Source organism: Pinus tabuliformis, chromosome 7, assembly GCF_031772625.1.
Source record: "Pinus tabuliformis cultivar Carrire ecotype Pingquan chromosome 7, CPIR1, whole genome shotgun sequence".
Taxonomy (NCBI): domain Eukaryota; kingdom Viridiplantae; phylum Streptophyta; class Pinopsida; order Pinales; family Pinaceae; genus Pinus; species Pinus tabuliformis.
In genome coordinates this window covers 1424962757-1425106935 of record NC_142293.1, presented here as the reverse complement: position 1 = coordinate 1425106935, position 144179 = coordinate 1424962757, and the positions used below count along the sequence as shown (strand labels likewise).

The 144179-nt window shown below is 37.2% G+C and overlaps 1 protein-coding gene across 1 annotated transcript; it reads right to left on the bottom strand.

Annotated features, from left to right (window-relative positions):
* Positions 1 to 52877: 52877 nt before the first annotated feature.
* Positions 52878 to 126228, bottom strand: LOC149253024 (transcription factor bHLH91-like). The gene is made up of 4 exons (XM_089454343.1): positions 125959 to 126228; positions 56265 to 57149; positions 53837 to 54265; positions 52878 to 53128 (listed from the first exon to the last, which is right to left on the bottom strand). Exons 1-4 carry the CDS (start codon positions 126226 to 126228, stop codon positions 53033 to 53035), a joined length of 1680 nt encoding a protein of 559 aa, XP_089310469.1. The 3' UTR covers positions 52878 to 53032.
* Between the last annotated feature and the right edge of the window lie 17951 nt (positions 126229 to 144179).

Here is a 144179-nt window from a genome sequence, read left to right as displayed (position 1 = left end):
TATGCTGTGTAATGTTACATGACTCAATCATTAATATACATATAGTTGGGGTTTTTAGCGAGATGCTTTCCCCGGGATATATACTGTGTTAATGTGTGAATGCTCTTGATGTTTTATTGTTATTGATGCTGCTATATTGACGATCAACGTAGAGGAGCTTATGTATTGTGTATGTTTTCCGCAATAGTACATGATCAGGATAATCTCCATTGAATATGTGTTAAATTATTCAAAATTTCTACATGGTATCAGAGCGAGCTAGATAATTGTAGAAAAATTTCTACATGGTATCAGAGCTGCTTGATTTGTAGAAGAGATTTTTACAGGATATCAAGCGAGGATTGATCATCAGATCTACTCTTCAGGAAGTGTTTACATTCTATTTCTTTAGGCAGAGTCTGTAATCGGGCCAGGTAGCCTCTGGATTCATCCTTCCTTTGGAAGGTGAGATATCTGGTGAATGCCCATACAATCAATCTCTGTACGAGAAATATTGTGTTCTCACGAATTCTAGATCGGAAGCAGTTGAGTTTGGAGCTGGTGGAAAATCTAATTTGCAGCAATGTTGTTGAAATGTCTTTCAATGGATTGCAAATGTTATTCCAAAGCAAGAGCGACCTGGCGCTCAAGGATAAACTCAGAAACAATAAAGGTGAGAATGGATCTTCATCAAAGGTATCTGATGAAGAGAATTGTGCTTTGGCTGCCAAAGCAAAGAAGGGGAAGAACAAGAAAGCTTCTCATTCTGGTGTGAAAGGCAAGAAGCAGGATATGTCCAAGGTGAAGTGTTTTCACTGTCACCAGCATGGACACTATGCCACAAATTGTCCACAGAAGAAGAAGAACAAGCAAGCTGCTGGATCTGCAGGAGGAGAGGCCTTAGCTTCTCAGTTTGAGCTTGATTTTTCATTGATCACATGCTTGGTTTCAAGTGTGATGGGATCAGTGTGGTTCTTGGACAGTGGTGCATCTTTTCACATGACGGGAGATAGAGATTTGTTCTCTGATCTGGAGGACAAAGATCTTGGAGCGCACATCGAGATGGGCGATGATGGTAGATACAGTGCGACCGGTATCAGTACCATTTCCTTTGAGAGGGAGTCTGGTAAACCCTTTGTGTTGAAGGAAGTCATGCATGTTCCAGGATTGAAGAAGAATCTCATCTCATTGGCGATGTTAGAAGACAAGGGGTATGATGTTGTTTTCAGTGAGGGAAAGGCCTTCCTGCGCAGCAAGACAACTGGTGAGACCGGGAAGATAGGGGTTCGAGTGAGGAACCTTTATCAATTGCATGTAGATGGATGCACAACAATGGTAGGCAAGGCAGAAGGATTGGTGAGCCGGGATGATGGCAAGTTGTGGCACAGGAGATTGGGTCACCTTCACCATGGAGCCTTGAAGATACTGCAGCAGATCACTACAGGGCTTCCTAAAGGCACACTTGCGCAGTCAGATCAGTGCAAGGGGTGTACTTTGGGGAAGTTTGTGAAAGGCACCTTTCACGAGAAGGATAGTCGCGCCACGACGATCCTTGAGAGAATTCACACAGACGTGTGTGGACCTTTCTCAGTTGCTTCGACAGCAAAACATAGGTATTATGTGATTTTTGTTGATGATTTCTCTCGTAAGTGCTGGATCTTCTTCATGCAGAAGAAGAGCGAGACATATTCAAAGTTATGTGAATTCAAAGCACTAGTCGAGAAGGAGTCGGGGAAGAAGGTGAAGGCTCTTAGGAGCGATAATGGTGGTGAATACATCTCGGACGAGTTCAAGGATTTCTGCAAGACAGAAGGGATTCGTAGAGAGCTCATAGCTCCCCATAACCCACAGCAGAACGGGGTAGCTGAGTGGAAGAACAGAACGATTGTGGGTGCTGCACGGGCAATGTTGCATGATCAAGGCCTACCCCTTCACTTGTGGGCGGAAGCATGCAATACAACAATTTATGTGCAGAACCGTTGTCCTCATAGGATACTTGGCATGAGTACACCTGAGGAGACTTATTCTGGTAAGAAGCCTGATCTTTCTCATTTGAGGATTTTTGGTGCTAATGTTTACATGCATGTGACGAAGAATGCCAGGAAGAAGTTGGAGCCGACCGCAGAGGTTGGGATATTTGTGGGGTACACTGATACGCCCCACAACTATCGTGTGTATTTGCCAGACAGTGGTAAAACTGTTGTGTGACGGGATATAAAATTTCAGGAGGAGAAAGCCATGAAGTGTTCGCTTGAGAGGGAGCTACACTTGCATGCAGATGAGGAGCTATTAGTTCCTAAGGATGAGCTTCAGGACGTGGATCAGCCACAGGACGAGGTTCATGGAGTGGAAGAGACCACTCATGTAGCGCCAACCATCAGAGGGTGAAAGAACTTGACAGAAGCTGAGTGACTGGCTCAAGATGCAGAGAAAGTTGTAGGACCACCTACAACCCAACGCAGGTAGAGACAGTCACCTGATCGGTACACTAGATACATGGCTCTTATGAGCAAGTGTGTTGTGACTGAGCCATCCTCTTTCGAGGAAGCTGTGGAGGATCCCGCATGGGTAGATGCCATGGTGGAAGAGTATGATTCTATTGTCATAAACAGTGCATGGGAGATTGTTCCTAGACCGGAAGGGAAATCAGTGGTGGGTTCGAGATGGATCTACAAAGTTAAGCAGGCAGCTGACGGGAGTGTGGAGAAGTACAAGGCAAGATTTGTTGCCCGAGGCTTTTCACAGATTGAGGGGATCGATTATGAGGAGACCTTTGCACCTGTCGCAAGGTATTCTTCCATACGGACGATTCTTGCTCTCTCAGTGTAGATGGGATGGCACATTCATCAGATGGATGTGAAGACTGCGTTCCTCAACGGAGTCATTGAGGAGGAGGTGTACATTGAGCAACCCAAAGGCTTTGAAGTCTTCAGCAGCGAGTCACATGTGTGCAGGCTCAAGAGAGCGCTGTATGGGTTGAAGCAAGCACCACGTGCTTGGTACACACGGATAGATAGCTATTTCACAGGACTTGGATTCTCCAAGAGCGAGGCGGATCCGAACCTATACCAAATTGTGGTGGAGGGTAAGTTTCTTATCATTGTACTGTATGTTGATGATTTGATTCTAACAGGTGATGAGCTGTTGATACTGTCATGCAAGAAGGATCTTGCTACAGAGTTTGAGATGAAGGATTTGGGCCTCCTTCACTATTTCCTGGGATTGGAAATATGGCAGCGCAGTGGTGGACTGTTTGTTTCTCAGGGTAAGTATGCTCGGGAGATACTGGAGAAGTTCAACATGCATGGCTACAAGCCTGTTGATAATCCTCTTCCTGGAGGTTGGAGGAAGGAGGATGCCACTTCGGGAGAAGAAGTGGATGCCACTGTTTATCGACAGTTGGTGGGGTCGCTGATGTATTTGGTCAATACACGACCTGATATATGCTATGCAGTTAACCAGCTTTCACAAGCTATGGTTAAGCTTACCAAGCTCTTCTGGAAGGCGGGCAAGCATGTATTGCACTACTTGAGAGGCACATCGGGATATAGTTTGTGGTACAGATAGGAGGATGAGGTGAAGCTATGTGGCTTCACGGATGCAGAATGGGCAGGGAGCCCAATAGACAGAAAGAGCACATCAGGAGGGGTCTTCAGTATTGGATCGATAGCAGTTTCTTGGTACAGCAGGAAACAGAGATCTGTGGCACTCAGTTCAGCGGAGGCCGAGTATATGGCAGCAAGTTTGGTTGCATGCGAGGCTATATGGATGAGGAAGATCCTAGCTGGTTTGTTTGGTTCTCATTTGGATCCTACTGTGATTTACTGTGATAACCGGAGTTGCATTAAACTCTCGGCTAATCTTGTATTTCATGATAGATCTAAACATATTGACATTAGGTACCATCATATCAGAGATTGTGTGCAGCGGAGGATCATGTTACTTTCGTACATTCCAATGGAGGATCAGGATGCTGATATTCTGACGAAGGCTCTCACCAGGAGCAAATTCGAGTACCACCAAGGCAGGATAGGGGTTGCTGATAATCCATATCTTGTCGAGATGGAGTGTTGAGATTGCAACAAGATGATGGAGCTTAGTGAAAAGAGTCGCCTTCACTAAGTGGGCCCGCAGGCTATTTTTGGCGCAAGTCTATTTTTAGACTATGTCTATTTTTAGACATATGGATCATGTCTATGGATTGCAGGTTGTTGTTTATGGATGATTGATCAAGTTGGGAAAAAATAGATGGACTTCTATTTTTTATGAAAGTGTGAGTGATCACAGTGTGAGTGATCAATGTCTATTTTTAGACTGGCTGTCAAAAATAGAAAAGTCAAATATTATTATCTCACAATAATATTTGGACTATAAACTTAATCTTATTCTCTTGGAGCACTTCAGTTTGAGCTACAGAGGTGGCACACACAGCTTTCAGAAGGAAATACGCTTTTCTTATGAGTCAGTTGAGTTGTTTCATGCATGAATTCAGTTAGAACTCAATCAGTTGAGTTTGGTGGAGTTGATTGTGGAGTTGATGGAGTTGTGTTCAGTTTAGCTTTGTTAAACTGGTTGTATTTAGTCTAACTGGAAAATAGACTAGAGATGAGTTGGGTGAATTAGTTATTAATTAATTCACAAGTTATTAACTCATAATACAACTAATGAATACATCAGTTAACTCAGTTGCATGTCAGTGCATGTTCAGTTCAACAGGGACAGGTGGTAGAGAATCAGATTGCTATCAGTTGTGACTATAGTTGTGCACCAGATCTTGCACAATCAAGGGATTGAGTATGCCAATGAGTTGGCTCACGTATTTGCCCACATTATAGCTTGTGCTCACGTCCAACAAAGAGTGAGTGACTATTTTGCAGGTGAAAAACAAGTTTGGTAAGCCATTCTCATCAGTTCTTGAGCAGGTATTGAGCAGTGGAGGCAGGCAAGCAGTGGAAGAGATTTGGAGATCAGATCTGAGCTGTATTGTGTGTAACAGAGGTGGAGATACTTGTGAGAAGTATTATGCTGTGTAATGTTACATGAATCAATCATTAATATACAGATAGTTTGGGTTTTTAGCAAGATGCTTTCCCCGGGATATATACTGTGTTAATGTGTGAATGCTCTTGATGTTTTATTGTTATTGATGCTGCTATATTGATGATCAACGTAGAGGAGCTTATGTATTGTGTATGTTTTCCGCAATAGTACATGATCAGGATAATCTCCATTGAATATGTGTTAAATTATTCAAAATTTCTACAAAAGAAACACATATGAAAAACAGAGAAAACTGATTACAGTAAGAAGCACTTCACCACATAGATATGACAAAGGAATCCTGAAACACCTTTCTTGTATTAATGCAAATGACCACTAGATCTCAGTGATCAGCTTTACAATAATGGTAGTCTTTCTCAGTACAAGTCCCATCCCTTTGTGTATTAAAAATGAAACAAGGTATAGAATAAAAACTCTCCTAAACTGGTACAATAATTTTGGAATAAAATCCTGAATAATAACTAAAAATACAATAATATATCCAATTTATTTGCTGGAAACATTGAACTATTTGCAAGTATCTTGTATTGAAATATGGAATTGGTTTTCTGAATGTTGGAGATCTATAAAAAGGTACTCAATATTTTGATCTTCTTCTGCTAGGTGTCTTAGACTGACCTTCATTCCCTTGAAGTCTGGAAAAAGGTTGAAACTATTTTCACGAAATATGTTAACTGTCCTCTTTAATTTGATTGATCTGCCTGTGAGTTCTATTTATGTCATTTTTTCTTTTCATCATATTTAGAATACTATGTTTTGTCACAAAATATTTGGAAAAAAGAAAAAATAATATATTTTAAATAATATTTCCAAATATTTTTATGAAATTCATAATTCAATTTTCAAATTATTTATTAGAATGATTTATAAATCCATCATGTTTTCAAATCCATGGCTTGTTTTCTAAATCCATGGCTTGTTTTCTCTTCCCATGGATTTTGAAAATCCATGTGTTGTTTGGTAAATCCATGACTAGTAAAGTATTTTTATTTTTCCTTTTACCCGTGTAAAGCAAAAATATCTTTCTTCTGTAAAAACTCATTTTTACTCATCTTTTACATGAAGATCATTTTTTATATGATCACAAATTCCTTTTATTTTCTCTTGTAAATATTTCTTGCACCATGAATTCATTCCCCTGTAGATGTAAATTTCCTTTTACCTTAGTCACATTTTGCTCATCCGTCACATTTTGCTCATCCTCCTTCATTCGTAAACATATTTCATAACATATGAAATTTTTCTTTATATAACTTCTCGCCATAATTTAAATGTAGTAGGAAAAATGGTAGGGGTAGGTAGGAAGTGGTTTAGGAGGAGGGGGGTTCGATTTAACAGGAGGGTGACAACTGTAAAACTTGATAAGAATGAAAACAACTTTTCGGACCCCCCCTTTGGTTAAATGTTAGAGGGGCTAGGGGGTCCGAAACATACCACTAACTAGGGTGACGACTGTAAAACCTGGTAAGAATGAAAACAACCTTTCGGACCCCCCCTTTGGTTAAATGTTGGAGGGGCTAGGGGGTTTGAAACATACCACTAACCGTCGATATATTTATTCACAGATCTCGAGGATTTTACATTTGGGAAATTTAATAGTTAAGTGTGGGGTGGGCCATAGGGTTTGACTTTTGGATTTGTGACTTTGGCTGACGTATGATGAATAAATGTGGTTCTCATGTTTTAGAGTTTTGATTTATTTATTATTTTTGAATTAAGTTTAATAATTAAAAATAAATAATTTCTCACTCGGGCCTTCTTCTTTGCTTTTTTGGCAGACTTCAACTTTCTCTTTTTTTTGATCCGAATGTCGGTTTGAAGCACTCGATATACCATTGGAAAGCTTCTCCTGAGCACTTTTTCATGAAAACACCTACAACATGATCTGACTTGGACTTTATATGGAAAAAAAAATCTCTCAAACATCCATACTTTGTCTTGGCCACCAGACTTCAAGATTTAAATGGCTCCTTGGACAAGCAAACGTTTAGGCTATGACACCTAGTGATTCATAGGCTAAACTTTACCAACAGATTCCCAAAATAGATAATTGCAAGAACAAATTACCTATATTATAGGACCCTAACAATTGCAATAAATAATTTCCAAAGGACTTGGGTGAGAGTTCCATGGGTTATGGTTTTGTTTCATTTTTATTGAAATAGGTAATTAGAGACATGTTTTAGAAATGGTTTCAAGATATGTTGCAACGTGTTTGGAAAAATCTGTGAATGGGAAATGCTATTATTTTTACTATATATGCAAATGATTATGCATGAATAAGTGCTAACTTGCAGCCTATGGGATAAGTAAGGAAATAGACACATATCCAAAGTATACCTAGAGGAATCACTGGATCAACCCTTAAAATAAAAATGTAGAAATAATGGTAGCTAAGAGTTTCAAGGAAAATAATTGAGGTAATTCAATCATTATGCCCATGAAATCTTTGCAAATGTAGATAACAAGTAAGGATACATATTAAAAGAATCATCATTGGTTAACTCTTATTTTGGAGTATCTCTTTATATGTATTACAATAGCTCAAGATGCTTGCCATGTGTTTGTAGGAATGATTGAGTGAAAATAATGCTTGATGAATCTCAAAACCCTTCAATTCACTTACAGTAGATGAAATGGTTTGGAAAATAATTTAGAAAATACATAAGTATTTATAGATTAATTTTGTGTTGGTATTTGTTATGCATGGTTGTATATTTAAGCTTGCATGTCATATGTTTGACAAAATATGTAAATGAGATTCCAAGAGTTAGAAGATTTGTTAGTTTAACAAAATTGCATGCATGGGTTGTTTCATAATGGTTCAGCCCAACATCAGGGGATATCCATGCCTTATGGCCCTATAACCCCCAATTTGATTCAAAAAACACACTTTTCTGAACCCAAATCTTAAATCTGGGTGATTTTGCATATTACTGCTGCCAACTGTGTGTGTTTATTCTTGAGTTTTTAGTTAAGGATTAAGATGATTTAATTTTTTTTTAATATGCCAATATTAGAAGTTTTAATTTATGAATTTTATGAGTTAAATAGGTTGAGTAAGAATCTTATATTCATGTTGCTAATGGTTGTCAAAATTGTCTCAAGAGATGATGGCCACCAAGAGTTTAACAATATGTCTCAATGGCAGTATATTGTATGCTTGCAAACTGTTTGTCATAATTATTCAATGGATGTATCTATTTACATTTATAAATTGTTTGTAAAAAATACCTAAGTGAAATTAGGATTTGTAACCAAGATGTTTCTGGAATGTCTCAATGAATATGTGTGGTAATCCCATTGAGTTAAAATTCATGTCGATAAAGTCAAATTTGGGTAAGTGAATTGTTGTAGTTTCAACTTACATATGAAATTATAAATATTGGGTACCACTCCTATAAAATATGAATTATCCTTTTAAGTAAAGAATTCATAAGCATTTTATTTAAAATCAAATCAAATTAGTCACAACAGAAGTAACAAATAGGTTGTTGGAAAGTGTGGCTCGTAAATTTTGATATTTTTTCTTCCCACTAAAGACTCTTTATTTTAAATGTGACTTTTGAGCTTTAGGATCAAGTGATGCTTGTCATTTGGTAGTTTGGCTTTGGGGTTTAAGTGAGACATTGACTTTGGGCTTGTCTTGGGATTTGGCCAAAAAAATATATATATATATCGCATTTTGAGTTTAGTGTTCAATATTTCCTTACAATACTGATGGTTGGTAAGGTGGGACCTTACAGATTGTAATATTGTTGTATATAAAAATATAAAATATTGAGATGGGCTACAAATTTCAGATCTTGGGGAGGATATTTCTTGGGAGTTAGAAGGTAGCTAAACTTGTTTTATGACATCTATGAAAGTCTGGCAGGTGGGAAATTAAATGGATTGGTTATGTCATTTAAATTCAACAAATAAGAAGGATAGAGGGCCATGATTTTATTTGGAAACTAATACAAGAAAAAAATGACAAAAATACTAAGGGATGGCCATGCATTGGGGGGAGGGCTTGTTATGGCCCTGTTATAGATCCGATCCAAAAATATAATACAATGCAAATAACCCAAGAAATGACAAGATCTGAATATAGATAATTGATTCACTTTATTGATCAAACCCTTCAGGTAGGGTGTTGTGGTCACCAACAACCCCCCTCTTTGTTTGATATTAGTAATAACATCAAGCAAAGAGGGACCCTTAACCAAAAATCCAAAAAATATTTTTGTTTGAAAAATCTTTTGTATTAACTCCCTAAGAAGCTATATCGCGTCTCAAAGGAAAAAAGGAGCGTTTTCCCAAAGCGCATAAATACACTGAGGAGGAGCGACGCGAGAAATCATCACATCGCGTGCATTAAAAGCGCTCAAAAGGGGAAAACCTGAAGAATCGCCGACGGCCGATATGCAACGTCACTCGTCGCAATGTCGCATAAAGCAGCACAGAGTGACAAAGCGAAAAACTGCGACCTTGCGATATTGCGATATTGCGATCTGCGACCATGCAAAGCTGCGACCTGCGATCTATGGTGTGCAACAAATGAGACTATCAATTGCTGCGATGCCACCTATTTACATCACAATCTTCGATGCTGCGATGCAAATCGCAGAAGCCATTCGTCACAGGCATTCCTCGGCATGATCTGTGAGCCCAAAATTAGGCACGCACCTGACGGGAAATTAATGATTGTACGCCTGTGTATCCAAAGATGATTATGTTGCGTTTTTCGAAGAGTCAAGTCATAATGGGTGACATGATTATGCATTTATCAGAACTTAATGCTTTCATGTCAATCTTTTCTTCTGTCTCTTCTCATTTACGTGAACTATAAGTCAGCAACTGATATAAATCTATATGCAGGAAACATCTAAGGAAAAGCGCCAAAGCTAGAAGAACAGAGAGGAGATGACTTCGCAGATGGATACCGCATACAGCAGGGCCACGGATTCCAGAGTATCACTCAACAAATGCTGATGGAAATAGGCTATCCAGGACTCAGAGTCAAAGGCGCACAAAAGCAAAGCGTTTATGAAAGATCCTGAGTCCCAAATTGGGTAAAGCAAAAAGAAAAACGCTTAAGGGGAAAGATGTCTCAGAAAATCCTGGAACAAAGAATGGAAACAAGTTTCAATTGAGAAAATCGTTCAGGCAACAAAATCCCCAGCTCATTGAGTCATTCGCACGGTCGGAAACCGAAATAGCAACAGCACAATCAGTTTGAAAGAAATCTGAGTTGTACTAAGTATACGCGCCGTGAAGACACTCCTCCAGAAGAACACTTTCAAAAAATATCTTCTAGTTTGTCAGAAAGAGGTGCCAGCTCTTGTTATTTCTAATTTTCAAGCTTGAACAAAAGGAAAGGACAAGCAACCGACTCTTTCACGGCGAACAGCGCATCGCTTACAGCACTAAGGAGCAGATACAGAATTGGTTAGAAATTAGATTCAGTTTTTAGAAATAAATTTGTTTTAGTAAAAGGGCGGTCATTTGAAGCCGTTCCCTAAATTTGTGTAATTAAAATTAGCCGGTTAGTAGTATTTAACCCTTCTCGTTGCATTGGAGAAGGGTCCGGAAATTTGTCAAAAAACTTGTTCTCGGAACATGCACTTTTGCACCCTCGGAGGGGGTTTTTGATGAATGGACGGATCGAGATTTATTTATGATTGCATTTTAATACCTGCTACTGATGTTGCACTTCTGTACTCTTAGTAGGCATTAGAAGTAAGTAGAAATAGATCGTTATTGCTTAAAGTCTGTGAGTATAAAGTCAGTCATAAATGGTACTTTTATCTCTTGACGAATTTTTGCTTGCATTCTTAGAGTAATATACAGCTGATGTTGTTTATATGTTAATGTATGAATAAGTGGACTACCATTTGGCACTTTTGTACAGTGGAGTCATTGATTTGTGCTTAATACATGAATAAATAATTATGCGATATGCTGTCCACAACCGTTTTTCTTTACTTTTTATGCATAATGGTTCATCTTAATTGATTTATATTCTCATAATAGCTGAATAATCTTCATTGCCAGTTATTGTGTGAAATCTTTCTAGATCACATAATGGAAAAAGTTCTATTCCGGGTTAGCGTAGATTAGATGTGTTGTTCTTGATAGATTAAAGTAGTATAAAATTCAGTCTCAGAGTTTAGAATTAGATTAGCTTAGAAATAATTCCATATTTTCATTATCATATTATACACACAAACACATCACCAAACTCTACACACACACACCCCCTTAGAACGGGAAGTTGGTCCCGTTATCCCCAGTCGGACCCGCTATACCAAACGGGCACGGAGCCGGCAACCAGGTTCCCGACCGGGTGGGTATCCCCCTTGTTGTTGACCTGATTTCAGGGCCCTCAACATATTTGGCCCTCGACTTCTCCAACACGGTTAAACCCGGAATTTGAAGTCGCTCGAGTATCTACCACTGCTACATATTCGAATATATCAAACCAATCTATCATTGAACCCCCTAAAATTCAAACTTTGATTTGTAAACTCCAGGGATTCTCTATTTTTAACCAGAAGTCTGATAAATCCAAAAGCAGCGTGACCTCGCAGTACAACCCTGCTCATCCCCTTACCAGATTAAAGAGTGGAAAATTTGGTATACAACCAAGTGAACTCCCTCTTCCTACCAGGAAAAGAGCAAGGAAAACTCCACCAGAGTCTGACAGTAAGACTCCTTCATCCACTTCGTCCATATCAACTCCCTCACCGCGAAGTCAACCACCCACTCTTTCATTTCAACTCACTCACCCATCTTCTACAAACCTTCCTCTTCAAACATCAAAGATCTTAATATCTTCATCTTCTCAGCATCAGGGATCATCTTCTGCACTTCCATTAACTAGAAGCTCAGCGATGGCCCAGTCTCCATGGAACAATCCTGGGGCGGTTTTAATGCCTCCACCCCTAAGCCCTATACCGGCCCATCCTGAGAAATGGCTGCCTAAATTCAATCCGGAAGTAGGAATGCTAGCCGAGGAACATATAAATAATTTCATGCTTTCTGTTAATCTCAACGGAGTCACTAATGAAGACGCTGTTGTCCGGCTTTTCCCTTATACAATGCAAGGAACAGCCGGGTCGTGGTACTTTTCGTTACCTTCCGAATCCATCACAAGCTGGGACATTTTTCAAAGTCAGTTCCTCACCAAGTTTGGTGATGACAGATCCACGGCGACATTGATCAATGACCTATCTAATCTTAAGGCTGAGGCTAGAGAACCCATTAAAGATTTTAACTTACGGTTCAATAAGATCCTCAACAAAATCCCCGCTGCTTCACAACCCAGCGAGGAAGTAAGATGTGAATGGTACATCACGGCTTTACCTCCAAACTTGGCTATCTTCGTAGATAGGGAAAACAAGACCACCTTAGTTGACAACTTGACAGAAGCGTTAGCAGTGGAAAAACGCGTGGTAGCCCTAGAAAAGAGATCTGCTATCGAAGAACGCAAATCTAAGAAGATCTCTTTCAAAGAAGACACCAAGAAGAAGCAAACGAAAGACCCTTTCGATTTGGAAGGATTACAAAAAGTGTTGAAAGCCATGTCCAATGAGATGATTGATATTAAGAAATAAGTAGCAGAGACTTCTTCGAAAAAGCCCTTTTGGACTTTTAAAAGAAATCCTCCCATGGAGGTGAAACCACCCAGTGTTGTCTCAAACGTTGAATCTGAAGAAGACGAAGAAGAAGAGAATACCACTGAAGGGCAGACCGACGAGGAATAGGTCGTAGAACTACAAGGAATGTGGGACTTCATCCTCCCACAAGAAGAGGATCAAGAAGCATTTCCTGTTAGCACGAGAAGCAAAAATCAACTTGATCCTCCCCAAACTACCCCAAAACAAAAGGGCGCAAGCCCTGCAACAAAAGAAAAGGTCGCAACAAAAAAGAAAACTGCTAAAGTGACCCAGCTTAGCCCAGTCCAATCTGATCAGACGCCTCCATCAAGAACACTAATAGTGTTGGATGAAATGGAGTATAACATCATTGATGACATGAAGAAGACTAGGGCTAATATCACTCTGTATGAATTGAGTAAATTGAAACACCAGCAGAAAATAATGATGAAAGAATTACATGCTGTGCCTACTACATCTTTACCTACAGCTGTAGCTTCCCACAATCTGGGAAGGCCTCCAACTAACACGATCAATAAAATTGATCCAAATGACATCGCCTTGATTGGAGGAAGATCAAGATCTCATACTCCTCCTTTTCTTCTCACATATGAAATCTTCAACAAAAACGTGCACAATTGCTTGGTCGATTTTGGTGCTTCAACAAATATTTTACCCAGGTCAATATGTGCTAAATTGAATGTGCAACCTCAAAAATCCGCAGTACGTATAGTTCAACTTGATCGATCCCAAGTCGAAGTGATTGGTGAACTTAATCAGGTGACCATAAGATTGTCGTCTAACCCAAAAGTGTGTTAGGTTATCGACATTCTAGTAGTTGATATCCCTGAGTTCTATGGTTTGATTCTTAGCAGGGACTGGTCGGAGAAACTCCACGGATATTTTTCAACCGATTGGTCGCACATGTGGTTACCATACAATGGTAAACCAAATCAGATAAAGGTTGAACGAGAGTTGCACCAAAAATACATAGTGACAGAACTGGAAGGAGAAAATGAAGCCATAACGTACAATAGCAACATTGTAGGCAATTACGCAATAGATTCTTTCCTAGGTAATTTCAATGCTCATATTTCACCATACTTAGAGAATTCAGTTTTATCCCAAGTTGAAAATTTCTCCCAAACTGATGACTCAAAATGTTTTAGTTTTTTAGATAATTCTGTAAATACATCTTTATTTTGGAAATTATATTTTGACGGATCTAAATCCAATGAGGGGGAAGGAGCAGGATGCATTCTGATTAACCCAGACGGGAACAAGATTATGCTCACATGCAGACTTGAGTTCGATTGCACGAACAACACAGCGGAGTACGAAGCCTTGGTTCAAGGCCTATACAAAGCAATCAGATTGAACGTTAAGTATCTTCAAGTCTTTGGAGATTCGGAGATCGTCGTAAAATAGGTATGTAACACCATACATTGCCTGTCAAGTCATTTAAAGCATTATCAATCATTAGTTCAAGATCTCACTGCGCATTTCGTAGCATTCAACATCTCATCAATTCCACGAATTCAAAATGCGAGCGCAGACCTGTTAGCTAACGTAGCCTCTAGACTTATCCCTTCTGAATATTTTAGTCCTGATAGGTTTTCAATAGAATTAAACTTTAGACCATCCATCCCTGACAATATCACCAATTGGAGAGTGTTCAACGACGATCCTGACATCGTAAATTTCCTTACTTCTGAAGGATCCTACTCAAATCAGATAATCGACGAAGACCATCATGATCACCAAATACAACAAAATAGCTCTGACAATGTTATACCGAAATCAGTGGTCAAATTAGAAGATTTATATGATTTGAAAAGTCGGTTTAAAAGGTCCGCCAATGCTAAACTTTGCAGTTCTACCCTGAACTATGAATTAGTAAACCTAGGAACCGATCAGAAGCCACAAAACGTTAACCTAGGTCACGGCCTAGCTCCTGAAGAGAAATCAGCATATATCCGTCTTCTGAGACAATACAAGAACGTTTTTGCCTGGAATTATGATGAGCTAAAGACATACAACACTTCTATCAATCAACATGTTATCCCTATGATTGACAATGAAAAACCTGTCCAGCAGAAGCTCAGAAAAATACACCCTAACCTAGAAAATCAGATAAAAACTGAACTTAATAAGTTGTTGAGAGCCAGAATAATCTTCCCCGTCAGGCATTCTAAATGGGTATCCAATATGGTGCCCGTTAGGAAGAAAAACGGAGACATTAGAATCTGTATCGATTTCCGAAATCTCAACAAAGCCTGTCAGAAAGATAACTTTCCCCTCCCACCTATGGAGCAAATATTACAGGCAGTAGCAGGCTCAGAATTAATGTCATTCCTAGATGGATTTTCAGGATACAATCAAGTACTGGTGCATCCTGATGATCAGTTAAAGACTACGTTCCGAACCAAATGGGGCACTTATGCATATCAGAAGATGCCATTTGGTCTGATCAATGCCGGAGCTACCTTTCAGAGAGCCATGGACATCGCGTTTAAAGGGTTAGTCAATAAATCAGTAGTGATTTACCTAGATGATATAACAGTGTACTCCAAAAAACGAAACAACCATCTCAAAGATTTGAAGCAAATCTTTCAAAGATGCTTGAGGTATGGGATTTCGCTCAACCCAAAGAAATCTTTCTTTGCATTAAGCGAAGGAAAATTGCTCGGATTCATAGTGTCGAAATCTGGTATTCACATAGAACCCGACAGAATCAAGGAAATTTCCGAAATATCCATACCTCATAACAAGAAAGCCATGCAATCCTTCCTTGGATAGATCAATTTTGTCAAAAGATTTGTCCCGGATTTTTCACGTATTATTTCTCCCTTACAAAATATGATAAAAAAGAATTCAAATTTCAAATGGGGTCTAGATGAGCACGAAGCATTCAACTTAATCAAACAAGCTATCATCAATGCTCCATCTTTGGCCACCCCAAATTTTTCAGAATCTTTTACCTTATACACTTTTGCCTCAGAGAAATCCTATGCCGCGATTTTGACCCAAGCAAATTAAGAGAAAGCGGAAGCTCCAATCGCATTCTTTAGCTCGAACTTACAAGGTGCTGAAATTAATTACTCAGACGTAGAGAAACAAGCTTATGCTGTTTTCAAAGCGATCAAATATTTCAGACCTTTCTTGCTTAAAGCCCACACTAAATTCATAGTACCGTTTCCGGCGGTAAGAAACCTTTTGGTGCAGAAAGACGTGGGCGAAAAGAGAGCTAATTGGATTACCGCTTTACAAGAATATGATCTTGAAATCAAACCAGCAAACATCATAAGAGGTCAAGGCTTCTGCAAGATGTTAGCCGGAGCATCGCAAATCTCAGAGAACTCATCTGAAGAGGTACAAGCATATGAGGTAAGCCTAAACGATGCAGAATCATCATATGCTGACACCATTTATTTTCTTAAGAACGGGTATGCTCCATCACGTCTGGATCATACCAAGAAAAGAGCTCTGAGATTAAAAGCTAAACAATACCAGCTCATAAATGATGTCTTGTTTAAAAGGAATTACGATTTTGTGCTTCTTAGGTGTCTTGAGAAAACTGAAGCCAAAAAGGTTTTGCAGGAACTCCACGATGGACCAGCAGGTGGACACTATGCCGGAGATGCGACTGCACATAAAATCTTGCGTGCAGGATATTATTGGCCCACGCTGTTCAAAGACTCATACAATCACGTAAGGAAATGCCAAGTCTGCTAGACTGCTGCAGGAAAGCAAAGGAAACCATCCATGCCGCTACAACCAGTCAACATCGACCAACCATTCAATCAATGGGGCTTGGACATAATAGGTTAGATCGTTCCTCACTCTTCTAAGCAGCATAAGTATATCCTTACGGCAACTGATTATTTTAACAAATGGGTAGATGAAGTTCCTCTCAAGACAGTTCATTCTGAAAATATTATTGAATTCATAAATCAGTTTATCATCACTAGGTTTGGATTGCCAACAGCATTAATGTTTGATAATGCTTCATATTTTTCTGGAAATACTATGACTGAGTTTGCGCTTAAAAGAGGTTTCAAACTGAAATATTCTGCCAACTACTATCCGCAAGGTAATGGATTGGTTGAATCAACAAACAATAACCCAATCAGAATTATCAAAAGAACAATCGACCAAAACCAAAAGAATTGGCACAAAGCGCTGGTAAATGCTTTATGGGCTGATAGAATCACAAAGAAAGCTTCAATCGGCACTTCTCCCTTTAATTTAGTTTATGGGAGAGAAGTGGTTCTTCCGACTCACCTAGTCATTCCCTCTTTGTCTTTAGTGCAATATATCGATGAAGTATCTACTTCCCCTTTACAATTAAGACAAATGGAAATAATCAAACTAGAAGAGCAAAGAGAACAAGCTAGGAAAACCCATGATCATCACCAAGCACTAATAAAATCTTCTTTTGACTCAAGCATCATAACCAGAAAAAACTTTCAGATGGGTGATTTAGTTTTGAAATGGGATAAGGCTCATGAAGAAAAGGGAAAACATACGAAATTTCAAAAGCTGTGGCTTGGCCCTTTTTAGATTGTAGAAGTCGTATGCCCGTCTACATTCGTGTTGCAGGATCTAGCAGGTAGGAGAGATTCTTTACCTGTCAATGGATTGATTCTTAAATTATATTTTCCATAGAAGAGAATTCTTCTAATTTTTGTAGGATAGATTTAGTTTTTAGTTTTTATTTTGTTTTGTTTTTTCTCTTCTTATGAATAAAACCCATTGTAATTGATCATTTAAAAAGGATTCATGAAAGAGCATGCCAATTCTCTATCAGATTTTGATTTCGCTTGTACAAATAGCAAAATTTTTGAAAAATCTGAATTTTATTATTGACAAATAGAGTTAACTTCACTTTGATTACGATACTCGTTTCAACCTCTAAAAAACTTTGACAAAAGCAACCTTTGGTAAAAGAATTGTTTTGTATCAGCACCACGAAAGGTATCATCAATAATAAAATAAGCATTCTCTGCAAAGCTGTTGTTTTCAAAAACTCTATTATTGTCGTCCAGAGCTTTCTTAAGGAAAAATAATGACTTCCTCCCTGCTAAAAGGAAATTACAGCATTCAGAGAAACAATCCAAGCAAAACACTATATCTCAAAGAATAAGAGGTCTCATCACGAGCCGGCTTATCATGATCACAGATATTATTACTTGCTGACTTTGCCAATACTGTCTATCAAAACAGGGCAACGGCTTAAGATTGTTGCAATCAAAAGACAAGAGGTCTCATCACGAGCCGGCTTGTTCAGCAAAAGTGTAAATCAAGTGAATGACTGTGTCATAATTTGGCCACCAAACCAAGACATTGTTCTTTAGAGAATTAAAAAAGGGAAAAGTGTGTCAAAAAGGATTTTTATTTGGAATGTTGCGAGTAACCTCAAGCAGGAAAAAGGATCATTTGTTGGATAACATGGTAACCCTGTCGAGGCTATGGACGCTTACGGGCAACAGAGGCTCTACCTACGACAAATGAGCATACTTTTAAGCCAGTACGCAGAGAAGACCTTATTTTATCTTTAATCAAGACCAAGTAATGTCTGGTGCGAATGCAAGAAAAAAAAGTTGAGGAAGCAAGCAATTGGGATATGAAAAGGGTTGAGACAAAATATCGTTGACAAGGTGAGGGGTAATCTACTCTATCTGTCCATAACAAAATTTAGACATATAAAATTTTTGCTGTTTCGGAAGTGAACGGTCAATAGAAATGTAGAGATAACTGGTTCTTCATAGTGAATCGCCATTGTTGTGGTCACCAACAACCCCCCTCTTTGTTTGATATTAGTAATAACATCAAGCAAAGGGGGACCCTTAACCAAAAATCCAAAAAATATTTTTGTTTGAAAAATCTTTTGTATTAACTCCCTAAGAAGCTATATCGCATCGCAAAGGAAAAAAGGAGCGTTTTCCCAAAGCGCATAAATACACTGAGGAGGAGCGACGCGAGAACTCATCACATCGCGTGCATTAAAAGCGCTCAAAAGGGGAAAACCTGAAGAATCACCGACGGCCGATATGCAACGTCGCTCGTCGCAATGTCACATAAAGCATCACAGAGTGACAAAGCGAAAAACTGCGACCTTGCGATATTGCAATCTGCGACCATGCAAAGCTGTGACCTGCGAGCTATGGTGTGCAACAAATGAGACTATCAATTGTTGCGATGCCACCTATTTACATCGCAATCTTCGATGCTGCGATGCAAATCGCAGAAGCCATTTGTCGCAGGCATTCCTCGGCGCGCACCTTACGGGAAATTAATCATTGTACGCCTGTGTATCCAAAGATGATTATGTTGCGTTTTTCGAAGAGTCAAGTCATAATGGGTGACATGATTATGCATTCATCAGAACTTAATGCTTTCATGTCAATCTTTTCTTCTGTCTCTTCTCATTTACGTGAACTATAAGTCAGCAACTGATATAAATCTATATGCAGGAAACATCTAAGGAAAAGCGCCAGAGCTAGAAGAACAGAGAGGAGATGACTTCGCAGATGGATACCGCATACAGCAGGGCCGCGGATTCCAGAGTATCACTCAACAAATGCTGATGGAAATAGGCTATCCAAGACTCAGAGTCAAAGGCGCACAAAAGCAAAGCGTTTATGAAAGATCCTGAGTCCCGAATTGGGTAAAGCAAAAAGAAAAATGCTTAAGGGGAAAGACGTCTCAGAAAAGCCTGGAACAAAGAATGGAAACAAGTTTCAATTGAGAAAATCGTTCAGGCAACAAAATCCCCAGCTCATTGAGTCATTCGCACGGCCGGAAACCGAAATAGCAACAGCACATTCAGTTTGAAACAAATCTGAGTTGTATTAAGTATACACGCTGTGAAGACACTCCTCCAGAAGAACACTTTCAAAAAATATCTTCTAGTTTTTCAGAAAGAGGTGCCAGCTCTTGTTATTTCTAATTTTCAAGCTTGAACAAAAGGAAAGGACAAGCAGCCGACTCTTTCACGGCGAACAGCGCATCGCTTACAGCACTAAGGAGCAGATACATAAATGGTTAGAAATTAGATTCAGTTTTTAGAAATAAATTTGTTTTAGTAAAAGGGTGGTCATTTGAAGCCGTTCCCTAAATTTGTGTAATTAAAATTAGCTGGTTAGTAGTATTTAACCCTTCTCGTTGCATTGGAGAAGGGTCCAGAAATTTGTCAAAAAACTTGTCCTCAGGACATGCACTTTTGCACCCTCGGAGGGGGTTTTTGATGAATGGACAGATCGAGATTTATTTATGTTTGCATTTTAATACCTGCTACTGATGTTGCACTTCTGTACTCTTAGTAGGCATTAGAAGTAAGTAGAAATAGATCGTTATTGCTTAAAGTCTGTGAGTATAAAATCAGTCATAAATGGTACTTTTATCTCTTGACGAATTTCTGCTTTCATTCTTAGAGTAATATACAGCTGATGTTGTTTATATGTTAATGTATGAATAAGTGGACTACCATTTGGCACTTTTGTACGGTGGAGTCATTGATTTGTGCTTAATACATGAATAACTGATTATGCGATATGCTGTTCACAACCGTTTTGCTTAACTTTTTATGCAGAATGGTTCATCTTAATTGATTTATATTCTCATAATAGCTGAGTAATCTTCATTACCAGTTATTGTGTGAAATCTTTCTAGATCGCATAATGGAAAAAGTTCTATCCCGAGTTAGCGTAGATTATATGTGTTGTTCTTGATAGATTAAAGTAGTATAAAATTCAGTCTCAGAGTTTAGAATTAGATTAGCTTAGAAATAATTCCATATTTTCATTATCATATTCTACACACACACACATCACCAAACTCTACACACACACACCCCCTTAGAACGGGAAGCTGGTCCCGTTATCCCCAGTCGGACCCGCTATACCAAACGGGCATGGAGCCGCCAACCAGGTTCCCGACCGGGTGGGTATCCCCCTTGTTGTTGACCCGATTTCAGGGCCCTCAACATAGGGCAACACCATACATTCACTCCTTAAGGAAGGAGAACACTCCACAAGCCATATGCCTGTTCATACAATAATCCTTGATACCTCTCAATGTGGAGTCTCTAGCCTCTATATAGGCCTCATACATACAATAACATGGGTCATTACCGTGGTTCCCTCAATACCATCTATCTAATACCATAGGCCCATTACATTATTACTAACTGCTTGTGGTCCCTTACATGATATGGGTTAACCACCTTATTTATTACTATGGCCCATCCCATTATTATATTATTCCCTTGGGTACCTCCCTTTGTACCCCATATTATTCCCCCTAGGTATATAACATTCCACCCCTCTTAGCATGTTTCGTCCCCGAAACATGGGAAGAATACAAATAATAAGATCTACTCAAAAGAATAGTCCACTGGTACCATGCACGTGCATATAGCCATCCAAGAGAAAGGTGAACCCTGGATCTCGCTGGTGCCTCGCTCGCTTGAGATGGAAGTCGACCATGGCAGCTCTTATGTGTTGATGTGTAGTAGGTGGATCTTTGCTCCTCTCTATCTGTCATGTGGGGGTTGTTTTCCTTGTGGCTAATTGGTTGCCATCTTGTTGGTTGTTGTCTTGCGGGGTGATGTGGGTGATGATATGTTGAAGTTTTAACCCATGGTGTCTTTTTCTTTAATTCATCCCTTACTGGAGCCTGACTATTATCTGGTGCATGTTGTGGTGCTTGTTGTGGTGTCTTATCTTCTAATATTACTTCAACCACTGAGCCCTCATCTGATGTATCAGCACCTGTATCCTTTTCTACTTCAGCCTCTATTTGTGTTTGATTGTCAATCATCAATGGCTCATCATCTAATATGTCAATCCCTAGAACACCTTCTGCTTCAGCCTCCATGGACTCTACCTGTTTATTGATGGAAATATCCTGTAATGTAATTTTCTTCTTTTTATACCAAAGCTTCAAGAATTTCTTCTGCACGTTAATATTTATAGTACCCACCGATTCCATCCACGGGTATCCAAAAACAACATCCTCATTAGCCATAGCTAAAGCATAAAAATCAGAATGCAATACATACTTGTTCAGAGAAATCTTCAAATCTTTATAAACTTGCACATCCTCATCATTAACCTTTGTTTTTTCAATGTGTTTTGCTGGCATTTATAATTTTTTTGCCAAATTGACATTTATGAGATTTTTCTTGCAACTCGTATTTATAGACACAATGATCTTCTCTTTCTGAATCAATCCATGAACTTGCAATAAGGAGAAACTAGCAGAAAATAACCCTTTAGGTTTCTTGGTTTCCTTCTTTTATGTACCAATAAAATCTTTGCTAGGTTGTGTGTCGGTCTGTGTGAGCTTAGTAAGAGGACCCACAAAATTAGATTTATGGTCAAAGCGGTTACAAATAGATTTTGCGAACATCTCCCAAGTAGTTGTCCTTGGATGGCATTTTTGATGACATTGCCACCATTGCCATCTTTCATGGTCCAAGTACATGATTCCCACACTCAGCTGAGTTGCATCATCTATGATGTAATTCAATTTGAAATATTTCTCCATTTGTGCTAGCCATTTGGCTGGATGAGAGCCATCAAATTTATACAAGTCCCTCAAATTCTGATCTAGGCCCGCCATCACAAAAAAAATTGGCGAAAATTTGAAATGGCCACAATTCGGTCAATATTGCTCAGAATCCTTATTATGACCTGTTTTCGGAAATCAAACAACCATTCTGCATCTTCCCATGTGGTAGAAATCCTGATCTAGGCACTGAAATTGCTGATCCACGCTGCAACTGTCCCGTCGTCACAAAAAATTGCTGAAAAATAATTGATTTTAAATCAACGATATCTCCCTCATCCGGGCTCCGATTCGACTGATTCTTTTTTTGAAATCGGGTATTTTTTCACAAAGAATACAAATATACAATTTATTATATAGATCTTGCACTAGGAAATCTAGATCTGTGCCGCAAGCTTCCTGCCCCAAAAAATTGTCTACAACACCACTGATTTTTAGATCAGCGATATCTCCTTCATCCGGACTCTGATTCGGATGATTTTTTTTTTTTGAAATCGGGTATTTTTTCACAAAGAATCCAGATCTGCAATTAGATTCTGTAGATTTTGCCCCAAAATATACAGATCTGATCTACAAACTCGCCGCCCCAGAAAGTTCATGCAAAAAATTTAAAAAAAATTCTCCACTTTTTCCCAAGAAAGTGCTCTGATACCACTTGTTATAGATCTGATCCAAAAATATAAGACAATGCAAATAACCCAAGAAATGACAAGATCTGAATATAGATAAATGATTCACTTTATTGATCAAACCCTTCAGGTAGGGCAACACCATACATTCACTCCTTAAGGAAGGAGAACACTCCACAAGCCATATGCCTGTTCATACAATAATCCTTGACACCTCTCAATGTGGAGTCTCTAGCCTCTATATAGGCCTCATACATACAATACCATGGGTCATTACCATGGTTCCCTCAATACCATCTATCTAATACCATGGGCCCATTACATTATTACTAACTACTTGTGGTCCCTTACATGATACGGGTTAACCACCTTATTTATTACTATGGCCCATCCCATTATTACATTATTCCCTTGGGTACCTCCCTTTGTACCCCATATTATCCCCCCTAGGTATATAACAAGCCCAAACACATGTAAGATGAAGGGAGGCCATTGTAACAAACACAGTGGGAAAAGGGACTGTGGGGAAAAAGAGGGTGCATGTGGCAGCGTGGTACTTACTATGGTGAAACTGTGGTCAAACAAGCAAGCAGACATGAGGAATGTGATCAAAAGATTTTGGGGAAGTAGAGTGCCCATCCATGTGAAGCAACAAGAAGGGGAAGCAAGAGGGTGGTTCCAGAAAGTATCACAAGGAGAAGGGAGCTCAAGGGTAGCCAAGATAAGATACTATGGAAACAGAGACAAGAAATCTCCTCTTGATCCCGGATTTGTAGTGTTCCAGTGTTCTCTGCATGCCCAAATTTGGTTGGAGGCATTGGGGTGTTTAATTATTTGGTTACTAGGTGGATATAGAGAGATATATAGATCCTCAATGGTATTGAATGTGTAAGAGGATCCTTTGAGCACTCTTCCTCAAGATATAAAATCTAGCTCGGGGGTGAAAATTACAAGAAAGGCTAGCTGCAACTCATCTAAGATTGGATGGAGAGTTAGATTCCCAATATTAGTTTCCAGGTTCTTTAGGTACTAGATAAGTACTCATGTAATTCTGTGTGCATGTAAATTGAATATAGCTACTTATTGTGTTGTTTGGATCATAGAAAATTTTAGGGGCGAATGTTCGTCCTTTGGTGAAATTACGGGGTTTTAAATTTTTAGTGGGCGAATATTTTGTATCATAGGTTTTATTTAAGTGAATCCATTTGCCCATTTTCAAGAATAGGTTTTATTTAAGTGAATCCTATGGGCCAAATACCATATTTATAAAAGAGGTATGGTAAATTAATAAAAATATAAATAAATGAGAGGTATGGTAAATAAATAAAACATTTTTTATATTTACTCCATAAGTCACTTTATATACATGCAAGGGTGTAAACAAATAAAAATATAAGTAAAATGGAGGTATGGTAAATAAATAAAATGTCTTTTTATACTTACTCAAAAGGTATGGTAAATACATAAAAATATAAATAAACTAGACGTATGGTAAATAAATAAAACCTCTTTATAAAACCTCTTTTTATATTTAGTCCATAACCCTCGTTCTATTTATGAAGGCTCAAGAAAGAGGTTTTATTTAAGTGAATCCTATGGGCCAAATACCATATTTGTAAAAGAGGTATGGTAAATTAATAAAAATATAAATAAACGAGAGGTATGGTAAACAAATAAAACATTTTTTTATATTTACTCCATAAGTCACCTTATATTTACGAACACTCAAAAAATGCATTATATTTAGGTGGAACCTATGGGCAAAATACTATGGGACAAATACCATGGACTAGATTGTTATTAATACCATGCAAAAAACCATTATTAACCCTAATATTAGTATTCATAAAAATAAAAATGGCACATGGTATTGACCCATGGTATTCACCTGGAATGTAGCCTATTTAAATGGGGAAATTAAACCAGCATAGATCCATCTTTACTCTGGATCTAACCCTCAAGAGGTATCAAATATTGTGATATGCAAACCAGCATAGAGTGTAAAAATATTTGATCCCTCTCGTGACTTGGTGGATCAAGAGTAAAAATGGATGTTGTAATTTAATGTATGTTAAACATTTTAGCTTGGTTAAAATAAAAAATAAAATAAAATTCAACTATTAATTTTATTAATTTTTATAAATTACTAATAGTAATTTTTATGCTCCAGGTTTATGATAACCCATGGTATTGACCCGTGGTAATACCATGGGATTCATGTGAGCATAGACTATTTAAAGGGGAAATTCTATCATCTTAGATCCATCTTAATTTTGGTCTACCAAGTGCTCAGAGGGATAAATAGATTTCATCCCCCTAAGAGTGGTAGATGTGGAGTTAAGATGGATATAGGTTGGTTTTTATGATAATGAAGATATTAAATAGACTTAGGAAATTATATTGTAAAAACATCTTAAGGTGAATGGTTAAAGCATAGACATTGGACAAGTATATTTGTATACTTCTGTTTTAAACTGAAACAAATCCAGGGCTAAAAGGAATGGATTGATTGCACTAGTCATCCTTAACTTTCCAACATATACTGGAGTAAACAGATTGTAATTTGGGTAATTTTTCTAACTGCAAACAGGAACATACTTGTGTATTGGCAGGGTGGTTACGAGGTCCCTAGAAGTGATGAATTTGAATTTTTCTTGGTTTTATATATAGTATTAGGTTTTTTCTCATGTTTTTTGTGAATGACATGGGTGAATTTTATCCTACACCCACTAGGTTATCAATATGTAATTTCAGTAATTTTGATTTCAAAAGATATTTTAAAGAAATGCAATGATTTCATTTGTGTATTCAATAAACACAATATTATAATGGAATTCTACATTTGCGGTTTACCTATATAGATTCCATGGAGAAATGTTAGTGGTTTGACATCAATTGTCCTCAAGCAGAGGCTTTAGTTTTACTCTTTTTGGAAGCAAATACTTTCTTCCAACATTTTTGAGTTCCATGAAAAATTTGAAAGTCCTAATAGTATTCAATTATGGGTTCAAGAGAGACATAGTATTCAATTATGGGTTAAAGAGATCCACACTGAATGATCTATCGGCCTTATCTTCACTTAGTTTAAGACTATTCACTTGGAGAGTCTGCATGTGCCCCCACTTCAAGAGCATAGTAAAGTCATGTAGAACTTAGAGAAGCTATCTTTAAGATTTTAGTGAAGAATGGAAAAATGTCTAGGTTCAATAATAAACAGTCGAGAATTAAGCTTCCAATAATGCTAGATTTTAATCTGGAGCACTTTTGTGATTTGGAGGAGATGCCCCCTCGTATTTGTGACACATCTTCAGTTGTGAATTGGACTATTACTAACTGTCATTTCCTTCGAAAGTTACCTGATGACTTGGGGAACCTCAACTCTTTAAGAATGTTAAGGAAGGAAAGAAAGTACATTATGCTAAGTTATCTTATGCTTTTCAAGTTTTTCTTGGATATCTACAACGTTTCAGGTAGGAAAGTACATTCTGTTAATGAAAATTTGTCTTGATAGAAAGGCCCAATTTCAAATTCTAATGCTTTCAAAAAACATTGTATAATTGTAATGTTTCTGAAAGGAAAGCATATTTTTTCAATTTAAGTATCATGATCCCATATTCCAACTTATTTTTTAGTAACCCATTAGGCTTTGTAGCTTTGAATAAATCCATGTCTTTTGATAAGATCCTCTTCCAAATTAGAACGCAGTTTCCTTTGGCAATAACCACATACAATGTCTTCATTTTGTTATTGAGAAAATAGAGGTTGTGAAACAAGCTTGTGCCATACAAGGACTTGATTCATTGATTATGCATCAATTATGGCCCTTGATGTAACAATGTCTTGATTTTGTTTCTTGAAAATAGAGGTTACGCTTTACTATTTCACAGAATTTCTTACAATCTTTCCATAAGTATTGATTTGTAATATCAGTCATTGAGGGATGACAGTAATGACAAAAGTAATATTCCATGGTTTGAAGTTACCCTCTTACTAAATATTTAAATATATCACCACAATTTAACTGTTAGTTAAAGGAATTGTATTTGATTTGTAAACAATTCATTGCTTGATTTATAGATTTTGATTTTTTCCCTTTTTTATTTTTTTCTCAGATTTGGTATGAGATATCTTCCAATATTTGGGTTCCCTAGTTTCCCCACCATAGCTATGAGGTTCAGATGCTATCATTAAATATTCTCATAATGTTACACCTTTTCTAGTAAGTGTACTTTGAAACGTTGTTGTTGCTTTTCCATGGTGTTAATGCAAATAAGCACTACAACTAGTGCCATTTTTTAGATTAAGTGCCAAAATCTAGGTGCTCTTGTAATGATGGAGTGATTTTTTTCTAGATACTAAGGCCATATTCATTTTTATCTCTTATGTTGTCCTGAGATATTCAAATTCAGAATAAGAATTGAGGTCTCGTTTCCACTGTAGATTGCAGTCAGTTTCTTGAACATAATATATAGTAGATTATATTTTACTAATCAACTGTGGATGTGATCCCTCGCAGGAAAGGAAATTCAAAGTGACTTTGATTTCACATTGATTTGTCAAAACATCCACACAGGAAAGGAGATTAAAAGTGACACTAATTTCACACTGATTTTTCAAAATGGAGGTAAGAGAAAAGGAAACTTTGTATTCAACAATGCTCTTAATTTAATATGTACATGCACATACATATTAGTAGAAAATATTGAAGGGTTGCCTAAGTAATATTTTCCATTCCACTACATTATTTACAGCTTGTAAATAAATAACTCATAAAAATTCATTACACTACTTGTTATTCTTTATTAATCAGTGGTTAAGATTTTGATATTGAACTGGCTAAGATTTTTCTTCCTTCTGTGAAATTGTGTGTTCTATAATGCTTCTTTTCCATTCACTATGTATAGCATATAAAGTGTGTCTAATGGAGTAGGAAGATTGGAAAGTCTTGTGATCCTTGAATTATGTTACAAGGCAGAAACCCAACGGGGCAGGGTAGGTGCATCCCCACAAAGGGGTCACAAATACCAAAGTTGGTATTGGCTAGTGCCTTGAGCTAGAAAATTTCCTTTACCCTTGTATTAACAGTGAATTCGGAGAGGATTCTAATATTATCTTTATAAGATTTATATTAGTTAAGATTGATGAATAAAATTCATGAGACATGAGCTAGGATGTCCTTACAAGGTGGTTGTTGATTATTGGAAGCTATGATGGCCATTATGTCAGGCTAGGTGGTCGCACTCCCTTGATTGTGAGCACAATTGTGATCAAGATGGAATACTTCATAGTCTGGATTGATTGTTTAGCAGTGATAATTAGTGGGCTTATTCACAAAAGCTTCTGTTTCACTAATCCTTTTTATAGAGTTGTCAGATTCAATTTCCAAAGGTTTTAATTACACTATAGAGTTGAGTTCTGAGAGAGTTGTGATTCACAGTGTTAAGTATAGCAGCTATGACACTTGAATGAAGAGAAGCATAGTAGATGTATCAGACTTTGTTATAAGCTTACCTGCATATTATAAGGGACTTGGTTGGCTTTTTTATAATTTTATAAACAAGTTCCATTTCATGGAAATGTGAAAAAAACAGTGATATTGCCACCATGTGGCTCTTGTCATATATGGTTTTATACTTTTTCAAAAAATTCTTTAAGAGTTCACAATGCTAAGATTCATTAGGACCTTACAAAGTTTTATTATTTAGTGAAAGACTCACCAAGATCTTACAAGATTTTATAATTGAGTAAAATATTCGCCATGCTTGGTGAGAGATTCGCCAAAAAATTATATATACATATTATATTATTGATAGAATTGCCTTCCATTTTTCCTATATACCATGGAGATTCACCCAATTATTATACATATAAATTTAGGGGGGGTTCTTAAAATTTTCCCTGGTTTGGATGCCATTATGAATGTGTGGAACTATTCTTGCATGATTTTGGGAAAATGGAGTGATTATGTGTGATTAAAGAGAAATAGTTAGATTCTTTATCTCTATACATGTTTTGGGTTTACAACTTAGTATATTTGTTGGGTTCATGAGGTGGATGGACCTTTCCATTTAAGTTAATCATGTGTGTTTGAATTGCATAGTATTGGTAGGTTTGTATTGTATAATTATTGTGAGGTGCATGCATTATATTCATTACATCATACTTATGAATGACTAAGTGACTATGATGGTTCAGTGGTTAGATGCCTTTAGTTATTCTTTGTGCATGATTTTGATTTGATTTCCTGATGTTACAAAAGTGATTTTTCATGCTCTTGTACATATGAATGCCATGCATATGTTTAAGGTGTTGATTCACCTGTTAATGTTATTTCTTATGTGAATGGATAATGTTATATCATGTTCTTATGAATGTTGTGTATATGACCAATGTGTTGTCCAATGACTAAACAATGCTGAGGAAATGTTGCTTTTCTTATGTGTTTTCATGAAAGAATGGATGAATTTTGGTATGTGATATTGAGCTTGTTTCATGCAAATTTCTAGTTCAAGATAGCATATGAATTTTTGAGTTGATATGTGCTAGTACATGGCCTGAGTTTGGAAGAAAAGTATAAATCCTTGTTTTAAACAAATGTCTATTAAATATTATATGAAACAACTTGAATTCTAGGCCTTGGTGTCCATGTATAAGCTCAGGAGGGATAACTTATGGCTGAGCTATAGGTCAGTTTATTAAATTTATACATGTATGCCTACGAGGTAGAAGCACAAAAGAGTAGCATGGATTATATATATGTGTGTGTGTGTGTCTATATATATATATATATATATATATATATGTATGTATTCAGAGAAGGCCAAGGCTTAAAAAACTCAGGGGAGATAGTTGTATGCATGAATATACACATGTGTAAGCATATATACATACATACATATATATGTGTGTGTGTGTGTGTGTGTGTGTGTGGGAATATACATATATGCACAAAGAGAATGACCGCGCCTTGTTAAGCACAGGAGGAAGTACTAGAGGCTTGAAATAGGCCCCATTTGATCCGGATTTAAACAAGAACGCAACAAATTACAGAGATAACCATAAATACAGAGATACATCAGAAATAATACTTCATTTCATTAGTGTAAAATACTGAAATATGATTACAAACAGAAATGGAAATAAACTAGCTCGGGTGATGGTAGCTTATCTCTGAGGAGAGATGTGGTGGTTACATGCTCTAATACCACTGATTCGAATATTGGGGGGAGGCCCCCAAAATCTAAAAGATTGAAATGGATCTTGTGGGGGAGGCCCCCAAGATCTAAAGAATTGCAATGCTAGAAAGAAAATGACAGAACATAGTAAACAAAACCACAAAGAAACTTTTTATTAAAACCAATAATAACTATAAAGGCTACATTGTGGCAGACCATCTGTCCTTTTACAAAATGCGACTTGTTACTTATAGTCTTTTTCAGTTACAATACCACAGGTCAATTCCATGGGTAAATGAATACCATGGGTGGATGTCACAATACCATGGGCAAATACCATGGGTGAATGAATACCATGGGTGGATGAATACCAAGGGTTGATGCCATTTTCTATTTGATTCACCATTATATATATATATATTGAAAATACAACAAGATGATGGAGCTTAGAGGAAAGGAGTCGCCTTCACTAAGTGGGCCTGCAGGCTATTTTTGGCGCAAATTCTATTTTTAGACTATGTCTATTTTTAGACATATGGGCAGAGTCTATTTTTAGACTGCCGGGCTAAAAATAGAACAGTCGAATATTATTAGCTCATAATAATATTTGGACTATAAACATTATCTTATCCTCTTGGAGCACTTCAGTTCGAGCTACAAATGTGGCACATGCAGTTGCCAGAAGGAAATATGCTTTTCTTATGGGTCAGTTGAGCTATTGCATGATGGACTTCAGTTAGAACTCAAGTGATTGAGTTTGGTGGAGTTGATGGAGTTGTGTTCAGTTTGACTTGGGTGAACTAGTTGTATTTAGTCTAACTGCATAATACACTAGTGATGAGTGATGTGAATTAATTATTAATTGATTCACTAATTATTAACTCATAAATCAACTAAAGAATACATTAGTTAACTCAGTGCATGGACAGTTCAGTGGAGACAAGTGTTAGAGGTGGGTGAAAGAGTGAGACTGCTATCAGTTGTGACTATAGTTGTGCATGAGATTTGCACAATCAGTGATGGAGATTGGCAATGAGGATTACGCAGTACAAGCCAAGGAAAACGAGCTTGGATCATTCCTATTCTTACTTTGGATTGCGCAATAGAGGTAGGCAGACAGCGAAGGAGATTTGAACCTGTGACTTGATTCAGATCAGAGCTAGTTTGTGTGTAACAGGTGGAGATAGTACTGAGTACTTGTGAGGAGTATTGTACTATGTATTGTTACATGTTCTCTATCATTATAATATACAGATAGTTGGGGGTTTTCAGTTGCATGCTTTCCCCGGTTACATACTGTGTTGATATGTGTTATTGATGTGTTTCAATGTGCATGCAAATGTTTTGATTCTGCAAATTGATGATCAATGTAGAGGAGGTTATGTATTATGCATGCATTCCACAAATTGTGTATAATCGGGATAATCTCTGTGAATAAGTGTCATATTATTCAAAATTTCTACATGGTATCGGAGCAGAGTTGATCATCAGATATATTATTCAGAAAGTGATTACATTTTATTTCTTCAAGCAGAGTCTGTAATCGGGCCAGGTAGCCTCTGGATTCATCCTTCTTTTGGAAGGTTTGATATTCGGTAAAAGCCCATACAGTCAATCTCTGTACGAGAAATATTTTGTTCTCACGAATTTTAGATCAGAAGTGTTTGAGTTTTGATCTGGTGGAATTCGAATTTGCAGCAGTGTTTTCTTGGTGTCAAAGTTGAAATGTCTTTCAACGGATTGCGATTGGAGTATGCTCTTGAAGGTAGCTCGAACTATATTGCATGGAAAGATAGGATGGAGGTAGTGTTAGATGATAATGGGTTGAAGGAGTTCATAGAGGTTGAGGTCCCAAAGCCTACTGACGCTGCTCACGTTGAGGCTTGGAAAAAGAAGACAGCAAAGTGTCGAAGGATTCTGTTGGAGGGTGTGAAGGATCACATTATGTCCAGCCTGCAAGGAAAGGCTTCTCCATACTTGATGTGGAAAGCGTTAACATATTTATTCCAAAGCAAGAGTGACCAGAGGAAGTTGGTGCTCAAGGATAAACTCAGAAACATTAAGTGTGAGAAAGGAGACAGTATGCCCAAGTATCTCACGAAGTTCACTCAATGCCGGGATGAGCTGGGAAGTGTGGGGGTGACTGTCGATGATGAGGACTTGGTGAGCTTGGCTCTACTTGGTCTTCCGAAGATTTGGCATTCCTATCAGGACTCTGTCAATGGTCGGGAGAAATTGCCAGGATGGGAGAGACTTTGGTCGGATCTTGTGCAAGAGGAGATCAGACGGAATACCAGGGACAGATCTTCATCAAAGGCACTTGATGAAGAAAATTGCGCTTTGGCTGCCAAATCAAAGAAGGGGAAGAACAAGAAAGCTTCTCATTCCGGTGCAAAAGGCAAGAAGAAGGACATGTCCAAGGTGAAGTGCTTTCACTGTCACCAGCACGGACATTATGCCACAAATTGTCCGCAGAAGAAGAAAAATAAGCAAGTTGCCGGATTTGCAGCGGGAGAGGCCTTAGCCTCGCAGTTTGAGCTAGATTTTTCATTGATCACATGCTTGGTATCAAGTGTGATGGGATCGGTATGGTTCTTGGACAGTGGTGCGTCTTTTCACATGACAGGAGATTGAGATTTGTTTTTTGATATGGAGGAGAAAGATCTTGGAGTGCACATCGAGATGGGCGATGATGGTAGATACAGTGCGACTGGTATCGGTACCATTTCCTTTAAGAGGGAGTCTGGTAAACCCTTCATATTGAAGGAAGTTATGCATGTTTCAGGATTGAAGAAGAATCTTATCTCTGTGGCGATGTTAGAAGACAAGGGATATGATGTTGTTTTCAGTGAGGGAAAGGCTTTCCTATGCAGTAAGACAACTGGAGAAGCCCGGAAGATAGGGGTTCGAATCAGGAACCTTTATCAGTTGCATGTAGATGCCTGCATAGCAATGGCATGCAAGGCAGAAGGATTGGTGAGCCGGGATGATGGCGAGATGTGGCACAGGAGATTGGGCCACCTTCACCATGGAGCCTTGAAGATACTGCAGCAGATTACTACTGGGCTTCCTAAAGGCACTCTTGCGTAGTCAGATCAGTGCAAGGGGTGTACTTTGGGAAAATTTGTGAATGCCACCTTTCACGAGAAGGATAGTCACAACACGATGATCCTTGAGAGAATTCACACAGACGTGTGTGGACATTTCTTAGTAGCTTCGACAACAAAGCACAAGTACTATGTGATCTTTGTTGATGATTTCTCTCGAAAGTGTTGGATCTTCTTCATGCAGAAGAAGAGCGAGACATACTCAAAGTTCTATGAGTTCAAAGCACTGGTCGAGAAGGAATCAGGGAAGAAGGTGAAGGCTCTTAGGAGCGACAATGGTGGTGAATTCAGCTCTGGTGAGTTCAAGGACTTCTGCAACGCAGAAGGGATTCGAAGAGAGCTCATAGCTCCCCATAACCCACAACAGAACGGGGTTGCTGAGCGGAAGAACAGAACGATCATGGGTGCTGCACGAGCGATGTTGCATGATCAGGGCCTACCCGTTCACTTGTGGGCAGGGGCATGCAATACTGCAGTATATGTGCAAAACCTTTGTCCTCATAGGATACTTGGCATGAGTACACCCAAGGAGGCTTATTCTGGTAAGAGGCATAATATTTCGCATTTGAGGATTTTTGGTTCTAACGTTTACATGCATGTGACGAAGGATGCCAGGAAGAAGCTGGAGTCGACCGCAGAGGTTGGGATATTTGTGGGGTACACTGATACGCCCCAAAACTATCGTGTGTATTTGCCAGACAGTTGCAAGACTGTTGTGCGATGGGATATCAAATTTCAGGAGGAGAAAGCCATGAAGTGTTTGCTTGAGAGGGAGCCACACTTGCATGCAGATGAGGAGCTATTAGTTCCTAAGGATGAGATTCAGGACGTGGATCAGCCACAAGATGAAGTTCATGGAGTGGAAGAGACCACTCATGCAGCGCCAACCATCAGAGGGCGAAAGCGCACTACAGAAGCTGAGTGACTGGCTCAAGATGTAGAGAAGGTTGTAGGACCACCTACAGGATAGCGCAGATAGAGACAGTCACCTGATCGGTACATTGGATACATGGCTCTTGTGAGCAAATGTGTTGTGACTGAGCCATCCTCTTTCGAGGAAGCTGTGGAGGATCCCACATGGGTAGATGCCATGGTGGAAGAGTATGATTCGATTGTCAGAAATAGTGAATGGGAGATTGTCCCAAGACCGGAAGGGAAATCAGTGGTGGGTTCGAGATGGATCTACAAAGTGAAGCAGGAAACTGACGGGAGTGTGGAGAAGTACAAGGTAAGATTTGTTGCCTGAGGCTTTTCACAGATAGAGGGGATCGATTATGAGGAGACCTTTGTACATGTCGCAAGGTATTCTTCCATACGGACGATTCTTGCTCTCTCAGCGCAGATGGGGTGGCACATTCATCAGATGGATGTGAAGACTGCGTTCCTCAACGGAGTCATTGAGGAGAAGGTGTACATAGAGCAGCCCGAAGGTTTCGAGATCTTCAGCAGCGAGTCGCATGTGTGCAGGCTCAAGAGAGCGTTGTATGGGTTGAAACAAGAACCACGTGCTTGGTACACATGGATAGACAGTTATTTCACTGGACTTGGATTCTCCAAGAGTGAGGCAGATCCTAACCTATACTAGATTGTGGTGGAGGGTAAGTTGCTTATCATTGTACTTTATGTAGATGATTTGATTCTGACAGGTGATGAGATGTTGATACTTTCATGCAAGGATGATCTTGCTAGGGAGTTTGAGATGAAGGACTTGGGCCTCCTTCATTATTTCTTGGAATTGGAAATTTGGCAGTGCAGTGATGGACTATTTGTTTCTCAGGGTAAGTATGCGCGGGAGATACTGGAGAAGTTCAACATGCATGGCTGCAAGCCTATTGATACTCCTCTTCCTGGAGGTTGGAAGAAAGAGGATGCTACTTCAGCAGAGGTAGTGGATGCCACTGTTTATCGACAGTTGGTGGGGTCGCTTATGTATCTAGTCAATACACGACCCGATATATGCTATGCTGTTAACCAGCTTTCACAAGCTATGGTTAAGCCAACCAAGCTCTTCTGGAAGGTAGGAAAGCATGTATTGCATTATCTTAGAGGTACATCGGGATATGGATTGTGGTACAAACAAGAGGATGAGGTGAAGCTATGTGGCTTCACGGATGCAGATTGGGCAGGGAGCCCAACGGAAAGAAAGAGCACATCTGGAGGGATTTTTAGTATTGGGTCAACAGCAGTTTCTTGGTACAGCAGGAAGCAGAGATCTGTGGCACTCAGTTCAGCAGAGGCCGAGTACATGGCAGCAAGTTTCACTGCATGCGAGGCTATATGGATGAGGAAGATCCTGGTCGGGTTGTTCGAGTCACACTTGGAGCCTACTGTGATTTATTGTGATAACCATAGTTGCAATAAACTCTCGGTTAATCCAGTATTTCATGATAGATCCAAGCACATTGACATCAGGTACCATCATATCAGAGATTTTGTGCAGCGGAGAATCATGTTACTTTCATACATTCCAACGGAGGATCAAGATGTTGATATCTATGAGTTGCAGGATGCTATTTGTGGATGATTGGTCATGTTGGTAAAAATAGATGGACTTCTATTTTTAGACATATGGGCAGAGTCTATTTTTAGACTGCCAGGCTAAAAATAGAACAGTCGAATATTATTAGCTCATAATAATATTTGGACTATAAACATTATCTTATCCTCTTGGAGCACTTCAGTTCAAGCTACGGATGTGGCACATGCAGCTGCCAGAAGGAAATACACTTTTCTTATGGGCTAGTTGAGCTATTACATGATGGACTTCAGTTAGAACTCAAGTGATTGAGTTTGGTGGAGTTGATGGAGTTGTGTTCAGTTTGACTTGGGTGAACTAGTTGTATTCAGTCTAACTGCAGAATACACTAGTGATGAGTGATGTGAATTAATTATTAATTGATTCACTGATTATTAACTCATAAATCAACTAAAGAATACATCAGTTAACTCAGTGCATGGATAGTTCAGTGGAGACAAGTGTTAGAGGTGGGTGAAAGAGTGAGACTGCTATCAGTTGTGACTATAGCTGTGCATGAGATTTACACAATCAGTGATGGAGATTGCCAATGAGGATTGCGCAGTACAAGCCAAGGAAAACGAGTTTGGATCATTCCTATTCTTACTTTGGATTGTGCAATAGAGGCGGGCAGACAACGGACGAGATTTGAACCTGTGACTTGATTCAGATCTGAGCTAGCTTGTGTGTAATAGGTGGAGATAGTACTGAGTACTTGTGAGGAGTATTGTATTATGTATTGTTACATGTTCTCTATCATTATAATATACAGATAGTTGGGGGTTTTCAACTGTATGCTTTCCCCGGTTACATACTATGTTGATATGTGTTATTGATGTGTTTAAATGTGCGTATGCGAATGTTTTGATTCTGCAAATTGATGATCAATGTAGAGGAGGTTATGTACTATGCATGCATTCCGCAAATTGTGTATAATCGGGATAATCTCTATGAATAAGTGTCATATTATTCAAAATGTCTACAATATATATATATATATATATATATATATATATATATATATATATCTATATATATATATATATATATATATATATATATATATATATATATATATATATATATATATATATATTACATATGCTCAAAATTTTGAGGCTCAGAGGGCTAGGCTTAAGCCTCAGAGCTCCATATGATTAAGTGCTATAACCAAGCACCAAGGGCAAAGGCTCACACACACACACACACATACATTGTGTGTGCTGGAAATTTTGAAGCTCAGAGGGATAGGATTAAGCCCCAAAGCTCCATATGATTAAGCACAATAACCAAGCACCAAGGGCAGAGGCTCACACACACACATATAGTACTAGGGACTAGAGCCCTTGGCATTGACACTGATAAAAAACATAGGTTAGCACTCAATGAACGACGAATATTTGATTACACAACCACCCCCTGCCATGTTAATATGAGAAGGGGTGGGAGGTGGGTTGCACATTTTAATCATAGCCATTAGATCCTAGGAGCACGTTGGAGTTGTTGATAGTGGCGATGGAACCATGAGGCAGAATCATGATAATGGGCCTAAAAGAAGATTAAAGGTGGGGAGTAGCACTAAATGGATGGTGGGGATCCAATTACGCACCCCCCCCCCACCATGTCTATACATGGAAGGGGGAGGGGGTCACGCATTCCAATTTCCACTATTGATGTTGGGGAAGCATGTGGACCGTTAGATGATCCTGGGGTCTTGAGGCCACAAAGGCTAGTGATATGGATGGGAGGGTGACATGGCACCCTCACAGCGTGACATATGGCACCTTGATTCAACCTTCTGGTAGGTCTGAATGGGCCAAAAAAAAGTGACACCTGGCACTCCCTAAGGAGACCACGTGGAGGTATGATGTCAGATGACATAATTTAGAGTTTTAGGTGATGTTTTCATCTCATCGGGCTCTGTTTCAGAGGTTTTTTGTGAGGGGAACTTGGAGGTTCTCTAGTTATATACCCCAAGATTGTAACAACCCCTGGTTGATTTTTCATGTAAAAAATATAAGACCAAGGTCATGGGACATGTATTCTAAGTTGAATGGTGGGAAAAACATCATAGTGGGATCACTTTCAGTTTATAATAGCTAAGGAAATTGACAAAGGAATTGAAAAAGACAAAATGGCAATAATTGACATTTTATTTATGAAAATAAAGGAAAATAAGAGAAAATGAAGATGAAGAGACACATATTTGTATGAGAGGGAAATTGAAGGAAAAATGAAGGAAAATGAAGAAAATATAGGCCTTAATGATAAAAAGACTTCTAAGGATCAGTTGCTAGCCTTTTGACAATTTTTGGGATAGGCTCTCTTCCATTTTCTCATTCTCTCATAATCTTGCACACTTAGAGTATTCTTGGAGCATGCTTGGAGCACTCTAGTATTCATTTGGATTTGGAGAAAGAAGGCAAAGGAAAGCGGGAAAGCACAAGGGAACAATTGGATAAACAACTACAACTAGATTGCCTTGCAGGTAACAGGTTACATGTGATATTTCCTTATGGATTTATGGATGCATGGTATATGCATGTGATTTTATGGTTATGAGTTGTCATTGGCATGGATATTTTCCTGGATTGACAATGGTTTTAGCCTTGCCTTTCCACTTCCTAGATAGCCATGTTGTTGTGGGTTTTTCCACTTGATTTTTTTCTGATTGGTGCTCATAATTCCATATGGCTATGGGTTGGAAAAAACACTTTGGAAGCCCTGGAACAACTTGGGTTGAGTTACTAAACTTGGAGCCTAGGTTGGGATAAACACTCAGGAGCCCTTGGTAGGTTGAGCTACTAGTCCATAGAGCAGGGTTAGACAAACGCTTTGGAGCCCTGGAAGGCTATGGGTTGAGTTACTAGTTCCTGGAGCCTTAGATAGCTTGGGTAGAGATCAATTTGGTTGGTGATTAGTGATGTCTAACCATGGATGTGGAATCATTGTGGTTGAGGGTTGAGGTGGGTTGGCCTCTTAAATCCCCGGTTTGGTATTGTCTTGGTTTATTCCATGAGATCCCATATGCATGATTAGAATATTGTGCGACGGTGATTGGACTAAAGAAATATTTGGTTCAACCCAATCTATGGTTGAGTGGTACGTGGAAGTTCTTGACTTGGTTGGTATTTTCATATGTTAATAAGATTTATTATTTTACTGTGATTCAAGAGCATTTTTAATGACTATGTTGGTGATATTATGGTTGAGTTGACATCGCTTTTATGCTGGTTATTTGTTGGTTATATGTTTTTTATATGATGTATATTGTCTATGGATCTTGACACATTTGATGAATATATGAATTGATGAATGTATGGACTAAAAAGTGCTATTGTAGCTATCTAGAGAGGGTTTAGAGCCTTCTTAGTGATTCTCAAGTGAACACTATCAATTTATGATAAGATATGTATTCATGACTTGTAGCTTACATGTTTACCATGTGTTTGATGAAATGTCTGCTAGGTACTGGGCTTATCTGGGTTAAGATCTTGTTGAAGTTTGTATGTTTGGAATTGTCATCATGTAACTTATGCTTCTGGAAAGTTTCAGGAAGTTTTGGGTAGTGGTATGGAGGCTGGCCTGAAAAGGTGGCATGGATCCCAGGACCACATGCATTGAACTGCAAATTTAAGGTCACAACCACTAGAAACTAGGCTTGTGAGTGTGGTTGGAAGCTCACAACTATATGCATGGCTTGTTGTGGGTGCAATTGGGGGTTAGCTTAATGAAAAATCAGTTCTAGCTTAGGATTTTTTCATTAGAGGTTGTGGACTAACTTTTGGGTGACCTAGTGTCTTGAGGGATTTTTTTGAGTTATCAATGTGCCTGTTTGTTGGCCTCACTTCCATAACTGGGACTTGGAGGTTGGGTCATGTCATAGTCACTTTTCGTCTCATGTTTACCTGGTAGGCGAGTGAATTTGGGTAAATGTGGGAGGGGTGGTTACAAATTGGTATTAGAGCTATGTTGTGGCATTGGACCTCAGGGTAGATGTGGTTGATGTGTATACATGTTTGATTGTCTATGTGTTTGTCATGAATGCCTAGTATGACAGACATGTATCGTGGTGGTCATTATGCAGTTTATGTTATCATGATGCTGATATGTTGGTTGATATGGAGCAGGAGATGCAGATTATCAGAGCAAGGTTGCAACACTGGAACTTGGGGTAAAAGAAGGTCGTCATACAAGTTTTTATGTTTGGAATACATATATGATGATTAATGGTTGTTATAAGCATTATGGTTATATACATGTTGATCATTATATTGTTGTTGTGGTTTCATGCATGAAAGATACTAGTTGATCAATGTGGTCATATGCACATGCACAAGATAGTTATGCATGGTAGTAACTTGTTTTTATATGCATTGTGGTCATACATACAATGATTATGGTCATTTAATTTAATATATTGATGTTATATGTATCACACTAATATGTATTGGTCTATATAGATGGTTATGGTTATGATATTTAGGTATGAGTAGATATACTTGTGATATTACGTCATACTAATCTGGACCAACTTGTTCATATGTGATAGCCTCCCCTGATATACATTGAGGTATGAGTGTGATTTTGTCATCTATTTGGTTTATATAACATGGTATATTTGTAGGAAATATAAGATCATGGATGAAGAGAAGAGTAGTGGACTATGGTTCACATGACTCCCCTTACAGGATTGACGTGAAATCTACGGAATGGAAAAGTGGCATGATTAGGTGGTATGTTTTCAAGTACAAAGGTATGAGAAATGAAAGTCAAGTTTTGGAAAGTGTGGTTAAATTTAGTAGAGCTTTGGAGATCCCATTTCCATAGTTGGACACTAGAGATCATGCCATTATAGTAGCTACCTCCTTCTACCTTATTATGGACCATGGATAGTAAGGGGTTATGTTTACAGGTTTTTTAAATGTTTGCTTAATTTCATGATAAGAGTATGCGTTTATAAGATTACATGACGACATGATCTTGCTTTAAGATGGTTTTACTAACACAATATGTGTTAAGACAACTGATATGCACTTAAGTGCAAGTGGGTGATAGTTGTAGTATTATGATTAATGACTGTGATTTGATTATGACATGGCAGTTAGTCTTGGTAAAGGCTGATTTAAAATTAATAGACATAATTTCTTGATCTTTGGAACATGTGACTAACATGTGTGAACAATTGCATGGAAACATGCTTGGTATTAGCATGACAAGGTAATAGTTGATTTGTATATATAACTAATAGTTGGGTGATGTGATAACACGAAATAAGACTCAATTATAGCAAGGAAAATGTAAGAGAATGGAATTGGGTGAGAATTCCTTTGGCTAGGCTTGGAAACCACAATTCCAATGAATGAGTGCTTTACATGAATACAAGAAATCTTCTTAACCTTGCTTTTGTTTGGAATTATGTGGATATGTGTTATATTCATGAACATGTATTTGACAGGTATAACAACTAGTTTCCAATTATGGCTGGATTTGTCAAAGAATTGGAGTTCATTGAGATATGATATACGTACTTGTTCAGTTACATGTCAACATTATGGGTACACCAAGGTAAGGGAATTGGTATATTGTCATGTTTATTTATGCACTAACAATTATGTGTTTATGGCAGTAGGATGCAGGGATTTCATGGCAAAAGAGATTGCCATGAAATCTTGAAGAAGGCTCGGGTTAAGCTTTCCCTTGGAAGCATTTGGAATCCATGGGGATTGATTCATGGTGTATGTTGAATTTTTTTTCTTTTGATGTTTTGTGATTTGTTTGTGCTTGATTTGCAGTTTTGTTTGTCTGGTGCATGGCCATGCCACTTTATTTGTTGTGTCATATTGCTATTGGTTTTTCATTGTTTCCTTCTTTTCTATTTCTTGTTCTTGCCTTTTATGTTTTAAGGGTCTTGGGAATTGGTTGAGGAAATATGAAAGTTAATGGAGCTTGGGGGGAGCTGAATGAAACCCAACAGGTAATGTAGGACCTAGATGAAGCCCGATGCATGAGTAAAGGGTAGCAGAAGGCAAAAATATGACAATCAGTTGAGTTGGTGGATCCATTGGGGTAAATTAACGGCGGTAATACAATCATGAGAAAGGTAACATGAAAGGTAAAGTAAATGGATTTGAGGTGTTAGATGCCTTGGATATGTTGGGAACTGTTGTTCTCAATGTTGTGCATGCTATGCACAGATAAAGCGAGTTCTCTTAACCTTGAGCTTATATGTCTGGTAATTGTGTTGTGATTATGATTATGCTGATGTCTATATATTTATGTATGCATATTGTTGTCTGATAGGGTTGTTAGGGATCATGATTACTCTATGCTAATGTTCATATGTATATATGTATGTATCTATGTTGTTGTCTGACAGGATCGCCAAGGATTGTGGTTGTGGAGGAATAATTGCTTATGTAGGTGAATGGCATGAAGAGGTTCCTGGTTAATGAAGTATTAAGTGGAAAAATTAGCCCTGACAGATCTATGAGGTTAGTATCATGTGGATACACATTATGTGCTTATACTATGCTTATGTTTATGTCATTACAGGTAATGCTGAGGAACACATTAGCAGAATGAAGGCAGTGCGATCTGCGACATGCTGGGACAAACATGGATAGTGGAAAGAAACTAGAGGCAAGGTTTCCTAGTAGAGACAGTGTGGTCTCTAGATGTGAACCACTACTATTGTGTATATGTTGTACATGTTGTACATGTGGTGTTACTTACATGTGGAACTATGTACATGTTGTATATATGATGTTGTACTATACATATGGTGATGTGCACATGTTGTATATACAGTTATGTGTATATATGATATTGTGTACATGTTGTGTATGTCGTGTTGTGTACATGTTGTATATGCAATGCAATGTACATATGGTGCAGTGTACACCTTGTACATATGGTGTTGTGTACATGTGGTGTTGTGTGCATGTGGTGATGTGTACACGATGTGCAAGTGGTCCTATGTACACATTGTATAGGTGGTGTTGTGTACATGTGATGTTGTGGGCATGTGTAGGTGGTGCTGTGTACACCTGCAGATGGTATTATGTACATGTTGTACATGCGGTTTTGTGTACATGTGGTTTTGTGTACATCTGGTGTTGTATACATGTTGTAAATGTCGTGCTTTTGTACTTGTGGTATTGTGTACATCCACATGAGCCCATCCCTTTTGTCACCTGGACACCCACTTATTTCATAATGTGTGTCAAATTAAACTCCTAGGTAACACAGGTTTATATGTCAACTGTCTTCTCCACCTTTCCATTTTTTTTCCTTGATGCCCATATGCCAATGCCGACTTATTAATTATAGTACCCATTCTTATAACTATGGGGTTAATATTCCGGACTGGTGCACAGTCCCACATAATATTTCGAACTGGTCGCATACGGACTTTATGGTCAAGGTAGATTTAAAAAGTCAGTATGTTGTAACTTTGAGGCAGGTCCACTTAATAATCTATCTTGTCGAGTCCACATGAGCTCACTCACGGTAGCCCGCTCGATGGTTAATTAAACTTAGAAAAACCATCAGGTATAAAGCCTCCGTCCTGACATTGTCAAGAAATTGTCCTCTTATCGCCTCCGGCCTGACACTATCAAGAAAATGTCCTCTTATCCTTTGGGGTAAGAACTTTGACCTGGAATTATCAAGAAACTATCTCCTGACGTTGGCCGTTAACGAAACTTCAAACCCAACCTCTGTCAACTGACGAATTTCTCAAAAGAGGGAAAACAACAAAGTGTCATTTTTCACCATGTTCCCTTGTGTACTCCTCCCATTGCGCCACTCAGATATTTAATCTCTACGCCATCTTTTCGAGCCTTTCAATATATCCTTGCCATAACTATTTCGCACAAGTATTTTTATTTCCCAAACTTGGCCTCTGTGCTCCTCTAAGATCTTACACAAATTTCTATTTCCCAGTCAGATACTAGACTTGATCCAGTGCGTTGTAGATCCTGTTTTCTCTTGGCTTCTCTATTGCACACTCTAATTCTCTACAAACAATTGTATATATATATTGTGTATGTGTTACAGTGTATGTAATATGGACATAAAGATTATAGAAGGACTGGTTATTAGAAGAACTCTCGATCCCCTCTCACAGAAAGATCCACTCAGAACACCTGAACAAAGTGCTTCCTTCCTTGTATTAATTAACATAACAAAACATATTTTCAATATGCCCTTCTGTCCAGATTTACATTATAAGCCCTTTTGGCCTTGTGGCCCTAACCTGACCCTCAAATCCTCTCAAAACTCTCTCTTACACTCACACTATTCTCTATCCTTTCCTTGATGATTATTTACATATAAAGGGATTTTGAACCAATTCAATTCATATCCAAAGAATTCGCACCTGAAACCACTATTCTAGGATTTCTTTGATCCACAACTCTCTCACTGATCTAACTTCCCTCATTTCTCTTGCTAACCCTCTCAATTATTCTTGAGATCTATCTAGAGGAATATATCTAATTACAAATTCATTCCTAAATACATATAATTTCTCTAAATAAACATAATAAAATAAAAATAATTAAATGTTTACAATTAATTAAGGAACCAACTCCCTTGGTAAGAAAAATCCCCTAGTCTATTCAAAACACATTTTGACTTGGAAGTTGAATGCTCTTGCATTAGACTCCCAAGGCAAAAAAAATGCATGGTCTCCTGACCATGTGTATGTTGATGAGGCCATTAATGAAGTCCACCTAGATCAAAAACTTTACTTTGTAGCTAGTCTATGTCCTTGTTGTGTTGATGTTGCTCTGGTGTCCCTTGTTCTCCAAGTTTCGAGATCTTATTTTCCAGTTGTGCATTAGATATGCTGATACAAATTTCTTCAGTCAATTGCTTTTCTCTGATATTTCTCCTCCTGTGCCAACTGTATTTCCTCCTCCTTGGTATCCTTCCTACTATTATCCAAACTTCTTCAATCACTTAGTCTACCTCTATTCTTGGCTGAACTACATTTTTCTGTTATTTTTTGTCTGCCCCATGCCTTCAATTGTTAAATTTTCAACAATATGTTTCTCATATTCTAGCTATTCATAATCGACAATCTTCTCCCCACTATTTCTGAACACATTTATCGCCCCCTCCAGCTCTATCTTTGCAATAAAAATGTGTAGTCGTTGGTTTTATATTCTATGCTACAAATACTTTATCTCCTCATACAATTCAAAATCATTTTGAATTGTTTCCTCATCCTCTATGCAACATCCATCAATTAGTTCTTCTACCAACTATTTCTCCAAAAGTTTGATCTCCTCTTCATTTGTGCTTTCCTCTTCAGGTATGATACTCCCCTCAAGCATGTCTTCACATGCTACTTTAGATGATGTTGTTCCATCCTCCTTCATAACAAAGTTCAAGGTCTTCCCTACTTCAATTCCCTCTACAAAACAACTTTGTCATATTCTAAATTAACAATCAAATGCTCACATAAGTCCTCCATTACAACTACCTCCTCTATGAGTCTCAATTCTTCTTCTACCTGCATAAGAGCATCATTAATTTGTTGATATTCATTTGTCAAACCTGCAAACACACACCAAGTGTCAAATTCAAAAATATGAGGCTCCTTTTTTTTACCTTGTTTGCCTCATCATCAAGCTAGTCTAAACTTTTTCATAGTCCATCAGGTTGTTAATAAACCTTTCCTCAATATCTTTGACTTCCTCCTCATCAAGGAACCAACTTTGTTCAAAAACATCCATTTCATATTCATCCTTAGGTATTTCTTGTTTCTTTTGGTCATCTTCATCAAGTGCACATGTTTCTATCTCCATGTGTGCTCTTTTGTTCCTTTGTGTCTACGTTTTTGAGACATTAACAATGCTTTGAATTGTCCTATTCTGGCCAGTTCCTTCTCCACTATTTGCACTCTACAAAACATGACAACTCTCTTTTCCCAAATTTCAAAGATCTTTAATTCCTTGAAGGATGACTAAATATACAATTATAAAAAAGAAACAAACCCAACCAATCATACCTCTAAGTTTCATCCTACACCATTGAAGAGTTTCATCATGAACTATCTCATAGCTGCTTCTTCATGTGACAGTGTCCTGGAACTGCTCCTCTCAAATATCCATTGTCATCTGTTGTTTTCCACTAGCATGGATTTGCCTCTGTGGCACTCCCACCATTTTTATTGTTCCACCTGCAAATATACACTTACCAAAATAATTAAAACCAAAATCATGAGACAGTCTAGTCCCAAAAGATGCTTCTAGCATCACTTCATCATCATCTTCCTCTCCAAGGATATGTCCCTTTTCATGTTCACAAATGGATTCTATGGCTTCACACTCAACTGCTCTGAGTGCTTCCTCTTTCTCTACTCGCTGTATTAGCTTCTCAATATACAACTCTTTGACATGCCACTTTACTCTTCTTCCCACATAAATACCTTTCTTCAATCTTGTTAATAATCCTTTATTCCACTGCTTTATTTTCTCTTGTATTCATTGCTTTAGTTCATTGAGTTCTACTTTCATCTTGACCAACTCTTTCTCTCTTTCTTCATCACTGATCTGTGGTTTTGTAGCCTTTATTTTGGTATCCCTTTCTCTATTAGTGTGGCTTCCTTCTGGACTTCCCCTTTGACTTTCTTCCATTTCCTTCAACAACCTTTCTTCTTTGAGCTTATCCATGCCCACTGTGAGTTTCAACCAACCTTTGCAGTAGCAATCTTATCCTCTTCTTGCCACACGATACCTCACCAAGCTTCCTCTCCTTTAAGCTTAGTTTTTTGGAACCTTCCTAGTACTCTCTAATAAAACCAAATGAGTGCTCCTTGCTATAGATTTTTGCAAGTCTTCTCATTGCCCTTTCTTCCATTCTTTGCTTTAGTCTCTGGCTAATGTTTATTTACACTAAACTTGCTGCAATTTGTTTTTTTGCCACAAGCTTCTTTTGAGTTTCTTCTTACTCCCTTCTTCCTCTGTCACTGCTTATCTGATGCCACCTTTGTGTTTATTTCTTTCATTGATACTTGTTACTTTACTTGTCATTTCTCCCTCCAAATGCTTCAACAATTATCAAATTTCTTCACTTGACCTTTTTCTACACTTCAACCCTTGGTATTCTAACATTCAAACTTCATTCAACTATAATTCACTCATCCTACAACAATCCATTGCAAATATTTCCTTTCTATCCATTCATCTCAAAAAAGAAATACTTTCAAAATTCAAAACAAATTCTTCTTACCAAACCTCTATAAATTCGCAATTCAGCAAACCCATAATCTCATTCAAACCCCTCCATATCAGAACCTTCTTCTGAAACTTCTTATTCGCTACCTCATGTGTGGATTCTTTCTGATCTTGCATCTCTTTCTTTTGACTTCTATAATTCGAGATTTTCAGAGCTTTCCAACTTTGATACCACTTGATGCAAGCCCAATTTTGAGCCTACTTAACTCACAATGCCCAAAGCTCTTTCTCGAAAAAGGTGTTTCTTTGAACCCAGTCGGAGGAGCCAAAATGGTATAACCCTTATTCAAAACTCAGGTGCACATTTATCAACCTATGCCTTTCATCTATAATGGCTCGAACCCTTTTACCTGCATACAATTCCTTATAAAGTCTTGCCCTATTCCTATACCCTAGTGCCTGCTTGCATTGTTCGACTACTTTATACTTGTAACTACACCTTGTCTCGTGATCGTGCGCACAAAAAGGCCAAATATCCCAATGCTCGAGTTTCTCTTTAATTTCTATTTCATAAAATGTTGGCTCCAATCCTCAGGACTGACTCACTATCACTCCACTTAATCCCTTTTCATTGGTTTATCAACATCCATGTGAGCCTGACCCTTTTGTCACCCAGAGACACACTTACTTCATAATGTGTATCAAGTTAAACTCCCAAGTAACAAAACATTATATGTCAACTGTTGCCTCCACCTTTCCATCTGTTTCTATTCCCGGTCATCTGTGCCGACTTTCCAATGCCCGTTTATTAATTACAATACTTGTTCTTATACCTCCAGGGTTAATATTCTGAACTGGTCCATAGTCCCATGCAATATTCCATGCACTCTCTAATTAAGCCTCAGTCGGCTCACTCTTGTCCCTTCTACATGTAAACCCACTTAATAGTTTCCTAATGCAATGGTTAAAGGGTTTACAAAAGTCACCGGGATAGAGAACCTTTGTGCGGGACCCACTTCGCTACATGAGCCCACTCATCTAAGCCCAACTTGATGGTTAAGGGAGATTTAAAAAGTTGTTGGGTTGTAACTTCTGGGCGATTTATTTAAAAATATGTCTTGTAGAGGCCATGTGAGCCCTCTCAGGGTAGCCACTCGATGATTAATGAACTTAGTGAAACTTCCAGGTATAAAGCCTCCAACCCAATGCTATCAAGAAACTGTCCTCTTATCGCCTTCGACCTGATGTTGTTAAAAAACTATCCTCTTATCTTTTCGAGGTAAGAACTTCAGCTTGATGCTATCAAGAAATTGTCTCTCAACACTGGCTATTAACGGAACTTCAGGCCCGACCTCCATGATCAACTGACGGATTTCTCAAAAGAGGAAAATGACTAAATGTCGTTTTCACTATGTTCCCTTATGTACCCCTCCCACTGCACCATTATGATATTTGATCTATCTGCCATCTTTTCAAGCCTTTCAATATCTCCTCACCACAACTATTTTTCACAAGTATTTTTCTTTCCCAAACTCAGCCTCAATGCTCCTCTCAACTCTTACACAAATTTCTATTTCCCACTCAGGTACTAGACTTGATCCAGTCTGTTGTTGATCCTATTTTCTCTCGGCCTCTTTGCTATGCACTCTGATTCTCTACAAACAAGTATATAGATATATTATGCACGTGTTACAATGTATGTATTCCAAACATAAAGATTACAGAAGGACTGGTTATTAAAATAAGTCCCGCTCCCCTCTTGCACACAGATCCACTGAGAACACCTAAACAGAGTACTTCCTTCCTTGTATTAATTAACATAACAAAACATATTTTCAATAGGCCATTCTGGCCAAATTTACATTACAAGCCCTTTTGGCCTTGTGGCCCTAACTCGTCCCTCAAATCCTCTCGAAACTCTCTCTTACACTCTCACCCTATTCTCTATCCTTTCCTTGATGATTATTTACATACAAAGGGATTCTGAACCAATTCAGTTTAGATCCAAAGAATTCTCAGATAAAACCTTCATTCTAGGATGTCTTCAATCCACAAATCTCTCACTGAGCTACCTTCCCTCATTTTTCTCACTAACCCTCTCAATTATCGAGGAATAGATCTAATTACAAATTCATTCCTAAATACATATTTCTCTAAATAAACATATGAAAATACGAATAATTAAATGTTTATAATTAATTAGGGAACCAACTCCCCTTGTAAACAAATCTCAATACACATTTTGACTTGGAAGTCAAATTCTCCTACATCACTTATCCTTGCCCGAACTCCCAAACATCCATAACCCTCTCTACCATCTGCGTCCATGCTTCTTCCAAAATCTTGTTAAGATCATTGTTGTACAACCTCCTATGTAAGGCAGCATTTAGTGGTACTCCTGCCTCTCATCATTAATTGAACCACTTTCATGTCATCCAATGGAGTAAGCCCCACTGTTTAAACACACCCTTTGTAGGGAGAGCAATTTTTAAAATTATTACTATATTGGTATTAGCAAAATATAACATAATCATATGATACATTGTTGATATATTTAATACATATAATTAATATAGATTATTAGATACATAATAGATATATTAACAAAAATGTAAATGATTAGTGTATTTATAAATATTCATTTTCTAACATATATATATAATATATTAAAAAAACAAAAAATATTATAATTAATTTGAATTTAAAATGTTAAATCTAAAATATATTTAGATTTTAATAGCAAGCAAGTCCTTAATAAATTTGCACAACTATATTAGTTAACATCATTTCCTATGTGCACAACTATATTTCCACTTTTAAAATTAATGGTATGCTATAATCATTTGTTATATAACCTAAATAATTATATGATATAATTTCATAATTATATTAAATGAATGTGGAAAATAAATATAAATTAAAAAATACAAATTACTTAATATTTTAAACATCATGCATTAATTTAATTAAATATCTAATTAAATACAAGTATTAACCTAAATATTTAAATTTATACTCCAAAACCCCAGAACAACTGTATTGATTTGGGACCAGGTAATTATTTTTAACTTCGGATATTCCTTTAGATGCCTTCACAGACCTTTGCGGAGCGTTTTGAATAATTTTTTGGATAAATCTGATTCCATCTTCTAAAAATAAATAATTTACTCCGTGTAAAGATGGAACTATGGATTATATGACATTAAACAATACAGTAGTAAATGTGTCATCTGTTTTTTTTGATTTGAAAAAGGGCGAATTTTTGGTTTTTTTGGTTTATGTTAGTTAGTATAAAATAAATGTATAGATTATTTTTAAGTGTAAGAAAGTTTTTTTTTAAGTTTGGTAGGATTATATTTTCATCATGTTCAATTTTTCAATTTGATCGGGAGGATAGCATGAGATTTAACCCAAAACTTCCATTTAATTAGATTTTATTTACACAACTATTGCCAATTAAACTACTCCAAACAGATTGAAACTATTTATTTAAAAATACATTACAAACCATAAAAAATAAAATATTACCAAACAAAATTCTAACAAAAAAAACTCACCAAAAAACAACCATAAAACAATCAAACTCTACCTAAAATTAAAATTACCACAGCCACATGGATAACCATCAAAATATTTATGTACAATTTGTAATGTTGAGAAGTTCTATAAATCTTAATTTCATTTTATGTAAATTTGTAATGTTGCGAATTTTATATATATATAACTGAAGAAATTGATCCTCTTATTTCCTGTTAAAATGGAGCAGCGTTCATAATTCACTTATGGTTGAAATGAGCGCAAACGATGGCTGAACTATATTATATTTACATAGTATATACGGTTTATATATATATATATATAACTATCAACGTTCATTAAATGGTTCAGCAGTTATAACAACCATCCAAATATCAGTCTGCTCCATCAACAGATACGACAGAACATGGAAAAGGCAGTAACAGAGTCCAACGAGCGGAGTTCAGGCAGCAACCAAGCAAAAAAAAACACCTAGAATATTGTTAAAACGTTTAAACTAAATTAGATAAAAATAAAGTAGTCTAAAAAGTTAACTAATAGTTCAAGGGAGTAATTTCTGCAAATTTTTTGTTTCAGTGAAAACATTTGTGGGCGATCTGATCATTGACCACATTGGTTTTTAATTGAGTCAATATATTCATCTCGACCAATATATCCTTGGTTGCTGTAGGTTCCTTCTTATTGACCAATCTGAGGCAACCAACAAAAACTTGTATACATTGCTAAGGGCTGTGATGGGAAGTGTAAACCATCAAAAATTTTATGATGTCCATTTTTTTTTAAGAGATGATTATAAATACACCATGATTGGGATGATCCGGAGGATACAATCATAACGATTTATGTCTTGTGGAATTTTGATGCACACCGTAGTGAAGTTAATAAGAATAACTTTTATTTATTATTATTTTGAATAATTATTATAATATAATTATGGCAATTAAAGATGATAGAAATGGTTATGAAGATGTATAATATTATCCAGAATATATGGGAAGAAAACTTTGTACTGGATCAAATTTGTCTCGAGTTCTAGTAAAAATTTTACTCATTATTACGGATCCGAAAGTTAGTTTAGTTTTATGGTCTATGATATTAACTTTTTGAATCTTGATGATGGGTGGAGTGTCTACCAGAAATGTTGGATAAGGTTTATTGACTACACAGTTTACTTCTTGAAATCTTGACAATATAAATAAGTTAAGCAAAGTTTTCCCGTAGAAATCACAATAGAGAAATTTTTGGTTGAGGCCTTTTTAACCACACTTGTTTGTTCTAAAAGGTTGGCCAAAAATTTCTCTTATGTGATTTCTACCGAAAGACTCTATGTGATGAAGGAGATGCAAGATAAAGGAAGTTGGAAGACCGTAGAGAAAAAAAAGAAAGCTACAACACCAATCTCACCAAAAAAGACGAGAAGTAACCAGCACCACCATCATCATCATCAAAAAAAATTTAATAAATGGATTAAATTTTCTTTTCTTTTAAATTTTTTATAAATTTTTTAAAAAGCCAAAATTTATTTAAATAATAAATAATATTCATAATTAAATTCTATAATATATATATATATATATATATATAAGAATTAAAGATCCAAAGAGCATCATATACACTTTTTACTATTAAATACTAGATACTACAACTATTCATATATGATAATTATTTAAACATATATTTTATATAAATAGTTTATTTTGTTTTTTTTTAAGGAAAGAAATTAATGTCCTTCTTAGCCTTAGGGTTAGAGTAAAAATTGCTGGTATTAAGCTAGCCCACAAGTATATTCAATTAAGATTCTACAAGGCTTAAAATGAATACAACAATATTCATAACCACAAGCCTACCATTACATAGGCATTATAGCTCATCATGTCACGAGCCGACATTTAAACTTGGATACTTCTTTAATTGAAACATTTTTTTTTAATATAGTTATTTGAATTTTAAAATTTGAAGCATCATACTCTTTCCATAATTACTAAAATTTACTATTATATCAGAGTTTGAATCTGTACCTATACTTTTATTAGATACATACATACATGTAAATTTATAATAAATTAAAAATATAATTTTAAAACATTTTATTTTTCCATAAAAAAATATAATTTTAAAACATTTTATTTTTCCATAAATAAATAAATAAAAATATATATTCAACCAGATTTCAAAATTTTTGAGCAAGTGAGCCTGATATTTATTACTCTCAATGCTACAAAACTCCAGTCTTCTCAATCCTCTCAGTCCATGGGAAGTAGAAATTGGACAGATTCAATGTGAAGCAGAAATTAGACAAGTTGTTAATTAAAAATTAAGAATGGTGTAAGTCAGCTGTTTGTCTACCCATAAATACTAAAATATACTTAGATATACATATTATATCCCGGTTTGAATTTGAACATATACTCTTATTAGATACGATTTTAAAACATTTTATTTTTTACTGAATAAATAAATAAAAATATTATATTCAACCAGATTTCAACACTTTTGTGCAAGTGAGGCTGCTATTTATTACTCTCATTGCTACAAAACTCCATTCTTCTCAATCCTCTCAGTCAATGGGAAGTAGAAATTGGATAGATTCAATATGAAGCAGAAATGAGACAAGTTGTTAGGAATTAAAAATTAAGAATGGAGTAAGTCGGCTGTTTGTCTACAGCATCCATCAATTTTGTTGCAATTGATCTGGCATATTCACACGAGCCTTCATAGATCTGCAAAATAAATTAGTGCGGTAAATATATGTGTCATATAGTATTATAATTGATATTCAGAATTTGAAAATATATTATTATGATTATATATTATAATTATCTAATATCCAATGCTTTGAGTGCCCAGAAAGTATCTAGCCTAATTTATTTTTGAATAAATTGGAAAAAAAAGGAAACGAAAAAAAATTGTTAATGAAAATCAATTATTCATCTGAACTTATGAAAACAAATAATAAAAATCACAGTTCCCACCCGTCCATATTACATCCCACTCCCAATAGTTGGCCATTAAAAGTAAACATGATGCTTAAGTTTTCGAATTAAAATTTCTTAATGAAGTTTTCCCTATGATTTTCTTCCTAAAGTGAAATTTCTCAATGAAATCCTCTGGTTTGAAGTTTCTGTTGGATGTATTATTTCTCAATGAAGTCCTAAGGTTTTCTTAATGATATCTATAAAGTTGATAGATTTGAGGTTGCTGTTGGATGTATTATTGGATTGCAATTTTTTCTTTTAAATTATTTACATTAAGCATTTGGATCTGCATTCATCTTCAGGTTTCGAATCTAGATACAAATTTTAAACAACCATCAACAAAGATGTTTACTGTGAAGAATTCTTAGGAAAACTTGCAATCCAATATATGAAGCTTTCGCTATGATAGATAGCTATGTAGGATTGAATATATTTAGGAAATTAGTGCAGTACCTTTGTATTGAACGTGAAGATGTAGTGCTCGCCGATGTTAGCACCATTCGCACTAAGAATTTCGAGGTGGAGCTCATGGAGGACGAGGGACACACAGAGTAAACAGCTTCGGCGTTTCCTTTGAATAAGTTTGATATTTACTTCGTTGTCCACTATGCGAACATCAACTTGTGTTCCATCTTTAGATGTTCTTTGTAACCAGGAGCTTCTGAGTGAGCCATTTGTAAGGAATTTCTGATCCTGCCCACACTGTAACGCAGATTCTTGCTGTGAAGAACCTTCGACAAGATCATGGCTGATTTTGTGCCTTTTACTTCGTCCGATGCATGAAGATCTCTTCTGTTCCACAAGTGTTTTCATTTCTTGCACCGTACGATGTAGCTCTTTTATGTACTCTATGGCATCTCCAACTATGGAAGCCCTGTCAGCCTTCATGCACATTAAATTTACAGTTCATCAGAATATGCAAACCCTGCAAGATAACTATAGTTTTTTCATCTACAGTTTTGCCAGGCTAAGTGCAATAATAATCCATGGAGTGCTAGCCATGTGAACATGCAATAACATGAAGTACTAAACATAAATATAATGATAACAAATAAGAGGACATATACAGGTACTGAAACATGATCAACTGTAAGATAAGATTGGAAACTTGATGTTGCACATCTTAAATTAGGATAAATATAAAACAAATTGCACTATTTCCTCAGTCAGGTTTTCCACTTCGAATCTGTCGAAACTTGCAGAATTTTTAAAGAAAATTTCATTTGCAGTTTTGTTTGTTTGGATTGCTAGTAAAGTTTTATTTTTATTTTGTTGCATGTTTAATAGAAGTCCTTACCATCAATATCGAAGAACAAATATTCCAACATATATGCATTTTATTGTTACACTGCTTCGTAGATAATGTGTGACATTCTATAGCTATGTATAACATGGTTTTACAGACTTTCTATTCAGAAACTTGCAGCGACAACCATTAATGGAGGTAAATCACAGATGGTCAGAAGCCATGAATCATATAGGTAATGTTTCAGAAAATTTAAGAGATGCTTCTCGATATATGAATGATATCCCGGTATAAATTAGTGAACTGCACCTCACTCAAGTGAACTGGAACAGAACAACCTACAGAACTGTAACTCCTTCGACGTAGATCCACACACACACATATATATATATATATATTCTATGTGGTTTACCACTGAAAAGTATTAAGAGAAGAGAATTGAATATGGAACCTCTAACGACAAGAACTACCAACTAAACTAACCCTCAGACTACATCCAACCATATATATTTCAACATATATACATTTTTATTTCTACCGTACTGCATAATGTTTATAATTTTATAACTGGTTATATATATTTAGGCATGTAGAAATCTGAGGTGGTGTACATAAAGAAGGTGGGAATCCTGCAAGGACTGCCAGCAGTGGGGGCATCATTGAATCATAGATGGTCATAGGTTATGAGCCGTATGAATCAGACCAACATCCGTTATTTTGATGGTTATATTGAATGATCAGTGACAGGAATATATCACTCTCAGAGGAGGTACATTTGGGTGAGTACGAGCTATTGCCAGACCAAGGAACGAACAGAATGCTTACAGCTAGCTCCACCGTACCCATTGTTCTCTCGTCCTTCAGTGGAGCCTCAGTGAATCCTGGTTAGTGGATGGAAATAGCATTTTATAGGAATAATGTAGGCACATTAAAATACTTACAGTACTCTATTATCAAATATACACAGACTGAAAATATATTGTGTGCAAATCCTGTCTTTTTCACAAAGCCATAGAGCGATTTGCAGCTGATTACTGCTATATTCTATTGTTATTTTACTGATATGGACATTTAATTATGTCGCATAATGGTTTAATATGGTGACCTATTATAGCAAATTTGGTGACATTTAATGTTTGAATGGCATCTAGTATCTTCCTTGGACCTTCAAAGAAAAACAGTTATTGGGCATTAAGAGACCTCTACAAGATTTGATCCTGAAGCACACGAGTTATAGAATGTATTTCAATTTTCAAGTGTTAAGAATCAATGAAAGAACAAGTGACTTCCAGTCTTCCTTCTCGAGTGCCATTTGAGCAAGTTTATGGAGGCCTATAAATCTTAAACAGATCATATCTGAATATCCTCACAGACTGAATTTGAAGGTTAACAATAGCTATTGGAGGACTCTAGCCTACATACACAGATTGCTAAGAACTGAACAATAATATAATTACCAAACGAAAAATGGGTCAGTAGATGAAACTGCCAGAAAATGCAAGCCAATAATGTATTCAAACAAAACCTAGTTGATAACTGTAATTTCCCAGTGTTCTCCAATACTATGTTTTATCAGCCATGATACTACAATATTCAAGTCTATTGTATTCAATTCAATGAGCTGAAGAAAGGTACCTTGGTAGGATTAGGAACCAGAGTTCGCAGGTTCTGATACTTCTCATTCAAATACTCTCGTCTCTGCCTTTCAGTGGCGAAATGATTGGCCCCCCTAACTTCTCCTTTGGATAAAGACATATCACGTTTCAAGTCAAGAATAGAATTAGTAAACTGCCTTCCAGCTTCAGCTTCGGCCTGAATGGCTGCTTCCTTCTCATCCATGCCGAAATATGATCTTGAGGGATTAAGTTGGTAGTTGTGAGAATTGAGTGTATGGAGCATATCCCTCAACAATGGTGGTTGTGGAGGATTAAAGGAGAGCTGGGGATGGTTGGAACTAAATGAGATTGCTGAACTGGGCACTGAACATCTGGGGAGCTGTAATAACTCTAAAAGCTCTGGAGTAGGATAAGCACTAGTACTGGCATTACTGCTAGCAAAGGATGAGATATGGTTTCCCTGATCTTGAATGTGAAGCATGTTTTGTTGCTGCTGCTGTTGAAAAAGTGTGATCTCTTGCATTTCATGAAAGTTAGCTTCCCATGAATTAGCTGTGGCAGAGCCATTATTTGACTGCTGCTGTGCTGAACACATTTCCTGGTGGAGATCTGTGTGTTGTTGCAGAACATCCGGAATTATTTGACTGTTGTATTCCTGTTCTAATTCAAAGTTAAGCTGCTGCTGAAGGTCACTCCCTAACATTCCAGCTTCATCTGAGAAATTGTTCTCTCCAGGTGAAAATATTGGTAATCTTAAAAGTGGTCTCTGCAAATTTTCTTCCAAACCCATAATGATAGAAGAGCTGGACAGATCAGCTGGTAGCATATTGCAACCAGGCTGGGGGTCAAAATATTCATCATACATGGTGGAAAATAAATCCTCTGGTCCGTCACAAGCCTCCCACTGCATCATCAAGCAATACAAATGTCATCAATCAGCTATGGTGTGCAAACGAGAAGAGAATAGCGATACCATCTAACCCTATCTGAAAGGGAATAAACTTGTGAAAGACATCAAACACAATCTCTAACATTAACACAAATTTTCCCTACATCTTTCTACCCAAGTTCCTCTTTTAAGTCAACCAATTCTCACAGAACGCAATTTGGATCTCGTTCCATCATCAAACATTCCAAGTCTCCCAGGATCACGCCGGGAAAAAAACATGCAATCAAATTGAACAGAATTCCTATATTTTGCTTACAGGAAGAGAATCTTCCGGGAGAAATTGAAGAAACTGTTGAACAGCGTCGTCACTCAGAGTCTCCCAATTGTCAGATCAGCGCTAATATATAGGAGAAACATGAGAAGAAACAACTGAGTCCCAAACAAATCAAAAGCTAAAAAGATTAGCACATTTGACTTAAAGTAAGGAGGGTAAAGAGCAGGAAGGACGGAAATGGATGGGAAGTGGGTGGGCACATTGGACCATGGATAGAACTGATCACATTCCGTTACGCGTGAGAATTACATATGCCAACATAGAGTTCCATCAGTAGAAACTGGAATGTCCTCACCATCAATATATATACCATAACCAGTCTGCTACACCTGTTGCTAATCCTTAATCCTTTGGGATTTATGGCCATGAAATCAGGGGACCACCAGAATATTGCAGGTGCCCACACTGTTGTAAGGTAGGCAGGTATCCGACAGCGATGGCAACTTTAAACAATAAATAACGGGCACTCAAATTTTCATTTCTTTTCCGTATCATTTTCGATTAAATTTGATAACAAGCATAGATGGAAATTTAAACTTTCGTTAATAAAAAATGATTAACTAAAAGGGATTGTAACATTAGGAACTTTTATTTAATTAAGAATAGGGTTGCATTGATTTGAACACTCATCTTTAATATGGATATTTTTAGTATCTTCACCATGAATTTCCAAAATATCTGGCTAAATTACTGTTTTGAACCATGTAACAGACTTACAAAACAAAACCCTAACCCTTGAAATCCAAAAACTTATCTTACTGATAATTAATACTCATTGCACATTTATTTGACATATTCATTTACTGATTTATTTATATTCTTGTCAATAACTTGAGTGCTGCTTTGGTCCTCTTTGCTTCGAACTGTTCAGATTCCTTCTGGCCCCCACTGTCGGTCCTTTCTCGGTTAACAGTATCTCCGTATTCTGATATGCTAAATGATTGCTTAAGGTAGAATTCAACAAACATCCAAGTACTTGAAACCAGCAGCTTTTTAAGGGTGCATAATAACCGGTGCACAAAAGTATTTTCTTTTTTCTCAAATTTATTTGCCGATGGGGCAAAGGAAGTTGAAATTTTTTATATTTTTATAAGTTTTTTAGGCTAAAATTTTGCTGAAACTATTTTCGAGCAATTCTGAATTGATTCGAGGTTTATTTTTAAAATTCAAAGAATAAATTTATCAAGATTAGGGTTTGATTCAAGGGTTTTGTATTTTAAAAATTTGTTGAAGAATTTTTTAACCTAACCTCTTGAACTTCATACTCTGATATATATTATATAGAAGAATCGGAATTACATACTTTCAGCAACGGAAAATCAGACGAAACAAAATTCGGTACTTTTTTTCTGATGCAGGGGTTTCCGAATTTCCGAGGTTGCATATCGGTTTAAAGATTAAAAAAACCCTAGAAGAAGCAAAGCAATCGCCAGATTCAAGTCGGAAATTATTTTATCCAACTTCTGTTAGAATATATTATATGCGTTTGTTTTGGGATCGCCGTTCACGTAAACGTGATGATCCCATCTGAAGCGGGCACAAATGATTATAAAAATCGCCTCTTAATGATTCCATGTAACGGGTTTTGACTGCAAGTGTATCTGGTCAATATGAACATCATTCCTTCGTGTTAAAATATGCCAACCATGCTCTTTACGCTCTTCTTCCCCTTACTCTTATTTTATTCTCTAGTTTGAGATGCCATGGGAGGTTGAACAATGCCCACGACGCCTCCTAACCCACACCCAATTCCATCAAGCATCTCTGTACTTATATTTACATGCCAACAAACTCAACGGCTCTGGTAGATTTCACGCCCAATTTCTTAAAGCAAATTTCTACTTATGTAATTGAATTCCATTTTAAGTTGCCTCATTATTTTGGATTCTGTGTAGCAACTTCTCAACTGTCAGACTGAAGCTTTTAACAGAACTTCAGCTATTCAGCTTTAACATTGTTTTTTTTTTTCGAATTTTGAATTGGCCAACCTCAAGGTCGTAGCAACTTCAGAATTTTCTATTGTTCAATTCCCATTTTTTATTTCACCTGCCTAGGATTCAGATTTTTTCCTCACCCTACCTCCACAAGGAGTTAGACTACCAATCTTGAATCCATTAAGTTATCAAAAGTTATTTTTCTATGGCTTTCCATCTACTGAAATCTCCTGGAATTTTCTATGCCCAAAATACCTCTAGATATAAATATCAAACCCACTAATTATCCTGTTCAATTTTCATGCAGTTTCAATCTTCTAATAGAATTTGTTTTCACTGCGTATTATATTATATTGAGTTTAGTAGTTTGTAAAGATTATCCCAATTCTTTTATTTTTCTTTTTCTCAGTATCACTTTTTTATTTCTCTTTTTCCCTAGATAAGTTGCAGTAGATTCTACATAATTCCAGCGGTTCCATAACTTTTTAAAATATTAAATTTGTTTACACTTAAAAAAATAATAGAATTACAATTTTTTATTATTTTAATGTTAATATTATTATATATTTATATAATTATTGTGATTTATGATTTATGTTTATAAATTTAATAAACCATTATTGAATAAAAGTGACTAAATTAACCAAAAATAAAATAAAATAAATATATCAAATTATAATTTTTTTTTTAAATTATCACAATTATATAAATTAAAGGGTTGATAAATTACATTAATCTATAATAAGCATCAAACACAAAACTTATGGTACATCTCAATTTGTTAAAATTTAAAAAATCATAAGAATTAATTAAATTATATTTTTCCCCAATGGGGTTGTCTTATTGAGAGGGGGTGGGGTTTCGTGCCCGTCACCTTTGCTGGAGTAATTGCAATTTAATGAAGGACACGCCTTGTGTCTCGCATGTATGAGCATGCATGCCTCCATTTGGCGGAGGGGCTATGTATTGGAAGGAATGAGAGGTTCAGGCATTTGCAAAAGGTGGAGGGAAGGGGAGACAAGTCTCTTGTTGCCCTAGTGCTGATGTTTAGAAGAATTTGTTGGTGGTGAGTCTTGGGTTAGAAGGAAGGTGTGGGGTTTCATGCCCACCACCTTCGTTGGAGTAATTGCAATTTAATGAAGGAAGGACACACCTTGTGTCTCGCATGCATTCCTCCAGTTGGCGGAGGGGCTATGTATTGGAAGAAATGGGAGGTTTAGGTGTTTGCAAAAGGTGGAGGGAAGGGGAGATAAGTCTCTCGTTGCCCTAGTGTTGTCATTGGGAAGAATTCGTTGGTGATGACTCTTGGGTTAGAAGGAAGGACTTGGTGCGACCTAGAAGTAAGGATTCGCTCAAAGCTAATTCATTTTGGTCTTATGCAAAGAATGTTGGTGTTTTGGTGTGGATTTGTGAGGGGTTGACGACTTGCTTTTGGAGCTTCTGGCTGGTATTTGGAGGTGATAAGTTGTATACACTTGTGTTGGACACACTTAGGTTAATTTTTAGCGCCCTACTTGGTGTTTCTGTAATTCTAGTTTTCCTAGGTTATGTGTCTCAGTTGTTATTTGTGACGAACATTCTGGGTATTGGGACCTCTATCGAGTCTATAATCTCGTTTTGGTTTCAACCTTCAAGCCAGTCTCATCGTGGAAGAGTGGGTACTTGGGTCTCATCGCTTGAGGTGGTATGTGTGCTTTTGCATGTAAAATTGGTTATATGTTGTGGGCTAGGCCAGGTTAATGGTCTCCGGGTTTTTGTTTTCAAAGTTTTTGGGGTCTTGGTGTGTTGTTTGATTTCTTCAATGGTAAAGGAGGTTGGGTCTCAGGTCGAAGAAGCTCTCTCCTCACCCTTGTCTAGTGGGTTCTCGACTAAAGTTAGGTCTTTTTTCTGGTGTTATTGTGAGGAAGTATTTTGTTGGTTTTCGAGTTTTATTGGGGAAGGGTCGAGTCATCCTCTATATTCTTTTGCAAGTAGAAGAAAACCTTTCAAAGGAGAACCCTCCTGTGACTCTACAATGCCTCTAAGGCTAAGCGGGAGAAGCATGAGAGAAGGAGGTGGAAGATCTCATCCAGGCTAGCGGAGGGCAAATCTCTTTTCCCATGACTTTATCAGGGCCTATTTTAATGTTATTCCTCTGGAGACCTATTAGGAGATTCATGAATTAGAGATAAAAGCGGGAAAAGAGAGATGATCTTTCTCTAACTCAAAATTACTTGAAGACATGTCAATGTGGGTTCCAGATTTTGGCAACACCAAGGGAAGGCAAAAGTAATATTTAAACTCAATTGTGCTCCACTGGAAAATGAAAACGCTTCTAGGGCTGATGTTAAGGGAAAAGCAGGTAGAAAATCATAATATCTTTGTATCTATTAAGGATGTGAAGATAATGTTGAAGAACCTAAGGATTTGTGTGGACAAAATTGAGGAATGAATGATGCACGTCAAAAGCCACATAGCTTGTGATTCTGATGGGGAAAAGAAACTGAACCCTCTTGGCTCTAATGCTCGAGCCTTGGCCAATATCTCCTCTTCGAAAAATGAATAGCATGTGGTGGTGGTGATGGGCTTCTTCTTGGCCTCGCTGATGTATGTTCTAGTATGTTTAAGTCCAAGTGTTGGCTCTTCCTTCTGAAAAATGATGTCAACATATGGTTTGTTGTCATGTGCTTCTAAGTTTTGCTTATGGTCCCACGTCTTAGACCATATGGTCAAATTTTGTTCCTGAGGCGTCCTAGGGTTGGTATAATGTTTCTTGGTTGGAAGATGCGTGGGGGAGTACGAGGGGTTGCTCCTTGTGTTGGATAATGTTGAATTCTCCCTATCGGTTGATGGCTAATTCTTTTTTGTGTATGGTTTGACACCCTTTGTGTATCTATGTGTTGGTGATGTCCGACCTATAGCTTGTGCTCTGGCTTCTTTGCTCGACCCTTGGTTCTAAGTTTTTGATGGCTTCCTAGTTGATATTTGTATTGTGGTCTATTTGTCCAGTGTCATTAGTTTATAACATAGTCATACAACATTAGAGTCTAAGATTTGCTTCCTCCATCTGGACGTTAGTTGGTATATGATGTATCTCTAATTACTGAATGTAATATGAATTATTTTCATTTAGCAAAAACAAAAAAAACTAATCTATAACTTTATTTAAAATAATTACTATTGATGTCCATAGGGTCTTGGATAGACAGTGATTGGGTGTTCTGTTAAGACACTCCACTCCTTGATGTGAAGTCACCAGATCAATTCGTCACCCCAATCGGGGTAATAAATTGGAGATGTAGTCTTGCCAAGATTACAAAAAAAATAACTATTGATAAAAAAATGAATATGTAAGTTAAACATATATACTTTTTAAAAATATATGCAACAAGATTTTTAACCAGATTCTTAATTAAATAAGCTTTGTTACAATACCATAGATTATCAATATCACACACCCAAAAAAACATAACTGAATGACACTTGTTTATATCACATTTTTTCAATTAATGAATTTAATTAAAAAGAAAAAAATAAAAAGCACAACTACTTTGTTGTGTGAATATTATAAATTATTCTATAGAGGTTGAACCCATGCCATCCATTTAATAATTATTGATAATTAAATTAGAGTTCTGAATGTCTTGTTCTAAAACAAACATGATTATTATTATTTAGATATGATTAATTTCTTTTGATACAATTCCATAATTATTATCTAAACATTGTTCACTAAAATTCAGATTTTGAAGGAAGCATGACTAATAAATTATATCATACTATCTTCTCATACCAACAATATTGTTATTACTAAGTTTCTTTGGCAAGACTTTAGCAATCAATTTTCCTCTTGGTCACTATCACTTTAACATTGACCAATACAAGTTATATTGTTTAACTTTGAAAAATAAATATTTATTTTTCAATATTATTGAAAAAAACATTTTTCAAACATTTGATTGGAACATAACTTTGAAGGTCTTATTGAAACCTTTGTGCCATGTGGATAATTGCCTTGGTTTTTTTTTTCCATAATTTTTTTATGTAGTTGCAATATTTATGCCATGGTTTTTAAATATTTGTGCAATGATTTTTCATTGTTAATATTCATAAGAAAACATCTAAAATTAAAATTGTTAAAAATAGTTCATATTCACCTAAATAACCTATTTACCATCACTTATTGTCCACCATAATTTAAGCAAGTATTTGCACAAAAATGAATAGGAAGAAGATGAAAATAAATATACCTATCTGGAGTAAAAGTGTAAATGTGCAATCCTAGTAGTGGTCACTACCCACCAAAAATTTATGCAAGTCCTTATCCCTCAGTAAGCAATTAAAAGATGAAGGTTTTTCATGTTTGAACATAAACAATTTTGTTTATTTTATATAATGTTTTCAGGATATAAAAATAATAATATTTTGTTCATATATTTAAAACAACATGACAAACAAAAGAAGTTTTCCCCAAACAAATAAATTCAACTTGTATACTACATGGTTCATTGATATAGTTACGTCCAATAGCCCTCACCTTACAATTTTAGAATTTAAACTATTGTATTAACTCTTTGGATGCACATTTTGTTTTTGGTTTTATTTGTTTCCCACTATTGAATTATAGTTAATGCCATTAACACTGCAAAACATTAGATTCTTCATTGATAGTAAGTATTGATATGAGTATTCCATTATGGGTTTTTGAGTTTTCTTTTGAAAATGTCTTATAAACATCTTGGGTTCTTTCATTCATTGTGAAATATATGTACAAAGCATTTTTTAGTGTTGTTTAATTTTTTTAATGTTTCTTTGTATTACAATAAGTTTTTAAATTTTCTATTCCGTCATATATGGTTTAGGGTTGTTTTGGTTCTATAATACGTTTGATATTTTCAGTAGCAAACAACATTTTATCACAATTTTTCTTTCTATAAGCATCTGGGTACTTTGTGAATTGTAGTCTTATGGTATTTCTGACTTCAATTGACCACAGAAGAATTTTGATAGTCACATAGGTTGTCAAATAGATGTTTTAGCTAGTTTGGTAGAATATAGAAGAATTTAGGGTTTGATATTGCCTTGTATGCATATATCATAATGTGCTCCTATGGAAAATATGAAGATAACTTTGTTAGACGGCAAATACTTTTCATTTTCTTGGGTTGTAATGTTTATGCAAAGAGCGTTGTTGTCCTAGGTGAATTGGTACCCACACTTTTCCATCTGTTACATTTGTGACATCTCTAGTAGATTTAAAAATATTTTTTTGAAACTTTTTAGCAAACATTGAACACAACTATTGGACAATACGAAGATAAATTTTATTAGAAGGCAAATACTTGTCATTTTCTTGGGTTGTAATGTCTATGCAAAGAGAATTTTTGTCCCGGGTGAGTTCGTACCCACACTTTTCCATCTGTTACATTTGTGACATCCTTGATAGATTTAAAAATATTTTTTTGAACTTTATAACAAACATTGAACACAACTATTAAATATTAGGTTCCAAATGATTTGATACCATCTCTATTTAAAAGAATTTTCTCTATCTCAATATATTTCATTACAAATTAATTGATGTGATGGATACATGAGCAATTATAAGAGTAAATATTGTTACAATATTATTGCAATAGGTTTGAATCATTATGTTTACACAGTGTGGATTAAAATGTGAATATTTCTATTTATGAGGTGCAGAGTTGAATATAGATGAATATAGCTTACTGATTGTTTTTCATATACACTGTTATTACACTTCACCTGTCTCAGTGTGTTGAAAAATGTAGCAAGAAATTCTCAATTTGATTTTGCCTTGATTAACTTGAGAAAATTTGAAATTCCACATCAACAGACAACTTGGATGATGTTAACTTGTGTGACATGTCTTGTGTCACCCTGTTTACTCAGTAAATTTGAGTTGGAGGGTTAGAGTTCAGTTTTGCATGTGTGATTTCTAATTTGTAGCAATCAAGGTCAGTGATCTCAGGTTGATTTCAATTAAACTACTTCCAACTTTTGGAGGAACTAGTGGAAGGTTAGTTAAGCAGTGGGACTTTAGTCAAACTTAGTGATCATCTATTTAACTGATCAATCAACCCAAAATAACTATTGCATGCATAGAATTCAAGTTACGCAGTTGAGGTGGATATTCCAAGGTAGTGTAACATCAATTGTAGACTAGTATTAAGTGTACAGGTGTTTCATGTAGTCAAATGATCAACCTAAGGAATTGTGCAATTCAATTTTAGGAATTTCCTAAAGAATAGGGGCCTAATTCTTCAAGGATGAAAAAAGGAAATAAGAGCTCAAGCAAAGGAAAATTTTGACCAAGTCTTGGTTAGAGGCGTTAAGTGAGTAGGGAGATAGGTTGTGTACTTGTAGGTTGTGCTCAATTGAGCAAAGCAATTGTAATACATCTATATTCATGGTTTTTAGCAGATTATTTTCCCCAAATAAAAATAATTGTTGCATGTGTGTTATTTCTTCTTGCATGTCTAAGATTTTTGTTCTAAATTGTGAATTAATGTCTGTAGAGCAGTAAAGTAGGTTTGTGTCTTGTGATTTTGATTAAAACTTCATGAGCTATTGAAAATATACAACCTAATTACTACATGGTATCGGAGTTGGATTCACATTAGAGCTGGAAATTTGAAGTTGTTTCTCAAAGGTTCAAATTTGAAGATCAGTGTAGTAGGATTTCTTCAGAGTTGAGAAGATGGACTTCAATGGACTAATGCTAGAGTATGGCTTAGAAGGAACTTGAAATTTTGTTACATGGAAGGACCACATGGAGGCAGTATTGGAAGACAATGGATTGCTTTAATATGTCAAGATAGATATGCCAATACCACTAGAAGTTAATGTTAATTACCTTGCACAGCAGAAGAAAGATGTAGCCAAGGCGAGGAGAATAATATTGAAGGAAGTACGGGATCTTATTGTCTCGAATCTCCACAAAAAAGAAACTTTGTGTGCGATGTGGAAAGTACTGACAAAATTGTCCTAAAATAATAATGACCACAAGAAGCAAGTACTCAAGGATAAACTTCAAAGTATCAAGATGTAGAAGAATGACACTATACCGTAGTATATGAGCAGGTTCACACAATTTTGTGATGAACTAGGTGGGTTTGATGTTACTGTCCCTGAAGATGACTTGGTCAACCTAGCCCTTATGGGCCTTCCCAAGAGCTGGCATAACTATCAAGGTTTGGTGAACAAGAGGGAGAAACTACCAAATTGGGAGTGCTTATGGTTTGATTTGGGACAGGAGGAAATAGGCAGAATACTGTAGATGGGACTTCATCTAAGGGAGACGATGAAGAAAGCTTTGCATTAGATGGAAAGGAAAAGAAGGGAAAAGGGAAGAAATCCCAATCCAAATCAGAATCTTGTGAAGGGGGAAAGAAGAAGTATTTTTCCAAAATTAAATGCTTCCATTGTCATGAATTCAGGCACTATGCCACAAAGTTTCCACACAAGAAGACAAGCAAGAATACCTCAGGAGGAGGAGCAGGTGAAGCTTTGGCTTCATAGTTCGAGCTTGAATTTACCCTCATTGCATTCATGGCTAGCACAGTGATGGGGAGTGTGTGGTACTTGGACTGAGGTGCATCATTCTACATAATAGGGAATAAAGAATTTTTCAGTGACCTGGAGGAGAAATATTTTCATATGCACATCGAGATAGGGAATGCCAGAAGGTATAGAATGATCAGGATTGGTACAATCACCTTTCAGAGGGAGTCAGGCTCCCCCCTCAGGGTCAAGGATGTCATTTTTGTTCAGTGCCTAAAGAAAAATCTCATCTATGTTGCAGTTTTGGAAGACTGTGCTTATGATGTGATCTACAAAAAACGAAAATCGTTCTTGTGACACATAGCCACAGGACATGTGAAGCATATTGAGGTTCATGTGAAGAGATTTTACAAGATAGATGTGGTGGATTCTGCTTCATTGAGCATAAATGCAGAGAAGGTGTATATTCACAATGACAATGAACTTTGGCATAAAAGACTTGGCCATTTACATCATGGCGCTTTGAGGATCATGTAGCAAATAACCACAAGCCTCCCCAAAGGATCACTTGAGTAGTAGGATGTATGCAAAGGATGTACTTTGGGGAAGTACACAAAATCCACATTCCATGATTGTGACAACAAAGCATATGGAATCCTTGAAAGGATCCACTCTGATGTCTGTGGACCTTTCATGACAACCTCCACTCCCATGCACAAATATTTTGTCATTTTTATTGATGATTTCTCACAGAAGTGTTGGATCTTCTTCATGCGGAAGTAAGATGAGACATTCTCCAATTTTGTAGAATTCAAGACACTGGTTGAGAAATAAATAGGCAAGAAGGTGAAGGCTCTCAGGAGTGATAATGGAGGTGAGCATATGTCAAATGAATTTAAAAAAATTGTCCAAAAGAAGGAATTCAACAAGAGTTGACAACACCCCACAACCCATAGCAGAATGGGGTGGTAGAGAGAAATAATCGTAGCATTTTGGGAGGAGCGAGGGCGATGTTTCATGATCAAGGCCTAACTCTGCATTTGTGGGTTGAGGCATGAAACCCAATAGTCTATTTGTAGAACCAGAGTCTTGATCAGATTCTGGGCATGATTATACCAAAGGAGGCTTTCTCAGAGAGAAATTCGGATGTGTCACACTTCAGGGATTTTGGAGTCTCTACTTACTGCCATATCTCCAAAGAATCAAGGAAGAAGCTAAAGCTAACAACATAATTGGGGGTATTTATTGGTTAAACAAAAACTCCCCACAAATACCTTGTGTACTTTCCATCCCTCAGAATGAAAATTGTGCGAAGGGATGTAAAATTTAATGAAGATAAAGTGACGTGGAGCTCTCTTGAGAGGGAGGTTTAGATCCCACCAGAAGAGGATATTTTAGCTCCAAAGGAGAAGCCTCCAGAAGTTGTGTAGAAGCTACAAATTGAGGACCAGAGAGCGGATACATCCATTCAAGTAGAACCATCTAGAGAGGGTAGGAAGAGGACCAGGGAAGATGAGAGACTTGTGTAGGATGCGAGGGAGAATGTGGGTGCTCCTTAAAATCAGCACAGGAAAAGAAGGTCACCAGATCAATACACTAGCTACATGGCTCTAATGACTAAGCTTGTAGAGATTGAGCCATCCTATTTAGAGGAAGTAGTAGAGAAACATGTATCAGTTGATGCAATGGTGGAATAATACGAATCCATTGTAAAGAACAATGTTTGGAAAGTGGTCCTAAGACCAGTAGATAAATCTATTGTGGGTTTGGGATGGATCTTCAAGGTAAAACATGCATCAAACGGAAGCATAGAAAAGTACAAGACAATATTTGTGGCCAAGGGGTACTCTCAAGTTGAGGGGATTGACTATGAGGATACCTTTGCTTCTATAAGAAGGTACTCATCCATTAGATGAATTCTTACTCTGAGTGCACAGATGGGGTGGAAGATCCACCAAAGGGATGTAAAAAAAACATTCCTCAATGGAGTGATTGAGGAGGAGGTGTACATAGAGCAACCAAAAGGCTTTGATACTTTTGATCGAGAATCTAATGTTTGCAGACTCAAGTGAGCGTTGTATGGTATCAAACAAGCACCTCGTTCTTGGTACACCATGATTGATAGATATATCACTAGTTTGGGCTTCACCAAAAGTGAAGCAGATGCAAACCACTACCATATCTTGGTAGAAGGTAAATTGTTGATTATTGTCTTATCTGTTGATGATTTTATTTTAACTGGTGATGAGAAACTAATTAGATCTTGTAAGGAGGACCTTGCAAGGGATTTGAAATGAAGTACATGGGTCTCATGCACTACTTCCTCGGCTTGGAAGTATGGCAAGGCGATGGGGAACTATTTGTCCTTCAGGGAAAGTATGCCAATGAGATAATTTAGAGTTTTCGCATGGACAGTTGCAAACCCATGGAGACACCTCCAGCGACCAAATAGAGGAAAGAGGATGCCACTTCAGGTGAGGAAGTGGATGCTACTATTTATTGACAGTTGGTGGGTTCACTAATGTATCTTGTGAACACATGGCCAGATATGTATTATGCAGTCAACCAACTGAACCAAGTTATGGCTAGGCCAACCAAATTATTTTGGAGGGCATATAAGCATGTTTTACGGTACCTCAGAGGCACTACCCAATTTGGAATATTGTAAAGACGGACAGAGGGAGTGAATCTATGTGGCTTCAAAGATTTAGATTGGGCAGGGGTCTAACAAACCAAAAGAGTACATCAAGTGGAATTTTCAATGTTGGGTCCATAGAGGTTTCTTGTTACAGCAGGAAGAGAATATTTGTGGCACTCAACTTCGCAGAAGTAGAATACATTTCTTCCAGTTAAACAACATGCGAGGCAATCTAGATGAGAAAGATACTTGTCAAATTGTTTGGTCAGATGATGGATCCATTTGTGATATACTTTGTAATCAAAGTTGCATCAAGCTCTCTGAAAATATTATTTTTCACGATTGATCCAAGCATATAGATATCTGGTATCACCATTTACGAGACTGTGTACAGATGTGGATAATGTTGCTGCAATACATTCTCACAAAGGAATAAGACGCTGACATTTTGACAAAGGCCTTCTCAAGAGCGAAGTTCTAGTTCCACGGGTGCATGTTAGGGGTGGTTGATAATCCCTTTCTTGTTGAGAGGGAGTGTTGAAAAATGAAACAAGAAATTCTCAATTTGATTTTGCCTTGATTAAATTGAGAAAATTTGAATTTCCACATCAGCAGACAACTTGGATGATGTTAACTTGTCTGACATGGCTTTTTTCACCTAGTTTTCTTAGTAAATTCGAGTTGGAGGAGTTAGAGTTCATTTCTGCATGTGTGATTGCTAATTTGTAGCAATCAAGGTTAGTTATCTCATGTTGTTTTTAGTTAAACTAGTTCAAACTTTTGGAGGAACTAGTGGAAGGTCAGTTAAATAGTGAGACTTTAGTCAAACTCAATGATCATCTCGTTAACTATTCAGTTAGCCCAAAATATCTAGTGCATGCAAAGAATTCAAGTTACCCAATTGAGGTGGAGATTCCAAGGCAGTGTAACATCAGTTGTAGACTAGTCTTGAGTATAGAAGTGTTGCATGCAGAAAAATGGTCATCCTAAGGAATTGCACAATTAAATTTAAGGAATTTCCTAAATAATAGGGGTCTAATTCCTCAAGGAACAACACAAGGAAATAGGAGCTCAAGCAGAGGCAAAATTTGACTAAGTATGAGTTAGAGGCCTTTAGTGAGAAGGGAGATAGGTTGTGTACTTGTAGGTTGTGCTTAGTTAAGAAAAGAAATTGTAATACGTCTTTATTCATGGTTTTTAGTAGTTTTCTTTCCCCGAATAAAAATACTTGTTGAATGTGTGTTATTTCTTCTTGCATGTCTAAGATTCTTGTTCTAAATTGTGAATTAATGTCCACAAAGCGGTAGAGTAGGTTTATGTCTTGTGATTTTGATTAAAAATTCATGAGAAGTTGAAAATATACAACCTAATTAGTACATAGATTTGGTTCAAACCTATTGTTGTATGTTTTTTATAGAATAATACAAGACCAAATTGAAAGCCCTAGTTGAAACAACTTTTTCTTTTAAAATAGAGAACTACTGAGGTGAATAATACTAGAACATGAATGCAATTTATTTTGCATGAAAGCTCAAGATACACAACCATGAAGCAAATATAACCATCCTTGGGAGATATATAATCCTGCATAAAAAGGGAAATAACCATCGAGTTAAAAAAGCATGATCTGCAAAGATATTCTTGAATCAAAATAAAACATAAATTAGTAAAAACTGACTACTATTCATTTCTCTATGGACATTTTGAAAAAAGCTATAATAGAGCAAGGGTAAAATTTTACCCTAAATATATTTTCCCTATTTTAGTGCCCAAAATGACAATAACTTTTGTTTCACAATATTCTTAACCAATCATGGGAAACAATAGGGTAGATAGTCATTCATTGTTGAAATATGACATGGAGATGGTTGGAACTATTGATCAGAATGATCCTAGCTTGCTCCTCTAGGACTTGGTTAGCCATATTACATTTTATCATATTTATATTTACCTTTTCATCTCCAAGCCCTCATGGTCACCCTGATTGATATCACCCTTCTACTACCATTATTTTGAAATATTTGTGCAATGATTTTTATTGTTAAGCTTCATAGGAAAACCACCTAAAATTAAAATTCTTGAAAATGCCTCATACTTAGGTAAATAACCTATCTACCATGAGTTGTTGTCCACCATAATTTAAGCAAGTATTTGCATAAAAAATGAATAGGAAGAAGATGGAAATAAATATACCTGCTGGGAGTCATTGCGTATGATTATTTATGTGTTCTTCGACACTTTAACATGTAGGAGTAAAAGTGTAAATATACAAACTTAGTAGTGGTTACTACCCACGAAAAAATTATGCAAGTCCTTATCCCTCAGCAGGAAATTAAATTTGCTGCTTCATATATCAATTTGCATTTTTTTTCTTCTAAAAACATAGCATCCACTTAAGTGGCAAGGACTACGCTACTCTGCAACACTTGTCTATATTTTGTTATTAGTCCCTGCTTACACAAGACTCTAGCAATTGATTTGTAGTTTGCTTGTTAGTAGTTTAGATTTGACTTATGCAAAACATAATGTTAAACTTTAGAAAGAAATAATGTATTTTTTATTATAATTAAAAATAATAATTTGTAATCACTTGATTAGACAAACTTTTTATTTCTTATTTCAGTCTTAACTTTATTTGTCCTAGTCTAATCGATAAGATCATGTTTTCGATAATTGTCTCACTAATTTTTTTGCAATGATTTCTAAAAATAGTTACAATTAATACATGTTTCACTAATTTTTTGCAATAATTTTAAAAAACAGTTACAATTAATACATGTCTCACTAATTTTTTGCAAAGATTTTTGGAAATTGTCCATTAGCTAATGTTTTCAAAATCCAATCTTAAAAATATATTTTCACCATGATTTTTCAAAATATGTTAACACTTACTAACATCACTCATGTCATGGCTCCCAATTTAATCTCGATTTTTTAACTTTTAAAACTTGTAAGTACTTTATTAAGTAACATGTGAGGGAGTGACTTAATATTTATTGTTTATAATGGGTCAAGTAAATACTCATAGCTAACCAATTATAGACTCAAGCTTGCATCTCATCTCCCATAATGATCAAGCTAACTATCCTTCGTGCATGTGAAGTATTCAAAATCAAAAAGCTCATCTTAAAGGTTAAGGAAACACATATCCTCTTGTTGATCAAATACAATTGTAGGTATTGTGTAGTCTGAACCCATTGGCTATTCCACCTTTGGACTTTCCATTCGTTATTTCTGTGAAATGTAGGTATTGTGTAGTTTGAACGCACTAGCTATTCCACCTTTGCACTTTCCATTCGTTATTTCTGTGAAATGTCTTTTTATTATGTGTTTCTTGTAAGGATATGTTGCCTTAAAGTTAAATTGATGAGTGGTTGAGAGTATGAGTGCATCTTATTTTATCTTTTTGGTATTCCATTTGAGAAACACTTTTTCCTGAGCAATATCTTCATTCATTTACAACAACCAAGTAATACGTAGATGGAAACCTTCAACCGATTTCAGATTCATACTTGCAATTATTTAATATTAACCCAATTCTTTGATTTTTATCATGTTGATGCTGGAAATAGCTTGTAACATCTCCCTCCTTACTAACATTTTCTTTTTTTACATGAATAGTTTTAACGCCAAACGTTTAGCAACCTATAACCATTTGCTATCATATAAATATATATTCTTTGGTTATGGGTGACAACTTAATTAATCATACACATTATAAATTTTAATGAGCCTTATAATTGTTAGCAATAGATTAATTTGTAACAATTCACACATAGTGCTTGATCAATACATTACGTCCCACACTTAATACATCTACAGATTGAAGGATTAATTTATTAATTGATGTTAACAACTTTCAACCATAGAGTGCATACCGTGCTCGTTTCTTTTGACAATGAATAAGTTTTCGTCCCGTACCAAGTGTTGAGCTGCAAACCATTGACATGTTGTAAGGTTCAGCCACCATATTAATGGTGCTCCACCTCGATTCTATGTCTAGGGTTTATTTGGATCATGGATCTGCCAAGGTTGAATCTAATGGTGGAGGTTGTTCTAAGGTGGCTGAGGTAACCGACTGGAGTTTTGGCCCCAACCGCCATTCCTCATTCTCACTGCACCTGCTTGGAGCTCTGCAATCTTTCCTTGTAGGGTTTGGGGTAAAAACTGACAACTGTTCACCACAGGTACATTCCCCGATCCTTACTAAGCCCTAGTTATCATCATCATAGTGAATTTAGTTGTTCTTTTTCTCTTGGTCACTGCAACCCTTTCTCACTTTACATTGTGGTTTACATGCTCAACTTCCAGCACCCACGACAAGTTGTCCATCGATGCCTCAATTGACTTCGATTACGGGTTCTTACAACAGAGTTCTTCTGTTCTTTTTGAAAAAAAATTCAATGGTTTTTAAGAGGGTTCCCCACATTGTTAGCTATGGTTGGCTTCCCTTAACAAGTAAGTGCCCATTTAATTTAAATTTCTCGCTTTTACCTCTACTGTCCAGATTTGAACCAGGTTAATCTATATGACACTATCAACTCACCCAATTTTGAATTAATTTAGGGCTAGGGTTTCATCATTATTCTATGTACCATCCATACTCGAACATAGTTATTTCATTTTGGTTATCCAGACCTTGGGTTGAAGGTTTTATCACTTGTTCAGTTGAAGTTGGGGTTTAGGCCTGGTTGCGAAAACTGGGTTATCCTTTGCATTTCTAAGGGAACTAGTTCTGTAATTAGAGGAGATACATTTTTGAATTGTTTACCCAACTGTGCATTGCACACTTAGAATTTTCTATTATATTTTTCATGAGTTGTATTTACTTTAATACAGTTACTGCTCTCGTTATATGTTGTTTTGATTTTCCTTTCAAGTTAATTACACAAACTATTCTACTATGCGTGTTGGGTATATCATTGTGTAATTTATGGCAAGAAATATGGGGATTTCCTGTGTAATTTATGGCAAGAAATATAGGAATAACAATCGATTTCTTTTATTCCTCAGGTGTGTTATATTCCTTGCCGCGACCAAAAGTGTTGAGGGTTCCTTTGTGGATTCTACTGATTTTGGGGTTTCATTTTCTTTGAGAAAACCCTGCTGGGTCCTTCTCACAACATAAATTATATTGTCATTGTTAAATTAGTGATATGGGTCATACTGCTAGTTCAGTCACAAACTGCTGTGAAGTCGTGTTGACATATATATGTATTGGCATCTCATCTTAAACAACTAATATTACTGTTATACTTAGTTATGTTTGGAGATTATTGCAATTCCAACAACACCATGTTCTCCATTTGGCTTGCACATGAACTATGATGGTATTATCTTGATTGTTAACTTAGTTTAGCATTATGTACTCCTTGTTTTATACAGGGTTGCTAACTGATAATAGTTAATTTGTAAATTATGTTATAGGAGGATTGTTTCCTCTTTTCTTTATAAACTTGTTTTATCTATTCAGAATTCTAGTTTATGTCATGAATACTTTTGCTATCTTCTGTGCTTACATTTTAATTATGAATAATTTATTTAAACACATAATTCTAGCCTCCCTTGGTTACTTGATTTTAGGTAACAATTACTTCAAATGCAAATAGAAACAATGTTCGTTCTCTGTTTATACATTTATATTACTAGAATAATGGTCATTCACTTTTTTGGGTTATCTCGTATGTTTTTAGATTACAATAAAATAATTGACTCTTATTCATTGTTCTATAGACAAATAATAAACTGTGCAGTTTCCAAGAAGATTTTCTTCCCTTCAATTTGCAGTACTTTTGTTATTTTCTGATCATTATCTAAAAATGTCATGGCCCAGTGTTATTATAGTCCTAATGATTGGCAGAACTCGTTTTCCCTTGAGACCCATTTGGAAACGTATGGCACTGACCATATAGAGCATGATTGTTCTAGAAAGAATTTCTACATGCTAACTGGAACTAACCCTGGTTCATATAGTTCATAATAAAATATTTTGATTATTAACACTAATACATTTTTCCAGTTTCATATCAACTTTCCTATTATTGATACAATTTCCAGATAACAGTTAGTTTACTGTCTTTGGGCCACTACTTAATAAGTTTAAACACAATTTTATTAATTCCACTGGCTAAATCATTTAGTACATTAAATGATGGATTACAACCATATGCAAGATTCAAGAAAAATATAGCAACACGGTCAATCTATCTTTTTCATATAAGAAGTAATTATCACAAATGACAAATCAATACTTATCTTTTCTTACTGTCTGACTAGCCACAAGCCACCAGGAAAGGGAGTGCTCCACCTAACCTTTGAGAATAACTATCACGTCCATTCTCCCCCCAAGTCAGTTTCTTCCTAGAACAATTATTTGACAAAGACCATTCAGGTCTGTTCAAGGCATCAAGACCTTACCAGTCCAACCCAAGAAATTAGACTTACAACATGTCTTAAGGATCCCACTGGCCACCCACCAGCTCAAGGATACCCTAAATGGCAGTGTTCTGCCAACCTTCAACAACATCTTGTTTCAGGTTCTGAAGCTTGAAGCTTCTACTCCTCTCTTGGACCTCCTTCCACTAGTACCAAGTCTCCAAGGTTGCCTCAGGTTTTCTTCCCTCTCACCCTCTTGGCTCCCTTGTCCCAATTGAGATTATTTATCTCTCGGGAGAAGAATAATTATTTTCTAACTGTCTGGTGAATGAAACTCTTGTAGAAATTTACAGGGTAAGTTCCTCAGATAGAACATCAAAGGAAACTGCTCACAAACATATCACAGATCAATACACTAGTATTATTGACGTGGTTAAAACCCTCAAAGAGGGAAACAATCCATGGCCTGAGCCAACGCGGCCAATTCAAGAAATTTATTAATAAAATAAAGAAATTTTACATAAGCTTCTCTCATGAACAGTCACCCTACAAATGACCCTCCATGCTCTTTAAATAGAGATCATGGACCAATCGGGTGTTAAGCCATAGATCAAATGTCGGTAATATTAAGGAGAGAATGAACCATCAGATCACTTCATGTCTATAATATATCATGATCGTCGGATTGTAAGTTAAAAGAGTACATAGTAAAGAAACACACTTTACCTAACTCTACACTAGACCAAGTTATACTTAACTATTTCCTGTGTCGAAATATCCTAACATCCCCCCTTAAGAACAACTTGGGATAGGATTGAAGGATGTACAAATATGACACAACAGGAGAAGGAAGGATGCATTAGAGCCTATCCCCCCTTAGTGACAGCTTCCTGAACTCCAACCATTTAGTAAACTTCACCTTTGTGAGAGCCTTTGTAAAGATGTCTGCAACTTGATTATCAGTTGAAAAATATTGCACTTCAAGAACATGGTCATGAATGAGCTTTCTGATGAAGTGCATGTGTAGTTCAATGTGTTTTCTGTGCTGATGTTGGACTGGATCTTTGCGTAGTTGAATGGCACTTTGCTTATAACACCAAAGTGTAGTCGGATGCTGCTACTGAAAGCCAAACTCTGACAAGATCTGACGAAGCCATAGGGCTTCCTTACTAGCTTCTACGGTGCCACGATACTTTGCTTTTGCTAAAGAAAGAGAAATGGCACTTTGTTTCTTGCAAGCCCATGTAATAGGTCTAGAACCAAGAGTGAACACATAACCTGCAGTTGACTTCCGACCATCAGGGTCACCAACATAATCGAAATCAGTGAAACTAACCAATAGAGGAGATGCTTATGCACTATAATGAATCTCAAACTGAATTGTACCCCGAACATAGCAAAGTATTCTTTTATTTTCTTTCCAATTAATTTCATTTGGGTTTTTCATAAATCAGGCAATAAGGCCAACAACAAAGGAAAGGTCAGGACAGGTATGGGTCAGATACAAAAGTTTTCCTATAAGCTGATGGTATAAGGTAGCATCAACTTCAGGGGAAGTACAAGTGACTGAAAGTTTGGCTCCAGACTGAAAGGGAGAAGGGGTTGGCTTACCGTCTTCCATGTGAAAGTGGCATAGAAGATCATAGGCATACATGAACTGGGAAAGGGAAATACCTTCCTTGGATTGCAAGACGTGAAGACCAAGAAAATAATGCAAGTGTCCTAAGTCTTTTATTTCAAACTTCTTTTTAGGGCTAGCCTTCACATGGTTTATAAAGTTGGGATCACTACCAGTAAGGATAAGATCATCAACTTAAAGAACAAGAATGATAAAATACTTACCCACTTTCTTGGTGTAGACAGTATTGTCAGAATGACACCTAGAAAAGCCAGTATCTAAAAGAAAGTTATCCATTTTGGCATACCATGCCCGAGGGGCTTGCTTGAGACCATAAAGGGATTTCTTAAGCCGACATACAAGGCTGGATTCTGTTTGTATAAATCTAAGAGGTTGTTCCATATAGATTTCTTCATGTAAGTCCCCATGCAAGAAGGTAGATTTAACATCCATCTGATGGATTTCCCATTTGAAAGAGGCAACAAGGGAAAGAACAAGGAGGATAGAGTTCATTTTTGCAACAGGGGAGGACGTTTCAGTATAGTCAATGCCTTCAACTTGTGAAAAACCCTTAGCAACAAGACGAGTTTTATGTTTGTTGAATTGAGGCTTTTGTGATCCATATCAAGTTTTATGAGAATATTTTTTGGCATAAATCACATTATAATACATTTGTCGATGCGTTTCAAACCAATGAGTGTGGTTCATCGTCAAGACAAGTTGAAGAACCATATCATGGCTGCATGTTAAATAGGGAGAGCAGATCTTTCAACGGCTATGTTTGACTCGGAAACGACTATATTGGACTGGGCAACTAGACTGGACCAACAACTATATTTGACCATGAAACGACTAAATTTGACTAGCCAACCAGACTGGACCAAGGGATAGGGACATGGACTAATATTATATTTGATAATATTATTTAATTATAATAATATTATTAGATAAATAATTATTCAATGTATTAATAGTGTTTAATATACGTATGATCAATATTATTAACATAATATTTTTTAATGTTTTGAATATTACTAATGTCTAAAATAATAACCTTATGAATGCTATTTATGAATATTTATTTTAATACTCTTATGTTAGCCATGTTTATTATTTATGTAAAATGTTAACTATATTTATGTTAATAGGTTAATAGTAAAATATTAATAAATCTAGGGATTATTAATATTAATAATCTTATAGACGTAGATAGTATGGATTTATTATTACTCTTAATATTCCTAAATGTATAACTATAATAATAATATTATAAAAATAATTATTATTATTATTATTATTTAATAATAATAATTATAATAATAATAATAATTATTATTATTATTTAATAATAATAATAATAATAATGATGGTTTGTATAATTTATTAATTAAATATATACTTAAATCATTAAGCTATCTAATATAAACTTAAACTTTCTAATTAAATATAATTTTTAGATCAATAATAATCTATAATAGACAAAAAAAAAAAATTGAACCATTAAGTTAGTTAGATAATGAACCATCTAATAAATTTAAAGAAAAGAATATGAGGGAAATTTCCCTAAAATGACTAAAACCAAAGAGGAACTAATGAGAAAGAAAATAGTATGTTTATCAACTTTTCCATCTGGTCCAAACTTAGTTCTGTAAACCCATTTGCATCTAACAAGTTTTTGTCCCTTTGGAAGCGAAACAAGATCCCATGTATCATTTGCCAATAATGAACAATATTCTTCATTCATAGCCGCATCCCAATCTGGATGGCCTAAAGCTTCTGCAAAGGTGTTAGGATCATAATTTGTTGAAGCTTGATCCAGTAAAGAAGAGTATCTATCGAAATGAGAATGTGTACGTTGTTGATTGATAGGATCACCTGCAAGAGCACCTGCTGCATCCCGAGTAGCACGAACCCATTTTGGAAGCTGAGGAGCTGAAGGAGGATCCTAAGAAGGTGGGAGACGATTGTCAACCTCATTGTCATCATCTGAAGAGGAAATATTTTCATAAGTAGAAGGGATAGATAGAGGTGGCACATCCACCGAATTAGGCTCGTAGGCCGATATATTTTCAGCAAACTTTACATCTCTTCTAATGATAACATTTTTGGACTTAATTAGAATAAGTCTATATCCTTTGACATCTTCAGAATATCCAACAAAAATACATTTTTCACTCTTAGGTTCTAAAGCTTTATGTTTCTCATATGGAATATGGGTCCATGCTTCACTTCCTAAAACATGAAAGTGACTTATATCTGGTTTAATTGAGCTCCATGCTTCTTCTAGAGTGATATTCTTTAAAACCTTAGTAGGAGTGTGATTTACTATGTAATTTTCACAATTCATTTCTTCTGCCCAAAAAATTAAGACTAAGTCCTTTAGGTTGAAGCATACAATTAGCCATTTCCTTTAAGGTGTGATTCTTCCTTTCAGCTACACCATTTTGTTGTGGAGTATATGGAATAATATGTTGCATTTGAATTCCATGCTCAATGAAAAAGTTGATGAATTTGTTGTTAACATATTCTCTTCCATTATCAGATCTTAGCTTAAGAATTTGATGTCCAGATTGTTTCTCAATAAAGACCTTAAAGGCCAAGAACATGTTAAATACTTCACTTTGAGTTTTAAGAAGTATACCGAAGTGCGTATGGAGAAATCATCAATGAAAGTTAAGAATACTTGTAGCTAGAGAATGAAACATCTGGAATTGGACCACATAAATCACTATGCACAAGTTGTAAAGGGGCTGAGGCATGCCAAGAGGCTCATTTTCAAAACTATCCCAATGATATTTTTCGACTACACATCTAGAACAAACACCATCTCTGCAAGATACGATAGAAAGACCTGTCACCATATTTTCTTTACATAGATTTTGAAGGGAGCAATAGTTTAAGTGACCAAATCGCTCATGCCAAAGTTTGCTCACTTCATCATTATGAGCAACAATTACCGAGGGAAGAGTTGATGACCCAAAGTTGTTAAAATTATACAGCCTTGTAGAATCATCATCAACATCAGTAGCTAAAATCTGTCTAGGATCTCTTAGGTCCTTAATTACAACATCATGAGGTGAGAATTCAATGATTTTACCTTCACCTGAATGACTTATCTAACATACAGATAGAATGTTGCAGGATAAGGTTGGAACACATAATACATCATTAAATTAACCATTATCTAGATGAATAGTTCCAGTCCCTACAACACTAAGAGATCTATTATCACCAACATATATATTTTTGGTGTTACAATCATTTAAAGAAGAAAACATGGCTTCGTTTTTGGCCATGTGATAAGAAGCTCCAGAATCAATGAGCCACTCATGAGAATGAGAAGAAAAAGATACATTTAGTACATAACCAGACCGAGATGTTTGATAACCACATGCAGAAAGTACAATTCCTGAAGATGAAGTTGAAGTTGAAGAGTTCTCCAAATGGATGGTATGCTTCTTCATTGTTTCTTCCAAGGCTTCCATCTTCTTAAAGCATTTGGATTCTAAGTGGCCATCTCGATTACAAAAGTTTCAATGTCTATCAGCCTTCTTCCATTTGTTTTTATTTACCTTATCATTTTGTTGAATTGATTTTTCATTTTGATTTAGGACCATTCTTTTTAGGACATTGTTTCCTAGGATTCTTTGAATTTGGTTGTTGCTGGGCAGCTAAGGCTTTCTTAGAAGAGTTTCCAAGATTAAGAAGACCAAGATGTAAGATTTTTTCTTGTTCTCTTATTAAAGAATCACAAAAGGCATCAAAAGTGGGGGAATTGTAGTCTTGTCCTTGAGAAATAAATTCTTCTCTAGTAGAATGGAAGGTGGACACAAACACAGGGTAGGCTGGTCCCAACTTAGTAAGAATGGAATAGATAAGGCTACCATCTTCTTTTTTAACCTTAACACCTTCTAAGAGAAGTCTAAGGGTCTTGAATTTGGACAAAAAATCTTCAATGGTAGAAAAAATTTTGGGGTCCAATGTAAGCAACTCATTTTCGAGTTGATGGGCTCTAATTTCATTTTTAATTCCAAAAACTTTAGTGAGTTGTTTCATTGGTTCATTAGGGGTATCAAGTTTTGTGATATGGAATCTAAGGTCTGGAGAAATAAACATCCCTATCAACCCACGTGTTTGATCTTACCTATTTTCCCATTTGGTTGCCTTATCTTCATATTTAGGTTTAGTTTCTTTTCCTGAGGCTATTCTGTAAAGACCTTTACTTCTAAGTAAATCCATAATGTAGGACCACCATTGGAAGTAGTTGGTTCTGTCAAGAATAACTTGGCATGGGCTTTCCATTTTAACAAAAACTGAAGTTGTAGATGTTGAAACTAAGTGTTCCAATGGAAATATCTCAAAAAATTAGGCCGATTAGAAAAAAATGGTTCTGAAAACGGCTTTCGGATGAAGAAGTTATGGCTTTTTGAAGAAAAGTTGTTGAAGATGCTGACGAAGTGCATGAATGTGCGGAAGTGAATGATAATGTTAGATTTTTTTTTTTAAATCCCCCTCCCCCCCCGCCCTTTCCAAACTTAATCTAATTAGCTCACGTTAAAAAAAGATTTTATGTGACCCACTTTTATAAATAAGTGAAAGTCACTTATACAATGGTGTTTTATGAGCTACCCACTAAATTGTAACTTAAATAAAAGATAAAGAGACTTCAGAATTATAAGTGACTCACTTTTTATAATGGGTGAGAACACTTTTACATAAAGTAACTTTCAAACATAAGTTACATGTGCTTTTTGAAAAAGTAACTCAACAAAAAGGAAGACTTGAACTCAAGACCTCTATTCTCATAAAGTAACTTTGGACCAAGTGAGCTAGTTTAAAAGGTTAGTAATTTTTGGAAAAGAGGAAGGTTTTTTATTTTTTTTAGTAAGTCACTGAAGCTTTGAGGTGCGTGCTTACTTGAAAGACCATTTTTTCCTACAAAACGAAAAACCACACAACCCAACACAGAGATACAAAAAAAACAAACCTTACAACTTGAAGTTAGCTTTCGCCAAAAACTAAATATTTTCCTCAATGTTTCTAATTTTCCGAGATCAGAGTAAGGCACGACTATGCATGAGAAAAATCATTCCTTTCTGTTTCTGATTTGCCCAAATCACATAGAGTCATGGAACAAAGAGCATACGCATAAATGAAAGGTATAGATATGGTAATATAAAATAGAGAGATAAATAAACTGAAATAAATAGAGAAATAAATAACTAAAACCGCAAATAACGATTGTATACCTCCAGATCTCAAAAATGACATAGCTAGGGCTGCCGGAAACCTTTTCGTGTGAAACGAAAGGGGTTCCTCACTAGAATAGATGCTCCTAATACAATAGATCAATCTTGTCGACCCGAAAGTAGTCAAGAACATTAGATCTAGGAAACGACAGTCAAATGTAGTTGTACGGACTTCCGATTTGGATCACTAATGGATGAGACCCTCAAATAGCTCTGATACCATATAGGAATTTACAAGGGAAGTTCCTCAGATAAGACACCAAAGGACACCACTCACAAACAGATCACAGATCAATACACCACTATTATTGACGTGGTTAAAACCCTCAAAGAGAGAAACAGTCCATGACCTGAGCCAACGCAGCCACTTCAGGAAATTTATTAATAAAAGAGAAAATTTACATAAGCTTATCTCATGAACGGTCACACTACAAATGACCCTCCATGCTCTTTAAATAAAGATCATGGACCAATTGGGTGTTAAGCCATGGATCAAGTGTCGGTAATACCGAGGAGAGAATGAATCTTCGGATCACTTCATGTCTAAAACATATCTTAACCGTCAAATTGTAAGTTACAAAAATACATAGTAAAGAAACACACTTTCCCTAACTCTACACTAGACCAAGTTATACTTAACTATTTCCTATGTGTCGGAATATCCTAACAATTCTCTTCAGCACTTTTTCCCATAAGTTTATGACTAACCATAACTTATATTATTTATTCAAATAAATAAAATAACATTTATATTTTACTATCCATCTTAAATCTTTACCTGACTCACAATTTTCACCAAATCATTTGCAATAACAAAACATTTACAATTTTATCGAGAGGTGTTACATAGTTACATTTAACCTAACTATTTTTTTATATATCTTCTAATTTCTTAAGACTAAACTACCAACTAACAATATTGTTTTTTTTACATTTTATTATTCTATACTAAATAGTATCACAAGTGGATTTATTTATTTAGATCCATCTAAATTTATGTATCTTGATCAATTTAGGCATATCATTTATTATGAGTTGATGATACCATTTATTATGAGTTATTGAATTGCTTGAGTGCGTATGCCGTTCAAAATTTCTCATCTAATATCCAATTCAATATAGATTTAGTGACAATAGAAATTTTCATCTTTAAATAAATAAAACAACTTACAAGTTTCTTTCCAATATAATACTTAACATGGTGAATGAATATAATTGTTTTCCATACTTGAATATAAAGCACTGGACTACCGGTTGTAGGTTCCCCGAGTTCAGGGTTTAATTTTTTTTGTTTCACCAATCTCAAAAGTACATAGTTAATTTCTGTTTATTTGAGGTTTTGTATTTGAATGAAATGCATTTAGTTTCTCTTTCTCATCAATTTAACATTTTACTGGGAAAGAAATAGGGGTACTCTTTCCAATTCCCTAAGAACGTGTTTTTGGTTTATTATAATTTTTTTTTAAGAAAAAAAAAATTATTAAAAATTTATATGTATTTTTTAATTTACATTTAATAATGAATTTATTATTTTTTTAAATATATAAAAATTAAAATTTTGAAAAATTCAATAATATTTATTTCTATAAATTTCGCAACTCAAATATATTGTTTAGCAAATTTTAATCAAAATAAAAAACAACACAAAATAAATAGGCAACAACAAAACAACTGAATTTACATGTATAATCTTTAAATCACACAAGTAAATGATAGGAAATTGGAACTCGAACAATTCAAAGAAAATATCATATATTACATTTTATTATAACAATATTTTTACAAATTTTATTTTATTTTTTCACAAAAATGAGTAGGATTTATATTAAAATCTATGCCTGAATGTAACAACTATTTGAGAAATAGTTACATGATTGTATGAATGCTTCTGAGAGTTGATCCTCTGCGGAGGAGGTCACTGATATGATCACCAAAAACTATATAGAGAGGCTACTAAAATTGTATGACATAAGGAGTAAAGCTTACAAAAGTGGACAAGTAAAAGAGCACACTTGCATTGAGAGTACATCAAAGATTAGAATGGGTTTCCTCTTCTGAAGGTCAGTTAAGGTTGGGAAGAGAAAACTCCATGCCTATTAAAGGTGCTTGAACCTGAGTTGTGACTTTCCCCGGAAGAGAGTTGAATTTGCAGACCTTCAATTTGCTAACGAAGAACATCCATCTCATCAGCTTGATGGGCCAATTTTTTGTTAAGGTCTTGAATGTCCTCCCTTAGAATGGTAGTGATCCTCATTTGTTCATGTAGTCTCCAATTAGTGTCTAGGATGTTCAATTGCAAGGATTCAAACTATTGGGTGCACTTGTTGCACCAATTTCCACCCCTAGCTCTAGTATTTTTACCATTACATGCCCACATTGCAATTTGGTGGAAAGGCGGCAGTCAATAATTCCTTAGTGCACTTTGAAGAAACCAATGCAGCTCAAGAGGAGGGAAAATGAGGTATGGATTAATGGCGACAACATCACATAAGAAGAGAGATTGAATAAAACAAATAGGAAATAGAACAATCACCAACTACTAAGAGAAGGACCATTCATTGACACTTACAAGACCTTAGGGGTGGCTAGCCCAGATAGCCAATACAACCCACAAAACACCAGAATAGATGGGTGCACCCAAAAGAAGCAACAACATGGAAGTTTAAAGGTGGTGAAAAATCATATGACCAAAGAGTGAAACTTTGAAAAGCAGGGGATGAGATTGAGGCACCCAGGAGAGAAATTTACCATCAATTGAGAAGAACAAATAAATCTATCAGGCAGGAAGGAGACGCCTACCTACAGAGAAGGGAGCTCGAGTGAAGCGTCTAAAATTATGTTGAGGCTTATGAAATCTTGGGCATAACAAATTATGTCCAATGAGACCCTTTTAATATTCCAAAAGCAATAATATTTGCCAAAATGATCTTTGATACCGAAATTGATATAGTCAAGCTAGTTTAGAAAGCATATTGGTGGAGATGAGGAGACCTCCACAAGGTGTTTGTAGGACGACATGAAACTGCTCCATCGCCAACAAAACCAAGTCTTGAATTGGCCTGAAAGGAGAATTTTACGACCTTTGGGTTGACAAAGAGCCATTATTTTAAACAATAGAGAGGGCATCCCACATGCCTCACTTTGAATGTCACCATTACAACTCACAAATGTCGAAGCCATATAAATGAACCCCAACTAAGGTGGGAGTCATGTGCCTCGATCAGGCTACCACCAACTCCTTGTACGCAGAACATGTGGAAATTTCAATTTAAGTCTTGTTGCATGCATCGTCGTGGTAGAGAATGATGCTACACCAAGCTAGGAACTCTCTCCTTTTGTTGTGAATATACCATTGGAAGATTTGAAACATAGGGATAAGAGGTTATAACGAAGATCTTGTGTCATGAAAATATGCTTTGAGAAAGGGAGTGAGGGGTCAAGGTATGCCTCACCACCCCTAAGTTCCATTAATATATGTTTTCCCTGATGTAAGAAGACATAAGTGATTGGCTTGACTATTCACTTCAGTTTTTTGATGTCTAAGGACATGGTAGAATAAATTTTTGTGGGAAGTCATCTAGATCATTGGTACTCTTTGTAACAAAAGCTTGAGATGGTTTTCCTTCGACCAAGAACCTTTATGTAGTTGTTGGATCGTAATAAGAGAATCCCCTAGGATCATGACATTTGGCAGCAACATATCCTTTGCTAAAATCAAGCCTAGAAATAAGCCATACAACTCCACCTGATTATTGGTCATTAGCACCAATCCCTAGGAGTGTCTGGTTACCAATTTTCCATCAAGGCTATATTTAACCCCTCCCCCTCCTACCACCGTTAATTTTTTACAAATTTTATTATTAAAAATCAATATTTATATTTAAATATTATTTGGGTTTTATTTATTTATAAAATTATTATGATTATAAGTTATGAGTGTGTTTAATTTAATTTGAAATTAACAAATTTGTAATTTATCTCCAATATTTAACAAAAAGATGTTAATAAACATGTTATCTATTATTAGTCCGTTACTTCGATAGGGAAAGGACTATAGTGATCATTCAACATTGACCGAATATTAATTTTCTTTGACCAACCAATGTATTCAATGTTTTAACAAAAATATTCTATTAAACAAACTTTTATCCAAAGTTTTAGTTTTGACGTCTTAACGCCAGTAAGAATGTATGATTTTCATGTTTTTTTATAATAACTTAGGATAATAAGTTCTGAATTTCAATTTGATGCTAGTTTAATGCTAGTTTGGAGTTACCATTAAATTCAAAACATTTAATGTTTATGGTGTCAAATCCATTCGTTAAGTTTCATAATACATTTATAAAGGAACACCTACACTTGGAATTTTACATGCATTTTGCTATGACTCCCTCCAATGCAACGCATTGCCACATTTGGGCCTTGGTCTTGTTTCTTCGGTGGTTTTCTACCCCTGTTTGCTTGATTGTGGAGATGAGAGAAGCTCCAGTGAAAAAGTTGTGTTTCTTTACCATGTCATTTCTAAGGGCTTTCCTAGGCACCCTGCTTTTTGATGTTCATGAAGAGTTGTTTTCCCCTATGAGTGGAGTAACTTCCCAATGCCAACCTATTTCCCTATCCTATGGCAATGATGAAAGAAACCACACAACCAATAGGGATAGAAGAATACAAGCCATCAGTTTTGATTGTGCTAAGTATTAGAAGCATAAAAGTGGTTCACCAAGTATTAGAATCATACAAGTAGTTCACCATGAGGCCTGCACAAAACAGACCTGTTATTATGAACAAATGAATGGATATGCAAAGATGTTGAGCAACGAGAGGAAAAATACATGGATGTTGCGAAACTAGAGGAGAATCCATGAACAAACCATTAGTGCTAAAACTATTGGATTAAAGGTAATTTTCCTATCACTGGTAATTTTGTTATAACTAGTAAAAAGAAATAACAATACCTATTTATATTTTCTCTAAAAATGAAACAACAATTCAATTCTTTTACTTTTCTTATTACTAATAATTTTGGTATAATTGCAAAACGCAATAGCATACTTGTTTATATTTTCTAGGTTTTATTACTTGTTTACACCTACAAATAAATTCACTAAGTCTATTGATTGGATTATACCCTGGTGTTGTTGTTATCAATTACATAACATCGTGTACTTGAAGTCATCCCTAATTTCACATCGTTTTTTGTATGTTGTATAACTTATTCTTACTATTGAAACGAAAATCTTGTATTACTTATGGAGAGGTGCAACAAGAGATGTCATCTCTATGACCAGATGTAATAAAGAAATGTAGGGAGATGTAGCTAATTTTAATAGCATCACTACATTCCAACTTGCTTCATTTGAGACCTTGGAAGAAAAGATATTGAAACCCTTGGAACATGCAATAATGTATAGAGAGAGAATGGCTTGCTCCTACAATAAGCCTGTGAATCCAAGGGAATTGAATGAGGGAGATTTCATATTACTTCATAATTTAAACAATGCAAAGAATATAGGGAATTTTTAACCTAATTAGACTAGACCCTTCCTAGCAACTAATGACTTGAAGAATGGATCTTATAAAATTAAGGACTTAGAAGGACGAGTGAATAAAATTCATAACTCAAAAAAGGTTTGGGATTTTGTTTTGATGCTTTCACAATGAAATAAGAAGGAAAATGGTGGCCTCAACCAGAGGTACATACATTCAAGAAAAAGAAAGTTGTAATTTAAAATTGCAGGAAGGAATGCACATTTTAACTCCATCATGAGCTTTAAGAATTTCACAATGTTCGTTGTTCATACCTCTGTTGTTATTTGGAGAGCTAGGCTCTTCCCAGTTGGCATAATGATGTTGCAACTTTACAACGCTATAAATGATATGAGCTTAGTTATTCCTACAACAACTATCAAAATATGGTACAGATGTTGCATGTCAGTCAAAGGCTCCTCAATTCACATGAAAATGTAGGTCGAAGAAGGTAATAACATTACTCGATAAATATATGTTGGAGCATTTTAGAAACAAAACTAGTGACACCTTGGGAATTTTATAAAGAAAACTAGATGCACGGGCATGGAATGTTTCATTCATGGAGCTATATATGGAGCATTTTACTATATAAATGAGATAAATATCACTTGAATCTTGATACCGAGACCACCAACCAACTGATATCGACCTGATTTAATCAATTCCAAAGTCTCCAACAGATAAAGCTACTCAATCCCAAATGGTAAAGTATCATAGAAAAATTTGGGACATATCCAAACCTTAGTTGTTGAGCAAGGCCAATGTGCCAAAATCCAAGACCTCACAAGGAACAACCTACATCTTCCCCTCTCTCACTACCATGGATGATCGACTGAATTAGAAATCATATGGTGAAGATCCAAACTCTGGAATGTAGACAAAAATTTAGCAATTTCTAGTGTTCCTAAGCTACCTGTTGTGCTCACTTCACACGTTCATATTTTTTCCTTGCTTTCAGATAAAGACTTTAATGATTACATTGTTTATATTGCTAGTTTTCTTCACATCCCAATGCCTAAGCGATCGTGGCTAATTAATGGAAGAGCACATGCTTATACTCCTAAATTTTCATGGCCAAAATGCAGTCCTATGAAATCTCCATGGATGATGCACAACCTAAGCACCTCAAGAAATTCAGATTAAAACCAAATCAATATGCAAATGGTTGATCATTTGATTTTGTGGCAATTGAAGATGACTTCCATGTACAAATCTAAGTTCTAATCCCCACTTGAGGATGCCACCAGGATATCTGGCTAGAACAACTTGTAAAAATTACATGGAAAATAGAAAATAAGGAATGAAGGTGCCCACACATATAAGAGCTCTGGTCAAAATGTTGTTTATATTTGTCACTTTATTTTATTATCTTATAATGCATTTTCAAACATCGTCTTGAATGAGGAGTCTGCACAAGTCAATTAGTGGGCCAATGCACTGTTGTAATTGTCTTTGTGGTAATTATTTTCATATCACTATGGTGGTTAGGCAAAATTTTTATTAATTATATGCTAACTTGTATTGCGAATTGAATTTTATTTTAATATAATTCATTTGAGTGAAAGGTAATCTAAACATGTTTTTTCTCCTATAATACATATTACTCACATAGTTGTAAACTAAAATATTTTAGAGAAAGACATTAGAAAATAACTAGCTTCATAATGATAAGCTCATATTTTGTCTTATACCATAGTAATCCTATTCTCCAAAATTTTGTATCTAATCTCACCAATCACAACAAGCATAGTATATCTCCATAAAAAGCTAACCTTAATTTGAGAAATATATATAATGGCACTCCCATGATAATATAACAACCATATGATGAATTATTATTTTAATTATATCTTAGAAGCACAAGATTATCCATTGGACTCCCCTCATTCTCGGTCAATTTATTTTAAACAAATAATTATTAATTATTTTGATAATTGAGCGGTAGAAACGAAAGAATTCACATTTGGGTAAATGATTATTTTAATAATATAGTAATAGAAAACAAAGAATTGAGTTTTAAAGAATTGAGTTGTTTTAAGTGTGATTTTTTGGAAGTTTTTTGGTGGGTTGTTCCCATTTAATTTATCAAAATTTTGATAGGAATTTATTGAAATTACAAGTTTGATTGTTAATCTGTTCACAATCAAAGTGCTCTAGGGACTTTTCAAGGCGCTGGATCCATATATATATAGTCAAAAAACCAATTTAAATAACACAAATCAAGATTTCACCTCAAATTTGTCCACAAGATTCCCAAAAGTCCAAAAAATCGCATTAAAAAAATTCCATAAAAAATAAATAACTAAAAAAATTAATATCATCATTGTAGTTCCCTTAACAATTTCTTTGGATTGGTTACCCCGTAACAGTTCAAAAACCTGGAGTGGGGCAGGAGCGAAGCCCTGATACAGATCTCAGAAAAACTCAAAAGTGGATAATTTCTTTCATGGGCCACTTTTTCTTGTTAAAACAATATTCGAATATTTGTTTATACAATAAATATCAAACTAAATATCAAACAAAATTAACATTTATTTGCTTCGTAAATGTTAAGACAAAATTATCTACCTCTAGGCTGCATGTATCATTAGAGTCCAAATTACTTATTTTTTGCATGTAAATATTGAAAAAAAAAAATTAACATATGGATTTAATTGAAATTATATTGTCCATGCAGCAATTTGACTACTAAGTTTATGTAGGCATACATATTCTACCCCTTTGTATTTGAACCTGGAAATACATGCTCTTAACCATTAGGCCCACTCAAACTATATAAACATTACTTATCAATATAATGAAGTATATTAATTTAATGTTATAAGTGAATATGTACAAAAAGAAAATATACATATCATTTAAAAATATTTAAAATTTCTTAAAATATAACTATAAATATAATATGGAGTGTTAATTATTCATAAAGTATAAATTATTTAGTTTGAGTGAGATTTAGTGCTCACATTATAGAAAAAAGTTAATTCTGTTAACTGCTTTAAATAAAATTAACTTATGCCAATAAATGTTCAAACTCTACCAGCCCAACCAAATCTATACTCAACTTAATTATAAAAAAACATAAAATCTTAATTGATATTTTTAATAATTAATAATTAAAAGCTAAATCATAACTATTGATATAATAAATTATATTAATTGATATTATAAACCGAAACCTATCAATTAGGATAAAACGAGGGTAAAATGGATCAACTAACCAATACTAATTAGGGTAAAACGAGGATAAAATGGATCAACTAAACAATACTAATACTTATAAATTAGCTAATTAATATTATTCAATACTTATTTCACACCATAAATATAAGGGACAATGCTCTCATTTTCTTATTATTATTTTTGGCATTATCCTTTTAAACTCGTTGTGGATAGATAGTTTTTTTGGTTGTAAATAGTTTTTTAACCTGGCCTCAATTTGACAAATGAATTACAATTTATGAACGAAATATTATCTAAAAAAATATTGATGACATTTGGAAATTATTAGAAGAGAGGATATGTATGGAGTTTGATCATATGTGTCTCCATATACATATGTTGTCTATATAATAAGGTGAGGTCTCTTTGTGTATTTAATATTATTATGCCCACGTAATATATTGAATTTATTATTATTATTTATTTATTTATTTATTTTTGTCTCTTTGAATGATGTTATTTATTATATAAATATTTATTTGATAATAATTAAAGTTTTTTATTTTATTTTTTGTAATTTAAAAATAATTTTTAATATATTTATTATAATTTTCAAAATTTTAATTTAATATTTATTTAATGAAAATATTATAATATTATTTTATAAATTAAATTTTAGCTAATAATTTTCAATTATATATATATATATATATATATATATATATATATATTAAGAAGAAATTATATATAGAGATTATAATATAAATATTTATTAAAGAAATACTATATTAATCAAATTTAGAAAGTTCCATTAATAATATTATTATTTTTTTCATTACCATAAACCATTAATAATTTTCAATTACTTATGTTTTAGTACTCGTATATTGATAAATATTAATAAGATAATGGTTATATAAATCAAATTAAAGAAGATGGTATATATTATATTTTTTTATAATAATTATTTAGATCAAGTTTATTTATAAAGTATTTTAGAGTTGGTTTTCATTATAAATTTTTAACTAGAAGCATTAAACGATAAAGGATAATGTAAAATCAATTTTGACTTTGAAAACAATTATAAAATAAAATATAGTTTTAAGAAAAATGAAACTTCTCTTTTATGAAAGTTATATTGCAATTACATTATATGGATGTAAAGTTTGGGTTTTCTACATCTTTATTGAACACTAAAAGAAGTGTGGGAAAATATAGAATTATTTTACAATTTATCATCTTAAAATTACAAGTAAAATATCATATCTAATCTCATTTTTAAACTTTTAACAATTGATAATATGGCAATTATGATTAGATACATAATGTATAATATATCTAACATGAAAAATAAGGGACTTCCCCGCATTGTTTCAAATTCGAGTTAAAGTCACTTGCGACCATTTACCAAATGCTAGACTAAAGATTACGCTCAGAGGGGGGAGAATCAGTATAATGGAGAATTTAACATTTAAAACTCATTTCATCAATAACTGAATGTATAAAAGTGCATCAGTAAGTACCATTCATCATAACAATGAATAAAACAGTCATCAAGTAATAGTAATCACATCAACACATGAGAACACCATCTTTTATGAGGAAATCCTTGTGAGATAAAAACTGCATATCTTCTTATCTTCAATTTTCAATATTCAATTTACAATGTTTACTAGCACCAACTAGAAGGAGACCCCATCCCTTGAAAATGCATGCACCAACTTGCTTTAGGATACAACCTAATTGAGGTACTAACCTCGAAATGATGCAAGCACCAACTTACTATAGGAAACAACCTGATTGAGCCACTAGTCTCTAAAGATGTAAGAAACAACCTAACTGTGGCACCAACCTACGATGATGTAGGAAACAACATGATTGAGGCTCCAACCTCAGTGGAGTCACCCAGCTCCTTCTTCGACATGTTCTAGACCACTTTTCACAATATTTCAAGCTAGATCCATGAGCATCACCAACAATATGTCTTCAAAAAATAATCATGTCATTGTTGTCACAATCCTATTCATTAAATTGTCATAAAATGCTCGTCAAATTGCTACCAAATATGTCATACCTTGTTCATCAATTTGTCATAACCTACTTAACATAATAACGTGTTCATCAAGCTAGTACCACAATGCCTTTCCTGGATCTTGTTTTGGTCACACATACACTAGCTACTCATAACCTATGAAACTTATTCATAAGCCCTAAAATGAAAATATATCTCTACAACATAAAAATGCATCTTCGTGACTCTTCATAACCCTTGGAGAGATCAGAACATAATTCTGGTCATTTTCCCTTTTTCGGAATTCAATTTGGCTTCAAAATCACCCGAAAAACCATATAAACCATACAATATATTAAATGTTCATCAAAATTTCATTTTCAGGGCGTGTTCAACAAAATGATATTTTCCATCAATCATTCTAGAAAATGGTCCTCTCTAGTCTGCTTAAATGTTCAACAAAACATACTTTTGCGAGGAAAAATAAAATAATAATATAAAAAAAAACTGACCTCCTAACCAACCAGATTCAAACATATGACTTCTACTATGTAACATAAGACTGATACCAATTGTACAACACATTTGCTTCCAATACAATGTTCACACATTGGTTTTGTCATTTACCCCATTGTCAATTCACAAAACCAATAATATTTGTGTGACTTGAAACCATGGCCATCATGTGTGCAAAATAGCCTGCCCACGACTTTGTTGTTTTGTGTTCTGCATTTAAATGCTTCTCTTCTTACGACATATCATAAATAGAGACACCCTTAGCCACTATGGTGTGCTCCAAACCTAGTGAAAAATCATGTGACTTTTAATATTCAAAAAAGAAATTGAAAAAACTACCCTCTACAGTGCTTGAAACCTTGAACATATACAAATGGCTAATGCTGGAATGAATACACCAACAAAGAGCTCAAAACTCATTTTGTTACTAGTGTGGAGTCTTTCAAATAGATTTCATAAACATGCATACATATTCATTCTGGTGGTCCCATGGCTCATGGGTGCCAACATTCCAAATGATGGTCCCAGGGATTTTACCCATATGACAACCTTCATATGACTTTATCCCTTTTCTCATACACTAAGGTCCTTTGGGCCTAACCCCTTGCATCATGTGACCTGATGTTGAGGGGTCATGGTCACCCATGTGTTGATGTCAGTGTGATGTCATCATGCCACATGGTGACTTGTGAGATGTGCACGTGTCACTTGAAATTGGGTCAATTGGTCACTAAAAAGTTCCAACTATACCTACTATTTCATAGCAATATGTAATTCTATATCACCTTGTTGACACCATCATGTTGATATGCCATGCCACGCATCACTGTAATCCAATTGTTCAATCCAAATATTCCACCTCAACAACCATGTTAGGAATGGTCCATGTCATCATCTTTGAACTTATCATGAGCTACCTTGTGTCACTATACTTCCATGTCATTAAGTCCATGTTATCATCCTTGGTCCATTCTCAAGCTGCCACATCATCACTTCATTCCATGTCATTATAGCTTGCCATGTCATCATTCCTTGCCGCATCATCATCTTCAGGGAAATCTTGACCCACCATGTGTCACTATCAACCTAACAACACAACATTGATGTCATGGGTGCCACATCACCATTACTTGTGCTAAGGGGTCCATGTGGCATCCAAATAAGAGGTGTGATATATATCTACCACATGTCACTGCAACACTAGTCCAATGTGAAGGTCGAGAGCCTCATTAAACTTCTCGCATCTTGGCACATCATCCATCATCCACATGATTATCAATGACCAAATCCACTGGAAGGTTCTTGAACTTTAACTCAGTTATATAGTGTCCAAATTCATCTATTATCTTCCATATATTTCCCACAAAGTCAAAGATTATATCTGAAGATGTGTTATATTTAACAAATTTGGTGCTTTTCATAATAAATTTGGTGTTCTCTCCCTCATTGCAGGGGTCAACTTCAAACTGTCACAAGTTATCATTCGAGAGGAGTTTTTCCAAGTGTGATATACCATAGGAAAGTTCTCGAAGAGGACTATACAACTATACTATCCATAGATTCATTTGAGAATTATATATTCACCAAAAATTCACTAAACTTCAAGGTACTTAGACATCATAAGACAATATCACCAAGTTGTCATATTGCTTCCTTTGACTCATTGTTGCTTCCTCAAACTTTTCCCTTAACATCAATGATGCTGGTTTTCACTAGTGAAAACATTAAGTTCAATAATCTTCCCCTTCGTCATTTATGAAAACACCACTAGACATTGATAGTCATTGATAACAATAAATTGAAATCTCCCTGACATGTTGTCGGAAACTCCCCCTGTCATTCCGTTGGGAACTCCCCATGTCATGATGTTGGTTGTGAGTACTCTTCCTAATTGACCCTCCTTTCTCTCTTTCAATGTTCGCTTTCTCTCCAAAATCTTCCTACTGCTTCAATGTTTACTTTCTCTCCCCTTTGACATCAATGGAAAAGGGACATGTTTCTTACAAGGTGATTACTTATCCATGCTACATAATTGTTCATGAATCTTCATGTGGACCTGATCCTTTGTGAATGAAATCTCCCCCTGAGAATATGCTCCCTATCATGTGAATCTACCCCTCTCAATAACATCTCTTCTTGTACATCTTCCTACTAGTCATATTCTTTTGAAATCATTTTTTCATCTTATATCGCTTTGACAAATCCTTTGATCTATTTCTCTTTTTTTTGTATGGACACATTCCCCTCATGCTAGAAAAATATTTGATCAGCTACAAGTGTCCCAATGTTCACCCTGAATTTCTCAGCTTCCTTATATTTCCCGATCTATTCTTTCAATGATTGTTAGATCAACGTTTTTTCAACTATTATTTTGATTTTGTACTTTTTTTCTAACTATGAACCTATTTTTTATGGTTGACCTACTCCCCTTATGCATAATCTTTTTACTTGTACATGCATGTTTTCATATTGTTTTTAGTATACTCTCTTTCCGATAGGTTGGGAAACATCAAGTGTTTTATATCTGAGACATTACCTCGATAGGGCCTACATGAATCCTTGAAAAATATAAGTTTCCAAGTCTACTCATATGCTTTACTACTCTTATATATCAATGATACTTGTCACATGGTCATAATCCCTTTGCATATTTGCAGCATGATTTTCCTGGTCTCCTTGATTTCTTCTATCAATGACTACTTCCTTATGAATGGTCATCCTTCCTACATAATCTTGCTTCTCCAAGTTTCATTTTCTATCCCTTTGAGTTCATTCTCTTCCTTTCTTTGAATTCATGTTTCATATCATCCAAATCTAAAGTGCCCTTGTATTTGATGACATTGTCCTCATCACACTTATCAATGTTAATCTTAATCAAAACCTATTCTTATTATGATCAAACTTGGGACAAGTAAGTCATAGTTGCAACCTTCATAATGATTCAACAAAACAGACTGAACATTTTACCTTTGGAAAAATAATCTTTGAATATATAACTTTTTTCATCATGATCTTCATTAGGATGAACCTCAAATATTAGAATTAAAGAAATCATGGTTTCTACCTTAGTGCACATCACTGATCAATAAATTAAACCAATGTCTTGAGGACTCAAAGTAAGTTCATGATGTTCATTTTCTAGCTCAACTCTTCTTCAAACCCTAGTGTAACTTCCTCCTTTCTTGGTAGAAACCTTTTCTTCCCTGGTTTTCTGAAATAATAACTTTATGTTTCATTCTCGTGCAATGTGTCCAATATTGTGGCATTTAAAGCATTATATATTGTATTTGAATGAAGAAGCAACTTATGAATACTTTCTACTATTGAAGCCATTTAGATTTTTTCTTCTTGCAAACTTCTTCTAAAGGTTTGATAATAAGTGTTCCTATCATAGGCTTTGCAATCCCCAACCTTATGCTCGAATTTTATCACATGAAAAGAAATAACCAAAAAATATACTTTGATACCTGAATGAGTAGGGTTACCTTGATGAAGTTGATCTTCTAAAGATATTTTTCCTTGGAGGAAGTTCAATCCTTTGTTGATCCTTTTCCTTGATTACATTGGTGTCTTCTTTCTAATGGATCTATTTTAAAACATCAACATAACTCCTTGAAGTAGCAACACTTCCAACCTTCTTCTAGATTTCACTATGATTTGGCTCTTGAAGAATACTAACTTTGCTTTTATGCTTTTCTTCAAATTTAACCTTTGGAGACTTGGAGCTTGATTCCTCTTTATATGGAGACTTAGTTGTATAACCAAGACATTTTTTCTCACATGGTGATCTCTGAAAACTGAGAATGTTATCCAATACTTATGAGCTCTTTAATTTATTGATGAGATTGTCAACTTCAACACTCAATGAAACAACTTCTTCTTCAAGCTTCTCACATTCTTCCTCTTTCTTCATCATCTAGATCTTCATTACTTCAAATTGCTTCATTATGGAAATAACTTCTTCCTCAATTTTCCATATTCTCGCAGTTTATTCACCAAATATTCCTTATTTTGTTTAAATTCTTCTAATTGTGCCTTTATAATAGTTGCATCATGGTCCTTGCTTTCCAGTATCTCCTTATGTTCTTCGTTAAGAGTTGTGAGACTCCTTAGCTCTTGTAGAGTATAAGTGAGCTCATCTTGAACATATTTCATATATTGTGGCTAACCCCTTGATGCACATTTAATTCATTGAGCCCTCAAATTGATAATATGTTCTTCTTATATCACATATAGGGGGATGACAGGTTCATATTCAGAACCAATAGGTTTTATTTTTGTTGCATCCCTTTTTCCATCATCATTTTTATTATTTTCTTGCTTCTAGTGCATTTTTCAAAGAAATAGTTTCGGCTTCCGGTGCTCCACAATGAATTTCTCTTTCTTTTAGTTGGTTCTTCCTCACTTCTTACATCATTCTTGCTTCTTCTATTTTGGCTTTCAAAGTAGCAACATCATGGTCCTAATTTTTATATTTCTTCATTTAAAGCTCATTCTAGTTTTTGTCTTCTTCTGAAAGCTTCTCTATGAGTTTATCTTCACCTTTATAATTTTGGAACTACTCTTCTAATTGAGTAACCCTTCTTCTTGAAGCATTTAATTCCTTTAAGGAACTTTCAAGTTCTCCTTCATAATAGAATTCCATTTCAATCTCTTCTTCTACTTCCTCTGAGTGGTTAACCTCAATTAGATGGGGAACATAATCTTCATTATCTGTAATAGGACATGGTACATATAACTTATATAGTGACCTTCATTTCCATTATTGAAACAAATGCAATACATGATTCCTCTTTCCAATTATTTTCAACATCCATGATGATGAATAAGATGTCTCTTTGGGATCTGATGTATTGATCATATAATCACAACCCTTCTGATTTGAACTTAAACAGGAACACAACAAATTACAAATATAACCATAAATACATAAATGCAATAGAAATAACACTTCATTTCATTAATATCATAATATTGAAATATGCTTACAAACATAATGGAAATAAACTAGCTTGGGTGATAGTAACTTATCTCTGGGAAGAGATGTGGCAGCTACATGCCTCTGAATTGTGCTGCAATGAGGCTCCAAGGCCTATTTATTATTGAGAAAGAACGGAAAACCCTAAACATCCAAAATCCTAACCCTAGGAGATGAAGCACCAAAATTGTAGGCCCTGTTTGGGTAAATTGGTACATCAATTTCCTAGGGTCGTAACTTTGGCATATGATCTATGTTTTGCTATCATAATACCTCGTTTCAAAGAGCTTGAAGAGTAGGTTGAAAAAAAATGTGCAAACCAATTTGGAACTTTTCTAGTCTCTCCGTTTTCCCTAAAAATGTCATTTAGGGCCTCAAAATGGCTCTAGAAGTTCAGGACCCAAAAAAATGCCAAAAATAGTAAATTGTGCTACAATTAAGGACACTGAAAAACTGAAAAAGATAGTGTTGGGGGTCCAAGTGGAATAGGAGGATGGCCACCAATATCCAATTGGATCAGTCCTCCCCCCTCAGGAAGTAATGGTTCCAATTGCATTGAGTGCCTCCATGAGATGGGGAAACTTATGTTGAACTCAGTCCTTGGTGAGCCACTTTCCTTGGTGCAAGATTTGGCCAGCTTTGACAACTCGATATAGTTGGATCTTCTGCTAGAAAGTGTTCTCGATATGTGTTTCCATGATTCGATCAGTTGTGGCATGTTCCATGCAGTCTGGGTTTAGCTCTATTGGTGTGAGTTGTTCTACAACGTCAGATGTGTCCAACAATGATGGAAAGTATGGTTGAAGGCAGTCTACATTGGACACTGGGTGCAGACCAAGGAACAGTGAAATCATGAGATCGAAGGCATTGTCCCCTATAGCCTTGGTGATGGTGTATGGCCCATATTGGAGTGGGCAAACCTTGTGATGGGGTCAAGGAGACACTCCTTCTACAAATGTAGCCAAACTTTGTCGCCAACCTGGAACTTGTGTAACACCTGATGTTGATCATGGCACTGCTTGTACTTAACATTGGCTCTGTCCAATATATCATGGACCTACTAGCAAATGTGTTGAATGCACTCAATGAAGATGTTAGCCCTATCGACTTCGGACTAGACATGAGCCGAATATGCCTGAGTAGCTGCAAATGTTGTGGCCACATCAATGGAACATAATGAATGAAATCCAAGCCATATTTGAAAGGGGCTATGGCCCATTGAGATTAGGAGATACCTGTTGTAGTTGTGTTGGACATAGGCGAGGCTTTCATCCCATGTGCGTGGATTCTTTGAATTGTACATGCATAGAATTTGTATGATCATCCTGCTGACAACTTCTGTTTGGCCATCGGTTTGGGGATGGAAAGGCATGGACTTAGTCAGTTTTGTATCTAGCATCGACCAGACTTGACCAAAATGCACTTATGAATATGTTGTCCCGATCAGAGACAATGTACTATGGGATCCCAAAGTGTACCCACACTCGCTCAAAGAAGAGCTTAGCAATGGCCTCTGTTGTGATACTCTTCTTGTAGGTCGCCATAATGGCCATCTTAGAGAATCTGTCAATGACCACAAAAACACAGTCATTGTCATGCTTAGTAGAAGGAAGGCCCGACATGTAATCCATGGAGATGGATTCCCAAGGTCGACTAGGAGTAGGAAGAGGAGTATATAGGCCTTGCTTCTTGATGGTTGGTTTGGCAATGGCATAGGCAATGTAGGATTTAATGTACCTCCCAACATCCTGACGAAGGTTCGACCAATAAAAATACTTCTATAGTACTGCCACTATTTTCTCTACTCTGAAATGTCCAGCGACTCGACTGTAGTGCGCCTCCAAAATCATCTTGGCACACTCTCTTGAAGGAACACATATGTGTCCTAGGTGACATAACAGTGCATCCTGGGGGTGAAATTTTGGAACTTGCTTACCTTCCAGGAGTTTCTAGTATGTGTTGCCAAATTTTGGATCGCTCTCGTAAAGATGTGGCCACCCCGAAGTCTCGTGCCCACAGGAGTCAAGCACATTATTCAACGCCATCATTGGTGGTCAGCTAAGGTAGTCTACAACATTATTGGTGTTTCCCTTCTTTTTAGTTAATGTTCAAATGGAATTGTTTCAGGTATGTGGACCATTTCTGATGGTGACTGTTCTGCAACTTTCCTTGTGTCTATATAAACTGCAAGGGTTGGTGGTCTGTGTGGATGACCGTTTCCTTCCCCATAATGTAATGCTTCCATTGATGACAAGCCTGCATAATGGAATACATTTCTTTGTCGTATGTGGGATACTTTAAGACTATTTTTGGAAGTGTCTCACTATGGTAAGGCACTAGATTCCCCTGGTGTGCTATGCTCTTAACCTGCAAAAAGATACCCAAATACAGAATAGGCGAAGAAAGATACCCAGAACATAGAATAGTGAGAGACAACAGCAAATATTTTATTATTCAGAAAGCAATGTTCACTGGCCTCTTCGAGGGGGCAACCTCCAATAGAGGAGAGCTCGATACAAAAATAAGACACGATGATCCTCGCAGGGAGTCTCTATCCTTTATATATGACTCATGCATGCAATACCAAGGATCAATACCATGGGTTTTATTAATACCATCTATCTAATACTACGGCCCATTTTCAACTAACTGTGGTCCCATCATTAATTGCGGGTTAACCACTTACAATTATTAATATGGGCTTTATTGACTCTTGACTATGACTTGATCCCATTATATAAATAAGGGGGTTAGGGTGGGACCCTAACATGCCCTCCCCCTTAAGACTAGCCTTGTCCTCAAGGCTGAAGCTGCGGAAACTGCTGAAGAATAGTGACTGGTTCCCAAGTTGCATCTTCCGAAGAGGTGTCTTTCCACTTGACAAGGACTTCCCTAATCATGCGGCCCCATAGGTGCCTGTCTCATGTGTCTAGGACCTGCTCAGGTTGGAGCCAGATTGACCCTTCTTCGTCCAATTCAGGTAGACTGGTTTGAATTCTACAATTGTTCCCAATCACTTTCTTGAGGCATGAGACATGGAAAACTGGATGGATTTTTGCAGTAGGTGGCAAAGCCAACTTGTAAGCCACTTCTCCAATGCGGTGAAGTACTTGATATGGTCCGTAGAATTTTGGAGATTGTTTTTGACAACCCTTGTCTTTGAGTGATGTTTGCTTATATGGTTGCAGCCTCAAAAAGACCTGATCCCTTTCTTGAAATTGGCGCTCTGAGCGATGCTGGACCTGTTGCTTCATGCGGTTTTGATCTTGATGAAGATTCTCTCTAAGATGGGCGAGCATGGTTGCGCGGTGTTGTAGGAGTTGATCCACTACTTGTACCTTTGAGCACCCCTTGATATAAGAAGTAGGGGAAGGAGGGAGTTGACCATATACTGCTTCATAGGGAGTCATTTTGGTGGTGGCATGATAGTTGGTGTTATACCACCATTCAGCCAAAGGTAACCACTGTACCCAAAGATGTTTCTTTTATGAAGTGAAACACCTAAGGTAGATTTCCAGACATTTGTTGATGGCTTTAGTTTGACCATCCGTTTGTGGATGATAGGAAGTACTGAGTTTTAGTTGAGTGCCTTGTAGCCTAAAGAGTTCTTGCCAAAAATTACTGGTGAAGATCGGGTCGTGATCAGACACAATAGAAGTGAGCATGCCATGCAATTTGAAGATCTGATCCATGAAAGATTGAGCGACCAAAGTCGATGTAAACAGGTGGGGTAGGGCGCAGAAATGAGCATACTTCGAAAGTTTGTCCACAACCACCATGATGACTGACTTGTTTCCTGACTTTGGAAGACCTGTAATGAAATCCATAGAAACCTCCATCCATATTGATGTCGGGATGGGCAACGGTTGTAATGTGCCTGGTGTGTTGACGGTCTCCCCTTTGTGGCGTTGACAGACATCGTATTTTGCTACGAAAGCAAGGATGTCCTTTTTCATGCCTGCCCAAAAAAATGATCTTCTGGTGCGAGCATACGTCTTTTGAAAGCCTGAATGTCTTGCAATGGGGGATGAGTGCAATTCTGCCAAAATGCGACTTTTGAGGGTGGATGTTGGTGATATTACGACGTCCCTGTAGCGAAGAATCTCATCCTGCCACGAGTAGCCCTTGGTGGAATTTGGATCCACCTGCAATTGAGAAATGAATTGGGAGAGCCCGGGATGTGAAAACCATTCCCAACGAGCCTCTTCAATCCATTCTAGAATGGGGAGGGAAATTGCTAGCAGAGTACTTTCCTCCTCAAATTGGCGAGATAATGCATCTGCTACACTATTGTCTTTCCCTTTCTTGTAGATGATCTCATAATCATATCCCAGCATTTTGGCGAGCCATTTATTTTGTTGGGAGGATAGACATTGCTCCAAAAAATATTTAAGACTGTGGTGGTCTGTGGAGATTTGGAAACGTTGCCCCAATAAGTAAGGTCGCCAGGTCTCTACTACATGTAAGATGGCCATCATTTCCTTCTCGTAGGTAGATTGGCCCATATTCTTCCCACTTAGTTGTTGGCTTGTGAAGGCCAAAGGTCGCCCTTCCTGCATTAAGACCGCCCCAATACCCGTACCCAAAGCATCATATTCAATAACAAAATATTTGGTGAAGTCAGGTAGTGCTAAGACTGGAGTGGAACAAATGGCATTTTTTAGAGCTGTAAATGCCTGTTGTGCATCCTCATTCCAGAAGAATGAATTTTTCTTCAGGAGTTGAGTGAGGGGCTTCGCTATGCGACCATAGTTGCGGACAAATTTACGATAATATCCTGTGAGACCCAAAAATCCTCTCAAGCTCTTCAAGGTATTAGGTTGAGGCCAATCCTGCATTGCCTGGATCTTTTTGGGGTCCACCTTGACACCTTCACGCCCCACAATGTGGCCCAAATACTCAACTTCTTCCATGCCAAAAGAACACTTGGACATCTTGACAAATAATTTATGCTTGCGGAGCAGTTGCAAGAGTAGATCTACATGCTGAAGATGTGCGGCCCAAGTGCAACTATAGATGAGGATGTCATCAAAGAAGACAAGGACAAATTTCCTGAGATATGGTTTGAGAAGGTGGTTCATAAGGCTCTAAAGAGTAGATGGGGCATTACAAAGACTGAATGGCATGACCAGGAACTCATAATAGCCTTCATGAGTTCTGAAAGTAGTCTTTGCAATTTCGACTTCCTTCATGCGAATTTGGTGGTAGCCCGAGCGAAGATCTAGCTTAGTGAATAATTGAGCCCCATTGAGTTCATCCAGCAAATCGTCAACCACCGGGATGGGAAATTTATCTTTGACTGTCAACTTATTGAGGGCCCTGAAGTCTGGACACATCCGCCACTCCCCATATTTCTTGAGCACCATGACCACCGGTGATGAATAAGGACTAATGCTGGGACAAATGACACCTGCTTCCAAAAGTTCCTTGATTATTTTTTCTATTTCATTCTTTTGGTTGAACGGATATCTGTATGGGTGCACATTTGGGGGTTGGGTCCCTGGAACCAAGGTGATGCTATGATCATGTTCCCCTCTCGAGGGTGGAAGCTCATGAGGCTTTTCAAAGACTGGCAGATGGTTATTTAAAATCTGTTGCATCTCAGGATGAATCGGCAGAGACTTGGTTTCGACTGCCTGGATGGCATTAAATTGAGCTATAACTCCATGATGGCCCTTTTTTACCAATTTTTCCATCCTATGCAAGTTGATGATAGAGGGAGCTCCCGCCTGGAGTCCATGGAGGGTATGTGTGGAGTTGTTTTGCTTAAAACTCATATATAACTCCTGGAAATCCATTGTGATTGGCCCAAGAGTGCAAAGCCATTTAGCACCGAGGACAATGTCGCACCCTCCCATGTGTATGGCAAACATGTGGGTCTTCAACTGATAATATCCCATTTGAAGTTTGACATTTTCACAGTGGCCTTCACATTTCATTGTGCCCCCATCCGCAATTTGGACTTGGAAGTTAGAAACTGCTCGTACAAAACAATTCACTGCTTCCGCGACTTTTTGATGGATGAAATTATGTGTACTTCTACTATCAATCAAGACTACTACTGGGAAATGTTTAATAAAACCTCTGATTTTGAGAGTTTGAGGTGAAGAAATCCCTGCCAAAGCATGCAGCGAAATAACTGGTTCGTCAGGGACATTGTCCTTTTGGTTGTCCTCTTCTACCACCTCATGTTCCTCCTGTGGTGGATCTTCCTCCGATGAGTTGTAATTAGTGGCATCAATTTGAAAAAATTTGGGCTCCTTACATTTATGACCTGGGGAGTATTTTTCATCACAGTAGTAACATAATCCTTGCTTTCTTCTTTCGACCATTTCTGCAGGTGACACCTTTTGAACCTTAAGTGTTTGAGTCGTGCTGTGAGCCTGTGGGGGGCGACCCTTAGCGGTGAAATTTGGGCAACTGTACTGGGCTACTAATGCACGTTCCACGTTACGAGCTACCTTACAAGCCTCCGTCCATGTGGGAGGGTGGTGCAGTAAGATGTGGGCTTTTATGGCTTCTTTAAGACCGCTGATAAAAAATTCCATGTAGAACACATCTCAGAGACCCCTAGTGCGGAAGGCTAATGCTTCAAAGGCTGTAATATATTCATCCACTGTGCCAATCTGTCAGAGCTTAGTAAGACGACCCAAAAAAGAAGATTCCTAGTCAAAGCGTTCTGTAAGAGCTTTTTTGAAGGAGTTCCAAGTCCTAAAAGGTCCATTGCAACATTGATGCCATTCCCACCATTTCCACCTTTCATTGTCCAAGTACATGCTCCCCACCATAAGCTCAGTCTCATTATCTAAGATGTTATTCAGATTGAAATACTGCTCCATTTGTGCTATCCATGTTTCCGGGTGAGAACCATCAAATTTATGCATATCCAACTTGGTAGGTCGCGGACGGGATTGTTGGTGGGGGTCCCCGAGGTGAAGAGAGTGGCTAGACTCACCCTCACTGTGTCCATTGCCAATATACGCCTCCTCATGGGCTTCCTCCTTGCCCGTTGGGATTATGCTCGGGATCATGCTATTTAGTCAGTCAAGTTGAAGTTGGAGGGATTGCAAGGATTCTTCAAGTTTGTCCATCCTTTCATTGGCCATAGCTTGAGCTCTAGTTTCTACCATGCACCGACCTGATGTTCTTGAAAATTGGGACCGCCTAATTTTTTTTTTTCACTAAGAATTGAATGGTACCACCGTGCTCAGCTCGTCGTCCTGATTCTGATGGGCTAGATCACCAATAAGCGCCTCGGGAGATCTCAGAATACTGCAGTCACCAAATCCTCAAAATGTCAATGCTGCCAAAAGTCCTACGAAAACTATACCCCGGTATAGGAACCCCACACAACTACTCAGATCTAGTGGATCTGAGAGATCTGAATGGCGGATTGGATAGCTCTGGGCAGCGGAACAGATTGCTGCTATGGATCTAATGGATCTAATAGATCGGAATGGTTGGTCTGCTAACTCGGAACTACGGGACTGATGTCTGCTGCTGCTACACCTATTTGCGCACTGATCTCGTAGAGATGATGCGTGATCCCCAGATAGAAAAGGGAACTATGGTCTCGAGGAGTGTCAGGTGCTACAGATCGCAATATACATAAGGGTCTGCCAGTAGTACTCGACCCAATGTTTCAGGGCTCTAACTAAGGAGGATCAACCGTACCCTTAGCCGTACAACCGACTGCCTTATTGTATGGGCGAGTAATCTCTCCGAGTGCTGTTCTCGATGTACTGTAGCAGCAAGACAGCCGACGGTTTATCTATGCCGAGGTTGCAAAGGAGCTAACGGGGTTCCGATATACCCAGAAGGTACTTGGAAGACAGTCCGTACGCGGTTCTGTCTAATTCGCTACTACTCGAAGGGGTACCCACAGGGGTTACAAGGGAGTCCAACAAGCGTGACCACCTCTTGTATTTCCTGCATGCATGCCTCCCCAAATCCATAGGTTTATGCGCTCAACGACAGATCCCATGGTTTAAAGACGCCAACACATGTCTCTAGCCAATTTTTTTTTTTCTAAGAAATGGAGATCCCACTGGCCCTAGAAAGTGCTCTGATACCACTTGTTATGCTCTTAACCTGTAAAAAGATACCCAAATACAGAATAGGTGAATAAAGATACCCAGAACATAGAATAGTGAGAGACAACAGCAAATATTTTATTATTCAGAAAGCAATGTTCACTGGCCTCTTCGAGGGGCAACCTCCAATAGAGCAGAGCTCGATACAAAAATAAGACACGATGCTCCTCACAGGGAGTCTCTATCCTTTATATATGACTCATACATGTAATACCAAGGATCAATACCATGGGTTTTATTAATACCATCTATCTAATACTACGGCCCATTTGCAACTAACTATGGTCCCGTCATTAATTGCAGGTTAGCCACTTACAATTATTAATATGGGCTTTATTGACTCTTGACTATGACTCGATCCCATTACATAAATAAGGGGGTTAGGGTGGGACCCTAACATGGTGAGTAAGGATTGAACCAATAGCAGTCGGAGCCATCTGTCTCAATCTAAAATGGTTGATGTAGGTTTGGTAATGTGAGAACTAGTGCAAAGCAGAGACGATGTTTCAACATGGAAAACACCTTCTATTGTGTTTATACCAAAAAACATTTGCTTTCGCTCTGCCCTTGGTGACTTGACTTAAAGGCCAGGTGATATGAAAGAACCCCAACACGAACCTACGGTAGAAATTGGCAAGACCCAAAAAGCTATGGAGCTCTGTTAGAGTGGTTGGGGCTAGACAATCCCAAATGACTTGTATCTTGGTTGGGTCCACATAAACACCCTGCTCATCAATGATGTACCCTAGATATTGAACCTGGGTCGTGAAAAAAGTGCATTCCTCCAAATTGGCAAACAACTTGTGTTGTTGCAGGTTTTGAAGGGCCTGTCGAATATGGTGGAGATTCTCTTCCCAAATCTTGCTGAAGATCAATATGTCATCTAAATACACCATCAAAAATGCATTGGTGAAGGGTAGAAAGATGTCTTCCATCAATATCATGAAGGTTGCAGGGGCATTTGCCAACCTGAAAGGCATGACCAACCATTTGAAAAGGCCCTCCTTGGATTTGAAGATAGTCTTCCATACATCGGAGGGTTCGATAGGAACCTAGTGATAACCGGACTTCAATTCAATCTTGTTGAAATATTTCCCCCCCTTGAGTTGGTCCAGAAGGTCATCAATACATGGGATTGGGTGCCTATTCCGAATAGTGATTTTGTTTAGCGCCCGATAGTTAATACATAGTCTCCAAATCTCGTCCTTCTTCTGTACCAATACAATCTGGTTCCCACAGGGTGATGAGCTTGGTCTAATGTTTCCTTTCTATAACAAATCCTAAATATTCCTCTTGATCTCATCGTTCTCCAAAAAAAAGCGTTGATAGATTGGTCCATTAGGTAGCAGCACACCCGGGGTTAGATCAATGGAGTTCTTGGCCTGATAGTGCATAGTTTCCCCTGTAGGTGAGGCCAAAATGTCTCAATACTCCTCCATGACCTTGTCCATCTGTTGTTGCTATGTAGAGGAGCCCTGTCTTGAATTCATGGCCACAACCTTCTTCTTGAATTGAGGGAAAATCATAAGGAAAACAAATTTCCTAGTCTGGGAAATGATCTTACTACATTGCTTTGCAGTGATTGAAGAGATGGTGGTAGAAGGGGCTACCTCTGATATTTTGTACAACTTATTTCCCAATGTAATAATCACAGAGCAGGTTCTAAACTCATATACAGTATGTTTCTTCCACAAGTATGATTGTCCTAATAATACATCACAAACTTCAAGAGGAGCAACACCACACAGTGCCTCATCTATGAAGGGCTTGATGCTATAGGGAAGGTGGAAGTACTGGCTAACGCAGAGATATCATCCTTAGTGAAGCCACCCAATGGTGTACGGTTGCAGATGTGCTATCATTGGTAGGCCCAAATGCTTCATGGCCTCTGCTGAAATGAAGTTCTTTTGGCTTCCGTTGTCGACAATGAACTGCAGCAGAGAACCTATCACCCACATCTGTGAGTGGAAGAGGCATTCCCCCTCCTTTGGATCTTTAGGTTCATTCTTCTGGATTTTTGTGGTGGCCATGGTGGCACTGGGCTCTGCATCAATGATCTACTTCCCTTTGTCATTCCCCTTGTTTGGTTATGACTCAGATTCGAAACATGTGTCTGATTCAAAATCCTTCCACTTGGCCACCATTGACTGCTATGGGGTAAAATGCATGGTGTATGGAGAACGTAGATACCCTCAAAGGTCTTCCAGGGACCTTCGATAGACTGTAAGATTAGCTGCAACTGCACAAAGTTACATGCATGTTCATAGACAATAACTAACTATCAAAGAATGAGAAGTAGATTACCTCAAGTCTCCATGTAGATTTGTTTGGAGATCACAATGCAGCCAAGTGGAATTCCCTCAAAGCCAGCTCCAAAGTCAAGTCCTGCACATAGAAGAGACAAGCATAATCACAACATACAACTTTGATAACTAATACATGAATATATCAAAGAACATCTAATTGCATACAACTAAGCTACTCTTGCTAATAGGCACTGAACAAACAACTAAATGAATGATAGTATCAACACCATGAGTAGATGGTACAACTGCAATTCTATATTAATGTTGGAAGAGTGATTCCAACCATTTGTTGTATCAACCTTCCTTTACCCCTCCAACTTCTCTCTCTCTCTCCCTTCTTGCTCACTTCTTATGATATGGGTCAATGCTCAACAGTCAAGTATGCTATCCTTTCAAATGCTCTAACCTCCCTCACAATAACCCTCACCTTGCTTATATAGAAATTGAGTTAGGGTTGCCAAGCTCCTCCTTTAGTTCACTAGGGCAAAAGAAATGAAATTGTCATGCTTTTCAGCTCTTTCCCATTTGCCTCCTTTTTTCAAATTAGAAATCCTCCAAATATCTTGAATTTAGATGTTTCCTTGCTTTTCTTGAGTAATTTTAGGGACAAATATCTAGATATTTGTGAGTCAATTCGTTCCTTTGACCCTTGGAACTTCACCAAGTTTCACTAACGTTGTTCCCATACTAGTAACATGCTTTAGTAGGGTCACTAACGCACCTCCAGGCTTGGTAACAAGCTTTATAAAGCAGGTTGTTAGTGCACAACCAGCGTTAGTGTGGAATCAAGGCCTATGATTGTGGTCTTTGTTTCAGCTATCATGTCTTTCCCCTCTGAGTTGATGAGGAGGTCAATTTGTTGTATAACAGATGCCCCCTAAAGTATGAGATCAGAGGCAAAGACAATGGCCGAAATACTTTACTAAAACTGTAATTTTCCTTTCAAAAAGAGAGAGAGGATCGAAGCTTTGGGCAGTATTGGAAACCTGATACAACACATATATATATAAATTTCTAAAATCATGTCCTGAGTCAGGTATTCCCATACTCGGTAGCTATGTTAGAGTGATTTTCTCCAAAGAGATATGACAAATGCTGGCCATCGATAAGCACAATGCAGATCCGGTGTCATAATAGAATCATCCTCGTAAGCTGTCTCCAAGAAACAATATTCACATCTTAGGAGAGGAAACAAGGCTGAATGATGCAAGCCTCTGCCCAAGGTCTCGATTTCCGCTTCACCAAACATCATAGATCGATACATGTGAATATATGCGTTAACATAAAACATGCACAAAATCATCTGATTACCAGTCAATAATGGAGACCATTTAACATACGCAAGGAAGGCCACTAATAATGGTGATGGTCTCTAAGATGCAAAGTACAATCTAGTGAGTGTGAAAGATGTCTTTGTCGTCGAACACCCGTTAGAATCGCTTAACCAGGAGCCAATAATGAGAATCCCTGATCAAACACAAGGAAACCTGCCACTAATGTTTGCAAGTACCAAGGCACTGAATGAGTTTCTGGGTTGTCTTCCTAGATAGAGTGTTGAAGTCGATAGGAAGAAACCTATCGAAAGGTAGGCAATAATGTATCCTACATCAATCAACACGAAACAAGACAAGAATGATTTTGTTTTTTGATGAATATTTTGAGCATTTGGGTCTAAACAACTGAGGGCATGATGGAATGATATGCTTGATGGGTTGATGGAGGAAACAAAAGGTTAACCATTGAACAATAGAAGGCACGACAACTGTTTTAACCATGTAGCACTAGACTCATGAACACTACAGAGTGTTAGGATACGGAGATGCAATTACATTAGGGTATTTAGGTCAAACTCATCGGATGGTAGGATTCATATTGAGAGGCTGTCACAAGGAAGGTTTATCTGAGGGAGTGCCATGTTCAAGGGAATGACTACTACCAAACCACGCTTTCTAATACTGAATGCAGTTGTACTATCCAATTTCCCCGTCTGATTAGTTTTATGAGTCTAGACGGGTAAACTCATCGATCTTTTCATCTTTAAAGAGTCTGAAAAGGACCGCAAAAGAGCGACTCTCTGCCCTATCTAATTAGTTTAATGAGTCCAGACAGGCAAACTCGTCGATTTTTTCAGGTTTTAAGAGTCTGAAAAGTATCATAAAAAGAGTGACTCTATATCTTGTCTGTGTAATTTAACGAGTCCAGACTAGACAACTCGGTGGTCTTTTCATATTTAGAGAGTCTGAAAAGATCATAACGAGAGACTCCATGGTGGTCCCTTTGTCATAGTTGTTAACTGGGTGTGACAAAAGGTTAATAGTATACCCAGATCAGTTACTTTTCCGTCAGTTAATCTATTGAATTTGGATAAAGAGAAACCTATGTTCAATAGATGTCATCCTCATTTTGTTATGAGTACGAGGAGACAAACTAAACTCGTTTTTCATCATGAATTTTTAATGAGTCACGCGACGACAAACTCAATACCTTCATCAAATTTTAACGAGTCAAATGAAGGAAACTCAGGGTATCTTTTTCAGTTTAGTGAGCGAGGAAAAGGAGGTAAAAAGAACTGCTCATTCCTCCTTCAATGTTTTAACGAGCCTAAAGGAGAGAAAAACTCGAGGATTTTTTGATTTAAGAGCGAGAAATGGTCCCAAAAAAGAAAGTGCTCTAGTTGTTGCCATATATTTTTAATGATCATGGTGACAAAAACTTGGGATTTTTCAGTTTAATGAGCAAGAAAAGTACCTAAAATAATGCTCGGTTCATCTTTATAAATGTTTAACGAGCCTAAAGAAAAAACTCAAGATTTTTTAATTTTAATGAGTGAGAAAAAAGTGCCTAAAAAGAATTGCTCAATTGGTCTTTTTCAGTTCAATGAGCTGGAAAAAGATCGAAAAATATTTTCTCAGACCATCGTCGTATATTTTTAACGAGCCAAATGATGAACGGCTTAGAGATGTTTCTATTTTTTAAAGAGCAATAAAATATCTCAAAAAGTGCTCTACTTTGAGAATTGCATAAAATTACACAGCACATGCCTAGTGCAATACTAGGCATAATACTTTTTCAGATAGAGCCCATTTCTGGGCTCCTTGAGTGGGACTCCTTCCTAGTCCTGTAGTTCATATGCCCCTTTTGAGAGGACTTTCTTCATGATATAGGGACCTAGCCATAATGGTTGGAGCATTCCTGCCCCCAAGAGATCATGTTTCTGATCATAGAGCAAAACAAGGTCGCCCTCTTGGTAAGAACGAAGCTTAACCTTTTTGTCATATTGGGATTTTACCCGGCGCTTGTGAGCCTCGAGTGCCAATTCGGCATCTCGACGGGTTTCGTCTAGCTGATTAAGGTATAGTAAGCATTCTTCTTCGGCAGTAGTGTTGGGCAGGAGTTCAACGGCTAGTTTCAGGGAAGGGATCTAACACTCAATGGGTAGAACTGCTTCTAGGCCATACACCAATTGAAAAGGTGTAAAGCTAGTGCCAGTCTTTACTGAAGTTTGGTATGCCCATAGTGCGGAATATAATATTTGGTGCCAATCTGTTTTATGGTTTCCCACCAACCTATGGATCATGGTTTTTAATATGCCATTTACGACCTCCACTTAACCATTAGCTTGGAGATAGTAGGAGGATGATTTATCCTGGCGAAAACCAAGCAATGACATTAAATCAGACATCATATGGTTTTGAAAGTGAGATCCATGGTTTGTAACGATTGTGAGGGGTACACCAAAATGAAATATGACCTGATTAAATAGGAATAGTGTTGTAATTTCTCCATCGGCGCTATAGGTGGGAAGGGCTTCGACCCATTTTGTAAAATAGTCCACAACTACTATCCCCCATTTAGCAAAAGGGCCAATGGAGATCACTGGGTGCAGTAGGGCTGGAGGAGCGCGCATTTTCTTTGTGAATACTTGACAAGGATGGCATTGCCAGATGGCCTTGACACAATCTTTGAACAAGGTTGGCCAGTAATAGCTTGCGTGCATGATTTTTTGTGCAGTAGATGTGTTATGAAACCAGCTCACAAAAAGATAGAAAAGATAGCTGAACGTCTTAGAATTCAGCCTCTTCAAGGGGGAAACCTCCTTTACATTACTCAAAAGAACAATTCTTGGATGATTCAAATGACAAAACCTCCTTTCTATATATAGGAGTCTAACAGGTCACAATATAACCAAGCCGACCTAACAATAATAATATAAAGGCACAAAAATAGCAATAAAGGGATTTTATGGGGCACAGTAATAACAATATGGGGACAATAGGGGCACAACAATATTAAAAAGGGATACAACTACAATATTAATGGGGGCGTCACTAGTATTATAGGGACCTAACATGCCCCTCTCCTTCAAAAAATTGTTCTCAATGCTTGAGTAGTTTTGGATGCTTCTATATAAAATTCTCATCCTCCCATGTGGAATCTTCAGTGGATAAGTTCTTCCACTTGATGAGATACTCTGAAATGGATAGATTTCGTAGTTGTCAAGTTCTTGTTTCTATGACGGCTTCCGGTTCCAATATAATTTTTCCTTCCTTGTCAAGTTCTGGTAATATTGTTTGAATTGGGAGTTTTTCACCTATAACCTTCTTTAAACATGAAACATCGAAAAATGGGTGCACTCGAGAAGCTGCAGGAAGCTCCAATTTGTATGCCATAGTACCAATCTTTTGCAACACCTTGTACGGACCATAACACTTTGGTGAAAATTTGTTATCCTTCTTAGCTTGCTTGAGGGACATTTGTTTATATGATTGTAGCCATAGGAATACCCAATCACCTACATAAAAACTTCTTTCACTGTGATGTTGATCTGCCTGTTGTTTCATTCTATTCTGTGCCAACATAAGGTTATCCTTTAAGAGTTGGAGAACTTGTTGTTGATGCTCGATGTGATGTTCCACTGCTTTAACCTTAGAATTTTCTCTTAAATATGATGTGATGGATGGTGGCTGATATCCATAAAGTGCCATAAATGGGGTCATTTTTGTTGCAGTATGGAAGGAAGTGTTATACCACCATTCAGCCAGAGGCAACCATTTGACCCATTGTGTCTGTTTATCAGATACAAAGCAATGAATATATCCTTCCAAACATTTGTTTACTAGCTTCATTTTCCCATTAGATTGAGGATGATAAGATGAGCTATGAGCTAACTGAGTACCAAGACAAGAAAATAATTCTATCCAAAAATTTCCTGTAAAAATGGGATCTCTGTCACTTACAATAATCTTTTGGTTTCCATGTAGCTTTTGAACTGTTTCCATAAATGTCGTAGAAGCTGTATTGGCTTTAAATGGATGTGATAATGCACAAAAGTGTGCATACTTGGTAAGTCTGTCAACTACCACCATGATGACACTCTTTCCCTCAGACTTGGGTAAACCTGTGATAAAATCCATTGAAACCTTCTCCCAACATTGGCTTGGAATGGATAAAGGTTGTAATAGACCTGGTGTATTAATTGTTTCAGCTTTATTTTGTTGGCATACCAAACATTCCGCCACAAAATTTTGAATATCTGATTTAAGGCCATCCCAAAAAATTCCTTCTTAACCCTGTGGTAAGTTTTTTAAAAATCCTGAGTGCCCTCCTAAGGGAGAAGCGTGCAATTCCAGAAGAATCTTTTGTTTGAGTTGGGAATTCTTACAGAGGTATAAGCGATATTTGTACCATAACAAATGATTTTTCAAGCTAAATGTATCAGATGTATTGGAATCTTGTTGTAACTTTTGAATAAGTTCCCACACTTCTTCATCATTCTTCCATTCCTCCCTTGCTTCGTTTATCCAATCTGGTTGGATAATAGAAATGGCGCACAATAATTCTTCCACATCCTCATCCTTTATTGAGAGTGCATCTGCCACAACATTTTGCTTCCATTTTTTGTATATGATTTCAAAGTCATAACCCAACATCCTTGTGACCCATTTTTGTTGTTCTTCAGAGGATAATCTTTGTTCTAAAAAGTATTTAAGGCTATCATGATCCATTTTACCTTGAAGTGTCTTCCCATTAGGTAGGGTCACCATTTCTTAAGTGCATGTAGTATTGCCAACATTTCCTTCTCATAAATATCTTTGTGTCAATACTTTCCCTTGATTGGATGACTTTCGAAAGCAATGGGTCTTTCATCTTGCATTAAAATAGCACCAATTCCATTTATGGAAGCATCACATTCGAAAATAAAGGTTTTTGTGAAGTTTGGTGTAGCTAAGACCGATGCTTGGCACATTGCCTCTTTAAGATATTTGAAGGCCTTTGTTGCTTCTGGAGTCCATGAAAATGCATCTTTCTTCAACAATGTTGTTAGAGGTGCTGCTATTTTCCCATAATTCTTAACAAACTTGAGATAATACCCTGTCAACCCGAGAAATCCTTGTAAATGCTTTATGGATGTGGGGATTTCCCATTCCTTAATGGCTTTAATTTTTCTAGGGTCTACCTTAACTCCTTCATGAGATACAACATGACCCAGATATTCCACCTCTTGTACTGCAAAGAAACATTTGGATCTTTTTGGATATAATTGTTTCTCCTCCAATAGTTGTAGCACCCTATCAACGTGTTCAACATGATCCTTCCAAGACTTGATGTAGATTAGTATATCATCAAAAAATACTACCACAAATTTTCTAAGGAAGGGTTTGAAAATGGAATTCATCAAACCTTGAAATGTAGAATGTGCATTGGTAAGGCCAGAAGGCATGACCAAAAACTCATAGTGACCCTCATGAGTTCTAAATGTTGTTTTCAGAATGTCTTGAGTCTTCATTCTGATTTGATGATATCCTGAATGAAGATCTAACTTGGTGAAGTAAATTGATCCATGAAATTCATCCAATAATTCATCAATGATAGGAATGGGAAACTTATCTTTAATAGTGATCTTGTTGAGCTCCCTATAATCTGGACACATGCACCATGATCCGTCCTTCTTGTGCACCAATACTACTGGAGCAAAGAAAGAACTTTGGCCAGGTTGAATTATACTAGCCTCAAGCATTTCTGCAACCATATGTTCAATTTGTTAGGATATTCCGACACATAGGAAATAGTTAAGTTCAACTTGGTCTAGTATAGAGTTAGGTATAGAGTTAGGTAAAGTGTATTTCTTTACCGTTGTACATTTTGTAACTTACAATCCGACGGTCACGATATGTAGTGATCCGACGGTTCACTCTCTCCTTGGTATTATCGACGCTTGATCCGTGGCTTGACACCCGATTGGTCCATGAGTTCTATTTAAAGCGCATGGAGGGTCATTGTTCGGGTAATCCGTCTATGAGAGAAAGCTTATGTAAATTTTCATTCTTTGATTAATAAATTGCCTGAAGTGGCCACGTTGGCTCAGGCCGTGGACTGTTTCCCTCTTTGAGGGTTTTAACCACGTCAAAAATACTGGTGTATTGATTTGAGATCTAGTTGTGACCGGTGTCCTTTTGGTGTTCTTTCTAAGGAACTTACCCTATAAATTCCTACATGGTATCAGAGCTATTTGAGGGCCGCGTCCGTTGGTGATCCAAATCTGAAGTCGGTAGAACTGCATGTGGCTGTCGTTTCCTAGATCTACTGTTTCTGACTACTTTCGGGCCAAGAGGACTGCTCTGTTGTGTTCGGAGCATCTGTTCCAGTGAGGAACCCCTTTCGTTTCACGCGAAAAGGTTTCCGGTAACCCTATCTGCATCATTTTTAAGATCTGGAGGTATACAGTGTTTATCTGCAGTTTACTGTTATTTTCTCTCTGGTTATTTCGGTTTCTGTTTATTTAGATTTTTTTAATTACCGGATCTATACCTTTCATTTCTGCGTATGCTCTTTGCCCTGTGACTCTGTGCGATCTGGTCAAATCAGAAACAGAAAGGAAGTTTTTTTTTCTCATGCGTATGCTCTTTTCCCTGCACCTTAGTGTGATCTTGGAAAATCAGAAACATTGAGAAAAATATTTAGTTTCCAGCTAAAGCTAACTTCGAGCCGTAAGGTTCGTTTTTCTTTTCATATTTGTGTTGGGTTTTGTGTTTTTGTTTTGTAGGAAAAAAGAGCTTTCTCAAGGCAAGCACGCAACCCAAGCCCCCTCTCTCTCTCTCTCTCTCTCAAATTTTTTGTATAGCTCAATTGGTTCAAAGCTATTTTAAGAGAGTAGAGGTCTTGGGTTCAAATCTCCATTTTGTGGGGGCGTTTTTTTCATTCTCGCACATTCGCGCACTTTGCCGGCAACTTCAACAAATTTTTTTCAAAAAGCCATAACTTCTTCATCCGGAAGCCTTTTTCAGAGCCGTTTTTTTTAAAACAGCCTAATTTTTCAAGATCTATCCATTGGAACACTTACTTTCAACATCTTCAGCTTCATTTTTTTTAAAAAATGGAAAGTCCATGCCAAGTCATTCTTGACAGCACTAACTACTTCCAATGGATAGCCTACATGGAAGATTTACTTAGAAGTAAAGGTCTCTACAGAATAGCCACAGGCCAAGAGAAGAAACCAAAAGATGAAGACAAGGCTGCAAAATGGGAAAATAGACAAGATCAAGCACGTGGTTTGATAGGGATGTCTATTTCTCCTGATCTTAGATTCCATATTGCAGAACTTGATACTCCTCATGAAGCATTGGAACAAATCACTAAAGTTTTTGGGATTAAAAATGAAATTAGAGCCCATCAACTTGAAAATGAGTTGCTTACATTGGATCCTAATAGTTTTTCTTGCATTGAAGATTTCTTGTCCAAATTCAAGACCCTTAGATATCTCTTGGAAGGTGTTAAGGTTAAGAAAGAATATAGTAACCTTATTTATTCCATCCTTACTAAGTTGGGACCAGCCTACTCTGTATTTGTTTCCACCTTCCATTCTACAAGGGAAGCTTTCATTTGTCAAGGAAAACACTACAAGGCCCCTTCCTTTGACTCTTTTTGTGATTCTTTAATAAGAGAACAAGAAAAACTCTTACACCTTGGTCTTCTTAATCTTGGAAACTCTTCCAAGAAAGCGTTAGCCGCCCAGCAGCAACCAAATTCAAAGAATCCTAAGAAGTCATATCCTAAAAAGAATGGTCCTAAACCAAACAAGGGTCCCAAGCAAACTCACCCTCAAAATGAAAGATCATTTCAGCAAAATGATAAGACCAATAAAAACAAATGGAAGAAGACTGATAGACATTGTAGCTTTTGTAATCGAGATGGCCACTTAGAATCTAAATGCTTTAAGAAGATGGAAGCCTTGGAAGCCGCAATGAAGAAACATAACATCCATGTGGAGCATTCTTCAACTTCAACTTCATCTTCAGGAATGGCACTTTCTGCATGTCGTTGTCAATCATCTCAGTCTGGTTATGCATTAAATGTATCTTCTTCTTCTCATTCTCATGAGTGGCTCATTGATTCTGGAGCCTCTTATCACATGGCCAAAAACAAAGCCATGTTTTCTTCTTTAAATGATTGTAACACCAAAAATATCTATGTTGGTGATGATATAACTCTTAATGTTGTAGGGACTGGAACTGTTCATCTAGACAATGGTCAGTTTAATGATGTATTATGTGTTCCAACCTTATCCTGCAACCTTCTATCTGTATATCAGATAACTCATTCAGGTGAAGGTAAAATTGTTGAATTTTCACCTCATGATGTTGTAATCAAGGATCTAAGAGATCCTAAACAGATTCTAGCTACTGGTATTGTTGATGATTCCACAAGGTTGTATAAGTTTCACAACTTTGGGTCATCAAATCTTCCCTCAGTATTTGTTGCTCATAATGATGAAGTGAGCAAACTTTGGCATGAGCGATTTGGTCACTTAAACTATCGCTCCCTTCAGCATCTATGTAAAGAAAATATGGTGACAGGTCTTCCTATGGTATCTTGCAGAGATGGTGTTTGTTCCAGATGTGTACTCGGAAAACATCATCGGGACAGTTTTGAAAAACGTGCCTCTTGGCACGCCTCAGCCCCTTTACAACTTGTGCACAGTGATTTATGTGGTCCACTTCCTGTTGCTTCGTTCTCTGGCTGCAAGTATTTCTTAACTTTCATTGATGATACCCTGTAAATTCCTACACAATTTCACTCTTTTGGGCATAGGGATATCTATACGGCCTGATGTTTGGAGGAACACTTCCTGGAATCAAATGAATAGCATGATCATGATCACAAATAGGTGGGAGACCTTTGGGAGTCTCAAATACCTTGGAATGATTGTCCAAGACTTTTTGGAGATCTAGAGAAATAGATGATTTCGATGTGGAAACATCTGGTAAACATAATTGTGCAATTACACCTCATTGTTCCTTTTTTAGAAGCTTTGTCATACCATTAGAGGTTATTATCTTTCCCAGTTTCCCTGCAATACCCCTTAATTCAACTTCCTTTCCTTCCAAATAAATTTTCATGAAAAGTTCTTGAAAGTTAAAAGCTATTGTACCCGAGGATTGTAGCCATTGGACTCCTAGTACGACATCAACACCTCCCATTGGAATGGAAAGAAATGGGCTTTTCAATACATATTCTCCCATGGATAGCTTGATATTATGGAACTTTCCAGAGCAATTTATCGTTCCTCCATTCGCAACCATCACTTGACACTCTGATGCTGGATATAGGAAGCAATTCAATTCTTTTGCTATCTTACAATGAATAAAATTGTGGGTACTTTGCGAATCAATCAACACTATTACCTTTTTCTTCTTGATTTTTCCTTCTATCTTGATGGTTTGAAGAGTGGTAATTCTAGCCAATGCATTACAAGATATGGTCAGATTCATTTCTTCTTTATCTAGGCTTTGTTCCTGGAGTATATCCTCTTCTTTTGAACTTTCTTGCTCCTTTTCTTCTTCCTCTTCACAATCTATGTAGAATAATTTCTTCTCAGCACACTTATGACCTTTAGTGTATTTGCTATCACAACTGTAACAAAGCCCTTTTGCTCTTTTTTCTTCCAATTGTTGTGGTGTAAACCTTATAGGTTGTGGAAGGCTAGGGGCAACAACACTTCCATCTTTATAGTTGTGAGTGGTGGGTCTTCAATTCAGGAGTCTGCAAAAAGACCAACTTCCTCAATTCATATCTCCACAAATATAGTGTGAAAAGCTCTGAAATTTGGACCCAAGGTTCAGTGCGATTTCATCTCAAATGGGTTTTTTTTTTCGCTTCTGAAACATTGCAGAAAAAAAAGTTATAGTGAAAATGCCATGATGACCTATTTGGAGCAGCAAAACCCTAGAATCCAAAGCTCTGATACCAAATGTTATGAAACCATCTCACAAAAAGATAGAAAAGATAGTTGAACGCCTTAGAATTCAGCCTCTTTGAGGGGGAAACCTCCTTTACATTACTCAAAAGAACAATTCTTGGGTGATTCAAATGACAAAACCTCCTTTCTATATATAGGAGTCTAAGGGGTCACAATGTAACCAAGCCGACCTAACAATAATAATATAAAAGCACAAAAATAACAATAGAGGGATTTTATGGGGCACAGTAATAACAATATGGGGACAATAGGGGCACAACAATATTAATAATGGATACAACTACAATATTAATGGGGGCATCACTAGTATTATAGGGACATAACAAGATATGCCAGAAAGATGACTGCCACATGCCCCAGCATGGCAGTCATTTAAAAGGTTCTCCACCTCGTCATGAGTGAGACAACGCCGAAGAACTGTATCCGCACCATGACAATATAATGTATCGTTAATCACTAGGTAGTGTCACACTTGGTGACGGATGCAACGATGGTTTCCTGTCATGAGTTCAGGGCAGAATCGTTGGGGTTGGAGGTAGACAAGAATATCCCCATACCAAGGATCAGTGGTGTCGATAAGATAGATAGCCTCATCTAGGAGAGGATCATGGGCTATCTCCTTTGGATCGACGATGGGAAGTTCCGACAAAAGTTCGGCGAAGACTAAGGAGTTCTTTGCCTTGGCAGTGGTGAAAACCATATCAAATTGTTGGAGGATCACAATCCATTTTGAATATTTTCCTCCAATTACTTGACGAGACAAAATATGTCTCATGGGATTCTCCAAGGCAATGACAGTCGTTTGTCGCAGCATTATGTAGTGTCGGAAACAGTTGACAGCAAAGACAACTGCCAATGCCAGCTTTTCCACATGCAAATATCTAAGCTTGAGCCCAACCAGGCCTTTGGAAAAATATTAGATCACATGTTCACTCTGGTCATCACGTGTTTGAACCAAAGACCATTCCAAGAGAGGATGGTGAGGCTACCAAGTAAAGAAGAAAGTCGCGGCTATAGTCGGGAGCACTGAGGAGCGGGGCTAATATAAGTGCCTTTTTCAAGGCATCAAATGATCATTGAGTTTGATCATCCCACAAATACGACACTCTTTTCTTAAGTAGGTACATGAAGCCTTTCGTAAATTCGACATAATTTACGATGAATCGCCATAAAAAGTTTTCTTTCCCCTGCAAATGTTGGAGCTGAAGAACGGGTTGTGGTTCTAGCAATTGAACAATTGCTTTTATCTTATCAAGATCAACCCTAATCCCATACTTGGAGACAATGAATCCAAGTAAGCATCCAGACTTGACGAAGAAAACACATTTATGCAAATTTAGGTGGATGTTGTAAGATCAGCACCTTAGAAAGATCTCTCTTAAATGGTTTAGGTGATGCATTCGTTGTTTGGAATGGGATGGAAGGTCATCCAAGTGAGCCTGAACAATATGCCTGATATCATGAAATGCATAATCCAAGGCTCTTTGAAAGGTTGCTCCAACATTCTTCAATCTGAATAGGCAAATACACCCCATGGGCAGATGAAGGGAGGTTTATCCTGGTCATTGGGCATTATAGCAATTTGGTTGTAACCTGAGAATCCATCCATGAATGAAAATGATTCACAACCGGTGCAGTCGTCGATGATTTGGTCGATGAACGGTGTTGGATAATTATCCTTAGGACACGTGGCATTTAAGTCTCGATAGTTGACACATACACGGATGGTTCCTTGTTTTTTATCGACAGGAACCAGATTGGAAACCCATTCCATTAAAGGAATAGGATAGATGAAACCAGCATGTAACAATTTTTCCACTTCGGTTTTTATGGCTGCCATTTTGCAAGGATGGACCAGTCAAAGTCTTTGACAGATAGGTTTTTCATTTTCATAAATCTTGATCTCATGCTCGACGATAGAAGGATCTCTGTTGAGCATTTCCTCATAAGACCAGGTGAATACATCACAGAATTCCTTTAATAGGCAGGTGAAGCTTGCAATTTCCTCAGGGTTTCAATCAGATCCAATCTGGATGTTTTCCACGATGCCTGTCATGACAGAAATATCGATGAGCAATGTATTTGAAATATTGCCCATGTTTCCTTCCACCTCCAAAGTCTGGATGGTCGTATAGGGTGAGGAAACGATTTCTGGTATGTCAGGGGATAGGATTTGAAGAGGCATCGTGTCCGAATCAGATATTGAAACATGATGGTGCCAATCCTCCCAAGGTCGCTCTTTTAAACTCATGATTTCTTGAATATCTTCATCTGTAGGTAGGACTTGATCAAGTAGATTGAAAGAAGGCACGGTTATGGAAGGGGTAGTGGTACCGTTGGTGGTAACCAATGTGACCGGAGATGCGGATGCGGATTGAATGGCTTGGTAGGCCAACTCAGCTGGTGACAATGGAGTTTGTTCTCCAAATGTGTCAAGGTCTGAAGGAGCCGGTAGGATCCATGGGTCAGTCAGTTCATGAGGAATAGATGAAAGCATGTTGACCATCTATGAAACCTTCGACAGCTGAAGAGGAAAACAACCCATGAGGGAAGAAGCCTTCAGTAGACTGGTACCTAAACTGACATAAGAGTCAGTTCCACCTCCTACTAGGGGTACAGAGCCACTTGGTAATGGTGAATAATCAGGGGTGCAGAAAGACAACTGATCTACTGTAACTACCTTTCCATCCAATGGAAATAGGATGATGCAAAAGATAGTAGATACGACAGCCATCATGGCATATGTCCAACTGCGACCCAGCAAGAGATTATAGTCGAGTTTTTTGTCTACGACTTCTATGTCCACCGTAACCATTTTCCCATACAAAGTGATGGGGTAACTAGCCAAGTACCCTTTTGGGATGAAAGTGTGGCCGTCGAAAGCTTTCAGGGAGTTCGATGGCGGGGTTAGGGTTGGAGATCCCAGGGCAAGCCAATATGAAGCTGACATGACGCAGGTCAAAGCACCTTCGTTGATGAAAATTCTGTGTATACCTTTACCTTTCGAAGTTATATGCACCTGAAATGCAAGCTACTGAGAAAGGGGAGGTTTACACTTATCCATGTCGAAAATAACAAGCATGGAATCTGTTGGGTCGATACCACCTATAGCCGAAAGCAAAGCTTTCCGTTGTGTTGGGCATGTTTGTAATACTTCGAGCACCAACATAGCCGACGGTGCTTGCACCAAATCTTCTACAATGTTGTAGTTTTGGGTGGCACGTGCAAAGGTATTGTGCATTGTGCATCGAAGTGCCCCTTTTGGGGGTCGAATTACAAGGTCTGCAATCGACCTTTCAATATGCAAATCGTTGGGTGGTGGTGGGTTTTGACCTAAGGAAGGTTCTGCTGCAAGCAACAAGAGCTCCATAAGGTTTGGTTCTTGTGGTGAGTTCTACCGTTTCAAATGTGTAAACGGTAGAAGATCCTTCACCAGCTGAAGGTTGTTGTGAACCATCGTTGCCCCCTTGTTGGGGTTGTGGTTGGTTTGTAATAAGATTTTGCTACTGCTAAGCACGAAAAGGATTCCTAAGGACAGTGGGTGTCTTACCAGTATCCCTTTTGGCAAGGTATTCTGTGCATTCCTAAAGACACGAACAACGCTAGGTCATGTGGCCTTCAGCATAGAGTTTGCAGGGATATCTGGCGGGTTTATCTTTTTCCTCGTCAGTGGGTGCATCAACCTTTTGTTTTGGGTTTGGCTACTTTGTTGATAGCTCCTCAAAAGGAGCAGTATTTTTCTTATTCTTCTTGTTCTTGCCACCGTATTTTTGCGTAGAATACACAGAGTTTATCGTAGTGATAGGAAGAGCAGTCGATTTGGTAGAGGGGTCCACCAACATCTCGGCGATGTGACTGCTGAGTTGTTTTACAGTGGCCCCAGAGGTTGCACCGACAATCCCGTCGACATGCACTCTGGGGTGCTGAGTAGCAGAAACATCGGGGTTAACAGGGGCATTGGGGATTATGTCGTAAAGAGTGCCAGACTATGAATATATTAAATCTAAGTGCTGGGCACGATGTATGGATTGGTCTTCTGTGACCGCACCACCTAAAGTGACATCTCTAGCGATTTACGGGAGTAAGGACTTGCAGAACCAGTCCGTTAAGAAAAATTTTGGGATGGGAGCTTTGACTAACCTCCACCTACGTCTCCATTCATGTATATGATCAGAGATGTGGGTGGCGATATCCTGACGAAATGAAGTGAGGAGCTCTGTCCCAATCTCATAACGGATGGGTAGCTAGAAGTGCTTTAGGAATTCCATCGCTAAAGTGTCGAAGGTGTTTACTGACGTGTGTGGTAACTCAATATACCATTTCGTTGTGTTGCTAGTGAGGGTACGAGGAAAAAGACGTAACCGGACACTATCATCCACCATAGAGTTTGAAACACATCAAAGATGGTAGGTGGTGATATGGGTGCCCAGATCCTCCCCTTGTTTCCCATCTAACTTTGGGATGTCCGTTGGTATCTTATGCGGGATTGGCAGCCATTGTAAGTTGTGATAGATGGGGTCGTTCGTCAGTTTGTATAAGTCGGGTATATCCAACGTTGCCAAAAAAGGTAGATTTTTTGGTGCCCCCGACTTGGACCATGGTGATGACAGATGACTTGAGGACCTTTGCAATCCTCCCATTGTTTGGATCCCAGTATTGTACATGGGTTTTGTGGTGTAGTAGTTGCTTTGAGGTATGGTGTTGTAGAGTGGATTTCCATGAGGATTTTGATACTGAGAAACAGAATTGCCCCCAGGATAGGTGGTGCCCCCTTGGCTCATTTGAATGTGTGAGTAGGGTGCCCCCATGGATTGGTTGGGAACCCCTTGGGGATTCCCTCCCATCACAGAACTAACCATTTGTCTTTGATTGACAGAGGGAATGCTCATGTCAATTAGTGACTAACCATGCATGCTTGAGAATGGAGGGGGAACTGTTACATTCCCTACCGGCATGTGCATATTGGGAATCCCCCCAGGTATATGAATCTAGGGGTTTGAACTGTACATTGGCGGTCAACCATGTTGTTGGTAGATGGGAATCGCACCCATAATGCCACATTGAGCGTTATAGGGAGAACTGTATGTGGCACTTGTTGAAGGTATGTAGTTTGACACTAAAGGGGTGGAACTCGGCATCGGCTGGGTTCCACTCGTATATGGTGTCATGTGAGTGGTTGTACCTGGGACAAATGGGATAGCGGGGTTTGCCATCGACAGTGTTGTGATGACTATTTACTGGGGAAGTGGTGGAGGACCGAAAGCGTCCACAAAGTTCCACGACCCGTCAGTTGTCGACGGGATAGATGGAAATGTTCCAACTACCAAAGCAGGAAGTACAGGTACCACAGGAGCCAAGACAGGTTCCAACGGATTTGTGAGCAGAGTGTTAAAGGAAGGAAGGAATCCTTCTGTAAAGAAATCCTCTAGCAAACTTAAATCGTCAGTTGTCCAAACAGATCTCGTGTGAGATCTAGGAGACTGATCCCCCGAAGATGGGGAATCCAGTTCAGTGGAACTCGGAGGATCTTCCACAATGATTGGAGGAAGGTCTAGCAATCGTCTAGAGTGACGACGAGGCCTGGATGTAGCCATGGTGACCGTTAATTTTTATCAATAAATTTTATCGTGATATTCATTAAAGTCTCAAATGATAGCACTTAGGTACCTAAAAAATATAAAAAATACGCTAAATTGATCAATTAGTGTTGCAAAAAATATTGTCACCATGACATTCCGCAGTGAGTGTGAGTCTATCACCACTCATACTTTCCTCCTTTGCAAGTCTTAAACCTCAGTTCTTCATGTCAAGCCTTGAAAAATGAGAGAAAGCCCTTAAAAATCTCTAAAACTTTGGTTCCGTACTTTCTCTTAGCATTACCTGCGGTCCCACACCTATTGGTCATGTCCCCTACGTACCTGACCGCTCTGTCTCTGTGTAATGGGCGTGGACCCCTGTAAAAGTCAAAAAGGCGCAAGTACATTCTTAAAAACTCACTTTGGGTTATTTCTGGAAGCTTCTAGAGGGAATCTTGAGATGGCAAGTTCGATCCTTTAAGGTTCATAAATCCCATACCTTAAGGAGCTAACCCCTTGATGTGAGGAGCTTATCCCTTTGAAGGAGGACTCTATCCCTTCATAGGTGGACCTGTAACTTCCTCCCTTTGCACTATAAAATGAGGCATTGGGCCGGTTACTGAGGAGGTTGAAAGCTGAATATTTTTGAGGTGAAATGCTATTGGAATCTAGTCTTCCTAATTGAGCTTGAGAGGAGAGATTACATACCTTTTTTTATCTCATTGGGAAGAGTGTGAGGCTTGTCAAAGTAGAGGAGGTTCCTGCTTGGACCCTGGGAGGAGCTTGTACAACATCAAGGCACCAAAGGTTGTAAAGTTCTTCTTTGTTCAAAGTTAATACAATCAAGTTTATTTTTCTCAATAAGCTGTGTTTTATGGTTTATTTCATGGATTCCTTGATCACCATGATGAATATGATTTATTATATTAGCTATGCAGGTGTTATTTGATGTGTGCTTGTTTGTGTTTGCAGGTTCTTAAAAGGAAACTTGTTCGGACGGTCAAAGCGTGGCTGCCACAAACTAGCATTGGACTTAAGGTAGGGTATAAAACACGTCTTGGTTTTTATTTATAAATCGCAATATTTAGAGAAAGGTAGATTTGCTTGTTCTGCTTGTCACTAGATATTTTTTGATACTAGGGAGATCGATCTTGTCCGCAAGAATGATTTATCCAGCCGACAAATTGGCGACTCCATTGGGGGACTGAATTTGGTTTTTGGTTTTCCTTTATCTTTGACTTGAGAAACTTGTTCTTGTTTCTGGTTTTTGCTTGATGTGTGTGGGATTGGGTAGTTTTTAGGATCTGGAGTATTTTTTGTTTTTTCCGAAATTTTGAAGAGGACCGCACTTTATTTTTACAAGACAGTGCGGACATCCCCGCACTGTTCCTTTAGTGCACAGAGCGGTACCGCATCTGGTTCTACTGGAAGCCTGTGGACCCTGTCAAAATTTTTGAGAAACCTAAAATGTTTTCGTCCAGTTAGGTTTAGGTTTTATTTATGGCTTTTAGTCTACCCAGATCTGTATTTTTCTGTCAAAAAGCCTTGTTTATGAGTTTCTTTCAGCAAATTCTTCATCTCATCAATCTCCATTAAGTTAATTAGGTGCTTTGAGTCTCTTTTTTGAGAAATTCTTAATTTGATTTCCTTTGGTCATTACTTGGAGGTTTGTCTCAATCTTTCCATTGAGTGTTTTTATTTTTTGATCTTTGGAACTCTCACCCAATTTTCTTGACTTGCACTTGATTGGTTCTTAGATTACATTAGAATCATCTTGTGTTTGAGAATTCTCTTTCATAGATCACATTTGCATAATTAGAATTCTCATTTTCATAATATGAATGAAAAACGTGCATAGATTACATTTGCATACTTTTCAAGTGACTTGTGCATAGTTTACATTCTGAAAAATCAATCGTAGATTTAGATTAGTTTTCTTTGATTTGAATTTACATATTTTTATGCTTGTCTTTAACACACAAAAATAAAAATAAAAAATTTGTTTTGGAATTGATTTGCATTAATTTTTCTTGATGAAATTAGTGCATTAGAGAATTTGTTATATTTTCTCTTAGTGATCAATTTTTTGCATTGTTGGAAGTGAATGGAAACTCTCTCCTTACTTTAGTTAGGATTCATCGAATTGAAAAGATTACATTATCATATTCGATTGCATTCAGTTTTGGGTCGAGTCATAACACCATTGGTTTCATATCCATTTACCGTTTTGAGTAATAACAGCCTAAATAACACAGCGCTTAATTAAAATTCATCTAGTAATTTTTACATTTTTAGGGCTCTTTCCACCAATCTAGCTTAGGCTAGTGTCTTGGAATAGGTTTTAGTTAACTCTCCAAGACAATAAAACAAACAAGTAGTCGATCTTCAGTAGGAAAAATTCCAATTGTTGCAAGTATGCTCCGGGAAGCTCCTCCTAAAGGAGTCAAACATGAGATCATATCTGAACCAGTGAGGTAATCAATCCTTCCTCATTGGGAACGATAGCAGATATACACATATTAAAAACGGTAAACCTCAGATTAACCATTGTCGAGGAGTCTGGGATCACTTGTTGGTAAACCTTGGATTATGTCAAGGAGCCTTCAAGGGGATTGAGCTTTGTTACTCTGCCTTTGTGTGTGTATTGGATCGTAGACTGTTCCCCCAGGTATATTTGTTTTTGTTGGTAACCTTAGTGGCCATAATCTATAGGATTCTTTCCTAAGGTGATGGTGGAGGGAAGATCCCACTATACCTAGAGCAGACGTCGACTAGACTCACTTGGACTCTCTGGGGGGTTCTCTTCACTCGAGATGGTTTTGTGAAGAAACTTGTGCCAGTCTGTTTCATTAAGCAGGTTGTCAGGGTAACTGTTCCAACCACCCTTTTTGTATTAAATTTCTACTAAGTTGGATTTCATCACCAACTAGTGTTTTTAGTACGGGAAGTTATTGTTTGTGTGTGGTTTGACTCCTAGATTTGATAGCGCGTGTTAATTTGTTTTTTTTTTTTTACTTTTAGAGACCATAGGTGTGAAATGTGAATTTTAATTGTTAAGTGTGAATTGTTAATTGTTAATTTTAGTTTTAAATTGTTAATAAAATTCACTGAAGTTGAATATAATGGCAACTGTTCCAGAATTTACCAACCAAGGAACCCCTCTTAACGGGAATCCTAGTACTTTTCCTTGCTTTGGAAATGTTGATCCTCCTTATATGGCCACTTTGTCATTACCTTGATTTACAATAGGTTTACCGATATGGTTATTTTCAACTTCGTTGGCCCTAAACACTCCAATTGTTCCACCTCAACCGAATGCTTCACCTCAACAGAGTTCACCATCTCAACATCACCAACCTTCTTTTGACCCTTTACCTTCTTCTCCTAATATTTCTTCCTCCATTTCTTCCTCTTCGCTTGGTAAAAGCCTTGACGCTAGTAACCAGGTGGCTAAGAAGAAGAAGAAAGGGAAGAAGAAGAAGAAGAAGAAGAAGCAAGATAATAAAAAAAAAAGTCAACCAACCAACGATGGCTGTAAGTGTTAGTTGTGTTGAGGAAACCTCCAACATGCATCGTAAACCCAAATACCCTTGCAGGCTTTGTAAGGGTGACCACTTCCTTATCAATTGTCCTGGTATTCCAAAGGTCTTGGAAGTATGGTCAGAAAAATCTCATCAACTTTCCATTGATCCATCAACCAGTGAGAGTCAGGTTCTTGGGAAAAAGGGTAAAGTTAGGTTTCCTTGTAAGTTATGCAAAGGGAGTCATCAAACTCACATTTTCCCTCACATGGATGAAGCCTCAAAATTTTTGGAAAACCTTCCTGTTCCACAGCAAGAATTTCCAACTGGCTATCGTAAAGTTTCTCCCAACCTACTGTCAACTGACAGAGTGATTGATCTAATTTCAAGTACAATCGATCCCACTCTTCCATTGGAGAGTGAAACTCATATCACTCAGGTTGATGATCCATTAGTTGATCAAGTGGTCAATTCAATTTCACATTCGGTCGATCCCACTCTCCCTTTAGAGACTAAACTTCATACCGCTCAGGTTCTTCTTGTTACATCAGATTCTTCTACGCCGGGGGGCATTTCACCTGTTTCTACAGAACCCCCTCCAAGTACTGAGGTCTTTTCCTTTGATTGGAATAGACTGACAGAACCTAGTCTTCCTTCCACCATCCCTTTCCAAATCATTGTCAAGGCTGGTGGTAGGGACATACACCGCACACAGGTAGATGAAGGTGCTTTTGTTAGTATTTTATCCTCAACTGCTTGGAAAGATTTGGGTTCCCCTCAGCTTGTGCCTATTACGTAGAATCTAAAATCTTTTAATAGAACCATTAGTGAACCTTTAGGAATCCTTCCTAAGTTTGCTATTATCTTGGAAGGTAAAACTATCTATATTGATCTTATCGTAGTTCGAGGTCCCTTGGATTTCAATTTAATCCTTGGGCGAGACTATGTTTATGCAATGAAAGCTGTCGTATCGACACTCTTTCACGTGATGTCTTTTCCTCACTATGGAAATATTGTGACTGTAGACCAGCTTTCGCTCCCTAGTCTTGTTTCAACTACCAATAATTTGACACCCCTAAATGCTCCTAATTATAAAGTGGTATCTACCCCGCCACGGGTTAATTATGTGGCAACTGGTCCCTTGTTTTCAGTTATCAATGTAAGTGAGCCTCTCATTGTTTGCTCATCTTCCTTTGATTTAGACCTGGTAATTGACATGGAAAACTCTATGGGATTACTTGAACACGATGTTATTATCCCTTTTGAGTCCCTTGACATGTGTTCCTTCCAGAGAACTATTCTTCCTTTTGATGAAGACCTATTGGAAGCCATGATCAAGGTGTGTCCATTGACATGTCTTTGTTCCAACTGGAAGCCATAATCAGTTTGTGAGGATAGTTCTTTTCCTGTGTCAACCTCGTTAAAAAATGAAACAGGTTGTTGCGAGGATAGTTTTTTCCTATCTCAACCTCGTTAAAAAATGAAACTGGATGTCACGAGGATAGTTTGTTCCTATCTCAACCTCGTTAAAAAATGAAACTAGGAGTCATGAGCATAGTTCCTTGTCTTGTGTCAAGCTCGTTAAAAAATGAAACAAGGAGTCAGCGAGGATAGTTTTGTTCCTGTGTCAACCTCGTTAAAAAATGAAACAGGGTGTCTTGAGCATAGTTCCTTGTCTTGTGTCAAGCTCGTTAAAAAAAATGAATCAAGGATTCTCGAGCATAGTTCCTTGTCTTGTGTCAAGCTCGTTAAAAAAAAATGAATCAAGGATTTTCGAGCATAGTTCCTTGTCTTGTGTCAAGCTCGTTTAAAAATGAAACAAGGGTTTTGAGGATAGTTCTTTTCCTATGTCAACCTCATGAAAAAATGAAACAACTCCATTTTCGAGTCGAGTCTTTCCAAGATCTTGAAAGTAAACATTCATTCCATCCACCTGGTTGAATGCAATGAAGCTTGGGGGGCATGTACCTCGTTTTGTGTCATTATGCTGGGGGCATGCGAATTTATAACAAGCATAGTTTTTCGTTTCAAGCTTGTGTAAACATGAAACAAAATCCAAGCAGAGTTCTCTATGGTTCAAGCTTGTGTAAAAATGAACCCATTCTCGATTTACATCTCGTGATTGCCATATTTATCCGCTAAATTATGTTATATGAGCCTTGGTTGTTTTCATTCCATCGCCACCATCTCTATGGCTGATCATATGCTTTTACTTGGTTGTTTACCCTTCTTGAGGGACCGCATCTATGAGTGGTTCTGTTAGTTAGCCTCTTAACCATTACATGTTTTGAGCAGTTCCACCATCACCGGAACCAGTTTCTACCCTTTATACCACTCATTCCTCTAGGACGAGTCCTCTTTAAGCTCTTTTCTGACTCGTAAAATATGAAAATATTGCTGAGTTTTTCCCTTTCAAACTCGTTAAAATAGAATTAAAAGGACGGTCCACTTACAGCTCTTTTCTTATCGTATAAACATGAAAAGATTACCGGGGTTTTGTCATTTCAAGTTCGATATTGGTTACAAAACGACGTGTCTTTGATTGCTTTTTTACTTTTTCGTATCAGAGACACTAATTATGAAAAATACTCCTTGATCGTAATGGTCAAGCGGTTCTCTCAAGTATTATTTTATACATTTTCGGAATTGGGGGACACAAATTTACGAAAAAGGACAACCATGGAGTTTTCTTAAGTTTTTCTTCTGACTCCCTAAAATTGAAAAACGTCGCGTTTCTCCTATACTGGACTCGTTAAAATTTAACAGTAAAGGACCTATTCAATTTTAAACAGGAACGGACCACTCCTTCTTAGGGTTCGAATTTTAAACTAAGTTGGACTCATCTGAAGGGTGAGCTTATAACCGAGCAAATGTTATCCTCCTCAAGCTTGTCAAAAATAAAGAGGTACTTGCCAGAAATGGTGGGGGGAAAGAGAGAAAAATGACTTGTTTGTTATACTTTGTGTCTTAGAAAAGCATTTAACCACTCTTGAACACGACACTTTTTGTTCACCTGGGTTGGGAAATCCTTTGCCTAACAGTCAATCAAACCATATTGAAAGTCTTCAACCGGTTTCTGGGTATTAGCTTTGGGTCAATTGTCACCAAACCATCTGCACTGTCGTTATGTGTTCAAGAGGTTAGTTCAAATAAACCATTCATCTGCAAAATATCTATCATCCATCTTGACCATCCCTGAGTTAGTCCTTGCCAAATATATTTCTTCAAACTTGATCTATGATTTCGTGTTGTGGGCTTGTCTACGATGGATCGCTTTCTATCGACTTCAGCGCATTATCTAGAAAGATGATCTAGAAATTGTTAGTACCTTGGAATCTGCATGCCTCAATGGTAAGTTTCTCACCTTCGATGACAGGTTGCATCACTGACCTTCAATCAAAGGATTCTATGACATGTTCAACATCAGCTCATCTATTCACATTTCATGGATTGTACTGATTACTTTGAGAGCCATTGACATTACTGGTGGTTTCTCTCACACTTGTTAACAGTTTACATCATTGACTGGTAATCAAGTGTTTTCTACCATGTTCGACTTCGACACATTCATTCACATGGATAGAATCGTACTAGTTCGGGAAGCAGAAATCAAGACCCTGGATCTAGTTTCCACCATCCAGGCTGCAAGGAATTTTGTTATACAGTAAACTATTCATAAATAGATGGTTGCGCCCATACTGTGTCTACATATGTCTATACTTGTGATGTATTACAAAATCATTCCTATATCAGAGAAGTTTAGTTAGTTCTCTAGTTAGTTTTGATCTAAGTATGGGAATTCCTACCTCAGCGATGATATGTTCACATATATATATTTTGTATTGAATGTTTTTACAGGTTCTGACCAAGATGTCCACGGGATGATCTTTGAAATGATAAAGTACTTCACTCTTCTTAGATGACAAATACTATCCTCATCTATTACAGACTTCGCACTTTAGGGGGTAATCTGTTGCGCAAAATATTGTCACCATGACATTCTGCAGTTAGTGTGAGTCTATCACCACTCATACTTATTTGCAAGTCTTAAACCTCAATTCTTCATGTCAAGCCTTGAAAAATGAGAGAAAGCCCTTAAAAATCTCTAAAACTTTGGTTCCACACTTTCTCTTAGCATTACCTGCGATCCCACACCTATTGGTCATGTCCCCTGCATACCTGACCACTCTGTCTCTGTGTAATGGGTGCGGACCCCTGTAAAAGTCAAAAAGGTGCAAGTACATTCTTAAAAACTCACTTTGGGTTATTTTTGGAAGCTTCTAGAGGGAATCTTGAGGTGGCAAGTTCGCTCCTTTAAGGTTCATGCATCCCATACCTTAAGGAGATAACCCCTTGATGTGAGGAGCTTATCCCTTTGAAGGAGGACTCTATCCCTTCATAGGTGGACTTATAACTTCCTCCCTCTGCACTATAAAATGAGGCATTGGGTTGGTTACTGAGGAGGTTGAAAGCTGAAGATTTATGAGGTGAAATGTTGTTGGAATTTAGTCTTCCTAATTGAGCTTGAGAGGAGAGATTACATACCTTTTTTGATCTCATTGGGAAGAGTGTGAGGCTTGTCAAAGTAGAGGAGATTCCTGCTTGGACCCTAGGAGGAGCTTGTACAACATCAAGGCACCAAAGGTTGTAAAGTTCTTCTTTGTTCAAAGTTAATACAATCAAGTTTATTTTTCTCAATAAGCTATGTTTTATGGTTTATTTCATGGATTCCTTGATCACCATGATGAATATGATTTATTATATTAGCTATGCAGGTGTTATTTGATGTGTTCTTGTTTGTGTTTACAAGTTCTTAAAAGGAAACTTGTTCGGACGGTCGAAGCGTGGCTACCACAAACTAGCATTGGACTTAAGGTAGGGTCTAAAACACCTCTTGGTTTTTATTTATAAATCGCAATATTTAGAGAAAGGTAGATTTGCTTGTTCTGCTTGTCACTAGATATCTGTTGATACTAGGGAGATCGGTCTTTTCCGCAAGAACGATTTATTCGGCCAACAATCAGCAAACAGAGGGAAATGACCCTGTTTGATAAACACCGATCACTGGAGATGAAACCCAGTATCTCAATGAATAACAGAGAAGGCTAGCCAGATGTAAAGTTATGGTTACTGTAGAGCTTCACCTGAACCTCAGATTGAGGGGCCCAGTACTCTCATGAAGATGAGCACCCTCCCAAAAACTGAAGACAAAGTAGGTCCGTCTGTGTTAGGTACTAGGACAGCCCGTCCTAGTCACCTTGTCTAGGTCCCTATAAGTTTAGCCACTAAATATACCTCAGATCATAGACACCACCATGGGGGACATAGTCATAGACAGCACACTATGTGGGCAGGATACCTAAGTCCCCGAATCAACTTTGAAATCCCCGAAGGGATCCCCAATACACAGAATACCCAAAGGATTTGTAAGAGAAGGTGGGATACCTTCACTTACAATCCGATGTTGTCTCGTATTTTGCTTTGCTTTTACTGGAGTGGTCCCGGTAGTATGAGTGCAAAAGGAATTTTTCTCTCTTTTAATGACACTAGTTTGGTGTTCGATCTTGGGCAGTTTTACTCACTCTGCTTATCCCAAGATCCTAGCCTAGCTAATGTTTGTTTTGCTCAATAAAGAGTTACTGATTGATTTTAGGTAAATTTTATGTGTACTTGATTATTGTCTTTGGTAGGGGAGTTGACATATGAAATGTGATGAGACTCTAACTCAATAAATCATGCAAAAAACAATGTTTTTGAAAAAATTTCAATTCGATGAAAACAAGTTGTATTCTACAAGTGAGAGTTTTTCACATATTCATATTATTTCCATGCATTTCAGTCATGTAACACATGCATAACCAAAGAAATTCTTTTCGATGTTTCTTAACAACTACTTGAAACCAAAAGAGAGCAGCTTTTAACCAGCTAAACCGAAGGATGAATAAAAAATGTGAGTCTTTCTTTCGAAAAAAAATGATTTTAAGAAAGAAAAACTAAAATGATTTCCTAAAAAAAAAATTCAGGACACCTATTTTGCTAGCAAAATGCAGTTACAAATCTTCCTCGAGTCCATGAGAAGGCTTCCTATCCCTTTTGGCTTTCAGATACTACTAAAAATCAAGGTATTTGGGAGATTAATGCTCTGTAACAGTGGCTACAGAGAGTTAGTAGGCCCACTAACACTCCCTATGAATAGACATAGTGCTTTATAAAGCTCTGCGTAGCCTGCTAACTTGCGTTAGTGTAGGAAATCAATCAAACCAAGGGCTTTCAAGATTAGATTCAAAGGTGAATACTTGTAGGCAAGATGCAGTAAGATCTTTGATGGGTCAGAAAGGGATTGTAGAAGTATAGGGAGCTCTTAGAAGGAGGAGAAAACTGAGAAGAGTCTGGGTAAACCGAGAACTAGATGTATAGTCCCCAGCGGAGTCGACAATTCTGCTATGGGGTAAAATGCATGGTGTATGGAGAATGTAGATACCCTCAAAGGTCTTCCCAGGATGTTCGACGGACTGTAAGGTTATTTGCAACTTGTTGTGGCCACCAACAACCCCCCTCTTTGTTTGGTATTAGCAATAACACCAAGCAAATGGGGACCCTTAATAAAAAACCAAAAAAAAAAAAACATTTTATGAAAAATTTTGTATTCAACTCCTTAAAGTTGTATCGCATCGTGAGAAGAGAATGAAATGTTTTCCTATGAGCATAATAAATTGCGAAGAAGCGACGTGAAATTCATCACATCGCATACATTATGAAGCGCCCTTAAATGAAAAATCTTAAGAAATCTCCGACGGCCGATATGCGACGTCGCATATCGCAACATCGCGTAAGCAGCACACAATGATTGAATGACTAACCGCGATCTGCGATCTGCGATAAATGCGATCATGAATTTCTGCGATGACACATCTTGACGACGCGATCTGCGATGCTGGGATGCGAGTCGCAGAAATCACCCATCGCAAATTTTCCTCGGCGCAGTATTCAAGGAAAGCTATCCGTAAACCAAAATTGGGTGCGCGCCTTAAAAGAAATTAATGAATGTACGCCAAAGTATTCAAGAAGGACAATTTTATGTTTTTCGAAGAGTCAGTTCGTTATGGGTGCCATGATTATGCATTCATAAGAGCTTAAAGCTTTCATGTCAATCTTTATTATCATTACTCTTTTCCTTTGCGTAAACTGTAAGACAGGAAGTAACATGAAGCAATGTGCAGGAAACATCTAAGGAAAAGGGGAAAGCGTCAATGCTTGGAGAACAGAGAAGAGATCCCTTCATAAACGGATGCCGCCTGCAACAGGACCATAGATTCTAGAGTATCACTCAACAGATGCTGATGTCAATAGGCCATCCAACGCCCAGAGTCAAAAGCGCACAAAAGCATCATGTTTGCAAAAGATCCTGAAGCTTATGCCCGGTAAAGCAAAAATAAAAAAGGCGCTAAAGAAGGAAAACGCACCAGAAAAGCCCGGAACAAAGAACGGAGGCAGTTTTCGATGCAAAAAATTGTTCAGAGAGAAAAATCCCTAACTTGTTCAGTCATTCGCAAGGCCGGAAACCGAAATAGCAAAAGCAGATTCGATTTGAGAGAAATTTGGGTTATTACCAAGTGTACACACAATGAATACACCCAGCGAAAGGAAGATTCTCGAAAATATCTTCTAGTTTACCAGAAAGTGGTGCCAGCGCTTGTTATTTCTATTTTCATAGCTCAAACGAAAGCAGAAGGCGACCAGCCGACTCTTCCCAAGCGAATGTTGCATGCTTGCAGCACTAAGGAGAAAATACAGAAATGGTTAGGAATTAGATTCAATTTTTAGAAATAGTTTTGCTTTAGCAGAAGGGCGGTCATTTAAAACCGTATCCTAAATTTATGTAATTAAGTTAATTAGTTAGCAGTATTTAAACCCTTCTCAGGCATTAGGAGAAGGGTCCAGAAATTTGTCAAAAAACTTGTCCTCAGAACATGCACTTTTGCACCCTCGGAGGGGGTTTTGATGAATGGATGGATCAAAGTTTATTAATGTTTGCATTTGATATCTGCTACTGATGTTGCAATTCTCTACTCTTAGTAGATGTTAGAGCAAGGAGAGATAAATCATTGTTGCTTGAAGCCTATGAGTGGAACCAATCATAAATGGTACTTTTATCTCTTGGCTGTTTCTGTTTATATTCTTAAAGTGATATACAGTTTTTAGTTGTTTATATGTTACTGCATGAATGTATGAGTTACCATTTGGCACTTTTGTACGGTGGAGTCATTTATTTATGTTTGATATATGAATAACTTATTATGCGATATGCTGTTCACAACTGTTTTGCCTAACTTTTTATGCAAAGTGGTTTATCTTAATTGATTTCTATTGTTATGATAGTTGAATGATCTTTATTACCAGTTATTGTTTGAAATCTCTTTAGATCGCATAATAGAAGATATTCACCCCGGGTTAGCGTAGATTAGATGTGTTTTTTCTCATTAGATTACAATAGCATAGAGTTAGTTTAAAAGTTTGAATTAAATTAGCTTTAAGTACTCTTAGATCAACGTCATCCAACTCTGCACACACACACACCCTTAAATTGGGAAACTGGTCCCATTATCCCCAGTCGGACCCGCTATACCAAACGGATAAGGAGCTGCCAACCAAGGTCTGGACCGGGTGGGTATCCCCCTTGTTGTCGACCCGATTTTTGGGGCTTCAACATATTTGGCGCTAGAAGGAGGGCCTGAACTATGAATGGCACCTAAATCAAAATCTAAATACCATTCTGAGAGTAAATCGCCCTCATCAACTCCCCCGACTTCCCCAGTATGTTTAAATCCAAAGTCAGAAGTCGCTCGAGTATTAACCGCTGCTACATACCCTAATATTTCAGACCAATCTACCCTTGAACCCCCTGAAGTTCAAACTCTGATTTGCAAACTCCAGGGATTTTCTATTTTTACACAGAGGTCTGATAAATCTCAAAGTAGCGTGACTTCGCAGTACAATCCTGCTCATCCCCTGACCAGATTAAAGAGTGAAAAATTTGGCATCCAGCCAACTGAATTCCCTCTCCCCACCAGGAAAAGAGCAAGGAAAACACCACTAGAGTCTGACAGTGAGACTCTTTCATCTACATCATCCATTTCAACTCCCTCACCGCGAAGTCAACCACCCACATCTTCATTCCAAACCACTCATCCATCTTCCACAGCCCCTCTTCTTCAATCGTCTAAGATCATAATATCTTCATCTTCCCAGCCTCAAGGACCATCCTCTGCACTTTCATTTACTAGCAGCTCAACGATGGCCCAGTCTCCATGGAACAATCCTCGGGCAGTTTTAATGCCTCCACCCCTGAGCCAAATACCGGCCCATCCTGAGAAATGGCTACCCAAATTCAATCCAGAAGCAGGCATGCTAGCTGAAGAGCACATTAATAATTTCATGCTTTCTGTCAATCTCAATGGAGTTACCAACGAGGATGCTGTTGTCCGGCTTTTTCCCTATACAATGCAAGGAACAACCGGGTCATGGTACTTTTCATTACCCTCCGGGTCTATCACAAGTTGGGAAATTTTTCAAAGTCAATTCCTTACCAAGTTTGGTGATGACAGATCAACAACAACGTTAATCAATGACCTATCCAATCTTAAAGCCAAGGCTAGAGAACCCATCAAAGATTTCAATTTACGGTTTAATAAAATCCTCAACAAAATTCCCACTGCTTCCCAACCCAGCGAAGAAGTACGATGTGAATGGTATATTACGGCCTTACCATCAAACTTAGCAATCTTCGTGGATAGGGCAAATAAAACAACCTTAGTTGAAAACCTGACAGAGGCGATAGCAGTAGAGAAACGTGTAGTAGCCCTGGAAAAGAGATCTGCGATAGAGGAACGCAAATCTAAAAAAGTCACCTTCAAGGAAGACTCCAAGAAGAAACAAACGAAAGACCCTTTCGATTTGGAAGGATTGCAAAAAGTATTAAAGACCATGTCCAATGAGATGATTGACATAAAAAAACAAGTAGCAGAAACTTCTTCAAAAAAGCCCTACAGAGCTTTTAAAAGAGGCCCTTCAACGGATGTGAAACCACCCAATGCTATCTCAAATGTCGAATACGAAGAAGAGGAAGAAGAAGAGAGTACCACTGAAGGGCAGACCGATGACGAAGAAGTTGTGGAACTACAAGGAATGTGGGATTTCATCCTCCCACAAGAAGAAGATCAAGAAGCATTTCCGGTTAGCACACGAAGCAAAAATCAACTTGATCCTCCCCAAACTACCCCTAAGCAGAAGGGCGCAAGCCCTACAGCAAAAGATAAAGTCGCAACAAAGAAAATGACCACTAAAGCGACTCAATCTAGCCCAGTCCAACCAGATCAAACACCTCCATCAAGAACACTGATAGTGTCGGATGAAATGGAATACAATATTATCGATGACATGAAAAATACTAGGGCTAATATCACTCTTTATGAATTGAGAAAATTGAAACATCAACAGAAAATAATGATGAAAGAGTTACATACTGTGCCTACTACATCTTTGCCTATAGTTGTAGCTTCCCACAACATGGGAAGACCTCCAACCAACACGAACAATAAGATTGATCCAAATGACATCGCCTTGATTGGAGGAAGATCAAGGTCTCACACTCCCCCTTTTCTTCTCACTTATGAAATTTTCAATAAAAATGTGCACAATTGTTTGGTAGATTCTGGTGCTTCAACGAATATTTTACCCAGATCAATATGTGCCAAGTTGAATGTTCAACCACAAAAATTTGCAGTGTGCATAGTTCAGCTTGATCGATCTCAAGTTGAAGTGATTGGTGAACTTAATCAAGTGACCATAAGATTGTCGTCTAACCCGAAGGTATGTCAGGTTATTGACATTCTAGTAGCTGATATCCCAGAATTCTATGGCTTGATTCTTAGCAGGGATTGGTCCGAAAAACTCCATGGATACTTCTCAACCGACTGGTCGCACATGTGGTTACCCTACAATGGTAAACCAAATCAAATAAAGGTTGAACGAGAGTTACACCAGAAGTACATAGTGACGGAATTGGAGGGAGAAAATGAAGCAATAGCATATAACAGCAGTATCATAGGCAATTACTCGGTAGATTCTTTCCTCGGCAATTTCAATGCTCATACATCACCTTAGAAAATTCAGTTTTGTCCCAAGTCGAAAATTTTTCCCAAACTGATAATTCAAAGTGTGTTAATTTTGTAGATAAACCTGTAAATACATCTTTGTTTTGGAAATTATATTTTGATGGCTCTAAATCTAACGAAGGAGCAGGAGCAGGATGCGTTCTGATTAGTCCAGAAGGAAATAAGACCATGCTTACGTGTAGACTTGAATTCGATTGCACAAACAATATAGCGGAATATGAGGCCTTGGTGCAAGGCCTATACAAAGCAATCGGGCTGAACGTCAAGTATCTTCAAGTCTTCGAAGACTCTGAGATTGTCGTCAAACAGGTACGTAACACCATACATTGCCTATCAGGTCATTTGAAACACTATCAATCTTTAGTACAAGATCTGACTGAGCATTTTATAGCATTCAATATTTCGTCAATCCCAAGACTCCAAAACGCGAGCGCAGACCTTTTAGCTAACGTAGCCTCTAGACTTATTCCCTCCGAAGATTTTAGTCCAGATAGATTCTCAATAGAATTAATCTTTAGACCGTCCATCCCTGACAACATTACAAATTGGAGAGTATTCAATGACGATCCTGATATTGTAAATTTCCTCACTTCTGAAGGATCCTACTCCAATCAGATAATTGACGAAGACCATCACGATCGACAAATACAACAAGATAGCACTGATAATGCTATACCTAAATCGGTGGTTAAGTTGGAAGACTTATACGATTTGAAAAGTCAGTTTAAAAGGTCTACCAATTCTAAGCTCTACAGTTCAACTCTGAACTACGAATTAGTAAACCTAGGAACCGATGATAAACCACAAAACGTTAATCTAGGCCACGGCCTAGCCCCTGAAGAAAAACTAGCATATATTCGTCTTTTGAGACAATACAAAAATGTTTTTGCCTGGAATTACGATGAGCTGAAGACATACGACACTTCTATCATTCAACATACTATCCCTATGATTGACAACGAAAAACCTGTCCAACAGAAACTCAGAAAAATCCACCCCAATTTAGAAAATTAGATAAAAACTGAGCTAAATAAGTTATTAAAAGCGAGACTAATTTTCCCCGTCAGACATTCCAAATGGGTCTCCAATATGGTACTCGTTAGAAAGAAAAATGGAGATATTAGAATCTGCATCGATTTTCGGAATCTCAACAAAGCCTGTAAAAAAGACAATTTTCCCCTCCCACCTATGGAGCAGATATTACAGGCAGTAGCAGGCTCAGAACTAATGTCTTTTTTGGATGGATTTTCAGGATACAATCAAGTGTTGGTACATCCCGATGATCAGTTAAAAACCACATTTCGAACTAAATGGGGCACATACGCATATCGGAAGATGCCATTTGGTTTGATCAATGTCGGTGCTACATTTCAGAGAGCCATGGACATCGCATTCAAGGGTTTAGTCAATAAATCTGTAGTAATTTATTTGGATGATATAACAGTGTACTCCAAGAAGCGAAGCGACCATCTCAAAGACTTGAAACAAATCTTTAAACAATGTTTAAGGTATGGGATTTCACTTAACCCAAAGAAATCTTTTTTCACATTAAGTGAAGGAAAACTTCTAGGATTCATAGTGTCAAAATCTGGTATTCACATTGAGCCTGACAGAATCAAAGAAATTTATGAAATATCCCTACCTCATAACAAAAAAGCCATGCAATATTTCCTTGGTCAAATCAATTTTGTGAAGAGATTTGTCCCAGATTTTTCACGAATTGTTTCTCCCTTGCAAACCATGATTAAAAAGAATTCAAATTTTAAATGGGGTCAAGATGAGCATGAAGCATGCAACATGATCAAACAAGCTATCATTAACGCTCCATCTTTAGCAACCCCGAATTTTTCAGAATCTTTTATCTTATACACATTTGCCTCAGAGAAATCATATGCCACGATTCTAACTCAAGAAAATCAAGAGAAAGCGGAAGCTCCAATCGCATTTTTTAGCTCTAATTTACAAGGTGTTGAACTCAACTATTCAGACGTGGAGAAACAGGCATATGTTGTTTTCAAAGTGGTCAAATATTTCAAACCTTTCTTACTTAAAACCCATACTAAGGTCATAGTACCATTTCCAGTGGTAAGAAATCTTCTAATACAGAAGGATGTGGGTGAAAAAAGAGCAAATTGGATCACCGCTTTACAAGAATACGACCTTGAGATCAAACCAGCAAGCATTGTGAGAGGTCAAGGCTTCTGCAAAATGTTGGCTGGAGCATCACAAATTCCTGAAAATTCATCTGAAGAGGTACAAATGTATGAGGTAAGCCTAAACGATGCAGAATCATTATATGCTGACACCATGTATTATCTTAAGAGCGGGTATGCTCCATCACACCTGGATCACACCAAGAAAAGAGCTCTTAGATTGAAAGCTAAACAATATCAGCTCATAAATGATGTTCTCTTTAAAAGGAATTATGAATATGTTCTTCTTAGGTGTCTTGAGAAAACTGAAGCCGAAAAGGTTTTGCAGGAACTCCACGATGGACCAACAGGTGGACACTATGCTGGAGATGCTACTGCACATAAAATCTTATGTGCAGGATATTATTGGCCCACGCTGTTCAAAGACTCACACAGTTACGTGAGGAAATGCCAAATCTACCAAACTACTGCAGGGAGACAAAAGAAATCGTCCATGCCACTACAGCCGGTAAACATCGAGCAACCATTCAGTCAGTGGGGCTTGGACATAATAGGTGAGATCATTCCTCACTCTTCTAAGCAGCATAGATACATCCTCACAGCAACAGATTATTTTACTAAATGGGTAGAAGCAGTTCCTCTCAAGACAACTAATTCTGAAAACATCATTGAATTCATAGATCAATTTATAATCATTAGGTTTGGATTGCCAACGGCTTTAATGATTGATAATGCCTCATACTTTTCTGGGAATGCAATGACTAAGTTTGCACTTAAAAGAGGGTTCAAACTAAAATATTCGGCCAACTACTATCCGCAAGGTAATGGGTTAGCTGAGTCAACAAATAAAAACCTAATCAGGATTATTAAAAGAACAGTTGACCAGAACCAAAAGAATTGGCACAAAACTTCGGTAAATGCTTTACGGGCAGATAGAATAACCAAGAAAGCTTCAATTGGCACTTCTCCCTTTAATTTAGTTTATGGGAAAGAAGTGGTTCTTCCAACTCACTTAGTCATCCCCTCTTTGTCTTTAGTACAATACATCGATGAAGTATCTACTTCCTCCTTACAATTAAGACAAATGGAAATAATTAAATTAGAAGAATGACGAGAACAAG

What these genes read in the sequence shown, in the direction of transcription:
- LOC149253024 (XM_089454343.1), bottom strand. Translation starts at nt 126,228, where the DNA reads ATGGCTACATCCAGGCCTCGTCGTCACTCTAGACGATTGCTAGACCTT. An exon ending in TACCTGTACTTCCTGCTTTG is followed by an intron (nt 57,150 to 125,958) that starts GTAGTTGGAACA and finishes TTGATGATGCAG; the next exon opens with TGGGAGGCTTGTGACGGACC. An exon ending in TGGTTCCTAATCCTACCAAG is followed by an intron (nt 54,266 to 56,264) that starts GTACCTTTCTTC and finishes ATGTGCATGAAG; the next exon opens with GCTGACAGGGCTTCCATAGT.